At 28.8% G+C, this 144,179-nt stretch overlaps 5 protein-coding genes across 8 annotated transcripts; 4 read left to right on the forward strand and 1 right to left on the reverse strand.

Annotated features, from left to right (window-relative positions):
- The first annotated feature begins 29,447 nt into the window (after nucleotides 1-29,447).
- On the forward strand, nucleotides 29,448-59,303 carry LOC129976697 (tyrosine--tRNA ligase, cytoplasmic-like). 4 transcript variants are annotated; one of them, XM_056090405.1, is made up of 14 exons: nucleotides 29,448-29,515; nucleotides 43,824-43,924; nucleotides 45,065-45,211; nucleotides 46,889-47,064; nucleotides 47,680-47,809; nucleotides 48,233-48,313; nucleotides 49,020-49,071; nucleotides 50,094-50,276; nucleotides 50,678-50,763; nucleotides 51,960-52,092; nucleotides 55,733-55,812; nucleotides 56,177-56,373; nucleotides 57,413-57,551; nucleotides 59,124-59,303. In XM_056090405.1, exons 2-14 carry the CDS (start codon nucleotides 43,853-43,855, stop codon nucleotides 59,232-59,234), a joined length of 1,587 nt encoding a protein of 528 aa, XP_055946380.1. In that variant the 5' UTR covers nucleotides 29,448-29,515; nucleotides 43,824-43,852; the 3' UTR covers nucleotides 59,235-59,303. The 4 variants fall into 4 exon arrangements, with proteins under 4 accessions (XP_055946380.1, XP_055946383.1, XP_055946382.1 ...); XM_056090408.1 differs by having other exon boundaries at nucleotides 29,491-29,515; nucleotides 43,852-43,924; XM_056090407.1 differs by lacking the exon at nucleotides 29,448-29,515 and adding an exon at nucleotides 29,533-29,649.
- Nucleotides 59,304-61,142: 1,839 nt separating this feature from the next.
- LOC129976696 (uncharacterized) lies at nucleotides 61,143-75,462 on the reverse strand. Its single transcript, XM_056090404.1, has 5 exons — nucleotides 75,270-75,462; nucleotides 72,740-72,932; nucleotides 70,332-70,541; nucleotides 68,581-68,684; nucleotides 61,143-65,839 (listed from the first exon to the last, which is right to left on the reverse strand). The coding sequence occupies exons 1-5, from the start codon at nucleotides 75,380-75,382 to the stop codon at nucleotides 64,075-64,077; spliced, it is 2,385 nt and encodes a 794-aa protein (XP_055946379.1). The 5' UTR covers nucleotides 75,383-75,462; the 3' UTR covers nucleotides 61,143-64,074.
- A 233-nt stretch (nucleotides 75,463-75,695) lies between these two features.
- On the forward strand, nucleotides 75,696-97,122 carry LOC129976530 (glutamyl-tRNA(Gln) amidotransferase subunit A, mitochondrial-like). The gene is made up of 12 exons (XM_056090151.1): nucleotides 75,696-75,823; nucleotides 78,245-78,362; nucleotides 83,657-83,731; nucleotides 84,214-84,373; nucleotides 86,104-86,299; nucleotides 87,805-88,035; nucleotides 90,346-90,521; nucleotides 90,626-90,738; nucleotides 92,398-92,590; nucleotides 93,189-93,306; nucleotides 95,837-96,042; nucleotides 96,963-97,122. The coding sequence occupies exons 3-12, from the start codon at nucleotides 83,699-83,701 to the stop codon at nucleotides 97,118-97,120; spliced, it is 1,584 nt and encodes a 527-aa protein (XP_055946126.1). The 5' UTR covers nucleotides 75,696-75,823; nucleotides 78,245-78,362; nucleotides 83,657-83,698; the 3' UTR covers nucleotides 97,121-97,122.
- LOC129976531 (MICOS complex subunit MIC19-like) lies at nucleotides 75,746-76,575 on the forward strand. The gene has a single exon (XM_056090152.1). It carries the CDS (start codon nucleotides 75,906-75,908, stop codon nucleotides 76,449-76,451), a length of 546 nt encoding a protein of 181 aa, XP_055946127.1. The 5' UTR covers nucleotides 75,746-75,905; the 3' UTR covers nucleotides 76,452-76,575.
- A 10,373-nt stretch (nucleotides 97,123-107,495) lies between the features above and the next one.
- Nucleotides 107,496-107,831, forward strand: LOC129975542 (uncharacterized). Its single transcript, XM_056088603.1, has one exon. The coding sequence runs from the start codon at nucleotides 107,496-107,498 to the stop codon at nucleotides 107,829-107,831; it is 336 nt and encodes a 111-aa protein (XP_055944578.1).
- Nucleotides 107,832-144,179: the final 36,348 nt, after the last annotated feature.

The following is a 144,179-nucleotide window of genomic DNA, read 5'->3' on the forward strand; positions in this document are numbered from 1 at the left end:
AAAAATTTTAAAACTGAATTTTGTTCAGATATAAAGATTTTTAAATGATATGTTTATTATTATTATTCGATCATCATTGTTTTGAAATTCCTGAAAAGGACTGTCCTTCTCAATGAATTCATTCCATCTTGACTTATTATCAGTGATACTTCAATTAACTGATTTAATACTGTTTGAATTCCTATGAATATAGTCAAATCATCTAATTTCATGCTTTCCTTTATGACATGAAAATTTCCAGAATTTTTCCATGAAATCTTTATTTATGAAGAAAACTTTTGTTTTCGTATCTCTTTTTATCACATTAGTTGACAATAATCCTATCCCAAAAACATAAATAAATAAAGAGAATGCAATGAAAGTATCTCTTACTAAGTAATTTTTTTAATAAATAAACATAAATTATTTTTATCTTGTTGTATCAGATGTATAAAATAACTAATATTTATATATTTGTTAAAAAGTCTTGTCAAAGTTAGTAGTATTTATTAACTTTTATTTTATTTTACGTTTTCTTATAGATTAATATTGTTTAAAACTAAACTAAACACTAAAATTAGTTTATTTTTTATATAAAGTGTGTTATGAAATTTTTTGAAGTATATACCATGAATGACAACGTGCTTTCCTACTTCCTAAAGCCAGCTCAAGCAAGGAAAGATGTTTTCAATCAGCTGGCATGCAAATAATGTTGTCTACTTATTTCATCTTTTGGTGTAGCTTGCTTTCATTTACATTTTTTTTTTTCCCCATCCACTTCTATTCCACCAACCGTATTTTTTTCCTGAAGAAATCTATTGGGTTTGTTTTTCATAGCACTGGAGTAATATGTGGCCATGATATGCTATTCAAAAACAGTTGAAAGTTATCATAGCCCAAGTGTTTAAAGTATAAGTCATAATAAATATGGCAATGACTTTATAAAATAATTTTTTTTTAAGTTGTATGCTTGATAATTTAATAAATTTGCAAATGAATATTTGATTATCTGCAATTATTATTTTGTTTATTTTTGCCTTCAAATTATTAGAAATAGTTATTTAGGCCCAAGATAAATAAATCTGCCAGCAGCTTCAGATTTATAAAAGCCCTTAACAATCAATGAGCTAAAATGATTTAGCCTGTTAAAAAGATAAATTATATAGCTTCCTTCCATACTATCAACTTTAATTTTCACCTATTATTATATATATGAGATAGTCCAGTGATTTTCTCGTAAGATTTCGGATATCTTGGATTATGAGAATAGTTATATTGCCGCATTGAAAAGAGGCAGTGGACTCTCCATGGCCGAATGGTCATAGCACTGATTTCATAATCAAGAGATCATAAGTTCGAATCTCGCTAGAGACAGTGTCATTCACAGTCTGTATAAATATTTAATTCCTTGATTTTATGTTTTCCTATATTTCGTGTTCCAGAAGATTCTGGTACTTTCTTTAGTTTACCAGATAAGTGTTCTGGACTTTTTTTACTGTTTTCAGAAAAGTATTCTGGAACTTTCCCTGTTAGTATAAAAGCAAAAGATCTGTCAGTCACTGTGTTCTCAGTTCAGAGTTTAGTTAATAAATTGGTTTAGCTCTACTTCTTGTGTGTGTCATTGAGTTCCACACTAGAGTACCTATGTGACAATGTTGCAATTTTGATTTTCTTAAGTAATTAAGAATGCTGGTAGTACTCACCTTGGTCTTGTCAAAAGATGCATAGTTTTAGATAAAAGTGAAAGTATAACATTTTTATATTGACAGTTCTGACAGAGTAAAAGAAAAAATTGTCACCCTCTTTGTAAAGAAATTATCGCTTGAATTAATCTATTTAGTATTTTTTTATTACTTAACAATTATCTTCCATTTCTAGATTATTATTATCTTTTGTTTAAACTATATTTTAAATGACAAATTTTTCAAAAAAGATTTTTTATCAATATTTTTTAAATGTAAAGTAATGCATCTATAAATTAAAAACAACTGTTTCGTTTTCATGTCATATATCTTTATGTTCATAAAACTGTTTCTTGAGTTTTTCATATGACCAACATTTAAAAATATTATTATTTACAAAAAGACTAACAAAAATTTATTTTTAAAATCCATTAAAGAAGCACAAACTTGATCCTAGGCCTAATAGAACTTTTAATTCCTAAAATAAATGCGTCCGGATCGAGTAATTAATTTCATTACATTTGCATTCGAAGCTAAAGGTTGTGAGTTTTCCATAACTTTATACTGTGGCAGATTGAAGAGGATACCACTTCCAGGGTTTGAATTATTTTCTACTTTCAGGGATGGGGATGGAGATGGAATTTTCGTTTGTGTACCTTTTGATCTTGTTTCTGTTGGATCAAAATTTTCTACATCAATGTATTCCCCTTCATGAATGCTTTTAGAATTATTTTGTTTTAAGATATTGCCTTGCAAATGATTTTCAGTTCCTACTGGTATTGTTTTAGTTGGATCAAAATTTACTGTGTTGATCTTTTCAATTTCTTGAACACCTATAGAATTAATTCGTTCTGAGACATCACCTTGCGAATGGCATATAGTTGTTGCTTTCTGATCTGATAAATACCATTGGGCCGGTTGTGATGAGGGTACAGTTGTTGGATCTCTGTCAGTGGTAAACCATCTGCAATGAAATAAAAAAAATATTTCCTTTATTTTACATTAAGTGGAATAATTTTGTTAATATAAATTTAATATTAGATATGGAGATTATGTGCGATATTTTTTTTAATTAGGGTTTATAAAAAATATTTTCATTTTTTGTATAAAAAGTGTTTTTATTTTTTGCAATCAAACTTTACAACAGAATAAATGAATACAAAATATAATCCCCCATATTGATGATTTTATGCCAGGTAGAGGAGGGGGAAAAGGGCTTTTTTTTTTCTGTTTATTCTTTTGTCTTAGGAACGAAAAAGTCTTAGGCACCTTTTCCCTAAATCGTCCATATTCGAAAAGAGCTTACAATGAAGAAAGGTAAGATGAATTTGAGCAGAATGTTGTAGTGGGAAGGAATAAGATCCGGATTATATGGCGATGAGGTAAGAGTTTGATTCTTTCGAGCTCCAAATATTAATTTATTCTGCAGTAGTTGCATTGGAGACGAAGTGACTCTCGATGGGTAAAACAGAATACATCCTATATATGGTAACGTGCATCCCTTAAAGTTGCACACATTCTCATGATAATAAAACAGTTCTTGATATTCCTAAATATACTCCTAATTTACGTATTAAAAGACCCCGTAATATTCTGCTTTAACCCCCCACACACACACACACTTTTTGTTTTTCTATTTTATTTTATTCTACTTTAAGTTTTTCATATCCTTTATAAATTTCCCGACAGTGTCTTCCCAATCCTTGTTGCACCTCCTATCGCATCCTGGCAGCAATAGAAACTTGAGCTTCATCAAGCACCTCCCATCTCATCTCCTGCTAATACTCACTTAAGCGACTTCCTTGGACTTTTTTCGAAAATGATCACGGCAAATATTGAAAGCAAGTTTTTCGAAAAGTCTTTCATTTACCGGAGATTAAGCCCCAACCCTAGGGGCTAGGCGCTCCGTTAAACATATCATTAAAGTTGCACACAGTAATAATAGCGTTTTGGAGCAATAATTCACATAAACAACGTCACATCTTGTGGCTTAAATCTGGGAATCTCCAGATCTGTTCCATTTATATTGCTAAGCTGATAAAGAATATCCACCTATCTTCTTCTAAAAGTAATTCATTTCTCACAAAGAAACAGTTTTACGCGTGTGATTTCTTTTTATTAAAATCTTTCACTGCACAATTCGAGATTAAAAAATGCATTGGCCTTTAATATAACTCCAAAATGAATGAATTGCTCAGAATTCCATCAATCACTACTTGTAATGATTTTTTTTTTTAATCGTCCTTGTTTTGCGCCCGATTGGACTACTTGTCCGAAATCCAGCCATTTCTTCTGATTATATGAATTTCTTAAATGTAGGCTCTTTTTATTACATTTCACTATTCATCGGAAGAACTGAAGATCCTACCTATTTTCTTGAAGAGTTTTTCAGAGACTTTTGAGGAGGTTTCACTTCGAATCAACTACAAGCATTTCTCAATCCAACTCTGATATAAATTTTTCATCGTCAACGTGCACTAACGTATATACCAAGTATTTATTCTACGGCGTGTTGCAGTTAGCTTCAGAAATCTTGAAACAAAGACCTCGGCAGCATCAACATTTGTTAAACCGAGTTACGGGCAGTCAAACCTATAGTTTTTTGGACCCTCTCCAACATCAAATTTATCTTATTGCGAGTTCGAACCCCGCCGGCCGAAGATTCCCCGCGTGCTTGCTGGATCAGGGGTGATCGTTTTCTGATTCAGGTCTAAATTACGATCTGTGGATGAATGAATGAAATGCGTGAATGAAGTCCGTCCAGTAAAAAGGGTTGTGACGTGTGAGTAGCTAAGTCGTACTCTTGGCCCTAGTTAAACCCGATAAAAACAAGAGGCGCTCCCCCTTAGGCTTAAATCGGCTGTCTTCGAATCTGGCTTGTCCGTGGCAAGTGCCGTAAGTAACAACAACAACATCTTATTTAATGTGTATATAAGCAGTTTTAAATACTATATAAACTAAAATGAGAAAACATTTAATCACTGATCTCTGGATCTCTTTCATGAAATTTGATCTCAATATCTCGCATATAAAAAAAGTATATTAAGTTTCGATTTAAAAGTATTTTCAACAATTAAAATAAGCTCAATTCATATAAAATATATATAAATTGAATTCCTTAGAGCATTATTCAGTGGCTTCAATTAGAGAAGAAATTAAAAAAAAAAAAAAAGATGAATCGAAATAAATTCTAAAAACTAATCTGTAGGTAAAAAAAAGAATTACATTCCGAAATTTAAACAATTGTTGACATTCATTCTTGTAAAGCGATATACCATTATTCTTGTAAAGCGAATGAACTTATAAATATAAGGTAGCCAACCAACGGGAATCATCAGGGAATTCCGAGAGATCGGAAAATTTATTCGAAAACTAGGATATTTTTATATTAGCAATTCTTATCGAATTTGATAGAAGTCATCTATGCCTCAGTTCATGCGCCAGGTGGCGGAAGATTTAAATTTCTGAGGAATTGTCGTGCATCTAGTTTATAATGGATTCTTATTTAAATTATGCTGGATATTTTTTGTCAGGTAACCAGTTCATTGCTTGCCTTACTTTTATATTCATTATTTATGATAATGCAATTTTAATCAGATGGTATTACAATTCATAAAATCATCGTTTTTGATCGAGTTGGATTGAGACTAGCAATAACCAGAATGGTTTAGGTAAGTAAAATTGGTCAAATTAACATTTGAAACTATGATGGAAAAGATAAATTAATCATCTTATCTAATATATTGCATAAATAATATTTTCTCCAAAAGTTTTCCTTTGCTCTTTTTTTTTTGTTTGTTTGTTTGTTTTTTTTGTTTTAGGAACATCAAGTTATACACATAATTAGTCAAAATGGTTTTGCTTTTGCTTTCTTTGGCGAAGGGACACCTATCGGAGGCACAACTCCTATTACTACTTGAATATCAAGCCGACCATACTACATATGATGAAAGTTAAAGTATGAAGTTTGAGTATTGATATTAAAGCTGCTTTAAATTGGGTATAAAATTTGACTCATTATTGTAATTTCTACGCAATTTATTGTAACGAAATAATTATTTCACTATAATTATTTTTCCCTCTCTTCGGATGTCTTTTTGTTGAATTATGAAGTATTGGTCGTTATTGTTAATTTTTTCTTAAAACATTTTTTTTGTTGCTTATTTTTAAACATTATAAAAGTGGATCTTTTACTAAATTCTTCGTATGGATGATTTGGAATGGACATTACTGCTAATTATTTTAACATTTTTTTTTTTCAAATTTTTATTAAAATTTCCTATACATCAAGTCACCCAAATTCAACAAAATACCACATAAAAATAATAGTAAATTAATAAAGTAATAAATAACATAAATTAATTTGTTTGACACATTATAAATACGTGTTTCGCCTGAAATTTTCTTTAAAAAAATTTTTAAAATGAAGGGCAACATTTGTTTTTATGTTTGTTTCCCATTGCTACAAAAATTTACAAAGCTATATTTCTTTGAAAAAAAATTTATACTTCTAAAATATTTTTCTTTTTTATGCGATAAAGAAAAAAATAATAGTAAGAAAAAAATTTCCACTTTTTTCTATGTGTCACGGATTAAGCCTTCTTTTCATGTGCAATTTTTTTTTTTTTTTTTTTTTTTTTTAGCCATAGTTGGCGGGTTAAAAGTTAATGTAATTTTGCTGTCATTGAATGGTTTCTGTTATTTAGATTCAGCGTTTTCATTTTGTGTTTATAAATGATTTTTTTCTGATAATAGAGTCATTGTTTAGCTCTAATTTAGATGTTGATAAACAGTATGGACAGAGGAGACCCCTCTGGAAAGAAAGAAAAAAATTTTTTAATTCTTAAACATTCTGTCAATGTGCGTGTGTTTTTGTACTACATCTTTCGTGAGTACATCTGACAAACAGTTCCGAGATATGTCTGATTGGCTAAATATCCAAAAGGGCATTTATCTTCTAGTATTGGTTATTTTATTCACAAAAAAGGAAAGTGTTTACATAATTGAAACTCATCTGAAGTTCAATAAGTGAAAATGATAAGGGTCTTTTTTTCTGAGAGTTTTGTTTTATTTAAAATTGTTTTTAGTTAAAAGTATAGAACATTTTTTCAGTTATAGTTAAGAACATATTGTGGAATAAATAAAAGAAAAGGAAGCAGGATCATTCTGAAGATATTAGATACATCCGAAAAAAGGCAGAGAAATTTATTATAAAATCTGGAAATATCAGGAAAAAATTAAACAGCAGAAATGGCGACCATCCTGAAATGGAATGAAAACTTGAAATAAAAATACCTGTTAGAAGTCCATTCGATAGTCATTAGAAGAATCGCTAAAGTCCAGTGATTGTGGCGCGAGACGAGAAAGTGAGTAGCATCGAGAAATAAAGGCCAGATGCAGTAATTAGCTAACAAAGTACAACAGACCTAGAAAATAAAAGTATCAGGATTATTTCCAAAATCTTAAATCATTGAAAAAAAATCCATTATGTAATTGGATACATGTTAGTCTAGTGAAAGCAAGATTGGTGACGTTGTTAAATTGCTGTCTCTTTCGACACCCATTATGATGGTATTACCCACCTTAAATATAATACTAAAATTAGTAAGTTATCACTTGAAAAAAATCGAGTTTAGCGAAAATAACATGATCAATCTATCGAATCGTGATATGAAAGTTCTTTCAGTGCGTTTGTGTGCAATTTTTATTCTGAAATAAGTGTTTACTTATTCAAAAGATACTCTGTACTAGAACAAAGCTTCATAAGATGATCCTGAGTGGAATCGTATATAAAACTAATGGTTTCTAATACGAATTTAAAGAGCTTCGATCTGTTTCTTTTTTTTATTTCAGATTAATTAAAATTTCAAACCTTCCTGAAATGCATATTCTCTCTCTCCAAAGTATACATGTGCCAAAGTTGTGTGATTGTAAGTCAAACCTGTAGAACGCTAAAACGTACACAGATTCATCCTTATTATTAGCTTAGATTTTTCTGTGTTTATAAGTAGCTAACTGGAGTAGTTTTCCCGTTATTTTTTCACATACTTTATAATAAAGATATTACCCTTCTTTCCGCATAAAATCGAGAATCTCCAGAAAAGCCTTGCACTTCGCAAGTGCTCAAAATTTTATTTTCACTCATGAGAATTGTATGCTTTGTACTATAATAAAGAAAAACCAGTATTTGGAAAATGTATCCATTTGCATTTATTGCTCAATTAAAATCGATTTTTGGCATGAATCTATCTTATGATCTTTGGGGATCTATTTATAAACCTATAAAGTAGAGTAATTTTAGTTGTAAAAAGAGATAAAACGCCTGGGGTTCTGACTTAACTTTTTACTATTATAAAGAAATATAAAAACAGCTATTGTCCTACTTTTCAAGTGAAAAATGAAGGCCCACTCTAAAAGGTTTCCACATCCCATAGTGTCTCATTACACTATTAATCTAATGACTACTGAGAAAAGAGAAAAATATTGGAGAAAGACTTTAAAAAAGACGAAAGATATAGAAGGCTACAAAGGAAGGAAAATAAAGTTAGATTAATTATTTTCATTTATAATTATAGTAAATGCTATGTATTATTGCTTAGATATAAATGAATCTATAAATTCCATTCTTGTGTTATAAATTAATGGTTTTATGAAATAAAAGTGAAGGTTTTATGAATTAAAAAACAGTGAATTATGAAATCACTGTTTTTTAATTGTTCTAATTCTCTAAATCACATTTCTGCCCGTAGGACCAACTCAAGCAAGTGCTGCTTTTGTCGAGGCACAGGGCACTATATGTTTGGGGCTAATTTTGTTTAGCCCAAAAAGGTTTATATTTGGCATTCATTTCTGAAAAGACTATAAGCGTTGGAGAATAGAATAGATTTGACCGATTTCTGAATTTACAAGTTTCGTCTCTTAGGTGTCTAATAAATTTAAGTGATATGAAACAGCAATGCGCCATCAACCATTTTCAATCTCATAAGATTTTTTTTTTAAATTTTCTACGGCATTTTAAATAGACAATGCATCGAAAAAAAATAACTGTGTACTTTGTTCTATTAAAGATGAAACATATGTACCACTAAACAATACTTATAAACTCGGGGGGGGGGAAGAGTGTGTCAATAATTTCACAGAGGGTGGAAAATACTCTGGACTATCCATGGCTTGAAATCCAAATGAAGGTATTTTTAAAAAACGCTATTTTATTTTATATAAATATCAGAAACATACTGGGGGAGCTGTTGGAATTGTGAACGATAGATTGAAAATTAACTGTGCTTTTATGCTGAAAACACACACACACACACACACACAATGAAATAAACGTTATACATGTAAGATTCCTGATATCCCTTTATTATAAAATTTCATTCATGACTTATGATCAGCAAATTATTTTTTCCAAATAATATTCATTTTAAAATTATTTAGGATAGGTTTAGCTCAGTATTTTACTGTCCACTCTTCAGGCATTCTAAAATAAATGTTTTAAGTATATCATATTATTTTTTTTAACATTCAATAAAAAAAAATTTTAAGCAATAATAAGTTAACTTAATTTTTTTAAGAAATGGCTCTAGTAATATTGAGTACTTGCAAATGAATGGAGAAAGTTGCATTTCAATTGTTTTGACAATAGCTTTAAAAATTAAAGTAATGTCTTCTGTTAATGCTTTAAAAAAATACATTTTAGTACAGAAATTATGTAAAGTTTGGCGCCAAACAATATTTGTGGAAAGTCATGCTACATTATTTCAATGGAAAGAAAACTGCAGCAGAAACTCATCGCTATTGGATATTTATGTTGACCATACTTCACCATACATATCTAACACAACTTGCAACGAATGGTTTCGGAATGAACTGCTGCAAATTCGTCATTATGAAATGTAGCAAACCAATCAAATTATCAATGGTGAACATTAAAAGCATAAACTGGTCAATTTGAATGAAGCATTGAAGGAGGAATACTTTGAAGACGGTGAAAGACATGACAATGCACTCTTACATATTGCAAAACCAGTGAAAGAAACGTTGAATTCGCTTCGCTGCGATACCCCACCCATTGTATTTTTCTGATGCCGGCGTCCTGGCATAGGGGTAGCGCGTCTTCCCCTTGATCTGAGCGTCCTGTGTTCAAATCCCGGCTTGGGCATGGTTGTTCTATCTGTGAGATGTGTGAATGTGCCCTCCTGTAAAAAGGGGTTGTGCAAGCGAATGAGTGATGCTTGAGTAGCAAAGTCGTACTCTTGGCCCTAGTTGGCGCTACTAAAAAAACAAAAAAAAAAGAGACGCTCCCCCACCGGCTTAAATTGCTGTCTTCGTAACAGCGGGCTTGTCCATGGCAAGTGCCATAAGAAACAATAACAACAACAACATTTTTCTGATGATACCCTTTCAGACTACTGTCTGTTTCGTTCCATAAAAAGTACCCTTTCTGGAGAGAGATTCAATTCCCATACAGATATCAACCAGCGGGAAGGTTTTTCCCCAAACTTTCTCGCGTATTCTCCATTAAAAATGTTACTTTCAAGTTCCTGCAAAAAAATTGGGAACCTTGGGTAAAGCAAAGAACACCTGACAAGGCATTGGTGCACAATGATTGCGAAATATAAAACTTTGGTGTGAATTTAGCATTTCTATTGAATCTGTCGTGTGATCATTAGCGAGGTTTTTTATCATTAATCCCTGGCATGAGGTTAAAAGTATCCGAAAGACCAGTTTTTATTAACCGATTAAAACACAAAATTGCACTTGCAGATACAAAATTACGTATTAATTTCGATATGTTGAAGTCATTGCATTTTTGAGTTATCGCTATCATATGCTGCTGAAAGTACAAGCCAACAGACATTTAACCCATTGTTGAAATTTGGCTCAAAATTTGGCAGATTTTTCTCTATAGATGTCAGATCTGTGTACCGAATTTTATTCATTTCATTCGTTTCGTTTGTTAATTTTATTCATCATGTTAATTATTTAATTAATTTATGTATCATGTTAATTTTATTCGGACAAATGGACAGAGAGATTTTCTCTGATTTGGATTTCGTTTAAAACTTGATAGAAATCTACATATTTAATGTAAAATTCCACATGCCAAGTTTACCATTATAACTCAAAGGGGTTTTGAGATATCCTGCTTACAGACAGATAAACATAACTCCAATTTTTTTTCAAGGAGGTTTAAAACGAGATAACTCGTTAAAATGTGGAGTTCGAATTTTTTGACGATGGCAATACTTTCTCTATATTTCATATATGAGTAAGTAAAAATTAACTTGATAAATAAATTGCACCTAAACAACGAAATTATTTTTTCCTTTGTGAAATTCGTTCGTTGTCCAAAAGTTGGGAAAATGTTGTAGCTTCTGAGAGAAAATACTTTGAACAAACCAATATTTAATACAGGCTTCACAACGAGCTTTCATACTGTTTATGAGGGTGTCAATAAATGGTTGGCACAACAAAGCCCAATCTTCCAAAAGTGAGGCTTTTAACTTTTGGAGGGTATTAGGAGGGGAGGGGGGGGGGTTACGCTGTGCAATTACTCTTCCAAGACCATCCCAAACATGTTGAATAGGATTAAGATGCGGAGATCTCGACGGCTAGTCCATACGTCGAATATCCTCTTCCTCAAGAAAATCATCAATGATCTGGGCTCTGTGTGGAAGCGCGCTATCGTCCATGAACATGAAGTTTGGACCAAAAGCACCCCGAAACAACCTCACATAGGCTTCAAGGATCCCATCCCTATACTGATGTGCATTGACAGTACCCGCATCGAAGACGTGCAGTGGTGTACAACTGCCCAACATTATGCCACCCCAGACAAGGATTAACAATAAAATTGGCGTAGGTCGGAATGAAAATTGTTTACATATCCTTACTATGGTCATAATTCCTTATTCTTATAGTAGTCTGTATTTTCTTGCTATGGGTATGTAAATTTTCCTTATTACAATATAAACATTGTCTTTTATTTGTAATTCTTACCATGTATAACTCATTAATTATAATATACTTTAATGAACTTAAAAATTTAAATAAAAATAATCCTAAGAACGTAATTTTGTACTAATCAACATGTATGGGACACTTTCAACAACCGTCTGATATTAACCGTGCAAAAAATTTGATGTGCTATCACTTTAAAAAATGAAAGTTTGGCGGAAATTTTCTTTAACCAAAGTTCTAAAGTACAATTAAATTAACAAATGCTTTAAAATGTATTGGGCAGAGTGGACTCTCACTTGGACATTGGGGGGAGGGGGGGCATGTATTAACAGGTAGAATGCGATTTAGTTGAATACTTAGAGACGAAATTTTTCGTACGAGATAAACACGCCGGCGTTGTTTTCTTTTATGTTTTGAAATTTTGGAGAATTTTTAGCTTTACAGAGAGCTAAAGCACTTTTCTCTAAATCAATTCATATTAAATTATAATTTTCTAAGTCAAGCCCTTTGAGTTCTACAAACAATGAGCTTAAGTACTGTATTGAAACAAAGATATGTGCTCACAAGAATATGTAATTGTTTCGTCTATGCCCTTCATTTTCCACATTGCTAAGCCACTGCTCAAGAATTATAAGTGGCGCAAATCAGTGGTGTAGTTAGGATAAGTAGAACGTGCATACCCCTCTTTTCCTTTTCTTCCAGTATGTGCCAGGAGCAACTCTATAGTTTATAGTAGACAATAAATATTCTTATTTACTTACTTATTGTGAGCTTCTTAAATGAGCCAACTTGATGTGAATAAATTAAAAAGCTCAAAAAGTATTCTTCATTCTTTTAATTAATGTTTCAATTACTGCACAGATTGATTCAAATCTTTTCATTTGAAATCTGCTTTAATTGCTTTTTCATATCGCACGGTGGCCAAAAATGCTAAACCACCAAAGATAAAATTCAGCATGACTGATAAAGTTAACAATATTATGCACAGGGTTGCAAGAAGAACTATTTCGCTTTGTTTATTTGAATTAATATGTTAGTGAAAAACTCCAGGGATAAAATAGATTTCAGCCATCTTTTCATTAATCCAATACTTTGCTTTATAAATTTAAAGTTTCTGGCATCAGAAACCAGCACATTGTCAACGAATGATACATTTTCCCCACTTTCATTTGTGAAAACATTGAATAAAAAACTTAAAAAGAAATTACTTACAACTGTTAAAGATTTCCAGAGAGAGTTCCAGCTCGTTGTACCATGCAGTTTCCTATGAAGGAATCGGACTAGCAACATTAAAAACACTATCTGATTTGCAATTTTTAGCAACAATCTAATCCACGATTCTGGCTCAGAGGGCTCGAAAAACATTTCCCACATGATAAAACTTTAATTTTGGTTATTACTATGCAATAATTTTAAAATTCATGAATGCAAATAGAATTTTTGTGGCCAAATAAAGTCGAAATGAATTACATGAATTCTTTTTAATCGTAATTACATCATTTTTATTCAGATATTTCACTAAGATCAAAGATCGAGAGTATTTAGCTTTGATCCTCGAGGTAAATAAAATTGTTTACTCACATCTCGTTCAGTAATTATTTTTTGTTAAAATTCAAACTTTTAACTTGTAAATAATAAATAAATGTATCGTATTAAAATAACAATCTGAAACTTTAATTGAGAATTATTAAATCTTTTTAAAATTAACACCATTACATTTTATTTTTTGTAGCGTAGTAAAATAAAGTGTATATAATCGTCAAAGAAATTTAATCTCTATAACCTTCTGATATACAGCGGATTGGAAACAACAAACTTAGTAAACTCTTTTTAACTCATTAACTGTTTGTTTAACTGTGTATTTTTTAATTTTACTAATGCCGGGTTTCCACGCGAGTTCGCAAATTGTACAGACTAAGTCTATGGCAAAGGATACCGACGTGCATTGATTGGTTTAAGCCTTGGCATCCTTTTGGCAATGTTTTGCCAAAAAAATGCCATACCGAAATATATTTTTACAAAAATAAATCAAATTTGTGGATTTATCCCCCCCCCCCCCAATTTTTTACGATTTACATGTAATATTAATCTGGAACACACATACAGCGGTAAATATCAAATCCTGAAACCTAAATTCAGGAAATATAAAAATTACAATTTATTAAAAATAATTTTTGTATGTGTTTCTTCTTAATATTATTTTGATATAACTAAAAAAAATTAGCTACGAAATCACATATTCCGTTAAAGCTTACATATTTATACGTTTTGGGCATTAAGTAATCATCTCTCCATATGTAGTTGATGGGAAAGTAACAAACGTTCAGCAACAAGTTTCAATAACTGAATAAATTATCTAATAAAGGTACGAAAATCATAGAAAAATAAGTATTATTTAATTGCTGCATCATATGTTTAGTAATGACTTTCATATAGTTTTTATACTTCTGTGCATAAACAACATTAGTTACTTGTATTACTAGTATTATTAATAATATTTATTATTATTATTAATTAGTATTAGTAGTATTACTACTAATATTTAGAGAAAACAATTATATTAATAAAAATTAGACCGTGTTGATATTCACTCGTATCTTCCATAAAACTAATGAAAGGTACAAGGTTTGAACCAAATAAGCGAAAACTAGACTATTATGAGTGCAAAACATTGCCAAAAGGATGCTAGGGCTTAAACCAATCAGAGCACGTCGGTATCCTTTGCCATAGACTTAGTCTGTACAATTTGCGAACTCGCGGTTTCCACTCGGTGAGTTATAAGACGGGCAAATGGCAGCGCATGCGTAGAAAGACTGAAAAATGCTGTTTAGTCCATGGCAAGTAATTGTCCCGACGTGATGACAACATACCACTGGTTTTTTTTTTTTTTTTTTTTTGCTTGTTTTTTCCCTTTACTGTGCATGCGTTTGTAGAATTTGGAGGGTTTTTTTGGCCTGAAAAAATGGATCACTTATCATAGATTAAATCAGACATTTTTTGCTCTGTGTTCTGTCTGATGCAAGGTTATGTTTTTTTTTTTTTTTTTTTTTTTTCATTTTATTTGCCCCTTTTTCTTCTATAACTTTCCAAAATTAGGTACTTATACCTCTTTTTTATTTTACCGTGTTTCTTTGTGTAAATGTCCATCATTCTAATATGATACGCAATGAAAAACAAAAATTTCTGGGACGCCAAAACGGCAATTATAGCCAAGCATGGAATGCCTGAATCTATCTTATGAAATTGTGGCAAACATAAATCGGTCCCTTTCTGCACAAGCTCTGCCTACTGGCCGTCTTATATATGGCCGAGTGTAAACCCGGTATAATTTTATAATGTTAATTGTATTATTATTATTTCTACTTGCACATCAGTTTTGCACATGAACTGTAATTGTAATACAAAACGTTTTTACTTTCTCTAACATTACTTGTATTTTAATACGCTCAATGTTTTTCAGCAATTGATTAAAATAAATATTTTCGTAAAGTCGATGGAAACGCAGTTTTCTTAAACAAATTTATTTCTCATTATGAACTAGATCCGAAGAAAGTAACGTCTACATTTAATATGGAGATCAAAAATACCATACATACGTAGTGAAGTAAAATAAAATACAGTACACTCCTTAGTATCTGGCCAAATGGGGCTGAAGGACTGGCCGGATAACAAAAACGCCTGGTAGGCCGGAGTTCTATGATGTCAAAAATTGGACGTTAATGAATATGAAAATTTAATATTAACAAGCTAACCATATTCAAGTTAATATTGTTACGAATCTGCAATGATGCTTCCTAGCACAGTTAATCCATCGTAAGAAAGATAGTTTTACAGTCAGTTGTTTTGAATGCTGATCAGATTTCAAATCAATGACTCACGGCTTTGCGACGAATTCGGTGGCTGTAATACCGCAGTAACTGCTTCAGTCTGCAGAATAGCTGCATTTGACAATATAGCTGATATGATGACAAGAGAGTAAAATGTCGCATTTTGCCGATTCTTTTTGGTTGGTCAATTAAGAAATCAATGCGATGAATGTCGTTCAAAGTTTCAGACTTCTGATTTAAATATTATTCATTCAGTTTATAATTTGCACTACTTTTGGCAGACATGTGGCAAATGAATAAGATGGCGCATTTTTTTCGATTGTTCTTTGTTTTTCGTCTAAGATATCATCATGATTGATGAAAAATTAAGTTTTTATTTTCATCCACTATTTCAGTCACTTGTTGATAGAATTGTTAGGAAAAGCTGAAGCATTTGTATTATATATGAATAAGGAAATAGGGTTGTTCTCTCTGATTTTGAATACAGTGAATAGTTCAGAGGAGAATACTCTTTTATTCATTCGGTTGTCACTTTATTGGTAATAATTTTATAAATATTTCTAACCTATTATGTTTAATTTATTATGACAAATCTCTGACTAAAATCTGGTTAAGTATATTTTATAAAACTTGGGCAACTATTATCGACACTCTTTCGCAACATGCATGCTAAGAAGAGTTGGTTTGCTGCAGTCAAATTACCTGAATTCACTATTAACATTAGGGTAAGACCTAGACTGACTCTCCCACCCGCCCGAAGGCACACGGATAAACTTGAATGACCGAACCATCGCGACAGCAACAGTAGCGGGAACTGTGGTTGAGTCCTAACGGCCATCACCAGCCATGGTACAACCCTTCCCTAAGGAAGTACGTTACGTCAACGATGGGAGGAACAAAACCACAGCCTTTTCGTGTACCTACCAGGGTGGCGAGAACCAACCACCATGCAATAAGCTTTTTATCCTCAATTACGAGCTGCCCCCAGGGGGATTTAATATTGCGGTATGTAAATTATGTAATTGTAAATTAGATTTATTTAACAGTAAAATATCTGGGTTGTTTTTGTTTTGTTTTTTTCAATTTAGTTTAGTAAGCCGCGATTATTTTACAAATGATATTTCACCGATTATAATTTGACGACAAAAATAAATATATGAGATACAATAATTTTTTAGCTACACTAAGAGAGATTTTTTAAGTATTATTTCAAGTATTCTAAACTTGTTAAATACATTTATTATTATTTTAGTTTTTAATATTTACATTTAGAATTATAAGTATGCAATCGGTAATTGGAGAAGTAATTTTTTTACATCTCCAATTTTTCTTTCAGTTACTCTTTCCGGCAAAGACTATGTAACTGGAAGTGCATCTAAATTTTGAATAGACTTTGGATAAAGGTGTCTTAATAAAACAATGATCAAAAAATTTATTCATAGAATATTCATATATAACTCATTAAGAAAAACAATGCATGCAGTTTAAAAGAAAAAAAAATTTTTTTTTTGGGGGGGGGGGTGAAATAATAGCTTGCAATAGCTCCGAAGGTAAATTACTTAAAGTTAAGAACACGTGCCTAAAAATGAAGATCCACTCTTTAAATTCAAAATCTAATTATTTTTTGAATAAATTCATTGGTTTTTAAGTAAATGCACACATATTAATAAGTACATGGGGAATCTAATTGTAAGTAGTTCCTTTTTCAGATCTTAATATGCATTAAATAAATGAATAAGCTTGTACATATATTTATGAAATATTTCTTCTAACCTTCTTAAGAAACAACATCATCGTATCTTTTCCGCCTTCTATATTGTTCATGACTTAACAGTAGTAAATTTTTGTTCGTCCATACGAGCTTATTCACCTCGGACTCGAAACATACCGGAGTTCCTGCCCATTGTTGCACTCCTTATTTAAAAATTCTTTTCGGTAGTGACTATGCTTTAAAAAAAATCGATTTAAAAAAAAATCAATTTTTTTTCAATTAATTATTCTCTATTTCTAAAAACTTTTCTTTATAAAACTTTTTGACATTAATTTCTACATTCATTTTATAGAACCGTCATTATAAGAACATGCATTCGACCATTTAACATTACATGCCATCCAAACACATTCGATGCAAAGTTGAATGCGTTGTTTGTTAAGAATGCTTTCACACTGACTAAGTTAAATGCACATGAGTTTGAAGCATCCCAACTTAGTACAATAAAATCGAGTAGCTATGGTCTTAAAAGTGAGTGGGAAGAAAAGAAAGAGACCATGGGATATTATTTTATCAGAAGTTCTTCCTGTAAAGACGGTGAAAATTCTTATATTCTTCCGAATGCCTTTATCGAATATAAAGGATTTTCCCCTTTCTTTCTGGATTGGAAGGAGTTTATAAAAGGAAATATACAATTTACTTTTTACATATTTCCTCTTGTGACGACAATCTCTTATGACTTAATTCTTTTTCTATAACTGTATATATATATATATATATATATATATATATATATTGTTTTGTATATATTGTTTATATAATTATATGTTGTTAATTATTCACTTTCAAGAAAATTAACTAATCAAAAATACTTTCTGTTAATTTTAAATTAAGCTATTTCATTTTATTATTTCACAAATGTTGTTGTTATCTAATATTAGACATTTATAAATTAGTGTAGCACTGCCGGCTGTCCTGGCCTAGGGATTGCATATCTTCACCGAGATTTGGGCGTCCCGGGTTCGAATTTGGTTCGGGCACGGTCGTTTTTTACCGTTTTATATCTGAGAGGTGTGTGAAAAAGCCCCCCCCCCATGTAAAGGGGGGTTGTGCAAGCAAGTGCGTGAGTGTCATCTTCATATGAGCTAGAAGTCAGACTTCTGTCCTCGGGTGTTCAGGGGCCTTTACCCTCAGAAGTGTAGTGAATAGCTTATAAGCCAGTTAACAACTACGCTGCACGAGCAATTGCTTTTGTATCATGGTCATGGTACTGAGCTGCGAATCAGAAAGTCCCAGGTTCTATCCTCACTCATAACAATTCGCCACATTGGTGACCTCGGACGATGAACCTTCAACCTTCGTATAGCTGTTGTGGCGCCATCTACCCGCAACCAAAGTCGTCAGACTCACTTGACGCAGCAACAGCTACCACTCTCACACACACGCTCGCTCGCCATAACGCTTGGCGCTACTCAAATGGGTGCAGGCGCATTAGAATCAACAGCTAATACATCAACACTCACCTCCGACTCACTGGAGGGAGAGTCTGTATTGAATAGCTTATAAGCCAGTTAACTGTTACGCTGCATGAGCAATTGCTTTTGTATCCTGGTCATGTTACTGGGCTGAGAACCACTAGGTCCCATGTTATGTCCTCGCACATTCCAATTTGCCACAATGCTATCGTGTATTTTGTAGCTATCATGCTCACTTCTACTTCAAGCAGGAAAACACAAAACCAATGAAAACTTATTCCAAATGTAATTAGAAGTATCATTGTAATGTAAAAACGTATTTTTTAAAAGTTTATTTTATTCAAGAGATAATGCATGGAGTTTTGGCGGAATAATTAATTTACGTGATCTTCTTGAAGAAAATAAAAAAAAGTTCTTAAATTTTAGAATACATTAGAAAAATATAATAGATATGCCATTGCTTGATACATCTGGAGAGACGAAATTAAATATGTATATTTATTATTATAATTATAGGACTGCATGAAATTTTCAAGATGATTCTCCTAAAGATTTGACTATTTATAGGCCAGTATATTTTCATACAGTAGACTCCCGATTATCCGCGGAATTGGGTGGCGCGGCCGCCGCGGATAACAAAAATCGCGGATAATCCGAAAAAAGCTAAAAACGGGAATAGCAAAAGAGAAAACAGTCATTCCAACTTTGAAAAATCGTTTTATGTACAATAAAACGTAAAATAAACAGCAGGAAATGTTTAACTAACGCTTAATATTTTAGTATATCGCTCAAAACTAACCTAAAATGCATTTTGTTAATGAAAACAGAAAAGTGCTTTGTACGTACGAGACGCGTCAAGGATACACATAAAAATGAATACATATGTACTGTTTTAATACTGTAATGTATTATGTAATTACAAAAGCATAACTGTAAAACTACACCTTATTGAAGAAATCAGTCATTCGTGTTTGCTTCTTACTTTGGAAGCATTTTCTCTTTGCTTGGAAGCAAAAAAAAAAAAAAAAAAAAAAAAACTTTGTGCGGCAGGTGCGGATAATCGGGAGTCTACTGTACATGTGAGCGCATTCACTTGAGCAACTACAGATACCTCTTTCAAATTCTTGGCTGGTAATGATAGAACCAAGCTAAAAATATGAAAATTTATGCTTTATAAAATCTTTGCCGACGCAGAATAACTATTTTTATAGAACATGTCCCCTCTACCTTTTGATGGAGAACGAACAAAAAAAAAAAAAAAAAAAAAAAAATGAAGGAAGAACGATAGGGTTGACATTCAGAACGACCTAACGAATCTACGAGTGAATGCAAGGAATAAGGAGAGTATCGTTGCATATCAATAAAAGTCATGTCCTCTAGTGTTTGGTATCTTACAATGATACCTGGATTTACAAGTAGGTAGATTAAGTTAATGAAAGATCAAATGAAAGAACGGACAGACGCAAGAATAAAAGAAAAGTAAATCAATCGAATGAATTAAGGAACGGACCAAAAAATGGTGTACAAGAGGGAGGAAGGACTGTCGAATGAACAAACAGAGGGAAAAAAGGAGGACAAGACGGAAAGAAAAATCTATCTAAGAAAAACTAACGATATAACGGCCGAACGATAAAAAGAATTGATAAATGAACTTACGAAAGTGGTTACGAGGTGGAAAGTTAGCACAAAACAAACCACTTAAGATCGGAAGAACAAATGACCAGATGAGCGAATGAATAAATGGATGAAACAAGAAGGGTTGGGATCCACTGATCGATGAACGAACGCAGAAACAAACAAAGAATCGCTCAGAAGAATAAATGAATGATCGGGCGAAAGAAAGAACGGAATGATCCGAGGGAAAATGAATGGATGCAAAAACGAAGGAACATTTGGACGGATAATCGAAACGATAGAAAAAACAGACGAATGTAACAGAAAAAAACGAAAGGAGAAACAGTCGGAAGAATAAAAAAGTTGGCCGGATGAAAGAATGGAAAACAAAGGATAAAAAGAATGAACGGACCAATAAACTAAAGAATGAACGGAAAAGCAAATGGATGAACTAAAGATCAAAGAGACGAACATAGAATCAAATAAATGGACTGTAGCACGATAAAGCAGACTGGAGAAAAAGTGCAAGGATGCATAAAAAGATGAGAAAACGGACGGATGGACGAACGAACAGATGGAAGAGAAACAAAAGAATTGGTGTGAGATTGAAAGAACCAGAGTAAAAAATTAATAGACGGAAGAACAAAGGAATAAATGGATATAGAAACCAACTGACGGAGGGACAAAGGAAAAAATGGGAAAACGGGTGAATGAATCAACGGATAGACGGACAAACGGAAAAGAGAAACACACGGATGACATAAGGAAAGAACGAAAGGGTTGAAGAAATAACTATGAACGGAAGGTTGGTAGAGCGAACCAATGAGCGGATGAAGAAGCAAAAAAATGAAAGAATATATGGATGGACGGACGGAGGAATGGACATTCATACAGATGAAAGACTGATAGGACAAGAAGAAAAGAAGTAAAAGAATGATAGGTATGAATGAACGAAAGGTCAGAGGAACGGACGAATGAAAGAACGTATGAGCGATCTACCGAATGAATAAACGGAGGTTTGGATGAAAGAAATATCAAATAAATGAACAGACGGATGAACTAGACAGAGAAAAGCGAACAAACGGAAGAATGATGAATGGATAGATAAATGGTAATAAGGACGGATAAACGAACAAACGAACGAAGCAAGGATAAGAAAACTGACGAAAAGATAAAAAAGATAAAAAAAAAAAAAGAACCAACGAAAAAATTAAGACAGTTAAATGATTAATCGAATGAACGAGCGGTAGGTCAAAAGAAAGAACGGGCGGGCGAGAAATGAATGAAGGAACAATCGAGGAATCGAATGGACGGATGAACAGTCAGAAGAAAGAATTACTGCTGAACTAATGAATGGACGAACAAAAGAATGACCGAATGAAAGTACGACCATTGAAAGAAAGAAAGGATGAAAGAGCGAATAACAGAAGGGAGACACAAATGACGGAAAAACGAAAGAAGGATGGAACATACGGACTGTCGCAGGAATGGAAGAGGAGAAGAAAGAAACGATCAACAGTTGAAAGAGTGAACAAACGAACAAATATATGGACGAACGAACCGACGAAAGAGTGAAAAGGGAGAGACGTAAGAATGAATAGCCAAAGGACGAATGAAAGGAAGGACAAATGGTTGAATGGACGGCTGGATAAACGACAAACGAGAAAATGAATGGAAAGACTAAAGAAAGAACGATGGAATAGGAGAACAGTTTCACAAATGAAACGATGAAAGAACTAATTGGACGATGGATAAAAAAATTTACCGAATATGGATGAGTGAATGGGTGGACGAATGATGGAATGAACAAACGGATGGTCGTAAGAACGAGAAGTGAGGAATCGATCAAATGGATAGATGAATGAAGGAACAATCTATCAAATGAAGGAAAGAACGGTCGCAGGAGGGAGAGGACGAAAGATCGAACGAATGAACCTACGAGAGAACGAACCAACGAACAGACGAACGAAGGAACGATCTTTCGAATGAATGAACGGACAGTCGTACGAATTAGAAGGTAAAAGATCTGATATAGAAAAGAATGAACAACTGGACAAACTCGAACGAAGGGTCAAACCATCGAATGAGTGAACGAAAAATCGTACGAACGAGAGGCCGAAAGACGATCAAATATAAGAATGAAACAACGGACAATCGAATGGAGACCCGATCTATCGAATAAACAAAATGATTATCGTAGACACAAAGGACAAATGATCGAACGAAAGGAAAGAAGAAAGGAAGACAGCCGGACGAACGAAAGAGCGATCACTCGAAGGATGATCATATGAAAGAGAGGATAGACGATGGAGCGAATGGACAGATAAAAGAACGAACCAACGAACAGACGAAAGGAGGAACAATCTTTCGAATGAATGAACGGGCAGTCGTGCGTTTGAGAGGACGGACGACCGAGCGGACAAACAGACGGAAGAATGAATCAACGGACATACGAAAGAAGGAACGATCTGTAGAGTGAAAGAATAGAGAATCTTACGAATCAGACTGACTGACTACGAAGACTGACGAACAAGGGTAAGAACCAAAGAGAAGACGGACGAACGAATGGAAGGAGAAATAAACGAACGAACAAACATACGTAAGAATGACGGACGAAAAAGGATGAACGGACGACCAAAAGGAGAGAAGAATGCCGGATGGACGGAAGAAAGAAAGCATGGACAGACGAACGAATAAACGAACATATGGAAACGGACAAACGAACGAATGGACTGATGGATATACGAAAAAAAATGTGTATCGAATGAACGAATAACGAAAAGATAAAGCAAAGAAAATATGTCAGATCTAACGAAAAGACGAGCGAAAGCACAAAACAGAAAGATGAACTATAGTACGAATGAATGAACGGGCAAACATACTGACGAATTAATGAACAAGCAGACAAAGAAAAAATCTGGCACTTTTTTGTTTAGTATAATTGGCTAAAATTAAAATTAAAATCTGCTCACCGGCTCTGAATAATTTTGAGGCGACTTTCTACCAAATAATCTTGTGACTTTTTTTATTGCAACTGTAAAATCCATTTGTTATTATTGGTTTAAACGGTACAAAATGTTAATCTTTTGGCATGTTTTTGGATAGTGAGCAAGATTTTCTCATGTTTTGCAAGAAACCAGGTGCTAATCTTCTGTGTCTTATCAAGAATTTTTAAATATTTTTTCATTACAATATTTGCAGTTCTTTACATATTCATTCCAAATCTTTCGCATTTTCATTAACAAGATTATCTTATTCACATTTTCATTAACAAGCATTATCCGCAGAATTACCCAGCTGATGGATGGCGAGATTAAATATGGTTTGCAGCTGAATATATAAACATGTACTTTTACAGTATATAAGTACATCTTATTGAAATCTAGAAATTTCGAATACTGTATAAAAGATTTTTGTATAATATATAACAATATTTAAGGAGGCTGAATTTTCAAAATTATTATGAATGTAAAAAAACTCCTTGAAATTGGAATGCATTACTGTATCACCACTTTTGCAATACTATCATCTGTTATTTAATTGCGTTATTGTCGATGTCGAAATTAAGGAGGATACGTTTTTATTTTCCAGAATTGAAATGCCTCAACAGCAAAAAAATACGCAAATATTTCAAAATAGCCATGATGAGAAATTGAGGAATATAATTTCTGAAATTATGAAATAGAATAATTAATTCCAGAGTTCATAACCGAGCTATAGGTTTATATATATTCGCTTTTGCCCTAAATTTCTCATAAAGTGGTTCATTTATGTTTAATAATTAATTAGCAGAATTATTACTTTTGCATTCTAAATATTAAAAATTATTTATGGAAATAGTATCAATAAAATATCTGTAATGTTAGTTTTATTTTTGATCATTTTGTTCTTAATCAAATGAAAAGTTTTCGGTTAGACATAAGGGCATGGAATGGTTTCGTCGCAAAGTTGTCTTCAGCCAAGGCATCATGGCAGGCGAAAGATAAAAAATTTGGAAAAAAGAAAATTATCGTATTTTTTAGTCTAACCGGATTTATTGGCCTGTGCCAAAATTTTCTTATATTCAAAGAACTTAAATATAATTTATTCAATAAATAAACTCAATAGGCATTTTAATTTTGGTAAATCGAAATATAGTTTCTTTTCACAGCTATATTTCAATTTTATCAATCATTTATGAAATTAAATTTCGAAGTGCAAGTAATATTATCAATTACCACATTCCCATGTTTGGTAACAAGTTTTTGATAAAATAAACAGTTTAAACTAAAAACTTGCAAAAGCATCGAAATTTGCCAAGAAATTCTTCTAAAGTAAAGCGTAAAAAATATTATCTTTTATGCCATAGAAGGTTACTAATTTTCTCTGCATTTTCTCCCTTTAATTTACAACATGGTGGGATTAGTTTTCGAAATGTCTTGACCAAATTCTTTCAATAAGATTCTGAATATTTTAAAGAATTGTTATAAATACAGTATGGTTGTTCCTAAATTAAAGTAAATTGCATTGAAGAATGGTTAAATAATCTTTAGTAGCCTCTTTGCCGCTGCAATCCAAAGATTGTAGCGTTGCCCAGGGAACACCACGTGGAGGTGGGCTACTTTTGTTCCCCGCCCTCCCACCCTCCCAACATTGAAAGCACCAACGGCTCGGTGAACGCTATTTAATATAGCAATTACTTTCTTGATGTTTGCAGTCTTAAAGAGCAGGTATTGAGGATCTATGTTGTTCTTATCTCTCTTCTTATTTGAAAGAGAACAGTCTTCAATAAATGGAAAGTGTTCTTTTGAGTTTTAAAAGCCACCTTTCAGTTGTGATGGAGAGTTCTCTTCAATAAATGGAAAATGTTCTTTTCAGTTCTAGAAGCAACAATTCAGATGTGAAGTAGAACACTCTTCTATAAATGGAAAAATGTTCTTTTGAGTTCTAAAAGTCACAATTCAAGTATGAAGGAGAGTTCTCTTCAATAAATCTAAAACGTTCTTTTGAGTTCTGCAGGTCACAGTTTAAGTGTGAAGGAGAATTCTCTTCAATAAATGGAAAATATATTTTTGAGCTCCAAAAGCCACAGTTCAATTGTGAAAGTGAATTCTCTTCAATAAATGGAAAACGTTCTTTTGAGTTCTAATGTTCACAATTCAGGTATGAAGAAGAATTTTCTTCAGTAAATGGAAAATGTTCTTTTGAGTTCTAATGTTCACAATTCAGGTATGAAGAAGAATTTTCTTCAGTAAATGGAAAATGTTTTTTTCAATTCTAAATGTCACAGTTCAGGTGGGAAAAGTCACAATTTCAGCATAAAAATAGTCACAGTTCAGGTGTGAAAATCACATTCCAGTTGTAGAAAAATCACAGTTCAGGTATAAAAACATCACAGTCCTTGGTATAAGAAAGCATCAGCCAGAGACAGAGATGAGGGGCAGAGCATAAGAAAAATGTTTTCTAATTATTTGAAATTCTTTTCTGAGAATATCTACTGATACTAGTGATGCATTGTTTTCAGATACTAGTGATGCATTGTTTTCAGATACTAGTGATGCATTGTTTTCAGATACTAGTGATGCATTGTTTTCAGATACTAGTGATGCATTGTTTTCAGATACTAGTGATGCATTGTTTTCAGATACTAGTGATGCATTGTTTTCAGATACTAGTGATGCATTATTTGTTGGTATGCTTATAAGCATTTTGAGCATTAAAGCAATTTGGCACAGTTTGGTTTTTGATCCGAATGTTGAATTTTGCCTGATGAATATACATACAAAAAGCACACGTTCATTGTTTTAAAACCATGCAGAATCAAATGCAAACACAAGTATCGGGGGCTCACCAAAAGCGACCCTTATTTCATTTTCCCGATGGAACCTTTCCAGTTCATAAGAATAGCGAGCACATTCCTGTTCGTAAAGATGTTCCATCTCCCTCTGATCAGAGGTTCGGACAGGTTCCTTAATAGTCGTTTTTCCACATTTGAAGATGGACATACTGCCAAAAAAAATATAAAGAGTTAATTCTATTGAGATAGAAACAGATTAGTGAAATAACATATATGAAAAAATGAACACTTTTTTAAAACTTTGAGATCAGTCGTCAAATGTGTTAAACTTAAGATCACTGTAGATTTATCATTCTAAAATTTTTTCAAGCGATTGCTCAATAAATTTGCTACAAGATTTAACAACATTAAGACAATTGTCGAGAATTTGGTAATAAGACATAACATTTTCTTAAGATTAACCATGATATAAATACAATAACATCAATTATAAAAATTCAAATTGTTTTTTAAATGATTCATTATTTTGTTGAAAACATTTTATTTCGACAAAATATAAAACCCATATTGCTGTAACTTTTCATGCAAAAATTCAGTCAAAAAGTTATTTGAAACAATTCATGCTAATTGGAATATGATACAAATTATTAAACGTATAAAGATATTTATAAGCAGGAAATTAAGTCAAAACGTAAACATACAATCCACGACGGATTCTCTTAAAAGCTTTTGGAGCCATCAGAGATTCTTAGTAGTCTTTTTAGCCAAGAGATATCGCACAATATCAATGCAAAGTTTCAAATAAGCGCAGTGAAAATATTTCGATGCTTTAGCGTCAGAAGTTTTTCACTAAATGGGCAGAAACATTGTTGTTTCTGACCGATAATAATATCGATACATTGTTATGCTAAACAGTGCTAATAATTATTATAACAATATAATGATTTTCATTGTAAGAACTAAACAGTGAAAATCTTTAACTATTCCTCAACATTATTGCTTCTAATCTATAACAAAGCAAACATATTATTATACTAACTAATATATCAACTTATTTAATATTTTCTTCGTTATAAAATTATTTAAAAACATTTATTAAAAATGTGAATGATATTCGATAAAGAAAATTTCAAGTGTAATGTTTTACATGTATTTCCAATGAAATGATTTTATTAATTAAACAATTTAATAAAGAGCCTTCATTTTTTCAATTACCACACATGGCCTGTCATTTCCATAAGATAATATAAGGTCACTGGAAAAATACTTATTTTCTTTATACTGCGAGGTTCAAGCATTATTATTATTAAAAAACAAAACCATCGGAAGCTTCCCTATAAAACCTTCTAGCCTACTTTCCCATACTAATGATTTTTCATTCCTCCACATAAAAGTATGGATCTTAAGCAAAGCTATGATTTTATTTTCAAACTTCCACACATGCTAGTTTTGTTCATCGTAGGATTTTAAAGAAAACTGGAAATTTTTGTTATAATTGCATGGCGAACGAAAAATATTAACTTTGGAGGATTTTTTGGCGTCCCTCGCTAACATGCAGTTAATGCAGCAGCACCAGAAAATTGAAACTCGATTTTGTATGGCGTTTTTCCAACCGACTAAAATCAAAATTTTACATAGAACTACAACTGCAATCACAAGATCACATACGGAGGTATTTCATTCAATTCAGTCATTGCTTTTTCGAGCTATTTCTTTTACATACATGCAAAAGCACAAATCGATTTACGATCAAACTTTTGGCAGATTTGGAAGAAATTTTGATAAGTCTGCACTAAAATTATGCATCAAATTGCAGTTATCTAGCTCTTTACATTTTGTAATTATTGTTTTCAAATGTATTCAGAGAAATATTCTTCCCCTAAAATATTTTCCTTCGAAATTTTACAAAAATCTATGAATTTGGTGTTAATACCATAAACCAAACTTGATTCGTTTATTTCAAAGTGTGTTTGACTTGTTGTATTCAGAGAAAGTGACAGGTATAAATCCAGAAAGATGTGTTTTAAAATAAGGGAGATCTGAAATATTGAGATTCATCGGAATCTTGACTTCGGATATTTCGACGATTACAATATTTTTATCTTTATATAATCGTATATGAGAACATAAAAAAGAAAAAAAAATCTAAAATATTTTTAAGTATTTCAAAAAAATCCTAGAACTGAATATAAAATGAATGAAATTGTAGTGAAAGCTTAGAAGCCAGTTAACAACTACGCTACACGGTCAATTCCTTTTGTATCGTCGTCATGTTACTGGGCTGCGAACCACAAGGTCTCAAGTTCTAACTTCGCTCATTTCAATCCACCACAGACGCTTCTGCACAAACTGGACTTGTCTATGCAAGTGCCATAAGTAACAACAACAACAACAACTGTAATACTGTTCGATTAATTGTTTTGTTGTAAATGAAATATTTTATCAGTTCTTAAAAAAGATATAGAAAATTAAGAATTTTGTTAAATTCGAAACCAAATTCGTAAAAATAAATAATTCCCTGATCATGCTGCAACAAATTTAAGCTATTTAATGCCACAACTTGTGTTTCGATTTATATATTAAATTTGAAAATGGAATATAACCATATTTTTTTTGGAATTATCTAAAATCACATCAATTTCATTTCTTCTAATTTTTTAAAATTTTTGTTCTAGAATAATTATTATATTTAGTAGTCCTATGTGCAATTAAATCTCAGGAAATTCATTAAAAATAGATTTAAATAGTAATCTTTTGAAGAAAACCGAATTTTCCTAGTAAATTTTTAAAGATGAGAAAAATTACGATCGGTATTTGAATTTTAAAAAATTAAGTGGGTGAAGAATTTTAATGAGTTACTTATTAATTAATTTGTTTTAATTAAATATAAAACTAATCATTACGAGTTATTTTGAAATCAAAGATAGAGAGATTGTGCCCCTCCCCCAGTCCAATTTGTCTAGCCTCCTTGTCGATAAACTTCTGCCACCGCTTCTGTGTTCTGACTACAGGATATGATTTGAAATGCAAAGCTTCCTAATGTATTGTCTATTTTGAAATAGAAAAAAGAAGCTATAAAGTATAAGAAACTGATAAATTATCTGTGGAACTACATTTTATCTTATAAAGGGACTTAATTCTTTTGCTAGCTTTTAATGTTGTCAGCTTGAATCGATATTTTTTCAGTTTCAGACTTCTATTATTGCTGTAGTCATGTAGTAATGTTAGAACCAAAATAACCCAGTGAGTTTATTAAAAAAAATTTTTTTTAAATGGATTCCAATTTAGAGCAAGAAAGATGCTTTTCTAGAGCCTATCTTTTATCCTTCCGATCTCTGTCCTTATCTGAGCTTCCAGGGTAAAATGATTCCTCTGGGTAGACAAAATGGGACTATATTTTAATTTTAATTATTGCAGTTAAAGAGTGGCAACGACAAGTAGTTTCGGTCTTTTTAGAGGAAGTTGAATTCCACTGTAGTGTCACGTTGGTAAGTGTTGTAAATATTTGTATTTGTTTCTGAAGCATATTGACTTTTCATTAATCTTATACACTTTTTTTTGCAACACGTTGCAGTGTATAATTACTTATACAACTGTATGTTTAGAAAAGTGCGAAATTTATGTAAGTATTATTCAATTGTATTTAGTGATTGCCCGCGTGTAATTGTTACCTTGAACCTGTTGTGAAACTTTAATTAAACTTGAATAAATTATCTGCGCATTATTGTTTATAGCCTGACATTATTGATTTTTTTTAATATTACGTTTCAGAAAAATTAGAATATTAGATTATATCTTCTTAATATGTATGAATCTGACAGTTTTGCTGAGTCTGTGTTTTATAAATAGAAACGCTCAGATTCCGGTTTAAATTCTTAATTATTGCTGTAAAGTTATGATTAAATTATTCATTTTTTAGCTGCTAAAAAATGAGATAAGTAGCATGAATTTATATACTCAATGTAGCTCAATCTATTGTTATGGAGAAAAAAAGCCGTCGTTTATTTTTCATAATTTGAAGCGAACATACTTCCAATGCACGCGGCGAATTAAAAAAAAAAAAAAAAAGCGATATTATTTTTCTTTAAAATAATTTGTTAATCTCTCCATATTTTTAGGAACTAAATTTGATTATTCTTTAAATTGGAGGAGTTTCGCAATCCTTTTATTTTTTATTATGTTTTGTTTATTGTAGCTTCAGAAAATTTTCATACATTAATGAGATTGATACATTTAGTTTTTTTTTTTTAAATCAATACTAAGAATAATTGAGGAGGAATGTATCTTTAAAAGCTATTTTTGTGATTCACAATATATTTTTGAACTGTTATAAAAATTATATCAAATAGAATTTATATACATCATTTTAGAAGAAAGAAATATTGAAATTCTTTTATTTTGACCATTAATATAATCAGAAAATTCAAATACATTATTTATTTTTTTAAAATTACGCTTTGATTTTATACTGATTATGATAATTGCATTAATGTACAAGCTCATGATTCATGATAATATAAGTTTATTTGCAGTATTGATATTAATTTACAAATACAGGAAAAAAGAATTGCATCCTATTTTTATGTTAAAATTCTTTATGTGACTATAATGCTAGTATCAATTTTTGTATGTATTTATATTAAAAAGTATTTTTTTAAACTGCAGTGCAAAAATTATCTACAGTGTTAATTCTTTTACAACTTTATATAGTTTTTAGATTTAAGCTTTTCAGAATAATTCTTATTGTTTATGATAAAAATAAGCAATCATTAGATGAAGCAGTATATACTTTAGATATAGCAGTATATACAAATAAAGTATGTACTTTATTTGTTTTTTCCTTAGATATGCAATATTTTTTTTCCTCCTAATATCATTTTCAGTCAAATTTTATGTAAAAAAAGTTTATCGTAAAGCATTTAGTAACAACTTCTCATTTTTTAATCATCAAAACATTTCGTATCCCTAATTATATTTGTTTGAATCAGGAAATGTTAGGGCAGATTTTTTTAATTATAAATAAAGTTTAACCTATTTCATACTTTTTTTGGTAATTAGGAAATCTAGTTCTCTGTATAATATTGAAAGAAAGAACTATGAAAAGCATGTGAAGTTGGTGTTTATTCTTTTTTTATTCATTTATCAAATCTTGATTTAAGATTTGATACTGCAGGGTAATAGATAAAACAAAGATTTTGTTGTTGATAGCAATTTGGATTTCGTAATTCACATGACGATTGATTTCTGATGTCAGATTTGCTTATTTACTGAAATAATTTATTCTTTTTTGTTCCATTTCAGTTGAATGAAATTTTGTAAATAATATTTAGAATTAAATATAATATTTGTGTAAATCATTGAATATATGTATGATTTATAGTACTAAATCCCTTTAATTCATTCTTATTTATATATTTAATCATTGAAAATAAATTATGAGTATTTGATAAAAATACTCATAAAAATTTACTGTAATTTTTCTTATATATTTTATTCATAGTTTAAGAATTACGAGTAAAATTTTATATGCATTTTAAATATATTTTAAAGTTATAAATATATTATAATTTAAAGAATAAAAAGAATGTAAGCAAACAATTACTTTGTGAAGTTTTAGCTATTTGATGGAAGTTTTGTTTTGTAAGATTAAATTCAATGGCTCAAAATAAATTAATAAGAGTAACAATGCCTTAATTTATTTGTAATTATCTAAATTACAAAACTTAACTTAAACTTAAATTATAAAATGAAGATTTTATTTTATAATCAAAACAATAAAATGAAAATTTTAAAAGATGGCAATTTCAATTTATAACTGTTTGAACCTGAGGCAGATAACAAGTGTGATTAATTCACATATATTTTATTTAAGTTATTATACTTAACATAATATATTTGTTCAATGTATATGCAGTCTAATGGTATTTATTACTAATGAAAATATAATCATTTTTATCTAATATATATATATATATATATATATATATATATATATATATATATATATATATATATATATATATATATATTTGAATCAAGAATTAAAAGTTGTCATTAAATGATTAATTATTCTGCTAAAATTGATAATTATGCACTTTTGTTTATTCCTGAAGTGGAAATTTTTTTTAAAAAAAATATATATATATAAATTTGTATTTTGAGTGAAAATATTTTGAAAAAAATAAAGGTTTCAAGTTGATATTGATATATTGAATAATACTTTTTATTATGTGTATGTTTCATCTTAATCAGGGAAAAAAACTAGCTTTAAGAATCAAAAAAATATGCTCAAATTTATTGACTTTATAAAATACTTTGTTATAAATAATTTAATTATAATTTTAATTTTAAAAATATCTTTATTTCGAATTTTATTTTTAAAAAAGGATAATTATATTTGACCTTTTGTTTTCAAGTTCCAAAATAAAGATATAAAGACTTTGACAGTGATTAATCGAGAATATCAAGTTATCATGTCAGAATTGTAATCAATGAATAAAACTCTAATTTATCCTTATACCCCCCCCTCCCCCCCCAAAAAAAAAGTATTTTGAAGAGGGTGGTATTTTGCATGCAAATGTATCAGGTGCTCATTTCTACTTTCTGATAACAATGGACAGGGAAATGATTGCATAAAGAATTTTCAAGAGGAATAAGTTGACTTTTATATTAGAAAAGAAATTTTTCATTCAACTGCATGTAAACAATCATAAAAATTTTAATTCACTTACACTGACAGTTTTCTAAATACTGTGAGCCAAAAGTACAATTGAACTTGAATTTATAATACTATATACTGATTGTTTTCTATAATTTGTATGAACATATTAAATTGATAGATTTATGAAATTTGAAGAAAATTCTAAATGCACATGCATGCACACAGATTTGAAATATATTTGTCATACCAGATATCGTAAACCAGAATTGCGGGATTAATTTTTAGACAAGAGAAATTTGAATTTATTCTCCTTTTGAATTATTTCTAGTTTACTTTTAATTTATTTCTATCTTTTTAGTTTTGATCTACTATATATAAATAAATATTTTCTTATCTGCCTTTTTTTAAGTATCTTGTTTTTAATTAATTAGTGGCAATTCATTTTGTAACAAATAGAATTGCTAGAAAATTATACTTAACAGACTTTATCAAGAAATCATGCATATTAGAGATCCAATAAATAAAGTATTTATCTTTGTGTTAAAGTTGTAGCTGATGGCACAGAACACAGTAACAATATTTTAAAATATATTTGATATAAATATATTTTCTTAAGATAGTATCTGAAATTAATTTTTCTAAAGAATTACTTAAAATTGTCTAAATATGTAAGATTTCTTTTGTGAAAAAATTACATATTTTATAATTTTTAATTATATGCATTTGGAATAATTGAAAAAGATGGCATTTGTATGGCATTCACTGTGTTATAATCAATGGGTTATAATATTCATATTTTCAAACTCTGTGATTTTATTCTTAAGTCATCTGTCATTTTACTTAGATTTAAAAATTTTTCAAACATTTGATTAAGAAATTAAAGAACTAGATATTTGCTTAAACTTTCAATGTCTTTTAATTCTACCAAATAAAAAAAAAAGTTTGTTTTTTGGTATTTTAACAGAATTGATACAGTATTTTGTTTGTGTTGCTATGATTAATTTTGCTATTAAGGGGATCAAGGATCTGCATTCGATATTCTTGCTTGGAAATTTTTATTCCAAGGGGATATTATTCCATGGTTAATAATTATTCCCAATTTTATTCATGATTGTTGGGAAAATTAAAATTTTCTAATGTACTTAAAATTTTTTCTGTTGTACTGGTCGCTATCCCCCTGATAGTAAGATCTCACTTCAGAATCAAATTCGACGCTTGATTCCATCAATGATTATCCATGTATTTGGGCTTCTTGTATTTTAATTTTGATTTTGAATATCTAGCATCCGCCGCTAGTATTTATCAACAAGAAATGTATAACTCACAGATGTACATGGTTTGGTTGTACTTAGCTCGAAATTTTCGGATCGTATACACTTTTTAGGATGGAATTAAACCATAAGTTTGGCGCAGTATGGCCAAGATTGGCTCTTGCGCCAATAAACCCAACAACAACAACAACATCGGATCGTATACATTAAACTAACCTGTCAAGGTTACTCCATGCCACATTGTTGGAGTTGTGGCATGCCAACCCATTCTATTTCTAGTCCATCCATTTAGATCGGTTATTCATGAACATTTTCTCAGTTTTTTCGACCTTCTCGGTAAATGCCTTCTAGAATCCCAACACAGGCCTCTCTTTCCAGTGGAGGGATAGAAATGAACATAGGTTGGATGTCCAACCTTCCATTCCACACTACGCCAATTCGACGAGTTTTCGCATTGGAACTTATCGATTTTTGATTGCCACTACTCCGTTGGCTTGTCATGGAGTGATTGTGAATGCATAGGTTTGTGAAATATAATTGATGCATCTTGAATGCTCGCATGAGCGGCGGACAACTTGGAGACATTTTCTTCAACATTATCCATTCGACGCTGTACTCACGATAGCACTGGCTATCGGTTCGAGCAACGTGTAGAACATTAAATGTTTCCTCTTGTCGAAATATCATATTTTAATGTCGTTGTTAAAAAGGGAGGTGATTCATGTTAGGTTCACATTTCAAAGTGCACTGGCTGCTGGGTTTATTTTTATTCGAAAATTCGGACACGATTTCGTTCATACATTTTCGGTAATCCCATGAATTCAAATATGAGGTGATCCTGGGCGATGCACAGTTATAAATTTGCGGCAAATATTCGTGCTGCTTGCGGATTGCGAACGTTATTTCTCGCGTGACATTTCCGGCCAGTTGTGTTTATAACTGCGATCTGTTTGTGTGTATTTTTTCCAAATATTTGTTCTTATAGCAAAACTGTTAGTATAGAATTTTATCTCTATTATTTAAAACCATGCAGATCAATTTTAATAATTTTGATAAAACATTAGTCATCGGGGCTGATCTCCACGAAACTATATAATATAACAATCTGTTTCTGTAACTGTCGGAGCGTTTTCATTTCAGATTCACAGATATTCAAAACTCTTAATAAAAGCCAATGTATCTTTATTTGTACCACATCTCCTAAACATAACTCATTGCAAGATTGGAAATTAGAGACCTGTGTGACTTCTAACGTTAAAAAGTACTGTGGGTATCAGATCCCCATATCGCAACCGAGAAGTCCTATTGTTTTATGATAATATTAAACAACTATAACAATAATTTGTGGTATTCAACAAATTGCGATATTGAACTCTCATTACGTAATTTTATGTATTCGATATGTAGCAAAAATTTAGGACGATAATTTTTTAGGAGCCACTTTATTTCTCTTATATCTAGTTAATATTTTTTTTGAATATTTAATATAAAAGAATTTTTTGTAAGTATAAAAGAAATTAATTCAAGATATTTTAATCAAACCTGTCATATTTTTTTTCTATTCAGCAATTTAAAATAACTACCCCAAAACTAATTGTTCGCAATTTTATTGTTTTAATCAAAATTGTTCGTAATTTTATTTTAATGAATTGTTCGCAATAATGATTATTTTATTTTAATAACGCGATTTCTGACACTTTCCCTTGAAAAGCTACAAAATAATCATCCGAGAATTGGCCGACTCTTCCCATTTACACGTGTCGTCGGTATAAATCGCAACGACTGACATTGGTAATCCTTTCTTTGAAATCGTTCTTGACATTGCTCCAGTGCCTTGAAAGCTTCCATCACGTAATTCCCCGTTACTTTCGAAGGACGAAGAACCGACCGGTATCTAATTAATTATTATTCAGAACGAGTGTTTGATGTTACAGAATTCGAATGAACTTCTTTTCTTATTGTTCTCGACGATTCTGTCCCTTTTTCGTTGGCGTAATCTATTAATATTCAGACACGTGTTGGAAAAAAAAAAAAAAAAAAAAATTCGTCATGCTGTCTGGAGAAGAATACCCAAGGTTTTCCATTACAACCATCAAAGGCTGGTACTTAACAATTTTAAATATAAAATTCTGTTCTGTGCCAACCTCTCAAGAAAATACTAAATACATATAATGTAAATGTTATTACTATTCACCATATGTTTAAATTCTTTTTCATCGTATGATTTATCAGATGGCATGACGCATTTCAAGTTAAAGTGGTTGGTTTGGGGTTTAGAGGATAACAAAGTAAATCAAAACTGGTTCTTTCTGTCTGTAGAAAAATAGGTCAGTTATGCATTTTTTATCTGCGTGGAAGGGGCCACGTACATCATCGCATAAGCTCAGCTTCTGAAAGTAAGTTTCTATGCATTCTTGGTTATAAATTTGTTTAGTTTTAGTTTTAAATAATGAGCGATTTTATGGCCATACAGCTGTTGTATGTAACCTTGTATTTTATGTTGAGCAGTTTCTACAAACGTTTATTTCAGTTTATAATCTGATTAAAAGAAGCGTGCTTTCAGTATTTGTTGCATATGGTTTCATAATTAGAAATTGAGATAAAGTAGCTTGATTGTATAATTTTTAACTACTGTAATTCTCATAATTTTTATCTAGACAAAAGTTGATTTTTTTTTTTAATTTTCAAAAGCAGAAAATTAAAAAGGAATTAATTTATTGGAGGAGAATCGGAAGAAATTAGAAATTAAGAAAAATATTTCTTTCCTATTGTTCCGAAAAGTCGAATCATGCTATTTATTTTTTAAAAAAATGACTGTTATCATTAGTATATAAATGAATGGATGCCATTGTGTGTGTGGGGGGGGGGAATAGTTATCTGTAATATATTGTTGAATGGAGCATCTCCGTACAAATTATAACTTTAGAAAATTAAAGCGTACATTTCGGCTTGCTGGTACGATTTGTTTTAGTAGAAAATCCTTCCCTATTTTTCTCTTTTTATTTCTGTTGAAATTTAAAAATTTCTCTGAAACAATTTCTATTTATTGCCTGTTTTATGTAAGTTTGCAAATATGCCAAAACTTTCGTGTTTGGGTCTTTTTCTAGTTCGGAATTAGTAACCATTTTTTTAAAATAAAAAATAAGTACATAAAATTTTTTCTGCTAGTCTTAATAGCTTTAAAATATTGTTTATTAGCATTTCTTGTTGGCAGTGATGTCCCAGGTAGTTATGGCGGCACTCCACCTTAAATATGATCCAATTCAAAGAATTTCATTAATTTAAACAGTTTATGGTTTCAAACACTAGTTATAGGCATTTTACTTAATGAAATTGTATATATATATAATATAAATGAAAGGTTTTTTTTTCTTTTTCTTTTGGTTCTTTGGACATTTTTCATAACTTAAAAAGTATAGAAATACTTATTACATTGATTTATTACATTACTATTTCATGAGTTAATAAGAGCATTTATTAAACACAACTCGCATTTTACAAGTTTTTACTAGATTAATTTTTAAAGTTTGTTTTTATAAAACATTAAATTGGCTTATAAAATGGTGAAGTATCAGAATGGCTATTACTATTTACAAGTTGACTTGTAAGCTTATATTAAGCTTAGCTTGTAAGAGCTTGTGACTAAGTTTTATACTTCCTGAGTATAAAGCTCAGCACGAATATTGAATAATACATTAAGTTCCTTTTAAATCTTTTGTGCATAACTTGATGTTCAGAATTCCCTCCTCGAAGTATTTTCAAGTATCAAATTGTTGTAGACATGTTTTGTTTATTGTGTATAAAATCATCTTAATGGAATCGAACTCATGTTTTTGTAGTGCCATAAATAAAATAATTATCTGGGTAATCTATCTGCTAATTGCATGTTGTCTTTCGTGATATTGTAACATTATAATTCCTTATATAAACTAACCAGATGATAAAAAGAATGTTAATTTTTATTTAGTTTAGTTTCCAAAAAGAAAAAAAATAATAAAATCGTCCAACGAAACGATGAAAATGGCTTCATTGCAATATTGAGATCTGTATTATACCGAAAAAATATTTCAAATATTTTTAAAAATTGGCGTAAAAATCATTTTATTGAATATTTTGGAATTTATCGAGGGATAATCGTCAAAATATATATGTTAATTAAAATTAAAAAAAAACTTCGCAACGCTTACTTTTATTCTCTAAATTGTATTTGTATTAAATTTTGAAGTTCTTAAGTCAAATGATATGGTTGTAGAGTGCTAATGCATACACTTATGCACAGATACGCAACTTTTTATTTTCCTATATACGAGGTATGCAAATAGAAAGTAGCGTGTCGAGAAATTCGACCTCGATATTTTGAAGAATCTCCAATTTCATGTTTCTCTGAGTCCTAAAAAACGTATTTTTGTTATTGTCTGTCCGTCTGTGAACGCGATAATTCAGAAACGTTTTGAGCTAGATGCATGAATTTTAATATCCAGGCATAAGACCAAATATATAGATTTCTGTCAAAATTTGTATGAAATACATTCAGGGGAAATGTGTCTGTCCGGCTATCCGAATATGTTAATATGGAAATTACTAAACAAAGGGAACTGGATGGATAAAATTTGGTACATAGATTTAACATGTAAAGTGTAGTTTCCTATTAAATATGGAACCAATTGTCAAGCAGTTAATCATATGTAGGTTTATTCTTTTGCATGCATGTAAACTTGGATAAATGAAGTTTGGTCTTTGACTTCAATTGTAGTCGTATGTCTAATTTTGATTGCAAATCAATCGGTAAAAGGGCTCCCAAAATACACATTCGAGTTTTTGGTACTTGCATATTAATCATACATCCCTGCGATTCATTACTAGAGATTGCTAATTGGTGCTTAACTAACTATTGAGTGCCACTGGGATGCTTTTAATAATACACGAGTAAATTTATTAGAGAGTATGCGAGGAAATTTTAGGGAAACCACCCCTCTGATATTATTATTAGATATCATACAAAATTAGAAATCATATCATATAAATAGTTTGGTTCTGATCAATAGAAACTTAAAAATGTTTCAAATTATAGGGGAAATTGAAGATTTTCCTCTTCCAAATTTGAACTTAACAATTTTTAAAAAAATCCGTTCTATCTTCCTCTGGAATTTTGACACTTATTAATTTTGAAGGTTGTTGAGTGGGTAAAACGTGTTGAATTTATTTTGTGTTAATACAAATTAATCATCAAAAGTCTGGAAACTAATTAGCAAAAATTTAAATAGTAATATATAATAATGTTATATTTTTATTATTTAACTTAGATGAAGGCTAGAGAAGTAGTTGAAGATTGATTGGTCATATCAATAACTTTTTAAAAGGAATTTGGCATAGTTCGTCAACGGATTCTGAGACGACCACATTTTGAAGACTCCATCTCATTAAGGGGTGAGACGCATTCCAGTATTCCCTTTGACCTTGGATTTTCCCTATTACATACTACTAAATGTAAACATCTCCTTTCATTTTTCCTTTCACCCCTATTTTAAAGAATTAAATTCGTGCGCAACGCATGCGCAAAACCGCGGAGGGTTTTACAATCCGTTGCTGAACTATACTCACGATTGCTTTGGGAATGCAGTAGTGCTAAAATTGATGTTGCAAGCGTAATGAGATTACGTACTAGAAATTACCTATGAAGCATTGGTCATTGGTAAAGAAATATAATTTTTTTAAAGAAACATTCCGATTTTTTTTTTTTTTTTTTAGTTTTATTTGAATTACTTCTAATTGAAATAAACATTCAAAATTCATGCGTGCAACCTCACTTGATAATCGTTGTATCAGGAATCTCTGATATAATCAGTTTTTTGAATATTGCTGATGTTGTTTCTGAAAAAAAAATTATTCTGAGATATGAAAGTAATATTTGAAGCTCTAATAAGCAAATGAGATGAAAGAATGTGTGTACGCGGAGAAGCCACAGCTTTTGAATCTGGTTTCATTATCTTTTCGGCTATTGGATCAGTAATTTTCAGTTTGATATCATTTGAATGATAATGTTGTTTGAGAAAATGTGAACGTGTGTTATTTATTACCCTGACGCTCATATTGCATCAGCCAATAGTGTAGAATGTTGTTGACAGTCTCTCACGTAAGCATTCTTTGTTCAGCTTTCTAAGAATTATTTTAGCCTTATGAAAAATAACTATAGATTTCTTTCTGCGAAACGTCTGTTGCAATGCTCAAGCATTTATTTATTTTCTTCAGAATTGCATCATTTTTGAGGAGCAAAAATTACTATTGCAAATTCTGAAAAAAAATCAATCTTTTTGTTCAGTAGCCATATCATTTTGCTTCGATTTTGTTTTGGCTTTTATGTTCAAGATTTCAGAGTTTAAACTTATGATGAAATGCAGTAATATTTTGTAACTTCTCGCTATCTGTCTTACTAATTAATGGGTAAAAATGTGTGATTGTTCGCGGATGATTGAATACCTGCTGTAAGGGAGTGTGAAAAAGTGTTCTTGGCAAGCAAACTTCATAATGATTTCCAGTAACGAAGCGCTCGGGCTTCAGTCTTAGAGGAAGCCATTAAGGGGAAAAATAAATAAAATGTTAGCACATTTATGCCATTTCTTAAAGTCAAATATGATGAAAGAACGAAAAACCAATAATTTTTCCAGGCATCATTTATACATGCTGGCCAACTAATGACAGCAAAGGGTGGAAAAATCAAGTTAGGCCCCGGACATCACTTGCATTCACTATTTCACTGGTGATATCTTTAGTTTAAAATTTATTTGGAATTAAATCTGTGTAAGCTTGAGACATTTAATCAGCTGATGATACTCATTTTCATTTGAATGAACACTGGTTATGGGAGCACATGCGACTTTTGTAACTTGTTAAAATATCCATATTCAGAAATCTGTAGTAAAAAAATAATACAAAAAAAAAAAAAAACACTAGTCATGGTTGGCACATCATAAAGGACTTCCAAAAAATCCAACGAGGTTTCTTTATTTTAAACCTAATTCAGTCACCGTCACGTAATTTTAATCACAATCGTATTGTATATAAATTATGAATTGCAGATGGGGTAAGAATACTCTAGATGTTAAGATCTGCTATCAGTCTTACGTGAATTTAACTATACCTAAAGGTAAAGAATTCGAGTTTACAGAACAGTCGTACCTCGTAATTGAGGATGAGAAGCTTCCGATATGGTGATTGGTTCTCGGCACTTTTGTGGGTACACGAAAAAGTGGGGTCCTGATTCCTCCCATTGATGACGGAACGTACTTCCTTAGGGAAAGGTTGTACCGTGGCCGGTGATGACCCTTAGGACTCAACCACAGTTTCCGCCAATGTTGTTGTTGCGACGGTCCGGTCATTCAAGTCTTTCCGTCGGGTCGGAGTAATCAGTTTGTGATTACAAAATAGTCGTTTACAATATTTGATTTCTTTTATGCTTCATTCATTTCGCCCTGGCCTGGAATCCATGCTATCGAGATTGACTTTATATTGTGATCACTATCTTTTCCTTCTTTTATACATGTGCGTTGAATTGGAAAACCTTGATTCTAATCATTTGGTTTATTACCCTTTGGCAATCGAGTCATATTGTAGTGAGCAAAATTTTCTTACTGAAAGAAAGCACAGTACAATTCAGCGTTATTTTTACATTTGCGATAGTTCATATATCTTTTGGTGATAGATATAAAAATAACCGTTCTGTATTTCGTCAGCATATGGACAAATGCATATGAATATTCTCAACTTGTATTAAATTTCCTTTGAGAAAAATCCGAGACTGTTTTTTAAAGAGAAAGTCTTTAAAAAACAGTTTATTTTTTTCTTTTCCTTCATTTCACAACCGAAAGAGAGCTTCCTAAACAATTTTCACATGATCATTTTTCGTTAGAAATGACTGTAGATCCTTTCCGATAAGTGAAATGCAAGATCTTTTTGTTTTCGCCTGCATAACAGTTTAACCTTCTGTATTTCCCCGTCAAATATCTGCTCCCGAATAGAAGCTATCTTCAAGAACTGGGGCAAGACACACCTCCACCACGTCAAACCGCGCCTGTCGCTCTAAGGTCTGTTACTGGTTGATTACTTTTGAGTGTAAATCCAGTTAGGTATTTTGTGCCAATTTCTTAATCTGCTTCCATTCATCTGTTTATTCCCGTTCGGACACGAGTCCTTGAATGGTATGTGGTTATTTATGTCTCAGTTTCTTTTTCCCATCTTTTTTCCCAATTAATAGTTCCGCTTTACACACGTTGTAAATGATGACATATTAGGCATCGGTTGCATGTCTGAGAATGAAATTTTGCACGTGTTTCCTTAGTTACTGAATTGTTTCATTTTCTTGAATTTTGTTACAAGCAAACTTATTGTTTATGACGATATGCTATTAGCCATATAGGGTATCTCTTTCTTTTATTAACTGTGAATTTAAATTATCTGACTATAGAGAAAAAATCAAACTTTTTATGGAATCTAGTTATTGCTTTCTCTTTCTTAGAATTATTAAAACATATTTTGAATCCTTAATGGTAGTTGGTATAATAATAGGTTGTTGGTATATTTTTAGTGAAAATAAACTGGGTTTTTCAAAAAAAAAAAAAAAAAAAGAATGTTTGTTCCAAAAGTATTCGAATTCATAATTCGACTTTCGTAAAGTCGTTTTGTTTAAAAGAATAACTGCATCTTATTGAGTGTTGCATTTATTTTAATAGGTAACTCGTGGGATAGAATTTTTGTTCGATTGGAACTATTTTAAATATTTTCGCTCGTCCGGAACGATTTTAAATATTTTTAAAAAAATTCTAAATGAGGAAAAAATTGATTTTTAAAAAAATAATTGTTTTAAAACTCTGGTGGTTTTTTTCTTTAAGATTACTTAATTAGTTTCTGGTAATTCATGATTAAAGGCGATTCATTATTTTTTATTTGCTGATTACGTTCTTAAATGATGTACAATAAATTACAGCTATTTGGCTTGATACATATCGCTGCATAAATAAATGTACCAATCAAGATTGATTGTGTCGCTGCCTTGAGTTATTTTTTACTAGGAAAACTTTTGTTTGCTATTCCCCTCCCCCTTCTTAAAGCGAAATAATTTAAGTTATGCTGCCCCTGCAAAAAAAAAAAAAAAAAAAAAAATGTTATGTTAGTATTATTTCTTCATTCGTATTTTGATTCCAATAAGTTGGAACTAAACTTAACAGACGCAAATTGTGTAAAAAAAAAAGAAAAAAAAATGCTGCTTTCAGATTTATGACAGCTGCAGTTTTGGCATCTGTTCAAAACTTGGTATATGACGCAATCATTGATCGTGTGTTTGTTTTGGTTGTCTTGCAAATCTTTTCTGCTACGTTTCTGTTACCAGCAAAATTATTATGCAGCATAACTAGCGATTTGTTTTTTGAGGAATTGTTTATCCGCGGATGAAAAAGACATTAGAGGTTTATTATTATTATTTTTTATTTTTTTAAATCTTTTAAAAAATATAACTCGATAGTCATGAGGATTTTTAAAAACATTTTTAAAGCATGTGAGTTAATGGTAAAAGTGATATTGAAAATTATTCTTCTGTTTCTGAATTATTCGTCATTGAATTTTTCTCCTAATTTTTTTGTTATGAAGGAATGAATAAAAAATAACCTATTAACAATAATTTTGATAATTATGAAGATTAAAGCTTGTCAAATCTGAAATGTGTAGATTAAGATGTCAATAAAAAAAGCAATTGAAGGGAATATTAAATATAGCTTTTTAAAGAGAATTTTTTGTTTCCTTTAATTTCTAAAATTGAATGCAGTATTTAATATATTATTTCATTTTGTTTATGATTGATTGTCTTATTTTTAGAGTGACAGTTTTATGTTTCCCTTGCTAGCATGGAAGTAATCATGAATGGTGATCACAAATCTCCTAATCATAAGCTTGATTTAATTACAAGGAATTTGCAGGTATGTATTGCAGTTTTTTTTAATGGATTATGTTAAAGAATTTCTATAATAAAAATACAATGACTTTAACTTTATTTTGGTATAGTGAATAGTTGTTATTTTAAGCTTTTTAATATGTATGCGTATTGTTTGGTTGATTATTATTATTATTTGTTTTCTTCTATTCTTAAGAATTTTATTTTTCATTCAATTAGAATACATGTATTCAAAATCATGATTCTTCTCATAGCTGGATATTATATATAAAATGTGCTGAGTGTTTTAATACTTCTCTTATTAAAATATTATGTAAGTAGCTAAAATTAAAAAAAAATATTCAAAGGAATTTTTATTATATAAATCCTAAAAGAACAGTTAAAGCATATACTTGTGTAAGAAATAAAAGTGTATATCAGTGGCTTAAATATTGCTTGATTGAATCTATAAATGGATATTATTAATATATTAACGAAATAAAAATTCATTGTTTTTTAATTGATATTATACAAAAAATTGTAAGTTGAACTTTTCTATTCGGCAGTATAATACTGCTATACATTTAGTATTAATTTTTTATGGATGAATATTAGTACTGCATGAAGAAACAGGTGAATCTAACTCACTTTTCACTGAACTAAACTAAATATCATACTTTATAAATACAGGGAACATTTGATAAGTTTTTCTTTCCAATATAGGATAGTTAAATCTCTTTTAATTCACCTTGATATTTCAATAAATATTTTAAAACCACCATTTCAAGATAAGATTATGAACTCAATTTAGCCAAAATTATATGTGCTTCAATACTGGATTCTCAGGGCAAAATTTTTATTAATATTGATAATTCTTAATTTTTCACTTAATTCTTTGAGAAATATTGTAACATTTTATATGTTTTCTTCATTTTTTAATTTAAGACATTAACATATGATTTTTACTTCATTCTTTGATAAATCTTGTAACATTGCATACGATTTCTCCATTTTTTAATTTAAGACATTAATATGTACATGTTGAATTCATTTACAACTGATGTTTTACAAAAAATTATAAGATAAATTTTGAACTGTAAAAGTGTTTAACTCACAAAACAATTCTTTGCTCATTCTTATTTCTTATAATCGAATTTTTGTTAATTTTTTATTTTATTTATTATAGGAAGTCCTTGGAGAAGAAAAGCTAGTTGAAATTTTAAAGGAACGAGATGTAAAAATATACTGGGGTACAGCCACGACTGGGAAGCCACATGTTGCGTATTTTGTTCCCATGTCTAAAATTGCTGATTTCCTAGAAGCTGGTTGTGAGGTATATAAATAGAAACAAAATAACAATTGTACAAAGTAAAATTACTTTGCCTTGTTATTCAATTTCTTTTTATAATATTATTTTGTAAAATGTTAAGCTTATATGTAAATTTTTGTTATATAGTATAAAGATAATTTTGCTGTAGAGAGCATCTAGAAGTCAGAAAACTTGTATAAGACTTCTAATCCAAGATATCTATAACATCCATTATTCCATTCACCCATTAAAATTTAAATATTTTTGTTGATTTATGTTTTAATACTCCTCACCTCAATTCAACTATTATAACATTTTTAAATATGATTGATCCTCAATTATCTTTGTCTGCAAATGACATGAATATTCAATTTTATCTATTTTAGATATTTTTTAGTCAATTTTGCTGAATCCTTTGTCCTTGCTTTATATGATTTGTGATTCTTACTGACTATAAAATTGACTGAAAAAATCATATTAATTTAGGAATTAAAAATGAAACCCATCATGTACTCAATCTAAATTTTAGGCCTACTTCACCTCTACAAGTTACTGTATATCTTCTTTTTGCACAAGCATTAAACACTGCCATTTTACCTGATAATTCTATTGCCTTTGCTTTTTTGAAACTCAATGAACTCCAATTGACTGTATCTTCACCAGTGATATTGACATTGAAACTAAGTCATCTGAAAATGAAGAAACAATATATTGTGGTCCACATGAAGTATAGAAGTGTCTGCTGTTGTCAAAAAACAACTACAACTGGCTACTATCTCCACCTTTCTTTAATAAACAACTCTGAAAAAAAAAAAAAAAACTAAAAGAGCCTTTTTTGATGGATTGACTACAAAAATTTACACTATCTCTTAATATTGAAAATTTTTGTAATAAGACATGCTTGTAAGAAATTAACAATGATTTTATTTTCCAAAATAAAATGATGTGACTACTTTTCTTATATGCCTTTTAAAAGTATTTTATCATATTTGTGCCCTTTTAGGATTTCCCAAAATTTTTGAATCATATATATTTGGTTTAACATTTTAAATATTCTTGACTTCCTTTTGAGCATATATATTTTAATTTTTAATAACTTTTAGCATACATTTTTATTTTTTTCCATTCATGTATATATATTTTAAGTTTGTTTACTGATTGCGTTAAAAACAGTATCACCAAATGCTTGGCACAGCTTAGTCGAGAATGGTTCTTGTGTCAATAAAACTAAATAACCGATTTTATTCTATATCCCCTTATAATACAGCATTATTTATAAGAAAAAGAAATAATAAATCGTGGTTGCCTGTATTTAAAGTTAATGCCAATTTATTGTATTAACAGATTCCAATGTGGAAATTATATGTTTCGCATGTAATCATTTGGAATTTTTGGATTCTGAAGATGTTGAACCCATTCATTTTTAACGCCATTGATATCCTAATTTTTTGCCTTTATTAAAATTTAAAACTTTTCAAACAATTTCTTTTTAATAATTTGCTGGAAACTTCTTATATTGTGCTTGGGACATAAAAAGCCAAAGGGCAACTGTACATACACAGGGCTATTTTAATGGATGCTTCAATACCATAATATCTTTTATTTTATATGAACAATTTAAGATGCTTTTGATGATTAGTATTTGTTTAATTAAATATTTTATGTTTGATTTTAAAAAAATATTTTTACATTTCTGTCAAGGTGACAATTTTGTTTGCCGATCTTCATGCTTATTTAGATAATATGAAAGCTCCTTGGGAACTCCTGGATCTCAGAGAAAAGTATTATGAAGCTGTTATAAAAGCTATGTTAGAATCAATTGGAGTGCCTTTAGAAAAACTGAAATTTGTTAAGGGTTCTGATTATCAGCTTAGTAGGTTAGTTAATTCTTTTATTAATTTTGGTACTAGCATATTGTTTTGCAGATATTAAAGTGACATTTTTTTCTATGTGTTTATTATTTAAAACAATTTACTTTTTTGTGAAGAATTTTCATATCTCGAGTGTAAAGAGAGAAAAGTGTTTTAGATTTGAATGATTCAGTATTTTAATATAATCTTTTTAATTTATAATGTTTTATGTTTATTACATTTTGTAATTATTGTAGTGTTAGTAGTGTTCTGAATTAATGAATAATTAATATTTTTAATGTATTAAAATATGTGAATGATTAGTTGATATTTTTTACTTTTATTGCAATGTTAGATAGTATTTTAAAACTCTTTTTTCAGTATTTGATTGCAGAAATTGATTTTAAGGCTAATTTATAATTATATAAATAGCTCAATAAAGTATGCAGTATCTGATAATTTTATTTAAATTATGTTGCTACAGTTTTTATGATTTTTGTCTTTGGTATTAATTTCTTTTAAGAAATTAATCAGAATTCTATCTCTGATTTTTTTTTAAAAGAAGTGGATATGTTTGTGCATGTTTTGGTAAATAAACCATGGTGCTATATTTTTCTTAAAACATTCCACTTTTATTGACAGGGAATATACATTAGATGCATACAGATTGGCATCACTTGTAACAGAACATGATGCTAAAAAAGCTGGTGCTGAAGTTGTAAAACAAGTGGAACATCCATTTCTTAGCAGTCTTATATATCCTGGACTTCAAGTAATTTTTATTTTTTGAAATTTGTTATAATAAAATATTTTTTTTGTATTCCAAAATATTTTTTTGTTTTACATAAATAATAATTTTTGTTTACCATTGTAATTGATTATAGTAGAAACACTCAATTAATGTGATAGAATCTCAATTTTAAAATTTGTTGATATAACAACTAAACTGAATTTATCTGCATTTTATGATAGAAATTTCAAAATTCATTTATGATGGAAAAATGAATATGAACCTCTTTAAAATCTAAAAAATATGGTTAATGTGTATGCATATTAAGAATACATTTGAATGTTTAAAAAATAAGCTACACTATTGTTAGAAAAATTTGTTTTTATCTACTTAAGTTTTTTTTAAAAAAAATTGACATACTCTCTCTTTACTTTCAGTTTTAATCGTTTTGTATTATTTTGACAGGCTTTAGATGAAGAATATTTGAAAGTAGATGCTCAATTTGGAGGAGTGGACCAAAGAAAAATCTTTACATTTTCTGAAAAGGTAAATTTATTTATATTTTCAATTTCTAGTGTTATAATATTTTCACACTTTTAAAAATGTTGACTTTTTTTTTTTTTTTATGGAACGTTCTTCCTATTGAAAATAAGATTTAAACTGTCCAATAATGGTAATTTCATTTCATTTTAAATAAGAGAATTGAGAATGAATTGAGATCTTTCTTGGTCAGATAAGTGGCTAGAATATAGTTGAAAAATATATAGATAATTTTAGTTATAGAACTAGGAGAATAATTTTTAGCTACAGAAAGAGGTAATTGAGCAATTTTCATCTGAAATTTGTTATATATAATCTTTTGTATATGAATAAAAGAGATGCCAGTTAATCTGCAGGCATTTTTTAAATAAAACATACTAATAATTCTTTTAAATTCTTATCTCCCTTTTATATCAAAATTCAGGTATGTTCCTGGTAATTATTTTCAGTTTATGCCTATACAAATGACTATGAATTTTCTTTGAGATTATTATTCATAATATAACATAAATGTTTGGCAATTATTCTTCTTACATTCAGAATATTCATAAAATAAAGAATAAACTTATGCACTTTTCTAAGACACTGTTCATTTTCTTAAAATAATATGTTAATGCACATTTTTTAAAGCAATTTGTAGTAATTCCTATGTAGATTGATTGTATATGGCAATTATTTCTAAATGTTAATTTTATGAAAAATTCTTTTGTAGTATCTTCCTCAACTTGGGTACTCAAAGCGCATTCATTTAATGAATCCCATGGGTAAGAAAAGTTCTAAAAATTCATAATAATTTTCTTTTAATATTTTTGAATATATATTTAAGAGAGTTTCACAAAAATTAAAAGGTTTTTTTTTTATTGCAAACTGTTTATTATAAATTAAGAATATAAAAGATTATTATCTGTATTTTTTAACTTTTAAATTATTAGTAGAAAAATCTGCTTGGAGACCTCATTAGGTAGAAATTTTAATTGAGGATCAGGAAAGAACTTTTTCCCTTTTTGAATAAATAAAAGATAAATTTTGTATTTTATATCTATACAATTTAACTTTTCAACTAGCAGGTAATGCTGTCATCTCTTTTGAGGTGATATGTTAGGAAATGACAGTAACAATTTTATAATGAATGATTAAAGTATCCCATAAATCAGATCTATGTAGAAAAAAATCTTAATCAGTTAAATACTTTTAAGGCAGTGATTTTTTTCCTGTCTGGTGTAGAAAATGGTTACCTTTTTTTTATTGTAGGTAGATTGATTCCCTTAAAATGTCATGTAAATTGAAGCAAACAATAGGAAAACACCTTTTGATTTGAAAATAAATATTGAAAATATAACAAATCCATATGAATTGAAATTTAGTATACTTTAAAATATATTTATAAGTATTCAAAGCAAGTATTCTAAATGTACATAAAAATAACAACTGAACTATTGATAAATGCCATTATTCTGTTTCATTTTTGCTTATTAATAAGATGGGAGAGTCTTTATTTTTGAAACTGCTATATTTATGTCAGCAGTTACGTATATATATTTATACATAACTGTTATTATCATTTAAAATTTTTCATCATTGATTTTTTTTCTAATTTATTTGTTTAAATTATTAAATTCTCTTAAATTGTTCGTGTTTGCATTTGTCTGCACCATATAAACAGAAGTTCTTGTTTATTTGTTCAAACATATTATACTGAAATTTAGCAATTTGATTTTGTGTAAATTAAAAATTAAGTTTCTATTTAAAATGTGTTCTTTTCATTGTTTCATTTACTTGATTTTAGTTCCTGGTTTAACTGGTGGCAAAATGAGTTCATCACAAGAAGATTCTAAAATTGATCTTCTGGATAGTCCTGCCACAGTTAAAAAAAAGTTGAAGAAAGCATTTTGTGAACCTGGTAATTTGGAAGATAATGGTGTACTAGCTTTTGTTAAGCATGTATTACTACCTCTATTTAGAAATGAAGGTAAGTTGTATTAAATATTTTTGTTTGAACCATAATCAGGTTATATTGAGATGCTAACTGTTAAAATGTTTTAATAAACAATCTGTATTATTCAAATAGTTTTCAACAAACTTCTCACAGAGCAGAGTGTATGTAACGAATTAAAATAAAAATATCATAAGGAAAGGGAATAATCTGTTTGTAATAATAATACCTTGAAATAATTGATCTTGAAAGCAGCATGCTGATTTTTCTATTTTTCAATAAATTATTATTAGCAATTATGTAGTTTAACTTTATAGTGTAGTGTATGGTGATAAGTGTTTCAGTGAATATTCAAATGTGCTTTGAATTATTTGAGTTTGTTTTATTTGTGTTTCACTTTTGCATATTATCATTTTTTTTTTAAATTTATTTTACAGATTTTATTGTTAAAAGAAATGCAGAAAATGGGGGTGATATAATATACAAAGAATATTCTCAAATAGAAGAAGATTTCCGAAATTTAGTATGTATTCTTTTAGCACAACTTTACACTGCAATTAAATCTATGAAAATTGAAATTTTTAAAAAGAAATTCCATTATATTTATAGATCTGGATTTATTTTTACTATTAATGTAAAGCTGAAACTGGAATATTTCTTTTGTTTAAACTACTTTTCAAAAATGGAGACAAGAGATCTGTACTGTTCCTGTGTGTGTTTTATTATTAAGTTTTCAAATGTGCATCATTAGTTTCGGTAATTGTGTAATGTTTGATATTCCATCATTAGGTTATGTTTAATTGCTGCATGTATGGAATGTTTACAAATAGATCTAAACACTTTAATTGTGAAGCAAATTACTACCTACTAGTATAATGTTATTCATGCAAATCAATCTATAATAATTTAGCTCACAATATATTTTTACAATGTAAAAAATAAATGCAGTAATTGAAGTGAAAAATTGTTGTGTTCTTTTATTCAAGAATTTTAAAGATCTAGAGATTTGAGTTTATATCAGATTCAAGAATTAGTTTTAATAGATGAGGTATAGTAATTTTTTTATATAAATCAGTGCATCTGTCCTGAACCATAATTATGTTGACTTGAGAAATCTTTTGGAATTTATAGAACTTGGTAATCTTACTTTGATTGGATAGAATGTGTTAAAATTCTAAAAGAATGTATTATAGTCTGTGTATTTTCTGTAGGCGGTTCAAGGTCACATTTTCTACTTAGTTATTGGTTGCCTGGTACCAGTAATGTGGTAGAACATGTGACATTGAATACACATACAGAAAATACACAGACTATAAAACATATGTATACAGTATGAATCCCCTCCACCTCCCCCTTACAATATTCTTTGTTTTTGCAAGTAACAGTTTTATCTGATCTACTGAAACTTTTTCCACGCCCAAGACCATTTCTACTAGAAAATTATATGATGATTTTGAGGTTATTAAATAAATAAGATAATGAAATATTAATTATATCTAACTGGATTTTAGCATAGTAAGTCAATTTTAAATAAAGCCTTTTTTACAAGTTTCCATTAATTCTATTATCTAACAGAAATGAATTTTTCTGGCACATATTAAATAATTTTAAAATGGCTGCAAGAGTTTTCCAAGTGTGAGTATAAACCACAGTTTAAAAAAAATCTTGATTTAAACTTCCAATGAATGTGTGTAAAGAATCTTTTCTTTTATCTTTTAGAAATTACATCCTGGCGATCTTAAAGCATCTGTAGAATCATATTTAAATAGGTTACTTGAACCTATTCGAAAAAAATTTGAGAGTCCAGAATTGCAGAAACTTTCTGCCAAAGCCTACCCACCGCTAAGTAAAAGTAAGTAAACATTTTTGTGCTTTAATCCTGTATAGCATGTTTTGAGTTATTTAATGAAATTTAATATCTAAATAATTTTTATTTTTGGATGTACAGTGGAATCTCAGGAATTTGAACTAATTTGGGTTGACCTATTTGGATTCCATAAAATTCAGATTTTCCTAGAAATTTGATGAAATATTCTTGATATATCAAATGCGATAGAATAGTCATTGCATGCTCTAAAAGAAAGTAACAGAATAGGTTTGATATGCATGGTATAATGGAGCTGTTGAAGTACAGTAAAAACATGTTTACCATGTGCTGAAATTATTTATGGTTATTATGACAATGCATGGTGAAAATGGCAGTATCTGGTTTATTTATTGCTTAATCCACTCAAATCAGGTCACTGTTCATATATTGATATTACATGTGTTACCATTTTGAGTATCATCTGTCATTATTACATTATATCAAAGTGATGGTCATGTTGCTGTGTCTTTCGTATAAGTGAATGAATTCTTGTTGAAGTATAGTATCATAGTTTGAATGACATTGTTTTCATGGTCAAGAATTAAGATAATTTCAAGGAAAGCGAAAAAGATTTCTTGATAATTCTTACATTACTTATAGATGCTGCTAGTGCTCTTGAATGTGCTACATTATGTAGAACAGCACATTGCTATTATACTAACTGATGTGATACTTTTGTGAAGTTGCTGCAACATTGCATTGTCAAGCAGTTTTAATTCCATACATCAAAATATAACCAACTTTGTTTCCTTTAGGTTACTGATAAGTGTAGGGGAATGTATAGCTCATAGGTATATATTCCTAGTATAGGTATATATATTGGCATTATAACTGTCAGTTTTAAATACAAATTCAGATGTTTCTTGTAAGTGAATAATTATTATTAGTTTTATTTCTGATTTATAATTTTTATTTTTCCTCCATTTTTAAAATTTTTTTGAATAATTTTAAAAATATTGTTCAGATCATATGGAATTTTGTATTCCTGGAGTTTGGTTTACTGAAGTTATATTGTAATTACCATAGCAATCAGATATTTCATTATATGTCATTATTAAACTCAAATGGGAGAGAACTAATCTAGGAATTGGAATTCAGTGTCAGTATATCTAAATCTTTTGTATAAATTTTGGTATTGTAAAATTTGACAACAGCTATTTATGTTGAATAGAACAGATTAATAGACTTTCAAATTTGTTTATGAAAATCAATGAATTATGCCTCTTGTTATTGGAGTAGTGGCTTACATTGAGAGAACCATATGTAATGAGGTATATATTTTAATTATATCAAGAAAAACAGTTCTGTTTTCAATTTAAGGAAGTTGAATCTAAGTATTCTCTGTAACTCTGACGATATGCAAATGGTAATCAAATTCTTTCTGCATTGTGGCATTTGAAATGAATTCCTAATATATATATATATATATTATCAGTGTGACTATTTATTAGTTATGCAAAAATTATAATAAACTTCAAGTAAAAATTCAAATAGCAAATCTGAAATGCTAGGCAGTTTATCTTTTTCTAATCAAGTGCAAATAACAATTTAGATGTTACAAAGTTGTTAGAGATATATTATCATTTGGATATCTACTGAGCCACTAATAGTGCTCCCATTTAATTTTATTAATTTTTTGAGAAAATTGCAAAGTCTGGTTTCTGTATTGTGGTTGGAAACATTATTAATGTTGTGACTCTGTCTATATAAGTTATTTCTGACCTAGATACCTTTTGTTTCTTTCAAAATTCATTCTATTCATTGTTCTATTTTTTGCATCATTATGATTTTAATGACAAAAATTTTAATTTATTATCTCTCCTTATAAAAGGAAGTATTTGTGTATTGATAATGTCCAGGCAAATCAATCACACTTACAGCCATGAAATTTGGCACTTAGATGGTCATAAAAATGGCTGAATGCATCTTGCAACTTGAATTTTTACTTATATATATATATATATATATTAATTTAATGTTTTGTATTTTGGATGATTTCACTCGTGTATTTCCATTGACGAAAAATCCAAACAATTTTCATTCTAATTTTTTTTTAAATTAGTCATCTCCTAATAAAAATATTTAAAAAGAAGAACTGAAATTTCTGTATCTGACATTTTTTTCTGTTGACTTTTCCTATTTTTAAGGTAATTATTTAAACACTATATCTGATTTAAAGCAAGAACAACCCAAATACTTTTATTGATGGATTTTGAATTATTTTTTGGATGGGTATAAATACTCTTCTTGCTTATTTTGTATGTGAAGGACCAAAACATTTTCCTTGTTAAGTTTTATTTCTTGTTGTTGTTGTTACTAAATTAAGAAATCAAGAAACATACGATTTTATATACAAAAATCTCTCGTGTGGATGCAAAATCTAACTGAATTTGTTTTAATACCGTCAGACAACATTTCCCAAATTTGAATTGTTTGTATGTTTAGCAGTTTAACATTACAGGTAATCTGAAACAAAAATATATATGTTAGATTTAGAAAATGATGAATGATGAAACAGTTTAAATGAAACAGTTTCAATTATAAATTGAATTTAAAGCAAGGATGCATTAATATGTTATACATGAAATTTAGTTCCTAAGCATCTGTTTGAAGGAACTCGCTTAATTGTAACCAAATAATAATATAATATTATAAAAAGACATTGACTCTGCAAATTGGAAGTTATATACTACACGTATCTCATCAATGGCTGTTGGAAAATCATTGTTTATTCATCTAGAAAATATAAAGTGAAGTTTGTTCAATTTCTTGTGAAAATGGAAAATGAATGATAAGAGACAAGTGACTACTAATGAAACATCTAAAATTCATGAGCTTTTATATGAAATTAAAACTTTTGAAATCAACCCAGTGGTTTGGGCTGGTGAACTCTGTCGTAAGTTTTCACAAGTAAACATATAAATCCCCCCCCCCCCCAATTTGTATTAATAGCTTTATTTTAATTTTTTCTGATTTTGATTTTGCTAACATTCATCGTATCAATACTTTGCAGGTACTGCTAGTTGATAAATATGAGAACTGCATATTGAAATGACTTTTGTTATTCTCTTTATGCAAAGTTTTTACTGCATGTAGCGTTTGTTCTCCCAGCTTGTAGTAAAAAATAATAAACATAGTTTAGAAGTTGTTTCGGTACTTGTTGATTAGATAATTTTGATTGTATACTGTTCTAGATTAAACAAGTGAATTAAAAAATATGTAAAAATCATATTGAGCTATTTTATTATTTAAATTTAATGTGCATAAATTAGATGAATTTAAACTGCATTTACTATTTAGAATTCTCATGGAATTAAATTATTTCTAGTTGACATTTTATATAAGTAGATATTAAATATTTGTCTTTATGTCACTTTCTACATTTTATAATATATATTTCTAATTTTATTCTTGTAACTTAATTATTAAATATGCATTATTTATTATATCTTATTATGTTTGCAGCTTCATATGTAACTGATTTAATGAAATTACATTTGTTATTTGGAAGAATGTTTTTATTGAGGTAATTGGAAGGATATTTCTGATCCAGTTATGTGTTAATCTTTTATTATATTTTATATTCAAATTTGTGATTGTGATTTTTTTGTTCTTTTTTTTATAGAAGGAAAAATTGTCACTGAAGCTCCCATATCACCTGCAAGGTTGGACATTCGAGTTGGGAAAATTATAGAAATAAATAAGGTATTTTTAAATTCTACATTATTGTTAAATTTTCAATTGATTGGAACTAAAATTTATAGTGGCTTAGCTGAATCTTTGAAATATACATTGTAAATTACGTTTTTAATTTTATAAATTTTTTTAGTATACATTTTTAAATTCTTTATGGAGTATATCAAATTTTTATAGGAGTCTGCATTGAGACTTTAACTGCTCAATGCTGGCTTAACTTGCAATTTTTCATTCTAATTTAGTTCAACATTTTATCTTTTAAAATTATATAACTAATTAAAAAAATTATATGCATTATTTAGAAAATGAATCTAAGCTAGAAGTATAAAATATTGTAGATTTTATTTTGATTTCTTACATATTTTTAATACAGCATCCTGATGCAGACAGCTTGTATGTATCCAAAGTTGACCTCGGGGATGCTTCAGGTCCTAGAACTGTTGTGAGTGGATTAGCAAAAATTATACCTCAGGAAGAATTGGAGAATAGGCTAGTTGTCGCTTTATGTAACTTGAAACCTGCGAAAATGCGGGGAGTTGAATCCCAAGCTATGTTACTTTGCGCTTCTAGGTATGCTATATCATTTTCACTTTAATCATTACTTTAATAGTACTTAATTGATATAAAAGTTAATTAAGAACTTGACTATCAAATTTATTTTATTAAAAAAATTGATATTTTGTAGTTCGTATTTCTTTTAAAAACTTAAAGTAAAGTATAAGAGATTTTTAAGTCAGTACAGAAATATAGATATGGATTTTAGAAAAGGGGCAAGAGATGAAAACTACAAAATTTAAAAAGAAAAATAAATTTTTAACATTAGAAAAGTTTTGAGCTTTGCGGAATTGTAATTTACATTTTTATTGCAGTCTAAATGGTGAATCATTTAGATATTCAACTATTAAGATTATTAGCTTTAAATCAGTCAACATGCAGAATAATAACTCAGAAATGTTTACATATCAGTCAATTTGGTATGTAAAGCATGATTTTAATGTGTTTGTAAATTTCTCATTTTCATCTAAAAAAAATCTAGAATTTAAATGTTATGAATTTCTTTTATGAGGTGTTTTTATGTATTAAAAATAAATAATGAACTAATTCCAGATTTATATCCACATAACATGCAGGATACTTTTTTATACTGAAATCTGCAATTACATTTATTTATGTTAATAACTCAAAATACTCTTGAAATTTTTTAAAAACTGGAATGAAGAAAATATAAGTATAATAATATTTTTCGCTATTAAACTGATTTTTCATTAGCATAAGCTAAATCTAAACTGGAAGAAATGCTTTAGATGTATATTCAGTTGTAAGATAGTTTTGGCTAAGTGATTTGAGGATTAGATTCTGCATTGAAATATTTTACAATAATTGAAATTAAATTCATCAATCAGTGATTTTTTTGTGTTGTTTTATTGGGAATCTTTTCTTCTATCATCTTCAAAAATTATGTATTTATTAATAGCCTTTTCTACTGATTTTATTGGCTATTTGAAAAATTTATATGCAAGTGATAAATATTATGAAATAAAATTTTTTACTTTACTTTATTTTTTGTTGTTGTTGTTGATAAATTGATAACATTATATGCTTTATACAGAGATGAACCAAAAGAAGTTGAACCTTTAAACCCACCTAAAGATTGCAAACCAGGAGATAGAGTATTTGTTGAAGGTTATGAAAACTCTGAACCAGATGAACAGTTAAATCCTAAAAAGAAAGTCTGGGAAACTTTACAAGTAAGCCTAAGTTTTTATTAAGAAAATAGAATTGCTGTTTTTTTATTATATTCATAGTAATGCAATATAATTTGTTTTATTATGTTCACAAATAAAAACAAATTAAAAATATTAATCAAATGTATTCATATTGCACCCCCCCCTTCTATTTACAGGAGGAAACAAGTTTAAGTGATAATAAAATTAATATTATAAAGTTGTACTAATAATATTGATGTTAAAAATTAGTATTATAATTTCAAATCAATATATTTTTGTAGCATTTTAAAACTTTTGATGAAACTGGAATTTAAGATCAGATTTCATTTTGAGCAGCTATTAAAAATGCACTAAAATTTAGTTTTGTTCATTGACAGCAGTTGGGAAAAGGAGAATGCAAATTACTTTGTAAATGTAACTTTTTTATTACTTTTTGCTTCTAATAATAAGTTATACTTTTCTTAATAATTCAAAATCGTGTTTTACAAAATTATTGAACTGATTAGATTTCCCCCCCCCCCATAAATTGTTATATAATTAGTGATAGTACTGGTTGTAAAGTCTTGCCCTTGAGATAAAAAAAAAAAAAAATCATGGGCTGAAGATTCTATTCCATCCTATATATGGGCCTGATGCATTTTAAATCCATTGTTATGGATAAAACATTTTCGTATTGTTGTAGTTTGGAAGCCTGGTCAAAGCAAATCAAGGCTCGTATTGTTGTGATCTGAGGTTTAACTGACTCGGGTCATCTGACAATGGTTCAGAATTATAAAAATTCTCCTAAAACAGTCTTCGTGTAACTTTAAAGTAGAATGTTAATATTACATGAAATTAAATTATAATGTATGATGGATTTCCATAATTTGTAGGTGTTGGACAATTTTCATAATATTTCCCAGCAATATTAGAAGGTTTCCATATTTTGAAATGGATACATACTTACAAACTGATTATTAACATATATAAGTTTGGGTTGAACAAAAGCAAGGCATGGAAATGAATTTCATACAACAAAAGTTTATATTGAATTTCTCTTTTTATTACACTGTTTAAATTAGTGTAATAAAGATTTAAGGAATACATGGAAATTATAAAGTTAATATTTCAATTTTAAAAATAATAATTAATAAATGAAAAAATCTTGAAAAATAAAAATGAAATAACTTAAACAATATGCAAATTTTATAATATTATAATAATAATTAAATTTATTTTTATTTATTCTTAAATAATGGTGATTTGAAATTTTTTCTTATAGTGAATTTAAAGCACCCAACTTGCCTTAAATTGATGAATGTAAAATGTTCAAAAACCACACTATAATATTCAAATGTTTGTATAACTGAATTAAAAATCACACATTTAATATTAAAAAACAAAATAAAAAAAAGGCATTTTCCTTTTTGCAAAATCTGTCCGAAGTCCAGAGTCTTTAGAAATGTGGTGCTTTGTGTGCTCGTATCATTCAGAGACACTTTGGTTGATCCTGAGCATACATATAAAATAAGTAAATTAAATAGATCAGGGGAAAGCCTGATGATTCTAATTTGTTTGACTTCTTAATTTTGTTATACTTATTTTTATTTTTAGCCTGACTTGAAAACATCGAGCAGTTGTGTTGCAGAATGGCAAGGAAATCCTCTACTAGCACCTTCTGGAGTCATTACTTGCAATTCTATGAAAGGAGCTCCAATTAAATAGTCTTTACAAGCTTTAGGGACTCAATAAGCTTGCTTATGTGATAATTTTCAATAAACAATGGAATTGGCACCTTTTTATCTTCAAACTCAGTATTTTAGGGATATTTTTGGTTCAAATTTACACCACTTAAGCAATAGCACTAGTATAGAGATAATCTCTATCTGTATTTTTTTTAAACCATTCATTGGCTTTCAAATCCTGCCTTATATTTTTATTGTGTGTTAACTTAATTTTCTGTAAATAATTTGATTATTAAATAAAATGACTCTTTAACTATTTATTTAAAATCCTTGTCATTTTATGCAACTATAAAATAGGCAATAAAAAGTGTCTATTGTGGATAGTGTGATTTCTTTCTTCAAGACTGAAACAAAAACTTGAATTAATTAAATATGTCATCTTACTAAAACTTTTTATTAAAATTTGTTATAAATGATTAAGATCCTTGTTAATACATTAAAAGCTTCTTAATTTGATCTCAGTTTCTTTTTTAACCTGCATATTCAAATGTGCATAAAAATATTAATTTAACATGATCACTACATGATTTAATATTATCAATTTTGAAATAACGAATGGATCTGATTCTCCATTTCATACAGTGTTAATGACTGGCGTTCGAGAAATTTCTCACTGAGTTTATAAAGAAACATCTGAGAGTCATTTCCCTCATAGTTGTGATTTCCTCATAGTATGAGGTTCATATTATTTTATCTGGACTAGATTGTTCTGGAAAGATTTAAAAATACAGTTACATTCACAGATTTGGGTTGAAATTTGAACAGCCATAAATCATTGTTGCCTGTGATTGAATTTTGAAAGCAAAATTTATTTTTAAAAAATGTTTTGAGTGTTATAGACAGAAATTAAAATTTGTAACATATAAAAATTTACTTAAAATTAATAAATACAATGTTGTGATGCAGTTAAAAATTTCACATTCACTTTGCAAAATTGTGAAAAATCATTAATTTTTAGCGAGTAGCAATAAATACTGATGATTCCAATGGTGTTAAATGAGTTGAAGAAAATATTCCAATGAATCAAACTTTTTTTTATTTTGGAATGCAACATGTAGCATCATTTAACAAATTTTTTTTTAAAAAAAACTATAGAAGTATGAATAAATTATAAATGAACTGTTAAAGAATAATTTTCAACAAACAACTATTAATAATTTTTTTTTGTTTTTGAAATAAATTATAAATAGCTATATGAAAAATGTTATACTCTTTTTCATTGTTGTGATAAAGATATAGCTGCTTTAACTTGATTATTGCTGCCAATCAATTCATATTATAAAAATTCTTAAGTTTTAAAGTGACCACATTAAGCAGCAGTTTTTTTTTGAAAATATTCTCATAAATATAATAATTTTAATTTAGTAGTTAATTATTAAAGTTTTTAAATTTTTATTACTTTTAATAATTTTAAAATATAATATTAATTTGAAAGATATTTCTGGAGGAATTTCTACTGAATTATGATTGAGATTTAAGTCTGCTAATGATTTTGCTTTGGGGCTCTTAAAATGTTAGTTGAATTTTGTTAAAGAGAAAATGTATTTTAATGCGACTTTTAAAAAATCTGTCATTAACTGACATATGCGGAGTATGGGTAGCAGCCCCCCGTATTTGTAAAGTGTCTAAAAAATTTGGATTTTTTTACTTTGAGGAATCTAGTAATTCTTGATTCATCCCCCATTACCATGATTTACTAATTTTCTAAGACTTTGTTGGGTTAGATTTACAAATAATGGTTTCAGTCCTTCAAAAATGGAAATTAAATATTTCGGAAATAAAACTTCCCTATTATCCAAAATAGCAATTGTTTGGCCCTCATTGATGCAGTATATATATAATAAATATTCCTGCATTGCAGAAATATATGTATGTATTGCATTACATTACATGCATATTTGTAGTTTTATTTTAAGAACAGTATATGACAAACCTCAGTAAATTTTTTTATTAAAATTTTCTAATACAACATGTCAAAGTCTTTAAGAATTGAGAAGTTGTGACATAAGTGATAGCTCTAATTTAATTGCTTAAATATCGAAAGAAATTATTTAAAATTTAATTTCTGGGTGAAAATATACTTTTTTACAAGATAACATACATATAACCTTTTAATAACATACATATCAAAGCCAGGGATACAAACATATTCATTCAACATACTCCATATACATAGCCAAAAATATAGTTCCTAGAAAACATGGCACATGTATTCGTTGAAGTTAACTCTTACTTGCTACAAAATGTATGTTCTAGCTACTTCCAAGAAAAAGATTTCATACACATATAAAAAGAAGAAAATAATAGTAAGATATAATAATATTTTATTAAAAGGAAATTTCAATTGAAATGCAACAGTTTTACAAACAGTAATTTACTTTTTCGATTATCACATTTCTCCTCAGTAACGTATGATTTGTCTGTTATACTTAACTGTAATCTATCATATAAACATGAATAAGTTGATTGTACATGTTTGTGGGCTAGCTACATTACATGTTTGCATTATGTTGTCTTAAAAAGAGGGAATGAGCTTATTAAAAGATTCCACATTTAATTTTAAACTTAGTAAATTATTTAAACCCTTAAAAGGATATAAATTTAGGATCTTCCATTAAAGTATTGTAATAAGGCAGAAATGAAACTGGCAGCCCCATTTCAGTCAGAGCTGCCACTTATTTCTTTTATGAAAGAAAAGAGATGCTTCTTTGTAGTTAGGCATAGTTAAGAAAATATTCAATAAAAGAAAGTTACATAATATATTTTTCAATACTTAGATTTACACAGAATGTTTTTTGGATATGAATTGTTAATTTTTTTAAAAATGTACTTTATTAATGCTTAAAATGAATGTTTTGATGCTTTGTTTAAATAGTCTATGTGAATATCATAATACATATTGAATCATTTGAACTGAGGGATTTAAATTATTGAGTATGTGTTTCAGTTTAGCAACATGAAGAGAATTTTAGGTGAGAAGTGAGGTGTTTTGTCAAACATTCAAAATATTTTAAATATTGTATTTATTGCATTTTTTTTCTTTTAATTGTAACTTGCTGGTATGTTTTTAGCTTAAATTATTGGTGAATATTGATTAAAGTCCTTAAAAATTGTGGTATGTGTGCATGGTTTTTGAAAAAAATAACATATCTTTTCAAATTACAAGGTTAATTTCTTTTCTTTAAATTATTATATAGAAAACAAACTACTTGTGAAAAACTTTTATAAAATTAATTTAGTGACTGCCATATTATATACAGGAAGTAGCAACAGTTTCTCTTACATAAACTAATGAATTCATGCCATTAGCTTTAGAAATTCAATTTATGTGCAATGAAGTAACAAATAATAATGTTTCAAAAATTGAAATTCTTTGTTACTTGAATACGCATTTTTTTATGGGCAATCTTTAAAAAGATTAGGTATTTGCATTAACAAAATAATATTGAGATGCTTACAGATAAGCGGCATTAAAAATAATACTAACTAGTATATACAAAATGAACTGAGTAGAAATAATGGGGCATAAATTCAAACAAAAATATAAACAAGGACACTTGTGTTTCTTAATTTGAATTATTTAATAGGCACTAATACTCAGTTAAAGCACTGTCAAAGAAAGAAAACTTGCACAAGAAAAAAAAAAAAAATTGTTTTAGTAGCAAGATATGATTTTGATGAGTATTTTTATAAAAAATATAGGTGGAGTAATAAAAAAATTAAATTATTATACCATAATTATAACATATATATAGCAGCAATATTCCATTATTATGTAATGGTGCAATTAAAATTGAAAAATCTTGGAAGTAGCATAACTTTTTTTCTGAAACTGTACTTCTTTTGGTTCATTAATGATGGAAATTAAGTGCCTAGGATATACAAAAATACACAACATGATACTTTATCATGGCTAATATCATTATTAATGGTGTATTCATGTGACATCTGGTTAACATTTATTTAAAAATATTTCACACATATGAAGTGCAAATGTACCAATCTGGTCATTACTAGGAGAAGCTATAAGACACAATTCCAAATGAATCATTGATTACTATTGATAAATTGAAATTTTATTAATGATATTATCTTTGCTATATTGATATTTATCTTATATGAATTTTTAACACACATAATTTTAGTTTTTCCATCATACCAAAGAAGTATAGCTTCGAATGCTTATTTATAAATACATGCACATACTTTTGAATTTAAATGAAAGATACATAACTTTAATTACAAAAAAGTAATTGTGTTCAGCTGTCTTAGTTTTCTTTCCTTTCCAAATAACTTTTTGGTTAGAAATAGAAAAGTGTTGAACACATTCCTCATAAAAATTGAAAGGCATTAATGAGTTAAGAAGTCAAGTTAAGAAAGCATTACAAACTAGTACATGAATAAAATTTTATTTATTCTAACATGTGGGTAATATTATTACATTACATTATCACAATGACAGAATTAATAGAACCCTATTTACAATTAAAACTATTATATTTGCATAGTTTTAATAAAGGCATTCAACGTGAGTATTCTATTTAAAAAATGGGAAAAAGAAACTTTGTTTCTGGTCAGAAATAGGAATAAGTTTATTTGAACATATTTGTTCTCATGAATAAAGTTTTGTATATTCTAATATGTGGGTAATATTATTGCTTTATAAGTCTTTATCACAATGATAGAATTAATAGAAGCCTATTTACAATTAAAACTATCATACTTGCATAGTCTTAGTAAAGGCATTCAACATGAGTATTCTATTAAAAAAATGGGAAAAAGAAAAGAAACTTTGTTTCCTGTCAGAAATACCAATCAGTTTATTTGAACATATTTGTTTTTCCAAAATTTTTCAAAGCCGCCAATATTTCTCGATCATTGTTTAAGTTTTGATAATTGACAGCAGCAGTAACAATAGCTTTATGGAATTCAGCTGGATTAGAATCATATTTCTGCATTATATTCTTTACCACTCTTTCCAAAATTTTTCTAGATTCTTCTTTCTGGCTTTTGACTGGCTCCTCCGCAGCTTTAGAAGGAGCAGCAGTTACAATTTCTGATTCACTTTCGTCATCAACTTCCATCTGTATATCAAAGGTTCCCGTTTTCATTGTTCCAGTAGCAATCCAGAATAATTCTTTTTTGATTATATCATCATTAGGCACAGAACTACTGAAGTCAACTTTTTTTGTAACACATACGGCATACAAATGTTTGCATCGTGCACCATTCAAACCCAGGGTACAAGAACAAACACATATGTTCATATCAACATAGTAAGATTTGCCACTTTTCACATTCTTAATTTCAAATTCTCCAGTAGGCAATAGTTGAGCAGTGAGGTCTGAAGTCTCTCTCATTTCAGGTTGAAATGACGATAACAGAAAAGTTTCTAAAGTGTTATTAATGCAATGAATGATTTTCTGTCTATAATATGTTTCCATGGTATCAGTGTAATATTTTAAGAGTTGCAATATGTTATAACATTTGGTTAGAAAAACCTTATCTTTCAAGACATGACTTGCCATTTCTATACCACTGATTTCCTTGTCTTTGTCCAAGATCTCATTTTTGAAGCAAACAGCCCAACGATCAGACAGGCTTTTTATTTCTTCAAAATGTTGTTTAAAGTTTTCATACTTCTGAACAACTTCATTAGTATTAAGGGCCTCACTAAGCTCTGTAAACTCTTCAACAGTTTTAGTTTGCATAATCTTGTATGCAAGAGAGAAAAGCATACATCTGTCTGATTCATCAATTCCATTTTCAGGATTCCACAGCCACCGCCATAGTTCATGAGACATATTATAAGCACACAGCAAAACTGCACTTTCAGGATAAACATTTTTCAGACTGTTTTGTAAAGCATCATTGTTGGCAGTCAGAAATACTTCTGGACCCTGTCGACCAAATGATCCAAAAGCTTTATCTGGCAGTGTTTCTGCAAGTAATTTAAAACCAGCAGTGAGAATTTCCTCACTATCTGAAGTAGTAATAAGAAGTCCCAAAGGCAAACCTTCTGTGCAACTGTATGCCATAACTACATAAACATAGCATCGGCATCGGTCCAAATAGCCTGAATTATCAACAAATACAACTTCACCAGAGGATTTCATGGAATGAGCTCTCTGCATCAAAGGAGTTGACAAAACAACAATTATATCATCTCCAATCGTACTCATTGTGGCACTGCCTTTGGAAGCATTGATATCTTCTATTTCTTCTTTCAAGATGCTAACTACTTTGGTTTCATTCCAGTCAAACTCTTCTAAGAAGTTTTCATAAAATTTTGTCAGCCATTCTATATTTGGACAAACATAAGCATCAGTTAATACCTCATCATATTCATCAGTATACTCTTCAAACAGATCTTTTTGATGTGTGGTTAGAGCCATATCAACTGTGTAACCACCTTTGAACATCTCTATAAACTTTTGCTTTACTACAGTTGATACTTCTTCAGAAGGAACAATGTTAGTTTCAATTATATTAGAACCAATGCTATGATTGTGAAGATGGTATAGAACAACGTTGCATGGATATCCCACAAGTGATATATTATCTTGGGATGTAGGCACACTGTATCTGAAAAAAAAAAAAAAAAAAAGAATAATTTTCTATCAAGAAAGAAAATTTAAATTCAATAAATAAAAAATGAAAAGGCCAGCAATTGAAATACCATAAATACCAAGTGAGCAATTGAACCAAAAATAACCATTTTTAAAGAAAGTTTTATTTAGAAATGTGTATGTCTATAAATAAAATGCTTATGTGAATGCAAAGTTAGGCAAGATTTGTAAATCATTATTTGGCAGCAGTTTGCATGTTCAGACTGTTTATATGTAAGCCTTAATGGAAACATTCTCTTTTTAATTGAATAATATGAAAAAAATGAGTTTTAAGTCAAGCAGTTTTGGTTATATATTGAAAATGAGACGTTAGGGCAATGAAAGTGTAAAATAATCATTCATAAATAGATACAGCTGGGATGAATTAAATAGAGGTGTAAAGAGTATTTGTGTATGCAGAAAAGTTTTTGAACTATGGGATCACCAGTATTTGTTGCCAATTAATTTTGCAACTTTAAAGTATAAGTAACTACTCAGAATTCTCTATTATTATTGCTCACCTATAACTTAAAATGAAACATCTTTGATATAGGTTCCCATTGGCTACATTTGCATAATGATGTCTTTAAATTTCTGTGTTACAAGATGAACTAAATGATAAAAATTGCCAACGGGGTACTAATACTGCTAATGGATAATTATTTTAATGTTATATATAATATGCTATCCAATTTTGATTTTTAAACATCATAAATATATATCTAACATTTAGATATATATTTCTATGCTGCAAAAAAAAATATTTTAATTTTAGAAATTTATGAAAAATTAATATTAGCAATTCATGAAATTTGAAATAAAATAAAATTTATTTTTAGTAACAAATGTATTTATAAATTTTTAATTAATAGTAGAAACAGTGGTGAAAAAATATAAATAAATAAAAAGAAAAATAAAATAAATATATTAGCTCAGTCAGTCAGGTAGAGTCCATGCTCAAGAACAAAAGGTTAAAAAAACAGTTCAATTTGCATCCCCCCTACACTCACAAGATGCTGTTCACTTTTAACAATACTTGACTTTTATTATCTAAACTTTGAAAGGCAATGGTAAGTCCTGTTTAAAGTTTGCTCTTGTTAAAATAGCTTTAAAACTTAAGCATACTAAAAGGGATGCAAATATGGTATACAATGCAATAACAAAAAGTTCTTTTGTCCATAAATAACACATGGCTCTAAAGAAGGCAGAATCCAAAATAAAATTTTGCAAGGTATGTAATCTCCCTAGTATAAAATAATTGAATGTATGATTTCTCAATGTAATTCCATATTGCATGACAGATTGGAATGAAATTTGGCACACATATTTCTTAGCTCCTACATTACTTATGCTATTAAAAAGTTTATATGCTCACTTATGCTTATACTCAAATAAGTGTAACATTTTGCCATATATTTCCCCCCCTCTTTCCAATAGAGTATATACATGCTTTTTTGCATACAAAAACAATATAGCAGTAATGCTTTAAAGAAGATCAAATTCAGATTAACTTAACAGAAGAAAAATTTTTAAAAATCTGTTCTTTGTTTTAGATTTAATAAAATTTTAATTAAAAATATTGCAAAAGCTTGTTCCACCAATTTCAACACATTTCTTGATGGTACTGTAGGAATTAACAGAATTATAACTATATACAGAAAATTATAAGACAAGAAATGGAGATATAAGAAGTTGAATTTTTAAACCACACACACACATTATATATATATATATATATATATATATATATAAAAGATATTCTGGTGAACAAAATATTATTAAGTTTTTAAATTCAGTCCAATTATTAGCATATCCTAACTTACCAGAAATGAACACATATTTTTAGTTTGAAATAACAAACAACAAATTTTTTACGCATGTTGAATTTTATATAAATATTTAACATTATTTGAAAGCCATTGGTGAACAGGAGCATAAAATTGATGAACATTTCCATGAATTTAATAATATGTCATATTCAAAATAAACTCTCTACCAGAGTACTCTTTAGATGGACGTTATTTTAAAATACAGATGACCATTCCAAATTTGGTTGGTCTTAAGGTGCATAAATTAAGTTAAGAATGGAAACACATAAACACAATTTTACATAAAACCAAAATAATAATAATAATATTTTTTTTTTTTTTGTTTTGTTATTAGTCTAAAAAAATTATTCTGTTTAAACTTCAGCAGGCTATGTTAAATATCATGATAAACAGATACCTGCGATAAATTAAGTTAAATGCATTTATTGATTCTGATCTGTTTACTTTTTTTTTTTTGCAATTATTATTTCTAACATATTTAAAATCAATTTTTTAAACCTTATATGTCAAATTTATTTAATTCACTAAACTATAGATATGACTAGTCCCTTTTATGCATAAATATTCCATATATTTTTTATAAATAATTTTTACCTTAATCTGTGCATTTTGTTACTTTTTTGCAGTAATGTTCATAGGGCAAAGTTACCTTATTATTAAATTATTCTAATAATTTAATTTAGTACATATATAACTTCAAGATTTGTAAATACATATTACAACCTTTTATTAAATGTTCAGCTTGATTTGATATTTCTTATGATGGTATATCATTTAGACATTACACAAAAAGTATAACAAAACTTATGTTGTTGTAATATTGAAATATATGAAATTCCTGCATATTTTATATGCAGGAATTAAAATCAATGGTAATATGATAGCATACCTGAATTTTGGATCAGCTCTGATTCTAACCAACAATCTTGCTGGACAAGGCTTATCAGTTTTCAAGCGATCATTTGCAGAACCATACATACAAACATACTCAGCCTGATGATAAAATAATAATAATAAATACTTTATAAAAATGAGGAAGGTCAAATACATATTGATCTAGAAATTCATTTGATAATACCAATAATAAATGCAACCAGGTGAAAAAAAAAAAATGCTATTGTAAAAGATTCTTCTAATACTAAATTTCAATGGCTAAATTAAGTAAGAAAAGATTTTTGAAACAAGTACTTTTAAATAACAATTATTTAATTAATTTTACTGTCAATTACTCTTTTATATTTAACAGATATTTTTTTCTAAAATAAATACAGAACTGCATTCATTAAAACAATTATCTATGTATAAAATGCATATAATAATGTATGTATAAAATGCATATGTGGCACAGAAATCACTCTTATTAATTATTATTGATTGGCAATAATCAAATGTAAACAAATGATCGTGTGAATTTTAGACTTCTTAATCGAACATTTTTACAGTTACAATGAATTTAATACTTCATCTATCTAACGGATGGAGCTGAAAAATATCATTTCAAATGTTCTGAAGAGAGTTTGCTGTTTCCTCGAAAAGTTCATTTAATCAAAAGAAAGAAGATGTAAAAGAAATCAAGAAATAGGCTTAACTGTCTCAAATTTTAATGGCACCATGACTTGCATATAGAAATATATGTTCACATCTTCCAAAACAATTATTTTACAAAAATGGTTTTTGCATTATCTTAAGACTTTAAGGCAGAAAACATTCTAGCCAAGCCTCTTAAATCTCGCCAAACTAGCTAATATAAAAAGATTTTTTTTCTCTTTTTTTTTTTTAAAAATGAACATATAACACATTAATTTATCATCATAAAAAAATTACTTCTTGACATAATTTGTTGCTACATATCCGATTTTCCTGTATGCTCAATATTTTTAAATTCATTTTGATGCACAATCTTTTAGAAATATTAAGATGGCAATCCAACTTTTCTCTTAAAATATTCAATTCTGTGCTTTTGCCAATCATTAAATTTGTAGTAATATTTTCACTTTTGCATTTCACACATAAACTTTTTTAATTTGCAGTAAGCTGTTCTGATTGAATTCATGTTTATCACTCATAACAAATACCAAGATGAAATTTTTAACAAAAACATATTCTATATTAATCAATTAACAGTCTAACAAGTTGATAAACAAGTTGGTCACTAAAGGTGATTAGCATAGAACTAATCTTTTAAGGAATTTAATTTTCCCAAACTGCCAATTTCTTTGATCCAATAACATTAAGATCAAAATGTTTTGTTTGTTGATTAAAAACAAAGTTTGAAATTTAAAAGGATAACACAGATATAATTAACAATTTATCTCCTTGGAAATAAATATGAAATTCAGAATAGATCTGAATACTTAGCATTTAAAAAGTAAAAATTTTATCATATAAATTATTTTATATGAAATTATGAATCTACTGCATTAACTATGTTAATTCATACGATGTAACATTTATTGTAATACTTACTATTATTGTGCATAGTTATTTCAAATATAGTTGAAAAGTTATATAATGTTGACTTTATTGTTTGTTTAGTAAAATTATATACAAAAGGGACTTAAAATAACATACAGTGTTCTAAAATATTTTATATTATAAAAATTTGTATCAATAGAAATAAAGAACACAGTAAAAACTTACCTTATATGCCAAGTTTTTACTGGTGGTTGGATAATTACGTAATAAAACATAGGAGACTTTAGCTAATTTTTCATGAGCACTCAACCATTCTGTAAACTGTTCCTTATTAACAAGAGGAATGCGAGCTTCTACTACATAACCTTTACGATTGTCACATTCAATATCCCTTATGGTTAAGAGACGAGCTGACCATTCACTTGGAAACAGTTTCTGGAAAAATAATGATACAAATTTGAGGAAAATATGCTTAAAGACAGAAATAAAGGTAATTAATAATATACCCACTTTTTAATTTTTCTTTAGCAACTAACTTGAACAAAAATCAGTAAATAAGACATAATAAGAATATTCTATGAAAATGAACATATAATTAGATGCTGTACAATTTAGAACCAACTTCAAATTATAGATTTTGGCAGTTTTTAATTAAATATTAGCATAATTTTTTCATCATTTTAAAAATAAAAATATTGCAACTAAAATAATTTCCAATTATGAAATAAGTATAGAACTTCTTAATCAGCAATATTTTTACTTTGAAAAGGATTACAAAGTAAAAGTACATATTGTTTTCATTACAACTTTCATTTAATATTACACTAAGCATTAAGAATGCTTCACTATCTTACTTAACTCTCAAAATGGTAGGAACTCCAGAAAACATAATACTTATTTAAAAAACCTACAGACATAACACAGGTTTGGAACAAAAAAAAAAAAGTTGAACCCGATAAAATAATGAATTGTTTGAAACAGAAGTACTGAGAAGTAAAATAAGTATGATTTATTGAAGAATAAAATGGATAAATTTATATAAAAAGTGTTCGAGATATTAAAAAAGCATTGTAAAATTATTACATAAAAATTAATCAATTTCAGAAATGATCAAATTTGATTCCAAAAACACTGAAATCTGTGGAAAAGTATCATAATTGTTTTGATTAAAATAATCTTAACTTTTTATTACACATTCTTATATCTGTTTCAATTCAACACAGCCCATCTTTTATACTTTTCAAAGGACTGAATGACTAATGGCATACACTGCAAAAATCCCCTTACAAAAAGTAATTAGAATTTACTTACAATTAGTAAACGATAACAACTTAAAGATTCACAAATAAGTATTATTAACATTATATAATATTCCATTCTTATTTCTAGTAATTAAATATCCAATATGAATTAGTAGCTGAAATTATAATATTTTCGTAAATTTGCTTATTCACCAGGCAGCGAGTATAGTAGTTAATATAATACATTCTTTTAATTTGTTATTATTTATTGATAGGGTAATGTTTCATCAGATGCCTGATCACAAGGGAAAGTAGAAGTTTTATGCTGAAATGCAGACTTTGGTTATTTGAGTCAGTCCTCATGCTATGATTACTTGAAGTACTTCTGGTTGGTAACAAGAACATTTTACTTTTAAATTTTCCCCACTAAAACTGCTGAGCATGATATAAATGGTGTAGCATAAAAATTTCATAAATTTAGAGATTTTACTACATTGCAAGTATAAGAAACTTGAGAAAATTAACAACAACAACAACAAAAAAAAAATTGTAAACAAAGGGAAAAACTTTAAAGACTAAAACATAAAAGTTGGATAATAGCATATAATGGAAATGGAGAATAAAATTTATTGTTAGAAACAATATACTAGTTATTATAAATATTGCTGGCTAAGTTAGACTTAGAAAGGAAACAAACCAAAAAATTAAGATTAAAAGATTTCTACTAATAATTCAGATAAATGAGTATATATGCCAGCACTCTAAGGTCAGACCATTTCACCTACAGCTCCCAAATTTGACACATATATACTTGAGAGATATTCTTTAAATTATAATTAATTAAAAATAAAACTGAACTTTGTCATTTTTCCCAGATGACTTTGCACAAAAATGAATTTTACATTAAAAAAAATTTAAATATTGTCTTTTTAATCATACTAACTGTGTAAACTTTTCTTGAATTTTGGCAATTTTTTTAGAAAAAAGTATTTTTTGGTAAATTTTCAAAAACAGATTAAACTGTTGCCCTGAAATTCAAACCATTTTTATTATTTTATCAAATATTTAATCAGATGATTTTCTTTTCACTGTTGAAAGCTAAAGGATTCTGTTGATTATTTCTGTATCCAAGATAAATAAGAATGTGGGGTTTCAATACTGCATGTCATGCTGGGATGATGTCGTGGACTGGTTTTCATCAGAAAGGCTTATATAAAAAGAGCCAAACATGTATAAGATAATTAAAATAACAGAGCTTTAGTAACTGATAATTTGACATAATAATAGGCATGAAGTTATATCAAAATGTCAACTGAAATTATGTATAACCAATATCTGTGGTAAACCAGTTGGTTGCCTAAGGCATTTAATAATAATTTTAATAAAACTTACTTTAGGAGGAGCTAAAACTTCAAATTTTGATGGAACTGCATTGGGTGCTAAAAATCTATGACCACAATTCTCAACAAACTGATCATCAGTAAAATGAGAGCTGCATAAAACATCACTTTTAGTTGGAACCCATTTATCCTTTTTCATTGCAGCAAGCCATTTAGTAAGTAGATCAGGTTTTGACAAAGGGAATCTGGAAAAAAAAATTAGTTAACTATCTCAAAAACATTATAAAATAATTAAGTATATTTACTAAAACGAATGTAAATACAAAAGTACAATGCCGTTCAGAAACTAACTATGCTAAGAGAAATCATACATCCATTTGCTGGCACACATCAAGAAAACCAATTCTGTACATACACAGAACTGCTTCTAGAATTTTGATGCAATTTCTTTGATTTTCTCCAAAATAGCATTTTGCAACGTGTAATGAGTATGTTATTATCACAACCTATGCTTGTTTCAAAATATTAAATACCATTTATAAGAAAAACACATGATGCATATACGGCATAAATAAATAAAAGATAAACTCTTTAGAAATTCAATATTTCTATCAATTTTAAAAAGTTTCTTTTGTCAAATCAACAGTTTTACTTGCATTTAAAAGAAAAGTTAACCCTGCATAAAGTCAATCAGTTGTTTTCAATCAAAGAAAAGCCAAGAGCAATTTTATTATGATAATTATTTAATAATACAAAAAATATATTTGTAAGTTTAAAGAATGAGAAAATTTATAGCCTCACTAATTTTTGTTTATCTTTGATATAGAGAATTACAAAGGCTCGTTTATGAACCAGTTATAACAGCTATTACCTTTACCTGAAAAAGTATCACAAACACATATTTCTAAACAGAGTAGAATGCCACAAATGAAAGTACAGTTGCTTGTCATTACTTAATCTACTCATGAACTAGCCCCCCCCTTCCTATATTTCCTGATTAGATAACATATTTTACATCTGAAATTTACTTTTATTTCAATCTGTATAAGAAAAAAGGAGTATAAACCTGTGAAGGCTGAGTATGACCTGATTGATTTTACTTGTTGAATTGATAATTTAACTGCACCATACTAGAATTTCAATAAGTGGATGTACTAATTAAATTATTTATTCTACAGAATTCGCTCAAATAATGTAGAATTCTACCAAATTCCTTATGCCAAATTCGCGTTTGGTTCACAATTGGGAATATTTGCCCCCAGCTAATGGAAAAGTACCAATTTAATTTAAAATTGCTTAACTAAAAAAGTATAATAGATACACTTGATGGCAGCAAGAAAGTGTAAGAGTAGACATGCTACATGATGAAATCATTAACTAAAATTCTATTAAATCATCAGCATAAAAAAGTTATATTAAAATTCCAATTTAAAGTTATGTAATGGCATTTTAGGAAGAATAATTTCATAGTTTCACCAACTGTCACATATTACTTATACAGACTTTTGCATCTGAGTTTCGTAAATTCAAGATGCATCAAGCTCATATATAATGAAGGTTTCATATTTATAATTTTATGGTTCTGCAATTAATATTCTATCAACAAGAATATTGCAATCAAAGCTGATAAGGAGAATAAGGAAAGAGCAAGTTACTTTAATCTATAAATCTCTAGTCCAGGAGATTAAAACAACAACTAATCAATCACCAACAATCCAAACAATAATCTATCACCAAAATTAATACAATTGACAGATAAAAAAATAACCTGATTTTTATTTTATTCATAATTTTCTAATGTGATTATTGCATGAAATCTTCTGAAAATCAGTCTCATTAATTATAAGAAAACTGTTGAAAGATTAGGTCCTACAGAGAATTTCCCCACTTTCTTTTTCCTTTCTAATGTCCAAAGACATATTCTGGAAATATGATGCCAAAATTTAATTTTCATAGTACTGCAATTTAAACAATATATAATGAGATTTAAATCAATTAAAAAACATGGGATATGAATATGCAGAAACAAAGTTAAAGCCAATATTTTTAGATATATTTTTACCATAGCCAATGTTATTTATTACTAATATATTTTAATAGCCAATTAATATAATATTTTAATTTTTCTTCCTCAGAACAATGTAAACATAAAAAAAAATTAGTTTTGAAAACCGACGTCCCATTTTCGGGAAAAATTGGCAAGACTCACACAACTCTTTCTTTATAAAATATTCTTTTGAGATGCTTCTCAAGCTAACGAAGTGGCGATTCTCATAGTTTTATTTCAAGAAGAAAATTACACTAAGAATGAAGAAGAAAGAGATGCAGAAATATAATTTACAAGAATCGTATTTGCTGATTATGAAGTTAAAATATCTCCAAACGCATACAAGACGCGGGAAAATAGGTTACCAAAATTTTTTTTACAAGAAATTAAAATTCCACAATATTAGAATATTTCTATACTAAAATTGGAGAGAATTATATTTAATTCGGTGATATTTAAAATAATTCAAAAGAATTCTAAAGAAAAAACCCAACATATAAGTAAAAAAAAATTATGAGGATGTAAGAAAAAATACCGGTGAAAGGAAACTCCTTCATTGGTATCGCTTATTTTATGACTGCAATTATACGCTGAACACGTAGCATCAAGCAGGATAGAATTGCTTGCATTTGCGTTCTCAACCTGCATATTTAACTAAAAACAATTTTAATTTAATTGAAAAAACAAATAACATCCAACATTCGATAAAGAGCCAAAAAACAATAACAAACTAAATGTTGCCACTCATAATATTTTGAATTTCATACTTCACTCCGTGATCGTTCTTCATTACATTTTCAGTAATATTCGAAATTTTTGTACTCACTATATATAATTACTGAAAATTGAAAACCTTCAATCCATGCGAAATTTTATATCATCTGTTTTTTTATCGTAATACCCTTAATTCATAATTTCATATTTAAAATTTTCCTTTAACAAACAAGGAGTGGCAGTACTTTTACACATACTTTCTTATTTCTTGTTTTTATTTTATTAGATAGATCAAATCAAGGTAATTTTGTGCTTAATACGAAAATTTCACAGAAATTTTAAAACTAAAGTGAGCTTGTTCATCATTTTAAAAGGGTAGGTTTCATCTTTGATTTATATTCCAGTATTTTGACCGAAAAGATTAATTGCTAAAAGTATATATAATATTGTTTTAAAGATGGGAAATGCACCGAGTAACCGGAGAGTTACGGTAGTGAATGATGATGTTGTTGGAGTTGTTCAAGTATCTGAAAGTGTTGTTAGGAGATTACGAGGTTTACCTGACAAATCTGCTACAGATTCCGAACGAGGTACGGCCCAAGAATCGCAAGTTCCTCAGCCGGTTCCTGAGGTAGCCCATCGCCCGTCTCCAAGTTACATCCCATTTGCTCCACCAGAACCTTATTCTTCAACTTTAGAACAGAGGCAGAAGTATCATGAAGAATTTAAAAAGGCTGAAAAATCGTGGAACAACCGTATCCATGAACTTGAAACCCAAAATCGTCTGTTGTTTGAAACCGCCAATAATAAGTTTACAGCCACTGTGAAAGAAATTGAAGAAAATCATATAAAAAATTCTTATGCTCCTGTATGCCCTGATAAGCAACAACAAGTTTCGATGTGTTATAAAGCAAATTCGAAATACCCGTTACATTGTTCTCGTGAAGTAAATGATTTTATGGAATGTGTAGATAAAGTTAGGATGACTGCTCTTTCTAAGTGAATGTATAATTCATAATAGATGTATTGAAATTAATTTGAATGCCACAATAGATTTATATCATTACTGTCTTTTATCAGAATTTATTTGAAGGAAAGTATAGTTAATAAACATAAAATATATTTCATGCTTTGTTTTGTTTTTATTATTGACATTGTGCCAAAAAATTAGTCAGTGCTTCACAACATAATATATTATTTAGATGGTTGTATATGTTTCAGCATAGTGCTAAATTAAATACTTATAAACATCAATAAATTAAACTTATCCTCAGTCAAAAATATAACAATTCGTAAGGAGTCAGTAATAAATTATATTAAGGATTATTAAACTTCCTCCAGTTATAAAATGTTAACACAATCATTTATTAAAATTTTGACTCATCTTCAGTGCTCTCTGCTCTTTATATTACATGTTTTCTATATTAGATTGGACACAAAATTAAAATGCATTGATATAAAATATCAGACAAGGTAGATTTTTTTAAAATATATTGCATAGTTATGCTTAAAAAGGTTATAAACATATTACCTGTTACTAGTTTGAAATTGTTTCCTTTCAACTGTTAACATCTATTGTATTGAACTTTGAATGAAAGATAATCAATTTAGTATTTTTAGCTTAAAATTAATTACTCAAAATATTTTCAGAAAAGTTATTAAAATGATTAATGGTAGCAATGTACTTTGATTATTTAATTCAAAGGTTTACAAACTGTTATTTTGAAATACTTTTAAAGAGTGTTCTTTTTTCAAGTTTAAAATATAATACATTTTTCTGTACTATTTACAGTTTTTTTAAATGAATGAATTCAAATTATAAATTTAAAGAATTGTTTCTACTTCTGTAAATAAATTTGGTTATTATTTGATTGTTGATAAGTCTAAATTTAAAGTCTTAATTAATTTGAAAACAAAAACTATCTAACTTATATATGTTTACTATATAATTCAATTTCTGGATATGTATTACTATTTAATTTTTGGAGGTAAAAATTTACACTGATTTAATGATTGCATTTAGCTCTTTATAAACAGAAAGTTAATGACATATCTTAAGAGAAAATGATTAACAATTGTTACTACAAAAATATAAGCATGAAACTTTCCTCTATAATAATATAATAAAACATTGTCTCAATTGTGTGCATGTTTTTATGATATCCATTAGAAACGTCAAGACTATATGCAAGGCTGTTATTCTAACATAAAATCGCACAAAACTAACCATGCAGTGATCTGAATACAAAATATCACATATATGGTTTGAAATCTTTCTGAATTAAGAGTACTTGGCATGTTGTTTCATAAACTTTTTAAAAATGATTCCTTAAATTTTAGGTAAAATTGAAATTTAATTTTCACATTTCTTTAGTTCAGCAACATATTAGCATATCATGTAATATAACATGCAATTTTTCACTTTCTTTCAACTGCAAGGATGTTGCGCTTGACTCAGTAGCATTTTGCATTAGTATTTATTAATATTTATCATTAACTTTATAGAGTTAGATTAACTAAATCATACAATTTTTAGAAGATATAAATTCAATTCTAAGATTTATTATTAATTTAAAACACTAAAATCATAACATGCTGCTTTTATATAAATGTTTTTTTCAAAATGCTAAAATAATGGTGCATACTTGAAAAAAATTCCATGCTTATTAATGAATCATCTTATATGTTATCTTTCTATGTCTATTTAAGAGTTTTAAGATTGAATTTCAAGAAATAACAAATATTTTGAATTTAAAATAATACAGCCTTAGCTTAATTTGAACATTTTCTTCATAGGTAAGAAGAATTCTAATCTGTAAAGTCAGAGTTTAAAGAATTGATTACTTGGAAGATAAAAATATAAAAGAATATATACTGCATTTCCTCTTCTCATATAACAAATTATGTTGTAAAGGTGAGATGTAAATTATTTAATTAATATTATTTTAACATTTTTTTTTTTTTTTTTTGCCAAATTAATAGACTTATGTATTTTAGTGAAAAGCAAAACTAGAGCACAAGCATTTTATTTTGAAATTCTTGGTAAAATTCTGATTTTAAAACAAGGAAATCTTGGAAAAATTGCTATTTCCTATTTTACGATGAACAATGGAAGAAACTTGTCTATAATATTTTTTAAAATCTAAAATGAAAAATAAATATATTATAGGTTGGCTAAAATTCTTATTTGATGCATTGCTTCAACAGTTTTATATCTTTTATCTTCTAGAAAAAAATATTTACAATTCAAATATTTCCTAGACATCCAGATAAAATTACAACTTTACTAACAATCAGACAACTGAACCAATAAACTGTATATCATTAAAAGGTATACAGCTTGAATTTGATTTAATCTACTATAAGAACTTTCAAAATGAAAAGAAATTAATTAATGCGGATGATCAAAATACAAGTTTATATAAATAAGACTTGATACATTTCTGCAGATTTTATCATTTTTTAGAATCGAATTTTATCATTGAGATTAATACGAGATTTTATATAATAATTTTGCAATATTTTTAATATTTCATGCACATTTTGTATAAATTTATTCACTTCATACTTATATCTATTATTACTTTCACTTCACTTATCCATATACTTATTTTACTTCTTGGTGTTTGGCATAATTCATTATTTTAGTCCAGCTTTTTTTATTCCCATCCTGCATGGTGTCTGATAAAGGGTTTGGTTTGTAAAAATATAGAATATGTAAATTTTTCTTAGTATGTCTTGCCAGACATATTATTAATATGTTCTATGTAAAACTTTTGAAACTGCTGAAAGCCAAAGCACAAGAAATTTGTCTATAATATTTTTTTAAATTCAAAATAACTTAAACTTATATTATAGATTTTGTTCATTGTATAACCAATACATTCCAATACAAACCAAATAGTTCAAAAGTTGTAAAATATGCATGCCACTTAAACAAAATAATATATATATATTTTTAAAGAACAATAAAAGGATTAATTAATTATTTTCTGTTTTTAAATATGCTGAAATAATTCAGGTATTAGTTATTAAAATTTAAAAAAAGCTTTTTATTTGCTAGAATTTTGAAAAATTAAAGGAATAACTTTTTATGCTTTTAAAACCTTTGAAAGTTATAACACTTAAATTCATTGTAAAGTGACGGAATTTGAAATTTTATCAGGAAATGCTTTATTCACATTTCTTACCATCTAAATAACTCTGGGATATTATTAATTTTTTTAAAAAAATTTTCTTTAAAAAAAACTATAAACATAATGTATGATTTATTTATACACTTCTATGATGTCACCAGTATTATAAATCGATTAGGATTATAATATTATTAATTGCAGGTATAATTAAAATGTGCTTTTATAGAATTTCAGGTAAATTAAAATTTGATATATTGTTAAAAAGTTAAAATATGTATTAAATGCATAAAAGTTTATTTTGAAGGCATGATTTTAAATGAACAATCCTAACATATAATATTAGAAATTAATTTTAGTTTTTATCGCATGACAATTGAAAACATTTACTGAACACAGTCTGGACTAAAGAAAATGAAATCTCCACAATCCAGTAGCATGGCATACAATCTTTAAACCTCCAAGTAGCATTATTATTATTATTATTGTAAAATACCTGTAAATCTTGGAAACTACTTTTTAAATTAGTTTAAACCAATTTTTTTGTTACACTGTTCAAAATCTAAAACTCCAGATATAATTTTGTAATGGTATTTTAAGAAAATTTACAAATAAATAAGAGTAACATGCTTTTGATTTGAACATAAATGATGGAATGTGCCATTTGACTGCTTGGTATGTTTACAAATGCATGATGCTTGTAGTTTATATTTCCAACTATACTTATGCCGAAATATTATTTATGGTATAGAATAAAGCATTATTATCTAAAGTTAATTATTTTTACTTTCATAGAATTAAAATTTATTTAAATGCAACCCTTTCAAATCCATTCCAGAATTCCATTCAAGGTTATCAAATGGTTGAAAATTTTTTTATGCATAAGAAGCAAATTCAAACATAAATTGCCATTCTTTGACCTGAAAATTATATTTATTTTTTCTGTTTTTGGCATCACGTAAAAAAAAAAAGAAAGAATATTAAGAACATTACAATTAATATATGAGGAATGCTAGAGATTGTATATCCTAAAGCAACATGAACTATCTTTTTGTATAATATTTTATCTAACATTTCTACTAATAAAAAGATGTATGTGTTTGTGTGTATGTTGGCTCTCAAAAGACCAGGCTTATGCTCTAAAGCTATCAAACAATATATATATATATACTTTGGAGGGTGAGCATCTGGATCTCTGATTAATAAAAAAAATTAATTAGAATTAATGGAAAAGTAAGCAAAATCTACACATTTTTCCATCATAACTTCTGAAAATAATGCAACACAAAATGATTTTTTCTTTATTTTAAAACAAACACAAAAAAAAAAAACTTTTAATAATTTAAATTTAATTTTTGTGCACATTTTTTTCTGAATTCGGGCAATTTAAAAAATATATATATTTTTGCATTTAATTTTCAACAAGAATTTACTTTGTTGCCTCAATATTCAAACTGTTTTTATTGTTTCATCAAATATTTGATTGCTTTATTTTCTGCCATTCTTGAAAGAATTCTGTTTAACACCTGTGTAGTTCACAAAATGAATAAAATATCATGAAAGTTTAAGGATAGATAAACAGAATATATATTTTTAATGTCTATGTGAAGTCATGGGATTGGTTTCAATTGAAAAGGCTCATGTATATAATGAGCAAAAAATATATAAGACAATTAAAATAACATGACTTTAATATCTGATGATTGAACAGAATCATGGACATGAAGCTATATCTAGATAATTTAACTGAAATTGAATATAACCAGTATCTCTGGTGAACTAGCTGATTACCAAAGGTGACTCATTGATCAATAAATCCATGTAATGATCATATTTTAAAATTTAGTTATCTTTTTACTTAACTATTTTGGTAATTCTAAAAATTTTCCATTTACTCTACAGTTGTAGAATTTGGCACATTATAAAGGAATAATTTGTTTTTATTTCCTCTATCAATTTGATGCACTTATATTTATTACTTATTAAGTAATTTTGCTCTAGAATTTTTCACTTTCTCAGATCTTCAATTTTCAGAGATCCTCTATCCATTCCAGTTTTATAGTAAGCAAAAATACCATTAAGATATTGAAAACATTTAAAGTTTTTAGATTATATCTAGTTTAAAGGAGTTGCCAGATCTTCTTGTCAGGGTGAATTAGTGAAAGTTTTTTAAAAATATCTGATTAATTATTATACATGCAATAATTTTAATTCCTGTCACTTATAATTTTGATCATCATATAACATTGATAATTTTAACGTATTTGCAATTAGAATCATGTTGGGTTTCCACATGATTCTAGTTTTAAGGAATTTTGAAATGATCTACAATCATCTAAGTATAAAATTTCTCATTTTTTTTTTAATAATTTTGGAAAAAAAATATTTTTAGCAATGTAGAAAAATTAAGATAAAATTGGGAAATATTATCAATATAATTTTTTATTGATTAATTTCCATTTTTATAATTCAATATTAAATGAATTGCATGTATTTGTTAATAAATATCACTTTAGTAATTAATTAACCATTAAAATTTATGTTAGTATATATAATGAATTTTAATGCTCTGCTCTGCCCATATGTTTGTGCATACTTTTTTTTTAATACTTTATACCTTTAGTATTAATAAAACAATGCTGTTTATTTAAAAATAAGTCAAGAAGTATACATTCTAATAATTAAAATATTGAATTTTTTCAATATTCTAAAAAAGAAGTATTTATTAATGCTGGCAAAGGACAATTTTATTGAAAAAGTATCTATTATGATTCTGTGAAATGTTTTTTTTTTAAATTTCTTATTATCATTTTTGTACTGTTTTAGGATTCAATTCTTTTGCCTTGAAGTTATATTGCACTGCTTATTATATCTAAATTATACCCATTTTCATAAAAAATAAGATGTTGGAACAATTCAAACAAATTTAAAGTATTGCCATTTTTTTTAAATTTTTTTTTTAGAAAAATAGTTAAAATCCATAATATTCTTTCAAATAATACATTCCATTTTATTTCATAAATGAAATAAATAATTGGTATTTTATTACTAATGATATAAATTAATTCATCAACATTGTAATCGATTACTTCTAGAAAAGTCCTATTAATTCTGAAAAAGACATGAAAGTCTAGATGGTCTAAATAACTATTATAAAAATGTTCATGTTTTTAAAGATGTATTGTGTATATTGAAAAAATTTGAATTTCAGGGATGATGTGTTTTTAGGATGGAGATGGCTGGATCCTTGCTCTCGCAAAAAATATTTTTAATGCATGAAAAAAAAAAAAATGTTCTTCTGTTTTTTTTTTTTTTTTTTTTTTTTTTAAGGTTTGTTTACTAAAACTTAACACCCATATCAAGCAGGATTAAAATGAATGATTTACATATTCTGGACTTTCTTTAAATTGACTCCTTAATTTCTTAATTAAGAATTTCACGATTAGAACTATAATTGTAGTTGACTTCTCTAACTTACTTATGCAGTGCTAGAGATCAGCAGACTTGTAACATAAAAATTCTGTGAATATAGACAATGGCATTTAAGAAGTAAATAATAATATTGAAGAAATATATTACATTAAAAAAAATATAAAGCATAAGAAATTTTAAAACAAGTAAAAAAAAATTTTTTAGATGCTATTTAAGAAATATATTATTCAACCAAGAACATAGGAATTGATAAATTTGCAATTGTTCATGAATACTAGAGACTATATATGTTTTTAAACTCTACAAATGCTATTTCAAGTTTGAAATTTGTTAGATTTTATATAATGAATTATCTATGCTAATATTTATATAAGAAAAAAAAGTTTTTAAATATGGAATTGAAACTTCAGTGTAAATATTTTTAATTTTAAATCTAAGTGAAAATCATCTGCAAGATATATGCTTTCCTCTTTACATTTGCATAATGTTACAAATTTCTTCAAAATACTGTTTTCTAAAGTCTGTGAATATTTGTTCATCTATATGATTTTTTTTTCTGTGAAAATTATATGATTACATTTTGCAGTAGTAAATAATTCTGTTCATTGACAGCAGCAATATCTATTATTTTTTTTTATTTCAGTATTTTCTTTTGTTTTACAAAGCTTGTGAAAGTCTTATAAACATGCCATCTCTTCTTAATCAATCTATAATTAAGGTATGTTTGTCTTTTATATATCATTCATTAGCTTATATTTGTGTGTTTAAAATTTTCTTATTCAGAAATTTTTTTGTATCACTTGCTTTAGAATTATATCTTAAATAAATTGTATATGCATTTTATTTCTTAGAAAAGATATGTCCCTTATTTATTTATAGGGTGAATTTAGATTATGATTTCATTTTTCTAATGTTCATCTGAAACTGTAAAATATTCAAGTGATTTTTTTTGCTATGATTTGATAAAATTTTTTTTGCAGTTATTGTAGGTAAAAAAAAAAAAAAAAAAAAAAAAAAAAAAAAAAAAAAAACTTATTTCTAAGGGTCACTTTCTTTTTGAATTAAAAATCTTTACCTGTTTTTATTACTTATTATTTATTTTGCTTTTTTATTTTAAAATTATCTTTTCTGTAATTTAACTTTTATTAAATAATAAGTGCTATTTTTAATAAAAGTAAAATGAGCTATTTTTTTCCGTAGGTATCTCAACTAATTAAAAACAAAACACTTAGTGTATCAGAATTATGCTCAATGTGTCTTGAAAGAATTAACAAAACTAAAGACTTGAATGCATTTATTACCATCACAGGAAGTATTGCTGTTGAGCAATCAGCATGGGTACAGAAACGAATTGAAGAAGGTAAAATTCGCTATTTAATATTTGAGTTATAAGTTTAAAATCTTAATCTGTGAGTCCTTAGATATTCTCATACTCTTGAATATATAGTATTATACTAATAAAAGTAACTATTCATTGAAATGTACAAATCGATCAAATAACTTTTAATATAATTCGATTTTAAGTGAATCAAATATTACAAAAGAAGTAAATGCAAATATATTATATTGAATATTTTTTAAAATAAAAGTAAAATATTTGGAAGTAAATTCTAAATATGCTTCCAATTTATCTTTTTCATTATAACACAGATAGCATTAAAATCTAACTCATTAATAAAACTCACTTTAATATCAAAATATAATTAATTTTTATAATTATTTTAATAAAGATGAAAACCTGTGGTAATTTTTTTATGAAATTTGAGGAAATTAGTGCAAAATCCAAATGTAATTCTAATTTACTATGTACAAGTTGCCATAGTGCATATTTAATCTGCCATCATGGATCAAATATCTTTATGGTAATGTGGCACAGAAGTTTCAAGAGTGAGATGTTGGTTCAAGTGTCATCCTTGTTTTTGGATCATGGTTTAAAGTCCATCCCAGGTAGTCTTAAAATAGAATGTTAACCTGGCTACATTTAATGGAATATTCCTATTTCAAGATATATTTTTGAATTGATTTTTTCCCCCTTATTGTGAGTGAAAAATCTACTAAACGAGATGAGCTATGAGAAAGTAAGTAGTAAAACGAGCAACTTCTTATGCATTAATATAACTGCATAGTATTGCAATTAAAGTGTAGTTCAAGCTCCCATCTGTTATTTTTAAATATTATTTATTTAAAATGCCAAGGAAATCTGTTAGAAGGTCTGGCAGTATAAAAACATGCATTGATGTATTTATTCTCTAATGCATGCATTGTTTCACATAATCATTATAAAATAACATTTGAATTGGAATAGTTATTCATACTTACGTTTTTCAAGATTTTGTAATTTTTAATTTTTTTTTTGTTTGTTTGTTAGAAGGAATATTTTGTTAACTATATATTCAATTAAGAGTTGATATTTTTATATTTATTTGTGTGTTTTTGTTTCTTCATCTTAATTTGGAGAGCTAAAACGTAAGTTTATATGGAACAATTATGGAACCAATTTTATTCCATAATAGTCCAGCTTTATTTTCTTTGTAATTTCCATTTTTTATCATTTAAAACATCATTTTTAAAATTTAATTTTGCATTCCATTATTACATTTATGAGTCATTATGAATGTTTGGCAACTCATGTTAACAGAGTCAAAAAATTAGATTTATTACACCTCTCTTACACCTAAACTAAGTCTTGGAAGCAAAATTATCAATACATTAGCAATTTAAATTAAACAAGATTATCAATACATTAGCCTTGAAAGAAATGCTAATGTAGTGATAATCTTGTAGTTGATATGCTTGATACTCATGAATCTAAGATTTGTAATTAATATGTTTTAACAGAATTCAATTTGAAACTACAGTGTTGTATAATTTACACAATAAACTGTATATTTTATTTATAAAACTTATTGAATTTCTTGTATTTCTTAATCTATTCCCTAGCAAGGCATGATGTTATAAACCAGTTAATTACTCACTCATATCTTTCTAGATATTGTGAAATTTCCACTGACTAATATAATATCTTAACCTATCTGTTTTGCCACCGACTAAAATAATATTTTAACCAATCTGTTTTTTCCCCTATTAAAGGTGTTAATATAAGTATTTTGGATGGCATTCCAATCGCTTTTAAAGACAACTTCAGCACAAAAGGTGTACGGACCACATGTGCTTCCAAGATGCTCAGCAATTATGTTGCTCCATATGATGCTACTGTTGTTGAAAAATTATGCCATAAAGGTGCAGTTATGATAGGCAAGACTAACCTTGATGAATTTGCCATGGGGTAGGTTTCTGTTTGTTTTAATTATCCTATATACATAATACTGTAGATTTTTCCAAATTTTAATCACTTGTATATCTTTAGTTTATAATTATATTGCAAGACAACTATGATCCTCTACCAAAAATTCCGAAGATTACTGTGTGGAATAAAAATATGCAACATTATTTATGTATAGAAGTGAACATTTTTATTTATATATTATCTATTTTTTCTTTGATCATTTCAAATAATTCGGAATATTATTGTAGCTGTTAAGCACCCACTTATTTTCAAACAATATTGTTAACAAAGGAAGAAGTACGATTAAAATTTATTTTAAAAATTAATTATATTTTACCACATTATTTAAAAATGTTATTGATCTTTTTGGTTTAACATTTAAAAAATAATTATCATGCAGAGCTTTTTTTTTTTTTTTTAAAGAAGTGGAGAGTACTATTTCTTGGAATCAATACATTTATATTCTTCTTTCCTAGAAAGTGAAAATTCATTATGATTAGCAACATATTTTATTTTATTGCTTTAATTACTGTTCTTTTATAGATTGGGCTAAAATTTGGTTTGTAGTGTGAAATTGTTCTACTCATTTTAAAGGATTTCATGCCATTAGCTAACATTTATTTTTCCAAAAGTGGTGAATCTTGAAATTTCTGATTCGTATTTCTGAAATTAGTTCTGCTTGTATTAAATTATAATTACCCTCAGTCAAAACAATTTAAACATTTAAAGAATTTCTAGAATTGAATTTCTTAAACTTAAATATTATAAAATAATTTTAAAGATATTTTAAATAAGTTCATCTATTATATTAAATATTGAATCACAAATTTTCTATCAGCTATCTGGATATTTAAAAATCCCTATGCTTTGTGCATTGAGTTATGATTAAGCTGTATATTAAATTAGGCATTTATGAATTTATAGCTGCAGATATATTATCTTCTCCATTATTATATTATTTTTCTTAAATCAACCATTAGTACAAAAATGGATTATTTACTGAAAGAAATAAAAAAAATTAATAATTATATTTTTATAATTATTTATTATATGGTTAAAATCTATGTTTTAAATAGTACAATATATTTTGCGATATTTGCTTTTCTTATTATTTTCATTATATTTTAATAAAAGCAATTGCATAAAATTGTATCTATTTTATAATGTGATAGAACATAATTGTGGTGTGTTTTTTAAAAATCATCTTTATATATTTTTTCTTTTAGATTTTTTTTTGTGTGTAGCTGAAAGAACTATTAATTATACATATTGTGAAATTAACACAATTTTAGCCTTATTTGTTTTGTTGCAATGAAGAATTTTAAACGTTCTTCTTTAGAATATTTTGGAAAAATGAAAATATCAACCACTGGAAATGTATAAAAAATATTCATAATAATTCTTTTGATAATTTAAATGCATTATGAATAATCTTTTTACTGATTTATATGAATAGCTTTTAAAATATGTTGAATTTTATATTTTAAAAAAGCTTTTTTTCCCAGATCAGCTACGGTGAATTCGTATTTTGACCCAACCCGCAACCCATGGCGTTCTGGCTTGAAATATAAACTTAAGAAACGATCCAAACTATTATTTAGTGATGGAGATTCCTCTTTAAATGATTTTGAGAATCCTAAAATTAGTCAAGAACCATTGGATAGTGGTGATTTTTTTGTAGCTGGTGGTAGCTCTGGAGGTGGTGCTGTTGCTGTGGCTTCAGGTGCTTGTTTTGGGTTAGTTGTTTTCCCTCATTTGGAGCTATAATATTTCTAAACATGTTTCTATAAAAAGTTGAAATCTATTTTAATATGCCATTTTACATTAGCCGACAAAGCCAAGTTACCAAAATTAAAAATCAAGATGACTAACAAGGTAAACAATACTAAGATAAGATTTCTATAAGAACTATTCTATTTGTTTGGATTACTGTATTGGCAACAAACTAAAATGATATATTAAATAGATTTTAAAGCTACACAATTTGTAAAATGATATTTTTTGGTTAACTGTGAAAGGTTAAAGTATATGTCACTTTAAACAGTAGAAATGCAAATGTGTTACAGTTCCTGGATCAGATCTCAAGTGTTCTAATGCATTGCATTATAGGAATGTCTTAAGGAGCAACAATTATTAAATAATTTTGATAATACATTTGTAAAGCATTATTGATACATTAACATTTGGGATTGGATACATACTCACAACCAGAAAAATGTGATTTGTACAATGATTGTATGTATGTATATATGTGATAACTATGTGCATATGATCATAAAACTCCTGTTATAACACATTCCATTTTTTTTTGGTACACTGCCATATGAAATTTACAAGCCTATACTTTATAATGCAGTGCTGTCATTTGTTGTTGCTCTATATAACTAGACCAGGAACTCTGCTATACACTTAAATGCAATAACACACACAATCCTACTAACAAAGTAAAGCTATATATTAATATCTAGAATTGTTTGACTCATCATCAAATTTGACAAGCTAGCAATTTATGCAGTCACTGATTACCAAACATACAGGATATCATAAAATATCAAATATTGATATAAATATTCATTTAGATTACTGCTCTATCAAAATTATATAATACTGTGCAGTCATTTACTAATATTTTGCTGAGCTTGTCCAGGAATTTTATGCACAATCCTGACCTTAATCTTTCCAGTTCAAACTTTCATACATCTTTATGATGATTTGATTCTCTTTGCTTCAAATCCATGGACGTTGTTACAAATTGTAGCACTGAATATTTGTTAGGACTTTTACAAATCAACTTTCAATGTGAATAAGAAAATTCGACTTTGCTAGATGAATTCGTGAATTTTTCTGATCCATTATTAAGTAATATTTTTAAGATTCATGGGAGAATGATGTATCAAACAATATGCCGTAATGCTTATAATGTATATATTAAATATTGTAAATTAATATTTATTTTTCAATTAAATTGATTTTAAGCTTTTTTGATAAATTATGTTTTTATATATTTTATTATTATATATATTTTTATTCTACATCAACAATAACCATTAAAATGCTACTAATATTTCCAAACTTGAAATAAATATATAATGTTGTTATGAAATTAAATGGCATGAATAATATTTTTTACTTTCCTTTTCTCATTTATCAAGACTTTTGATTTAAAAACATAAAATAAATTAAATACATTATCTTCGTAGAATCCATTTTAAAATTGGTATCTCTGTCATCTACGCTCTCACGTTACAGTCTGTCATAATGCTACTCACCTATAGATAATAATTGCTTATAACTGTGATGACATATAGTTATCATTAACATAATATTTAAGCATTCATATAAATTTAAATCAGAAAATCTACTAGATAAGTATATACAATAGTATATACTAATAAGTATTTCTATAGTATATACTATAGAAAGAGATAATATTGCATCAAAAGTGTGTGTGTGTGTGGGGGGGGGGGGGTACTGATAAGATTTTCTGCTTGTATGTAGAATCTGATATCCAACAATGAGAGCCAACAGTTCATATTCATGTTGCTATTTAGTGGTAACCTGAAAAACTTTAGACTTTCATTAATATACAAGTATGTAGGAAAAAAATCTGTTTGGCACATTCTCATTCTATTTCATGCTATATTTTTATGCCATTTATAACCATTAGAATAAAATGGCAGTATCACCACATATTACCTCAAATTTTATATTGTCTTTTTCTCTATTTAGGAAAAAAATATGAAAAAACAATTATATTTTATAATTGTTTTTACATAGTTGCAAGAAAATTTCTGTATGATGTACATTGTTTTGTCAAAGATATACAAATTACCATAAATGGCATGTTTTTGTGCAAATATCTAAATTGTTCATGCATTTCAATGTTTTTGGCATCGCTATTTCTTCATTCACTCTCTTCAATTCATTGTTTTTAAGATTTCTTCAAATTACCAAAATTTTACATATTATATCATTTAGTTATTTTTTTTAATTATTTGATGCTGAAATATATTAAATTGATATTTATTTGTTAATTATTTTTTCAGTGCAGTTAGTTCTGATACTGGTGGGTCCACCAGAAATCCAGCTGCATTTTGTGGCATAGTTGGATTGAAACCAACTTATGGTCTAGTATCTAGAAATGGTTTAATTCCTTTATGCAATTCTATGGATGTACCTGGAATATTAACTCGAACAGTAGACGATGCAGTTATTTTGCTTAGTATGTTTACATTTTATTTTGATTCATATTCTTTAGGATTTTAAAAATTTGTGAATAAAAAATAAGTTCTGCAATAAATTAATTATTTTTCTTTTCTATTTTAGATTATTTAGCAGGCCATGATCCTAAAGATTCTACTACAGTTTCTCAACAATTTTCCCCTTTCAGCTTGCCTGATAATATAGATGTTCATGATCTTTGTATAGGAATTCCAAAAGTAAAATATTTATATTTTGAAATTTATTTTATCATAAATATTGAGGTTTCACTTTATACATATTTCTATTTAGTTATAAGTAAATAGATGAATTCAAACATTTTTAGGTTAAATTCACTTGTAATTTGAATTTTACTCTGATTTCCTGACTTTCTCATATAATGTTGAAATATCGTCTATATAAGGTTTTTTGTATATAAAAGTAAAAACTGTAAAATATTGTTTTTGTTTCAAAATCGTTTTCATTAATTAATGTCTTGTCTTGTATGATCAATACTTGTTTATTAATTTCTGTGACTCTTTTTATATATAATATAAATATATTTTTATATATAATATATTTAATTATATAAATAATATATTTTTATATATAAGAAATTAATATATAATATTAATTTCTGTGACTCTTCATTTGTTTGAGAATTTAACTGTAGTTCACTGTTCAATCTAAAAGCAATGTTTTGTTTAAATATTATTATTACTTTATTTAATTAATAATAAATATTATTATTACTTTATTTAATTACTTTATTATTTATCGAAATTACTTTGTTTATCATGTACTAGTTGCCTCAAGCAATCAGCTAGTTTTAGATAAATTTAGTTTTAGATAAATTCTTTAGATATCATATAATGTCTACCAAATTAACAAACATTAAAGTCAGTTTTTTTTTTTAAAAAATGTCTTATTTAAATTCTGTTTATTATATAAACCTTTCTAATGGAGACCTGTTCTACAACATCATAACACTATTAAAAACAAAATGTCTGCATCGTCTATCTTCTAATTTTCATGATAATATAACTTCACTTTTTTATTCATCTTATAAACTACCTGGATATTAAGTAGAATCCTTTTTCTTTAGTTTTCAACAATGGAAGAAAATTACATGATTAAATATTTGACAAAACAATGAAAATGATTTGAATTTCAGAACAACAATATACTCTGTTGTTGGATATTAGAAGGGGGGGGGGGCGGATATTTTTTAAAAGTTGCCAACATTCAGAAAAAAATTTGCAGAACTGTTAAATGGGTATCATTAAACTTATACTTTTTTAAAGTTTGAAATGGTATAAAATTTATTTAAATTATTATTTTAGGAAGTTAAGATTATACAGTTAGATCTCTCTCAGACAGATACACACACTAAAGATGATCTAATCAATTATTAATATTTACTGCCAATTTTAACTTAAAAACTTTTTTTTTTTTGCTTTGAATATTTTAGATTCCATTTTGAATATTTCTTTACAATTCAAATTTTTATTCTTTATCTCCTCTATCTTTCAATTAGCCATGTTTCATTGCATTGCAGATGATAGGAGAAGCTGTAGTTTAAAATAATTTTGGAATCATCATTTATATATACCATGTTCCAAAATTTTGCAATTTTTTAAAATTATAATTTGTATGCATTATCTTTATTGATGTACTTTAACTGTTAAATCTGTTTTTAATGTGAAGTTTTCTTGATAATATTTAATATTTTTGCAGTTAGTTGTATGGACTTCAAATTCTATGAGAGTTTTAAATATTTAAAATATATCTTTTTAAAAAATACATTTTTATATATTGAATATTCTTAATTATTATCTAAAACTTTTAAACAACCTTTTGGAAATTAATAAATAGGTGATAACTTAAAAATGTTTTAGGAATATGAATGTCCTGGTATGTCCTCTGAAATTATTGAAATGTGGAAGAAGGTAGCTGATGCATTTGAAAAAGCAGGAGCTAAAGTAAAACCTGTCTCCTTACCTCATACCAAATATTCAATAAGATGTTATTCTGTTATAAACTGCTGTGATGTTGCTTCGAATTTCGCTCGGTATGATGGAATAAGATATGGTAAATTGAATGAAATTATTTTATATCTGAAACTTTTCTTTGGAATTTTTGAAATTTAGGAATGTTGTGAAATGTCTGATGAATAGGTAGAAGAATATTGAAAATTGTTAAGTACTAATTGGCATGAATAGATTTTGAACTGAATTATTAAGTAAAGTGTTAATAAATGCATATTCTTCACTATTAATCAGTATTTTTGCGAAAATTTCTTAAATTTGGATTTTGAAAATTATAAACAAAGTGATTTTTTAACTGCTCTTTTCAATCAGAAAAGTAATTAGATGCATAATTTTCATTAAATATAAAGGCTTGCTTTATCACTTTGAGAAGCAAAATAATTAATTAAATAAATTTGTTTATCTGTAAAAGAAAACTGAAATTTCTTTGAACATTGTAGTTTTAAAAATCTTTTTAAAGCAACTATTATTAAAATGATGCATCATTTAAAATGTTGTCCAAGATGAGACATTAAAATGCAAAAGGTTAAATGTAATTAATATGATGCAAAATTGATAAAATATATAAATTTTTATACAAAACTGGATATTAATAATATCTTTGTGTGTTTGCTGTTGTTTGAAAACATGTTTCATTTTAGGTCACAGAGCAGTTACTGAAACTTTGACAGAGCATCATTATGCTATTACAAGGCGAGAAGGATTTGGAGAAGTTGTGCGAGAAAGGATTCTGGCTGGAAATTACTTTTTGCTGAGAAAGTAACTTATTTAATATTGCATTACTTTTATTACCTATTAGCAAGTTATTTTTCCCCTGCATTTATTGCATTTGTTTTCAGGCCACATTTGTTGGAGTCAAATGGTAAAATCCAAATAATCCTTTTGTAGCTGCAAAAATCTTATGCTAAGTTAGTTATGTTTGCAAGACATACTTAAAATGCAACTAGCCACTTTTTAAGTCCATTTCACTTCTTATATGAGGGGAGAGAATGTGATAATTCAACCTTGAATAAAATAACATGTGATTGTGTCCACTCACATATTGTCAACTAAGCAGATGTCTAGAATTGTTAGGTTGAGAGGGGGACCAAGCAGGTCAAATAAAGAACTTTATTTTCCTTATTACCAAAAAAAAAAAAAAATGTAAAAAAGGCAAATTTTATAAATGATAAAATATAAGAATAATATAAGCATTTTATCAAGTATAATTTGCCTGGCTCCTTATATTTCATTACCTCTCTTGTTTTAGAATATTTATAAAATCAAACATCTTCAATAATTTTGTATACAGTCTAGAATCAAAGCAGATAAATAAAAGCAAATATAAAAGTTATGAAATAAAGAATATTAACTTAAATCAAATTATTAACATATTAAATATGTACTGAAATATGAATCTAAATCACAATCTTACCAAGAGGCAATGTATAAAATATTAACCTAATAAAATCCTGTAAAAAAAATATTACTTAAAACAAATCATTTACATGCAAAAATGTGTTGAAATATGAAATTTAGTTGGCAATTTTTTTTAAATGGGTGTCGTAATGCATATTGTCTAGGTTCGCAGAATATCTAAATCTAACACTAGTCTTGTCATGTGTACGAGAATTTGCATGAATTGTTCCCATTTTACACTTAAAATTAAATAATTTTATTCCATTTTTTAGAATTTCTGTTGCATTCTTTAAATACTTCTTTTGATCATTATGCTTTTTGATCTGTTATACATAACTCATATTATTTATTCAATATTTTATATTGTATTGCTTCATAAACTACTGAATACTCAGTAATAGGACATCCAATTAAGTATTCATTTTCAATGGAGAGTATTTTAAAATTTATGATTTTGAATTTAATAATAATTAATAAATTTAAATACAATCATTTAGAAATTCAAAATTTTATATTTTAGTAAAGCATCCATTTTTTTTTTTTTTTTTTTTTTTTTTTTACTTTTATCATTTCTCCCCATGTTTCAGTCAGTTACCGGATATTGTTTCCATTTTTTTTTTTAATTTAAATTTTGAAGACATTGAGAAAAAAACTCACATTGTACAATTTATGTTCAGAAATGTTTGAACTAAGTGAGGGACAACAAATACAGAGCTGAGTGAGAACTACTAGGTTATACAAATTTTTCACTCCCTCATCAGAATCATTTTATTTATTTGAAATTACATAATTAAAAGTTAGACAAAAAAATTAGTATTACTGAAAAATGGCATAACTTAAAAAACAGTTTAGATAAGTAATGAATTTAAAAAGACTGTAAAATATAGGCATCTGTAATGAATATGAAAAGAATCCATGCAAAAAAGCCAAAAATTATAATTAGTGTCTTTTCTCTTAATCAAGCTTTTGTAATTATCAAGGATTTTTTTTAATAATTAAGATGATCTGAGAAAGATGGTTGTCTTTCTCACTCTGTGCCTTTTAATCTTACTTTAAGTGAAAATATGTAAAAAATATTATTTGCTGTTATTATTATATAAAATTTCTATTATTCTATTTCAAACTACAAAATATTATTGATATTTTGAGTTTTGAATTGTTTAACAATATCATTTAAGTGACTTGTCAAAATTAAAGATTTGTTACTTAGAATATTGTGAAACAAGTAGATTTGATTTTGTTTATGAATCGGATTGAGTTTATGATGCAACTTGTTTATCAGTTTTGCAAGCTTGATTCTCAAAGTAAGAATTAAAAGAAAATGATCATTTGATTTTTTTTTCTGAATTAATTATTCACTTTAAAAATAAATAAACTATAATTTAGATATAATATAGAGATATCATTTTGATACTCTATAGTATATCTATTTACTGATGTATAATAGATAAGTTGTTGAGAAAATATACAGAGAAATTATTTTTAATGTGAATTACTTAAAATAGAAAATTATTTTGAAATCACATGTTTTTATTTAATATTTTCACTGTCCTTTATTTCATATATATAGGGGCGTGATGTAAAAATGATATTAACTTTTATTTATATTTGACTATAAGTTTATAAAACTAATTTGCTTAATTTGATGCACAAAAATTATTCATTTTCCTTAATTTAAAGGAAAACTATTGTACACAACATTATAATCTACAAATTGTATAAGTATTTGAATAAAAATTTTTTTAAAAAAATCCAAAGCTTATCATTAATTTTTTTAAAAAGTTAAATAAATTTTTTAGCTGAGGTGTGTTTAATTTAAACAAACAAAAATAAAAAGACACTTTGTATTATACATATGCAGTGGGTCAATTCATTTAACTTTTATTTTCAGAAATTATGAGAAATATTTCCTTCAAGCTGCAAAAGTTCGTCGGCTTATATGTGATGACTTTCAGTCTGTATTTAACAGTGGTGTTGATTTGTTACTAACACCAGTGACCTTAAGTGAACCAGTTCCATATTCAAAATGGATTCTTACAGATGACAGAGAACACAATGCTGTTGATGATTACTGTACTCAACCTGTAAATATGGCAGGTAAAACATTCATTATATAAATACACAAAATCTCACAACATATATGTATTTTGAATAACAATACAAAGTTTTGACAAAAGATATTAAAGTTTCTTAATTTAATAATTACTCTGAGTAATTTGAAAAATGCTAGGGTTGCAATTTTTGTCATTTGGTATTTCTGTGTATTTTCATTTTGCACATGTGATTTCAGCTTCTTTATTGTCTGCAACTATATATTTGACTACACATAGATTATTAATTTACTCTATAGATGTTAAATCTGTATACCGAATTTTATCCATCTAGCTCTCTTCGTTTTGTAGCTATCATGTTAGTTTATATTCGAACATTGGAAAACAGACTTGAGATTTTGCTATAAATTTGACAGAAACCTACAAATTAATGTCTTAATGTTAGTATTAAGACTTTATTGGTCTAACTCTGAGCTTTCTAAGTGATCATTTTCAGAAACAGAGAGAGACATAATTCAAAAATGTGTTTTTTTGGCTCAGGAATTATCAGAAACATGAAGATTCATTAACATTTCAAAGTTGACAATTTTTTGACAGTTTCATTCCTTTTCTTCTTGTATGAGAAAATAAAAAACAATTATTTTTGTACCAACTCAATTTAATCCATGAAAAATCTTAACATTGTATTTAGGGAGGGTAATAAAATATTAACTGATCTCACTTACAATTGACCTTCATATTATTCTGTATAATTTCAATTATATTTATGAAAGTAATTTGAATGGTTTTTTTCGCTACTCCTATGGTTAATACAGATCTGTTTTTATATACCATATTGTATATATATATATATAAACTTCCTTTGGTTCTGTTTTTATATTTTATATCAGATCTATGTCTATTTCTTAGTCTATTTAACAATGAACTCATGATATAACTGATTGATTTCTGCAATTTCTTTGATAGGATTACCTGCTGTTAGTATTCCATGTTCTTTTTCGAAAACAGGATTACCTCTCAGCTTGCAGCTGATTGGCAAACCATTTCAAGAGAAGCAAATGTTGTGTGCTGCCAAGTGGATGGAACTGCAGATGGACTTTCCAATATTAGATTTGGATTGTTAATGTAATATCGTTTGTAAATTTGTATAAATATATTAGTTTTAAAAAATTATTTTTATCTTGTTTCTGTCATTATTTTTTTGTCTTTTAACATTTTCTTGTCCTTTTACAGGGGCGGGGGGTCATTACCAAGCCCAGAGTATCAGAAAGAGATAATAGACAATTGATCATCAGCATCATAACTTTTTTTTGGAAGGGCTTTGATAAATTTTAAATGCATTGTTTAAACACAATCTGACTTTGTGATTTTATTTCATTTATAAAAATAATACAGTAACTTACACGGCACAGAAATCAGTCTTATTGCTTTTTGTTAAATGGCAACTTCAAATGTAAAGAAATGATCGTACAATGTTTCAGACCATTTCACTGAATGCTTTTGTAACTGCGCTGAATTCAATGCTTTGATCAGCTAATTATTAGAGCTGCTAAATGGTATTATAAATGACCGGAAAAGGGGTCATTGTTTCATCGAAATCGTCATTCAGATCATGGCCTTAAACAGTTTAATGTAGGGTTTAACTTTCGCCGGACAGGCACTCTTATTACTTGCATTGTTAAAGCAGAAGATCCTTTTATTTCATACAATATGATAAGCTATTTAATAAAACAATTAGAGGAGCTATAAGATAACTAATAAATCATGATCAGTTACCTCATGAAATAACTCTGAGAAACAACAGAATTATACACTTTAATGGCAACATATATAAAATTTATTTGAGCGAATAATATTTTATTGTAGACTGATTTCCCTTAATTCACATTTTTAAATTTGCATAAATAAAATAACAAGGTGAAATTTTAATAATGTATTCTGAATTAATAGTATAACTGCCAGAAAACTTAGTATTCTGGATGACACAAGTTAGTCACCAAAGTCAACTGCTAGTTTATATAAATCATTCATTCGAACTTATTTAAAATGAAATCAAGTATCTTAAATTATTTTTTAGCATTTTATTCGAAATTATTTAAAAATTTAAATTCTTTTGATACATGACACACAGAAAACAACTTTATTGAAGGTAACTTTCAACTAAAAGTTTTGTTCTTTCAAACTATTATAACATTTGATACTTACACATTGTTTTTATGAAAACTAAATTAAAATGAATAAAAAAATATACGGTTTTAAAACTTGAGGAGGAGGGTTTAAAACTTTGCACTACCTAAGCTATGAATGAGAAGTCGCCGGATAAAGAAACATGTTCTAGTCACTATCTAGAAGATATTGTTTTTATATTGACCACACCCTGATTCATATCTCTTATGTGGATTGGCGTAGAATCAATGACAGTAATTAGTAATTGACCTTATCAGCTATGTTACTATCCTAAGTGGCCCATTATTTAAATATAGTATAGAGTTTAAGGAATGGTGATTGGATTTTGTTTGAATTAATAATTTCAATTGTTTAATGACATAAGTGTGATAAATTATTTTTTAAAGCTTATATAATTAGCCGGATTTATAAGATGAGCTCGTAAAAGGTTCTATACCTCGTTTGATACTCGTTAATACAGCCTCTTAATGTGATAGCAGTTAATGTTATCACTTGCTTTATATTATCCAAATCCTTTGGCACAGGCACCCAAAACATACCTTACTTTGATCACTATATCGTTTAATATTATTAATTATGAAGTTGAAAATTGACCGATCTTTCATTTTCAACCAACGTTAACGATGGATTTTTTGAAATTTCTTATTCCACTTGTAAGGAAGCATTTACAGGTCATTTTCCCATGGGATGGAGTTCACATTCTTTTGACAAGATCAGAGCAGTTTGGATCGGTTTAAAGAGAAGGCAACGCTGCCTGATCTGCCTCAAATTTGTTGAAGCGTTGTCTGGAGATAAATTACGAGAGCAAAATGTATAAAATAGAAATAATGTGAGAGTTAAAGACGAAATTGAAATTCTTAACCAATATGAAAGTTCACTCGAAATAAGTCAGTGCACCACTGGTAAATTTCATTATCTCTCAATAAAATTTTGAAAAATAGCGAACTTTTGTTGCTCAAAACTATGCAACAAATGTTGATATTCCGACAGGAATAAATGTGTTCAACGAATCTTCTAACAAAATCGAAACGAGTCAAATGTTTGATTTGTTGCAACAAGGAATCATGGTTCAGCAAATTTTACAATTATATGGGGAGTTTATAAATAAAACGTTATAAAATAAAGATCAAAAAGCAATAATTAATGATTTTTGTAATTATTATTTTCGAAATAAATTATAGGTATCATTGAGGTTTCCCCCCCCCCTTTTTTTTCTTCCCTATGGTGTGATCAACATATTGCTGCTTTTATATGATTTGGATATTATTTTTAAAAATTCTTAGATTCCAAAATGATCTCATTAAGTGGATGTTTCTACAGTACGTTTAATATGTATGATACTTGCTCCGTCAGATAATTTTTGGGGGAGGAGGTGCAGCTAAGCTATAGCTTGCGTAAGCTATATTCAAAACCGTTACCGAGTGCAAAAATAAAATTGTTAATTTAACATCTTTCGTTGTTAATGCAATGTAATACTGATCGGAACCTCTAAAAGGAAAAAATGTGTTATATTATTGGTGAATTTAATTTTACGTGCAAAATTAGTATATATATGATCACATTTATACATAGGAAAAATGTTGGAGGTTCCTCCATTTCAGCAATATTTATATACCAACCTCTTCTGAATGAAATGTTTCGAACAAAAGATGGTGGTACTTTGAGTGCACTCTCCTAGCAAGTAAAAAGCATTTCATATTCATCCTATGAGTTCATTTCCGTGAGTTCATCTGCTGTAGGTCCAGCGTTATTAGCGAAGAAACTACTGCTGTGAGTATATCCAAGATTACTTCAAGACAGAACACGTCATTGGAAATTTTTTTTATGACTGAAAATTGGATACCGCGTAAAACGAAATAATATGCCAATATTTGGTGTATAAAAGCAAATAAGCTCAATTCTCTCTCTTTCTTTCTCTCTGTGTGTGTGTGTGTGTGTTTAAAAGGAAATCTTTTTTGGAAAATATAGTTTATATAAAAAAATAAATAATATATATATTTTTTTATTTTAATTTTTTTTTTTTTTGTACTTTAAAAAAAAGCACCAAAAATATTAAGTATACATTATGTTTGCAAAATATGAGAAAAAAAAATATTTTTTTAACATCTAAATTTATGAAAAATACCAATCATCTGCAACACTATCAGGAAAAATGATATGTTATTTTCCACTTTTTTGACATTTGCATCAATTTATATTTTTTTTATCCCACTTCGAATTTTTTTAAACTCTAATAAAAAAGACAAGGAGGGAGGATTTGGAATTGCATATAAAACGGTGTATTACTAACAACAAATATGTTGTATTATGGTTTCCAGTTCAATAAACTAGGAAGAATAGAAAAAAAAATTACGGTATAACATTACGGTATATTATACGTTGTATAACAATCAATAAATTCTTAAAAGTATACAAAGGGAACAAAACAATTTTACTGAAAAGATATAAAAACTTAACAGTTTTACGGAATCAGCTATAAAAAAATTGTAGTTTCTTCTATCGTGATGTTTTTTTTTTGTTTTTTTTCATATTGTTGATGCACAAAGGATCAATTTTTTTTATAACCACGTGGTATCATAGATGCATCATAAACATAACTGCGCTAGCAATAAAAAATGCAACACGTTGTTGTCTTAATTTAAGATGATAAGAAGACGCCTCCTTTTTTCCAACTGTAATGGATTTTAAAATTAACTTAATTTGTGTCTTAAAAGTCTGTGATTTTTTTTCTCCTCATTTTTCATTTCATTTCTGTCTTTTAAATATATTTAATATTAAAACTAGTGGCTTTTATATTAAATTTAACCAGATAACATTTTCAGCATTTAATGTACAGAGATCACTTTTACTTTCTAGTACACATATAGTACAGAGAAACTATAGTAATCGTCAAAAAATACAAACTCGAGATTTTGACGAATCTCCACGTTTTAGACTTCCCTGAGTGTTTGGAAAATGTCTGTCTGTCTTTAAGTTATATGTGACAAATATAACTTAAAAACGCTTTGGGTGAAATTTAGTATATGGTCTTTACACCAAATTTGTAGATTTCTATCGGATTTTGAGATGAATCTAGCTGTCTGTCCGGCTGTTACACTATAAGTTAATATCATAACTACAAAACGAAGAGAGCTAAAGTGATAACATTCAGCACACACATTTAATATCGATTGCGTAGACACCTATAAAATTTTGAGCCAAATCCAATGAAGAGTTGACCGTCGTTCAGCCTGTACTTTCAGAAACATATAAACACGAAAACTCAAAGTGCTAAATATATTAAATTTGATATGTGATTTAGTGACTATAAGTGGAGCTTTTAAACCAATTTTAGTTTTTTCAATTGATTGGGAAAAACATATCTAAAATGCAGATTCGATTTTCGGATGTTATTAAACGCTTTCTAGGGATTAACCGCCAGATAACTCGCCAAGAATGGCACGATAGATTCAGTAAAAATACCAAATTCACGCCAAAGGTTAATATTTCATAACCATTGTACGTCAATGCCAGGCAAGGCATTCTCTGGTATAACAATTTTACTGGAGAGTATGCGAGAAAGTTTTGGGGAGACAACTTCCACTATGTTATGTTTAGTTAATTATTAGGATAGTTGGACGGCTTAAAAGAATTGTAACTTTCAGGATGTACTAACTCTCAAAGAATTTTTTCCTATAAACACCATCTTTTAAAGCAAAGAATTAAAATAAAATATAAATAATCTAATGAATATCAGCTGTTTATCGTTGTGTAACTCTTTGATTGCCGCGGGATTCCCTTGGTTCACACCTATTACTTCATTGTTTCGAAGCATCTAATTAAATAGATAATTCAAATATCAGACGTGAGTTGTGGCAAGAAAAGTCTAATCCATTCAAATTGTAAGCAATCCATTCAGTTCTTATCTTTTTATACAAAATGTATGTGACACATTTTTTCGTGTTTCTAAAATTAATCTATTTTAATTCCCTAAACTGAAACATAAAAATACTTTTAACTTCTTTTGTTTTGGAATATAATTTTTAGATATTAGTTAGTTATACTCTAAGATATGTTACATATGTAATATTACAAAGAAAAAAAACAATAAAAATTTTTTCTCAGAAACAATCCTAATAAATAAATAAATAATAAAAATTGTAAATAAATTCTAAAATTTACATCAAAATATGCTTTTTCTTCAAAAGCCTACATATAATATATTTTAACAATTTTCCTTTTATTTTTCTTTATTTTATCCCTATATTAATAAAAAAAAAAACACATCATATAAACATTAATTTTTTTTTAAAAAAAAATCCCTTCCAAACATAAGCGGATATCTTAACATATCAACGTTTATAAATTGGCATGTTTTCTTTATGTTGCCACATTCATTATGAAAAAAAGTAGCTCAAGACTCTCTACAGGGCCAGACCTTGGACCTTAGAACTGTCAAATTTGTCAAATAAAGATACTCGTTCGGTAGTAGTTACGGTTTAGGTATATAAAGCTCCAATAAGATAAGGTTTATTTAAAAGAATTTTAATTAGGTTTTTAATTAAAAATTAATCAAGATTTTAAAATTTTTAAAGTTTTCTCTCTATTATTTCGAAGCACATAACTAAAGAAAAGCTATTTTTCCATTAATAAAACCATTTTACAATTAAAAAAATAAGTAGTTTTATTTGCGCCATTTTTATTTTTATTGTTATTTTTCTAGTTTTAATAAATTCTTTAAAACCTTTTTATTTTACAGCAATCCTTTTCATTATTTTAGTCATTGAAATTCCTTTCTTACTATTATTTTTCATTAGGATGGTATTTAATATATCTTTTTGTGCTCATTATCGTTGCTATATAATGAAGAACAAATTTTTAAAATAATGTAATGACAGCAAATCAAGCAAAATACATTATCAAGTTACCATATTTCGAAATAGTTGTATGAACCACTTAATTTTTTTTTTTCTAAAAGAAAGTGATTTGTATTCTACACATTGCTCTTTTATCAAAAAATGGATAATTAATAGGAGTTGAATTTAAAAAGTATTATTTTTCAGAATTCGAAATATTTTCTCGTCTGCAGCAATTTTCTATGTTACGTAACAAAATCGTCTGTCTATAATTTATCTACTAGAAGTAAAAAAAAAAAAAAAAGAATTCTGATTTTTATGTTAACTCATTTTCAAAATCTTAAATTATATGACACGTTTGTAAGACTTTACTGGGAAAAAAAACCCAAATAAAATAACGAAAAGTTTCACGACTGATCTTCATTTTTATCTTATCAATTCTGGAATGCTGACATGAATATAAATTATTCCATGACGCAGATGTTTAAATGTAGCCCATAGTTTTCAGACGAGTCACAGATTTCAACATGTACGCATAAGTGCATGTTCTGCAGCAAATGCCTAGTGCGTAAACACCTTATGCACACTAATGCAAGCTAATTTTGCTTAAACACTGGAAATGGGGCGAACAAAAAATTCGAAAAAGGGCGTGTTCTTTGATACATTGTAAACTAAATGATCCTATAAAAGTAACGGTTGTATAAAGGGTTACATTGAATCCTACGGGAGTTTTGCAGAATGAAAATTTATGTGTATTATGGATAGAGAATAAATTTAGCACAGAGATACATTAATTTTTTTTTTCCTTCGACACTCCATTTATGGCCAAAAGCAAATTGTCTTTTACTTTCACGTTTAGACGGATTTACAACTAGGCAGACGCTTAGGGCTAATGAGCTGAAAGAAGTCACAAGCAGGTCAATTAAAAAATATTAAATATTAAAACATAAAATTATTAAGAGAATAGCCTGGCTGCCGAATAAATAAATTTGCAGAAAGTATAAATTCTAAGAATGATGATGTGTTAGAATAATATTAACACTTTCTCAAATATAATTTATCATGTTCTTATCTGTCTAATTATGCTTATTTATTTATTTATAAGGGCCTAGTGCTACTTAAATAATATTATATATATGTAATGATATTATAAAATCTAATTTAAACTTAATTAATTTCCTAATTTTTAGCTCAATTCAGCACTTAACTTCATTCTAACTATTCTCTAAAACTTCATTCTCTCTCTTTTAACTTCATTATAAAATATTCTCTTATTTCCTGATCCCATTCCACTTTTCCTACTTAATTAATGCAACAGAAGGCTCTGTAAAATTGCTTGAAGTTGCACTTTCACGCGTTCCGAGTGAAGGGATAAAAAATGGCAAACCTAGCACATTCTTTTAAAAGATCCCTATAATTCCCTTGCCTGTGGTCGACACGTGTAGGAAATCCTTATTAAAATCGCACAGTATATATTCACAAGGATAAAATTTTCATTAGCCTTTCCACAAATCGCTCTGTGTCGTTCTGTGTTGTGCCCGTCGCTTCTGCTTGTACAAAAAAACAATGCCTCCCGGGATGGAAATTCAAAGTGTTTTCTCTGACTTCGGCCACGGCCTGCTTTAAAAATTATTTTTTCATATATATAATGTAATGATATTTCTTAATCTAATTTAAATCTTAATTAATTTTTATCCTAATTTAATCAAAATTAACTTCATTCTAAAATTTTATCTTATTTCCTGATCCAATTCCACCTTTCATTTAATTATTTTTAACACGAGCTCTAGAAAACTGTTAATTAAGTAGGTTCTCAGGTTCTGAATTGAAGGGAAAAAAATCATTAATGTTTGCAACATTCTTTTAAAGATACCTAAATTTCCCTATCCTAAATCTACGTATGTCAAAGAAATCCCTATCAATATCTCATTGTAAAAACCACTGAAGGGAAAATTTCGGTCCCTTTTGCTCTTTTGTGTCGCGATGTAGATTGACGAATTACTTGCCTCTTATTCTTTGTACTTGAATTATGCCTCCCATGTTGAAATAAATGGAAATTTTAAAATCATTCAAAAGCTTCTTCTTCTTGGCCACACACACACACACTATATATATATATATATATATATATAATTGAATGGTGCGTAATCATTCATCATAATAAATAAATAAAAATATAAGCATTTTATCAAAATAATTAAACAAAAATAAATTCGTAACATGTTGATAAAGTTAAAAATGAGTGGGCATGTAAAAATAAATGTACAAGTTTAGTACCTACTGTCTAGGGTCGCAAAATGTTTAAATTTGCCACTATTCGTATACGAGGTATTCAGAGAGAAAATATTGTAAATGGCCGAAAAAAAATCAGCTCAAGATTTTGTATTATTTAGCTCCCGGCGTTTCTATAATTATCATATTCCCTTGCTTTCAGACCCATAAATTTCTTGTATACAGATTTCGTTTACATTTTAATAGTAATAATAATCAAATTTGGTGAAAAAATCGTACATCAAATTTCATCCATCTTGCACAAAGTGTTTTTGAGTCATGTGCTATCAGACTGACGTAAATCTAAAATGTGTCTTTCGCACTTGGGATGATTGGAAATGTGGGGATATGCCAAAATTTTTTGGACAGTTTAAATACTTTCTCTCTATATAACTTCGTATGTAAGAATTAGTTTAGTTATATTAACGCCCCATTTTAAATCACCACTAGGGCTATTTTTGGACGGACCTCGTCATTTTGAACCGCGGTCAGATGACGAGGACGACACTTGAGCCGCCCCCCCCCTTCTCCATACTTCCACACCACACCAGAGGGAAGACGTTTGGCCCCGATGAATTTAACGTGCACTAGACCCGATTCCACTACGGTTTATGGTGGAATCGGGTCTCGAACCTGAAGCTCACCGGTTCCGACGCCGACACCTTACCATTAAGCCACCGCGGGCCCTTCGTATGCGAGAAAGTAAAAAGTGCCAAAAGATTTTGGTAAGGTTATATATTCACTGAAATTATTTTTTTTTAACTCAATGATACATATGCGGAACTTTATCATTCGAACCCATAATCCTTCCACCAGATTACTTGGCCATGACTCCTATTGTTTCACCACAGAGTTCTGTGTTAGTTTTTTTTCTATTTCTTTCTCTCATTAATATAAAGATGAAGCTAATTTTCGGATTTGAATGGTGCAATTTACAACTTCGAGAATATATTTCGAGGGTCTGTCTCGTAAGCTGACGTCACAATGGGAGATGGTTTGATGAAGTGGCTCATTGAATGCTGCGATTATACGGTCACAAGTGCATAGTGATGAAAGCATGAATGATATATGACCGTGGATGGTTAAGAGAGCGCCATATCATGCGTCCGCTGGCGGTTATGGTAATAGAGTAGTTTAAAGATGTAACACTATACATATTGTTGTGACGTGATGTTGGCCGTAATATCGAAGTTAAAAACTAGATTGTACAGAAAGAAAGAAAGCATAAAATGCTTCTCCAGTAATAGAAAAATATAGTGGAAGTGATCTCTCCTGAACTTCCTCGCATACTTCCCATTTTTAATTACTACACACCTTTTACCATATATTTAACAATTTCCATTTTTTACTTGTCGATTTAAAGCAAAGATGATATATTTCGTTTTCATTTGTATTCTGGCTGTTTTTTTATTAGTTTATACATAAATATATCAGATTTTATACGAAGTTTTAAATATTAAAAATGCTCCACTTTACCATAAGGATGGCGAAGTATGGCCCAAAAATGGCCCTTGTACCAAAAAACTCAAATAAATCAATTAACCAACTCATATAAAGAATATATCATCTTTCATTTATCTTAAAAATTTCTATGTCTTGGGCAAGGCTATGAATACAGGAGTGTTCAGATTTTTTATTTTCATCGTATCAGTGGTTTGTGCTTCTTAGCATAGAGAAGAAAACCGAACCTGTGTTTTGGACTCCTTTTTAATTTCTCATATACTCAGTATAGAGGAAATATAGTAATTCAAACTCGAGATTTTGACGAATCTACACATTTTAGAACTGCCTAAATTCGAAAAACACATGTTTTGAAAATGTCCGTCTGTCTCTCTGTGAGAAAGATAACTCAAAAAAAGTTTTAAGGCTAGATGGATGAAATTTGGCATACGGCCTAAACACCAAATTTGCAGATATTTGTCAAATTTTGAGCGAAATCCACTGAGAGGAAGTCTATCTGACCAGCTGTTCGAATATAATTTAACACAATAGTTACAAAATGAAGAGAGCTAGATAGATAAAATTCGGCACATATATTTACATCTACAGTGTCAAAACCAGCTATTAAATCTGATTGTCTGTGAGTCTATACTTTCAGAAACATGTAAATGCGAATAATTAAAACACGCAATGTCTTAAATACATCAAATTTGGTGTATGTACGCCTATTTGATGTGATGTATGTATTTGAAGTATGAAACGCGGGATGATTGTAGGCACTCGAAGCGTCGGAACCAGTATCAGCAAAATGGCTGCTCTTGCGAAGTGTTCGAGAGCAGCAATTATTAATATGCATAGAGAGTGGACTACCAAGCAGAAAACCGGGTCTCAACGTCCGGCTTGTGGCCGTCACAGGCTACTGAATGCTCCAGATGAAATGAGACTTGCCAGAGTTGTCCACTCCAACATAAGAGCAACAGAACGTCAAATAGCGGGGAATTTTAATGAAGGGGCAACTTCGAACGTCTCTGAACGAACTGTGCGGCGCACATTACATCATATAGGCTATGGGAGTCGACACTTGTTCGAAAGCTTCTACTGACAGTCTTAGACAAGATTTAGTTTGGTTTGGTTTGGTTATATTAACGTCCCGTTTGAAGAAACACTAAGGCTATTTTGGGACGGACCTCGTCATTTTGAACCGCGGTCAGATGACGAGGACGACACCTGAGTTGACACCCCCCTCTCCACACCACACCACACCAGCGGGAGGACGTTTGGTCATGACGGATTAAACGTGCAACAGACCCCCTTACACGACGGTTCTTCGGTGGAATCGGGTCACGAACCTGAAACCCTCCGGTTCCGAAGCCGAGACCTTACCACCAGACCACCGCAGCCCCCTTGGACAAGAGCAAACGACCCCAGTTTACAATGGCCCATAAGAATTGGAAAGTAAATGACTGGAAAAGGATCATGCGGTCTGATGAATCGCGTTTTCAACTATACCATGCAGATGGAAGGGCTCGGATATGGCGAAAACAGCACGAAAGTACGGTACCCAATTGCACTGCCACAACATTTCAAGCTAGTGGGGGCAATATTATGATTAGGGGTTTCTTGGAATTGCATGGGCCCTTTGATTATTGTGGAACAACGTCTGCGAGAACACTTAAACCCAAAGGTATTTAAGTGTTCTCGCAGATAAAGTACATCCGGTTATGCTAATGGTGTACCCTGTCGGGGATAAATACTTTCAGCAAGACAATGATCCTTGTTATACTTGTTATTGGTACTGTCGTCAGATGGTTCGAAGAACATAACGCTGACTTTACCTGCCTTCGTTGGCCCGCACAATCACCAGATCTCAATCCAGTTGAAAATTTGTGTTATGAGATCGAACGGGCATCAGACAACTGGATAAAGTGCCATCCAATATGAAGTAACTGGAAAGTGCTGTTCATCGGACATGAGGTCAAATTCCTCCTAGCACCTATTAACATCTCACAGAATCGATGCCAAGAAGAATGCGAGCAGTATTACGGGCTAAAAGTGGTCTAACGCTGTATTGAGTGATTGGCCATAATAATTTGGCCACTCAATGTATATAAAGAGATTTAACTGAAATTAACTATAACCAACATCTCCAGCGAATAAGCTGGTTGCTAAAGGATATTAGTTACTAATAAATATGAGTGTTTGTCTGTCTGTTTACTTTGGCATTGCATAAATCAGATCATTTGAACTAAAACTACCAAACTTGTCACAAATATACTTTGAAGTGTAGAAATACACCTCTCTTAATTAAAAATTAAAACGTCGCTTTTCTCGCGATAACTTCCGAAACTATTACAGCACCAAAATGATTTTTGCATCATCTTAAAATTTAAAAAACACTTTTTAATGATATTAATTTTTTGTCGCATAATTTTGAAGAAATAATTTAAGCATATATTTAAACATACCAATAACTTATATATTATTGTTTAAATGAAACTCAAATCGTTTTCATTTTTGCTACTAATATTTCATCTTGGCCTTTTTCTCTATTCTTGAGGATCAAGATATAAGGATTCAGCTTTATTTTTCATCCTGAGTATGTTTTCTGCATAAAATATTCTATAATAAAGTTTTTGAAATCTTGTTTACTTACAATTAAAATTTAGCTACAGGACTGAGCAATTAGTATAAGTCTTTAAAGTGCTTGTATTTTTAATTGCTCTTCTTTCCTGTGTTATAATTGGATTTATATAAACATAAAACTAGGGAAATCGTTTTGTAAAACTTACAAAACGATGAGATATATGCCTATCAGAATTTGAAATTTAAAATTATTTTGTCGAAGAAGCTCTTAAGACCAAGTTCCATAAAATATGCAATTGAAATTCTTAATAAACCTAAATATAGATGATCAAACTTGTCGCCAAAGATAGCTTGTATGTAAATATATATGACAACTGTTCTACATTTATGATAAAATGATTATATGATAACTATTATTATTATAATTATTTTACATAATTATAATTATTATACATAATTATAATTATAATTATTTTACATAATTAGATAAATGACTAAAAAGTAATAAAAAATGAATAAATAGTTTGCTTTTATTAATTTACTAAAACTTTAAAAAAAGAACTTGATGTCAAAATAAATATCGCCTGAGTGAGGAATTAAATTATAATGATTGTTTAAAATTTCGATTTACTAAGAATATAAAAGAATCTTACACATTTATCTCTGACTTCCGGTTTTTTAACAAAAAAAAAATTACTTTTTATTTCTAAAAAAACACTAATAAAAAGCCTCTTTTAAAAAAAACTTTTTTATTTTTACATCAACATGAATTATTATTAGATGGTATTTTATTTCCCACGTTTTTGAGGTACAGCGTGACTATAGTAACATAAAAACGATACTAACGATTAAGATTTACAAAAATCTTTTCAAAAGATTCTTTTTTAAAACAAAATCGTTTGTTTCAGTCGTGTGATCTTAGTACAGCTCTCATCAATACGATTCATCATTTTCATTTTATTCATAAGTTAAGTTTCAAATGGGGCCTCGAGGTTACTTCCATTACATTTATTCATTCTTTTGCGTGTGTGCTTGCTTTGATAAATCCACTAAAGATAGATTTTGCGATTCAGTTACTGGTGCAGTAAATTTATGATCTTCAGAACAATGCCATAGCCTTCCGAAATAAAACCAGCAGAGCACATGTACAACAATACAAGAAAGAAGTTTCATGAATACAACCTTGCAATTCAAATCCAGTTTCTGTAAGTGTGCTTCGTCGTAAATGCCACTCAACAGAAATTATAAGCAAGCAATTAGGAATAATGGGCTACCCTTAGAAAGTTAGTACGGGAGACTTCTCTCAGTATCGTCATGTGTGCGAATTCTGTAGCAGACGATAAATAAAATTGATTTCATTGCTGGAAAATAACGATAATTAAATGTCATTCATTTAGTTATCTATATACTTATAATAAAGCTCAATGTGTGTGTGTGTGTGTGTGTTGGCGCTCTACAGGCAAGGTCATTTGACATACAGCTATCATATTTGGTACATGTATACCTTAGAGGTCGGGAATGTGCACCTGGGGTCCCTTTTTTTTGAAATTTTAATTATAATTTTAATTATTAGTTAAAAACTAACTTTCCCGCCAAAAAAAATCTTCCATTTTCCCCACCGCCAAATGAGTAAGGCTTCAGTATTTTTTTTCTCCCAACAGTAATGAGGCTAGGGTTAACATTTTTCGGCGGATTATTTCAAACGATTCTGTTTATTTTCTTAATGTTTGATGCATTTAAAATTAAACATTGTTAATAAATCCATGTTTCAGATTCATTCTGAAGTACTTTTGAATTAAAATAACACAGAATAAAGGAAATTAAAAATGTATAATCTGCATAGCGTTACCCCAACTGGCGTAGAAAAATTCACGCATTTGCGTTACCGTAATTGGCGAAGAAAATTCACGCGTGCTCATTGTGTTCCGATTGTTGCCATGACAACCATTATCAACGGACGATTTAAATTATTTTTAGGTTAGTTGCATGCTTTTGTAAGTAAATTGTATTTATGTTAGTTATATATTTTTTGAATATGCTTATAGTTTTAAGTACATCGTTTTTTAAGTTGTTTTTTTTAACCTGTTTTCAATGATTTAAATTATTTTTAGGTTAGTTGCATGCTTTTGTAATTAAATTGTATTTATGTTAGTTATATATTGTTAAATTATTTTTAGGTTAGTTGCATGCTTTTGTAATTAAATTGTATTTATGTTAGTTATATATTGTTAAATTATTTTTAGGTTAGTTGCATGCTTTTGTAATTAAATTGTATTTATGTTAGTTATATATATTTTTTGTATATGCTTATAGTTTTAAGTACATCGTTTTTTAAGTAGTTTTTTTTAAACCTGTTTTCGACCGATTATTTTAAACGATTCATTTTATTTTCTTAGTGTTTGATGCATTTAAAATGAAACATTGTTAATGAATCGATCTGTTCATGATGAATCTGAGAAAATTTTGTTGACAAATTCTTGAGACATTACATAAATTAAGAAAGATATTCTTTAGTGCCCATAAAGTTTAAACGCTCAGTGACTCTATTATCAGTAATCATATTATTAAAAAAATGCTTCGTTTCAGTAAAAAATATTATTATATTAATTGCAGATTTATCATTTACACTTTAATTTAAAGCATAAATTCTACGAGGGGTAACAGAAAATTAGAGAGATACATATCACGTTATGACTGAAGGCCTTTATAATATTATGAGTGAATTATATGACTATCAAAATTTGAAGTTTTAAAATATTTTGCTGAAGAATCTATTAAAGTTGGAATTGCATAAAATATTTAATTATTAAAATTTTAACGAACATTAAAATTGGCGAACAGGCTGGTCGCCAAAGGCGGCTAGTATTAGAATAAAAGTTATTTAAGAAGGCAATTTTTGCAAACGATTAAAAATATTCTGTTCCTCAACTTTGATTTTAGTTATATGCATCCAGTTTTGACTTTTAACCCTAATTTGTTTCATAATTTAATCCCACAATGTTTACATCGGTAGTATTTAAATTTTGACAATCTGTACATAGCTGATTATGTCCAGAACTCGGAAATTATTTGTAAAAACCTTACAAAAGGATTGGAGTGTCATGCTACTTGTAATAAATACTATTTTTTATTTGCTATACAACTTAGTCCCACAATTTTTAAATCAGTAATATTTAAATTTTCACATTCTGAACAGCTGATTCTGTCTAGGACTCAGAAATTATTTGCAAAACCTTTCAAAAGGATTGGATAATCATGTTACTTGTAATATATAATATTTTTATTTCTTTTATAATTTATTTGCTTTTATTTATTTACAGTATAATTTAATCCCACAATTTTTAAATCAGCAGCTTTGAAATTTTCATCATCTGTACAGCTATCCTGTCTAGGATACAGAAATTATTTGCAAAATCTTACAAAAGAATTGAAATGTCATGTTACTTGTAATATATATGCTATTAACAATTTTTTACACCTGAAAAGTTTAATCTATATCTATACTTATAATAAAGCTCAATGTGTGTGTGTTGGCGCTCTACAGGCCAGACCGTTTGACATACAGCTACCAAATTTGGTACATGTATACCTTGGAGGTTGGGAATGTGCACCTGGGGTTTCTTTTTTCGAATTTTTAATTAGAATTTTAATTATTAATTAAAAACTAACTTTCCCGCCAAAAAAATCTTCCATTTTCCCCACCGCCAACTTTTCCGCCAAAAAAATCTTCCATTATCCCCAGCGCCAAACGAGAAAGGCTTCAGTTTTTTTTCTCCCAACAGTAATGAGGCTAGGGTTAAAATTTTTCGGCGGATTATTTCAATCGGTTCTGTTTATTTTCTTAATGTTTGATGCATTTAAAATTAAACATTGTTAATGAATCAATCTTTCAGATTCATTCTGAAGTACTTTTGAATTAAAATAAAACAGAATAAAGGAAATTAAAAATTTCTAATCCGCATAGCGTTACCCCAACTGGCGTAGAAAAATCACGTATTTGCGTTTCGTAACCGGCGAAGAAAATTCACGCATGCGCATTCTGTTCTGATTGTTGCCATGACAACGTTATCAATGGATGATTTAAATTATTTTTGGGTTAGTTGCATGCTTTTGTAAGTAAATTGTATTTATGTTAGTTATATATTTTTTGTATATGCTTATAGTTTTTAAGTACATCGTTTTTTAAGTAGTTTTTTTAAAACCTGTTTTCAACCGTTTATTTTAAGCGATTCGTTTTATTTTCTTAGTGTTTGATGCATTTAAATTTAAACATTGTTAATTAATCGATCTGCTCATAATGAATCTAAGAAAATTTTGTTGACCAACTCTTGAGATATTACATAAATTAAAAAAGATATTCTTTAGTGCCCATAAAGTTTAAACGCTGAGTGACTCTATTTTCAGTAATCAGATTATAAAAAAATGCTTTGTTTCAGTAAAAAATATTATTATATTAATTGAAGATAAATTCTTTCCACTTTAATTTAAAGCATAAATTCTACGGGTGCTAACAGAAAATGAGAGAGATACATATTACGTTATGACTGAAGGCCTTTATAATATTATGAATGAATTATATGATAATCAAAATTTGAAGTTTTAAAATATTTTGATGAAGAAGCTATTAAAGTAGAAATTGCATAAAATATTTAATTATTAAAATTTTAACGAACATTAAGATTGGCGAACCGGCTGGTCGCCAAAGGCGGCTAGTACTGAAATACAATGAAGCCTAGCCATTCCGAATCTGAAAAATTGGATTTCTCTGGCAATTTGAGCTAAAAACTATTTCTGAAAATCGGTAGAGCAAGATTAAACGATAGTTTTAAACTAAAAAGAGCAGTAATTTAAATTTGTAATGTTTAAGAGTTTTAAAAACAAAATATGACCATAAAATAAGCAATAAATAATAAGAAATAAAGTAATAAAAATTATATTTAAAATTTTGATAAATAATATAATTCTAATAGATAAATATTTTTAATCAACGAAAAAAATTTTAACTTTGAATATATCCTTTATGCAATAAAAATTCAAAATGAACATATAGTAACTAAATTTGTTTCATTTTTTTGAGTGACAGTAAAGAATTCTTTATCCCGAATACATAGTAGAGTACTTGAGAGAATTATGGGCTATAAAAATTAATTACCTATGATCATTGAGAGCACAAATTATTTTAAAATATAGTTAATATAAACGATTAAAAAGTAAACACATTTTTTTAAGAATATTTATATCAACTTCGAATGAATTAAAATAAACTCGAATTAGAAACGATATTTTGGCATTATATTAATAGAAAAATTAATAATAAAACTTTTGATTCAGCTGACTTCCATTAGACTTTTATGCTTAAGAAAACGTTTATTATGTTCCATTCTTTTTTTGTATTAAAACGGCTATTTGAATTATTTTTCAGAAGAAAATAAAACGAAAATTCTCAATTTCAGCAAGTTGCTGTTAAAATATTATTACTAGTTGTGAATCTTTGCACATAGTAGGTGAAATATCACATAAAATTGATAATAATTTACTTTATTAACAGAATTAAAAACATAAGTAAAAAAATATACTCAAAAAACAAAAACTTCTAGAGGAAGTCTGAATTTCTCTGTTATAGCCTCGTGCAAACAATAATTAGCATTTTTTTTTTCAAATTTAAATTTTTTGTGTTTAGAGAGATTGAAAAAAGAAATATAAATAAACTATACACAACAAGTGATTTTTTTTTTCATTTTAAAATCTTTTATGTTTAAGATTGGTAAGAAAAAAAGCATATTTTATTCATGTCATAAAAAACAAAAAATTGTATTCTAGAAAAGAATTTATTGAAATATTTTTGCGAGGCAGAAAACATTATTTTGTGTCAAATGCGGCATAGAAAATATTCGATTCGTGGTGAAAAGTTCTAAATATTCGAATTAAAAACGATGTAGATCAACTGTAAAATATTATTGTCTATTGAACAAATATTTGCTGCATACAATTCACAAATGGTAAAACAAAATGAGGGAAACAAGAGATTACAAGGCTAAGTGATTTTTTTTAAAAAACATGATTCATAGTCTTGTTATTTGCTGAATTTCAAGCATGAAGTTCTAATGCAGTTATTATTCTTTATCAAATAAATGAAAGAAGATAATGCTCTATGAAATAAAAGAGCCGAGTTAAACCGTGATGTATATTGAATAATTCTTTTAAATCCATCCATCCATCCATTCTTTTAAATCCATTTTCATTAAAAAATTTACATAATTCATATAATAAAAACTATTTTTACATTCTGGTATAAGAAGAGAAATAATTGTATTCAGCAAAAAAATTTGAATAATTAAGTTTTTATTTGAGGAAGTATAAACCTCTCTTTCTTTTGTTTTTATGTGTTCCGTATAATTCACCGGAAAACATTGAAGTAATTTAGTCAAATAAAAAAAATGAAGTTACAAATAGTTAAATTAAAAGTAATTTGGATAATGGTATTAAAAAAAGAAAGAGATTTGAACATCTAGTTCAAAACATCATAGGATTACATTGATTTAGATTTGATTAATAGAAAGAATGCCAACATAAAATCATTAAAATGTTAAAAAGACATCCAATGCTTAAAAAAAATCTTTTGTCTACATTTATTCAGTAGAATAATTGTTATTAAAATATTTCATGAAATATTTTTTTTTTCAACAGAAAGTTCTGTCAGAAAATGTTTATTCATACCATTTAACATGTTAAAATATTTCCAACTTGATTCTTTTTATTAAATATCTAAAAAGAGATACAGGACAGAAACAAAATATTTCAATTTACATGATTTCGCACTGAAATGGTAAATGTTGTTGTCCAGTGCTTGTGGTATGACGTCACATTTCTTTCCCTCTGTTTACATTCACTTGATGCATATCATACGATAGTAATTGACAGCATCTGACTTTTTAATTAATTGAGTTTAATGGGTTATATAAGTTTAAAGCAAAATATTTCATGTCAAGCTTTTAAATATTGATTCTATACACCACACGATCTGATTAAATAATAATAGAAAAATTCCGTGAACTTTAAATTAAATTAAATTTTATACGATACTGATCTAAGAAAAAAGTTTTTTTCTTCCAAAACTGCTAAAAAATAGAAGTAACCTTGAATGGTCCATTTCCAACCTTATGAGGTAGTTTTTAGAAACTAAAATAAAATAATATGTATTGTGGTGCTCTAATGTAATTTTAAAACATAAATATTAAATAATATTTCTTACGGAAAGGAAAAATTAGGTGTGAATCTTTTTTAAAAAAACCTTTTTTTTTTTCGTGATGACGATGGAAAAAGTTTAATTTTGAGTTATTATCAAGTATTTTTATTCGCACCATGATCAGGCAACGTTGCGAACCGAATAGGAAGGTAAAAAACAGGGGGGAAACATAACATCGGAAAGCATTCTAAAATCACATAATTTTATATGGGAATGGAACCTAACAGCATTTAGGTTTCTACGTGTGTTAGAATCAGCATGAGAGCCCGAGCAATTCGGAATTTAAAATGAAATCTGGGTTCGAGTAATTAGAAAATAATTTATTTTTCGAATGCGAATAAATTGAAAGTACTGATATAAATCTGTAATGCTGCTTCCCGACATAGGTAGCTCTATGTTAAAGATGAGAATTTTACAAAAAGCTCTGATGAATGCTGAACGGAGGCAAACAAAACGGATAAAAATGAGCGATGCAACGATTTTTTCAATGAATGAGGCAACAATGCACTTGGCAATTTTGGTAATAAAAATGAAAGTTTCGGAAATTGTTGGAATTTCGGTGATATCCGATTAGAAATGAAGATACGTCATTTTTCTAGAACATTCGGGAATCTGCTTCAGAAGCTCTAAAACGCTCCGAGACAGAGCTGCAGTAAGTCGGAATTGACTCAGGAGTAAATGTTTAGTTGGGTTTAACTCTAAAGAGTGGTCAGTTGAGAGTAGCAAACAATTCGAGAGACGCGAGTAGTTGAAGTGAAGTCTCTCACCTGCAAGCTCTTTCTAAGCGCATTATTATCTTACAGTTATTTACGATAGCTTGTGTACAGCTGTTCAATGCCTAGTACTTCCTTGTGTTCGCATTTTTTGTTTTTGTGTTCGTATTTTCTTACAGAATAAAGAGTCGTTATTTATTATTGAGCCTTTTGGGCTCCATTTACTGTCTATCTACTACACCAAACTTCGATTTTTGGAGAATTTCCATGAAAATAGTACATGCATAAAATAAACTTTCAAAGTAATTTATATTTTCTTTTCCAAGTAAATCTTAAAGTATAGACTGGTATACACAGCTTAATTATGTTTATTTCATGGATAAGTTATAAGTATACTTAAAGTTAAGTTCTTGAAATTTAGACACTCGTTAGATTTCCACACATCCGAATCAATCCATTCAACCGTTTAGATAAGTGAACTAGAGTTTTATTGTGAAAGCTATTGGTGATGGCAAGCTTCAGTAAATAAAATGTTAGTTCTGAAAAGAATTTTTAAGATATTTCAATTTATATTTTAGAATATTGTGCATATTAAGAACATTGTATAGGTAAAAGTTAAATTAAATCAGTGAAAGAAAATTGATTCTCTCCCTTTTTTGTTCCATCTTCAATGTTCGATTGGAAGATTAATCCGATTGTTCGTTAGATCTTTAAGTTTATTAGGTAAGTTGAAAGGTGAAGGAAGTACCAGTATATAAAATCGTCTAACACCATTTGGTCGTAGTATTCTGAGCTTTTTTATCTGCGTCATTATAGGAAGTGAAATCCCAACTTTCATCTTGGTACTTAGCAACAAGACAGGTTTTTTCAAATATTTTTAAATTACTTGATTTTTCGACATGCGAATAAACTTGGGTATGAATAAATGGCACAGGCCAACAAGCCGAGGTTTGGAAATTTTATTATTTTATATTTCTGGTGATTCATCAGAAGTTAATTTTTTCTTTCAACAGTTTTAAAATCTTGTATTGGGTATTGCGTTATTTTCTGTCAGTGGATCGCTATTTCTTTCAAACGTATTTTAGTAAGTCGTTTTTGATTTGAATATCACAGCAAGGAAGCAATTTTTAATATTACTATATATTTATATCTACAGCTGCTGAAAACAATATTTTTTAAATTTTTATTCTTTAAGCACTCAGCTAATGTGTAGGCGATTTTTTACTATATCTTTCATGCTCCATCTGTGTCGATCAAATCTGAGTTATTATTGACAAGATAATAGCTCATCTAGTAAGGTGCGTCTTCTAGCGAAGAAAAACGTTTCATCTTCTCCACCATTCCCTCCTTTAATTGAAGTTTTGAAGAGGAATGAAATTGCATTTGAAATATGAGATTTTTACAACTTGTTGATGAGATTTTTACAATAAAGTGTCACAAGCTTAGAATAAAATGCAATCTAGCTTTAAAATGACATTTTTTCGTGTCTTAATTTCTAAGCAAATATAGCTGTTGAAAAAATTTTAATACAAAAGTTTTTAGTTATGACTAGGTGATAATTTTGCTTACTTGGACTTTTATCCCGCCCTTCAATCATAAGAGAGTTGTAGAGATATTTGACCAATTTACAAACTCGATCGAAACTTTCACCATCTCTACAACATATCACTCCACATTTCAAAATCCGATCAAAATTACTCTTACTGTCAACATCTGTGTGGAACACTCAATTGCTTTTTAACAAGGGTTAAATTTAGTTTAGTTATATTAATGTTTTTTTAAAGCAATACTAAGGCTATTTTGGTATTGACCTTGTAATTTTGAATCGTGGTCAGATGGCGAAGATGACATCCGAGTTGGCATCCCCCTCTCCAAACTTCCACACCACACCAGTGGGAGGACATTTGGCCCTGAGGAAATTAACGTGCAAAAGACACGATGGTTCTTCGATGGAATCGGGTCTCAAATCTGAAACCTTCCGATCCGAAGCCGAGACCTTACCACCAGGTCTATTTGGGGTCGTTGTCCTGTTGGAAAATGGAATTTCCATCTAAACCTAAATTTTTAACACTTTCCTTTAGATTGCTGCCACCGTATGGTTCATCCAACTTGTTGCAGAAATTTTTCAAATCATAGGCAGAAGTGCAAGTGCTGAAACTGTGAGAAATGCCATTAGACAAGTTGGATATAAAAGTCGCATTGTTAGAGAGAAACCGTTCATCAGCTTGCAAATTCAAAAAACGCATTTGAAGTTTGCAAAAACTCAGCAGTTGAAGACCAATAATCTTTGGCAGAAAGCTATATTTAGTAATGAAAGAAAACTCAACATTTTTGGCAGTGACAGCCATCGTACTGTATGGAGAAAGCCTAATACTGCTTTAGATCCAAGAAATTTACGTCCTACAGTTAAACATGTTGGTGACTCCGTCATGATTTGAGGTTGCGTGGCTTCATCCGGGGTAAGAAATTTAATTTTTATAGATGACATTATAAATGATATGGTTTACTTGGATATAATTCGCAGCAATCTAAAGGAAAGTGCTAAAAATTTGGGTATAGATGGAAATTTCATTTTCCAGTAGGACAACGACCCCAAACAGAATGCACGTAACATCAAAATATGGTGTATTTTTCATTGTAAATAACAGTTACCCACACCACCATAGCACCCCGACATCAATACTATTGAATATCTATGGTCCATACTCGAAGCAGTGGTCCAAAAACACAAAATTAGAAATAAAGCCCATTTGAAACAAGTGGTGCAAGAAGAATAGGGTAAAATATATTCAGATACCACCAAAAATTGATCGAATCGGTACCACGACGTTTAAAGGTCATTATAAAAGCCAAAAGACATGCAACTAAATACTGAAACGTTCTTTCTATGCGAAATATTGCAAGAATTTCATTGGTGTATTCTCAATTTTTTGAGGCAAAATTCTACGTATGTTTATTTAAAATGCTTCTGAAACTTTTCAATTTAGAAGTTTTTCGTTGATTTTTCTTTATTTTTACTCTAAATTAAACCATTTGTTATGTGTAAAAATAAAAACATGTTTGCATTTCCCGGTAATGTGTAATTTATATTGAAAGTCGGATTTATCAAGTAAAAATAAGGTGTACTCTCAATTTTTTGAGCCACTGTATTTATCAAGTTACAGAATTTTGGATGCTGAAAATTATAATCAAGTCAAAGTATCAGTAAGTTTAAGAGAATAGAACAAATAGTACATATTTAAATAATTTTGGGTTTCATTTAAGTTATATGTATTAAAATAGCAATTTATATTCTAAAATAGAATGCATCATTTAATTATAAATCAAATAATACGTCAAATCGAATGAGAAACTCGTAATTTGAGCTACTTAATATCTAAATAGATTAAATTTTCATTTACTTAATCGTTTTATCGTCTCGTTTTTTAGAATTTGAAGCGAATTACAAGCTGACACACTTATTGCAAAACGATTTCCTGAACAATAACAACAAAAACTTCAGTGGAATGTGTTTCATTTTTTTCACGATTTTATTTAGCCTGAAAAATTATATTCATTTCAAAAGTGAAATTGGATTTGATGCGCAGAGTAAATTATATATTTTAGTCATTATAATTCTAACGAGAATCATTTTCGAACGCTTATAATTGATAATCCATCACAACGCGGTTGTTTCAATTTTGATCGTTTTCTGTAATTTTATTCTAATGAAAGTATTTTCAAACGACTTGATCTGAAATATAATTTCCCCAATAAAATTGAGAATGAAAGGAAATGCATTATTTATGAATTCTTTTTTTTTTTTTTTCTTTTTTACAATTTCCATTATGTGAAAACTTAAAAAACAGGCTTCTGGAAGTAAAATAGTCTGATCTCTCACAAGAAGATACCTATAGAACAAATAAAAATTTACAATGAATACGCTACGAACAATACTATGGTAAATTTTCGTTCTGAACAATGTATGATTCTTTCAGTAGAAGGTTCCTTTTTTAATACTGTTGATAACAAATGCGATGTTGCAAAAAACCCTATACCGATTACACGAAAGATAAACAGGATTCGAAAATATGAAAACAGGTATTTTGAAATATAAATTAAAATTTGAAATCATATAATTTTGGATTTGAATAACTATTAAAATGAAAAATCTTGCAATGAAAAGTTAAAAATTAATATACCTGTTTATTATCTTACCATTATCTTCATCTGAAAAAAAAATATGAAATTGAATTTTTTTCTTTCTCGTGTATGAAGTATACAAACAGAAACTAGATAATTATCAAAATTTGAATAGAAATCTTTAAATCTGGAATAGAGTCCATTTACCGAATTTCATCCGCCTGACTGAAAATATTCTTGGGGTATCGTATTCACACGCAGGCAGATGTAATTCCAAGAACATATTTCTTGGACTCGGAGAGATCTGACGTATGGATATTTGTCAAAATCTAGAGTTCGAATGTTTTGAAGATTTCAATACATCTCTTCGTATACGAGATATGTATTGATATCTCTTTGTATACGAGATATGTAATGATATCTCTTTGTATACGAGATATGTATTGATATCTCTTTGTATACGAGATATGTAATGATATCTCTTTGTATACGAGATATGTATTGATATCTCTTTGTATACGAGATATGTAATGATATCTCTTTGTATACGAGATATGTAATGATATCTCTTTGTATACGAGATATGTATTGATATCTCTTTGTATACGAGATATGTAATGATATCTCTTTGTATACGAGATATGTAATGATGTCTCTTTGTATACGAGATATGTAATGATGTCTCTTTGTATACGAGATATGTATTGATATCCCTTTGTATACGAGATATGTATTGATATCTCTTTGTATACGAGATATGTATTGATATCTCTTTGTATACGAGATATGTATTGATATCCCTTTGTATACGAGATATGTATTGATATCTCTTTGTATACGAGATATGTAATGATATCCCTTTGTATACGAGATATGTATTGATATCTCTTTGTATACGAGATATGTATTGATATCTCTTTGTATACGAGATATGTATTGATATCTCTTTGTATACGAGATATGTAATGATATCTCTTTGTATACGAGATATGTAATGATGTCTCTTTGTATACGAGATATGTAATGATGTCTCTTTGTATACGGGATATGTATTGATATCTCTTTGTATACGAGATATGTATTGATATCCCTTTGTATACGAGATATGTATTGATATCCCTTTGTATACGAGATATGTATTGATATCCCTTTGTATACGAGATATGTATTGATATATGTATTGATATCCCTTTGTATACGAGATATGTATTGATATCCCTTTGTATACGAGATATGTATTGATATCTCTTTCTATACGAGATATGTAATGATATCTCTTTGTATACGAGATATGTATTGATATCTCTTTGTATACGAGATATGTAATGATATCTCTTTGTATACGAGATATGTAATGATGTCTCTTTGTATACGAGATATGTAATGATGTCTCTTTGTATACGAGATATGTATTGATATCCCTTTGTATACGAGATATGTATTGATATCTCTTTGTATACGAGATATGTATTGATATCCCTTTGTATACGAGATATGTATTGATATCTCTTTGTATACGAGATATGTAATGATATCTCTTTGTATACGAGATATGTATTGATATCTCTTTGTATACGAGATATGTATTGATATCTCTTTGTATACGAGATATGTATTGATGTCTCTTTGTATACGAGATATGTAATGATGTCTCTTTGTATACGAGATATGTAATGATGTCTCTTTGTATACGAGATATGTAATGATATCTCTTTGTATACGAGATATGTATAGATGTCTCTTTGTATACGAGATATGTATTGATATCCCTTTGTATACGAGATATGTATTGATATCCCTTTGTATACGAGATATGTATTGATATCTCTTTGTATACGAGATATGTAATGATGTCTCTTTGTATACGAGATATGTATTGATATCCCTTTGTATACGAGATATGTATTGATATCTCTTTGTATACGAGATATGTATTGATATCCCTTTGTATACGAGATATTTAATGATATCCCTTTGTATACGAGATATGTATTGATATCCCTTTGTATACGAGATATGTATTGATATCTCTTTGTATACGAGATATGTATTGATATCCCTTTGTATACGAGATATGCAATGATATCTCTTTGTATACGAGATATGTATTGATATCTCTTTGTATACGAGATATGTATTGATATCCCTTTGTATACGAGATATGTAATGATATCCCTTTGTATACGAGATATGTAATGATATCCCTTTGTATACGAGATATGTAATGATATCTTTTTGTATACGGGATATATATTGATATCTCCTCGTATATGAGAATGTAAACAATTATTTTCAAAAATATATTTCAGATGCAATGTCGTTCCAAAAATTTTCAACACAGTACTTGACTGGTAATCTAAGGTCTCTCACTTATTTTGCTCTTATTTCTTTTCGTGATTCTAATGGATGAAATAATATTTTCATTATCCGAGTACAAAAATCTTCTGCGAGAAGGTGCATCATGCATGTTGTTCCTTTATCCGTTCCTTTATTCGTTAACTCATCTCCCATTGTTGTTGTTGTTAATGAAAGAGTTTATGAAAAGATTAAAAGGATTGAAGAAATTATCAAAGGAAAAAAAATCCTATATCAGGAATTTAAATAAAGAATTATTTATATGTTTTATATTATATACTGTTACAAAATTTTTCTTCTACAAATATCGCAAATTAATCGTAATAATGCAGCGAATTGAATCGCTATAGTTCAGCAGCTTGCTTGCTGTCTAATTCCTCTAAAATCTTTACTTGTCGGCGACTCCGACTCCTCTCACACACATCTTCTGACGATACACACACTTCACTGCAGCTTCAGAGTGCCCGTCTTTTAGTTCCGGGAGGCGGGACTAGAATCTTCAGACCAATCAGGGCGTATCTGTGTGTATCTCGGTTCCTACTGGATGGATCGTGAAACTTCTCGAACTTTCCAGTATGATCCATTTAGTCGCCAAACTCGCCAAATTCGTTGCCAAGTTGTCAAATGGCCGCCAAGCTCTCAGGTCATTGACGCACAGGACAGATCTTACAAAGGTTTTAACGGTTTTTCCCAGGATGACACTATTCATGCCGGGTAGCAAAGTTACAGATTTGTAACAATACGAAATATAAAAAGTATACAAAAAGAAAGCATTGTAATTGTCAAAAAAAAAATCAAATTCTCAAACAAATCCGACAAGAGTTGTTCGACTGTCGGTCTGTATTTCTGCATTCATGTAAGCATGATAGCACGATGACTCAAACATATAAAGGAAATTTACTATGCGATAAGGTGACTACAGTTGTAGTTCAGTATCCATTTTTGATTTCTTCCAGACATAAAAAAAAGTATCAAAAATGCATTCTTGATTTTCTTCAAACACAATACGAGGTACAAAACGCTTATATACGGGACTCTGAAAATAAAAATTGGAGCACTCATTAAGGTTCACGTATTTACTGAATATTCCAGATTATACAGTAGAGGAAGGGGCGATAACACTTTTTTGGAGAGTATGTAAGGAAATTTCAAGAATACCACCCGCCTTAATTCTAGAATTTTTGTTATTACAAGAAGTAGCAGTAAATGATACCTTTTTATTGCGTTCATTAACGCTGCGGATTGCTTAATCAGTATCTCTCAATCAAAGAAAACCTCTTGGCTAGTTTATCCGTCACATATAGTGTGATTCAAAAGGGCAGGGCAAGCAATTCTAATGATATGCTTGCGAGTCAGAAATTCTTCAGATTAGTCGCCAAAGACATAACATAAAGCCAATCCTGCGCCCCCGGTGCTTGTAACACTGAGTTATCTAACCAGTTGGATGAGCACAAGATGGAAAGAAAAGAAGAGGAAAAGAAAGAAAGAAAGGACAAACCATCCAGGGATCTTCAGAGAAAATTCCCATCGCTGTCAAATCTTACAAGGCTATTTTCAATGTTTTGGCGAAGTTATCTATACTTATATAAAGCTCAATGTGTGTGTGCGTGTGTGTGCGTGTGTGTGTGTATGTGTGTGTGTGTGTGTGTGTGTGTGTGTGTTGACGCTCTACAGGCCAGACCGTTTGACCTACAGCTACCAAATTTGGTACATGTATACCTTAGAGGTCGGGAATGTGTACCTGGGGTCCCCTTTTTTGAATTTTTAATTAGAATTTTAATTATTAATTAAAAACTAACTTTCCTGCCAAAAAAATCTTCATTTTCCCCACCGCCAAATGAGTAAGGCTTCAGTTTTTTTTAACACTCTAAAGAGGATAGACTTAAGAAATTTTCGGCAGATTATTTCAAACGATTTTATTTATTTTCTTAATGTTTGATGCATTTAAAATTAAAAATTGTTAATGAATCGATCTTTCAGATTCATTCTGAAGTACTTTTGAATTAAAATAAAACAGAATAAAGGAAATAAAAAAATTTCTAATCTGCATAGCGTTACCCCAACTGGCGTAGAAAAATTCACGCATTTGCGTTACCATAACTGGCGTTGAAAATTCACGCATGTGCATTGTGTTCTGATTGTTGACAACGGATACGAACGTTTTGAAGGCTTAACCTGTTTTCGACCGATTATTTTAAACGATTCTGTTAATTTTCTTAGAGTTTCATGCATTTAAAACTAAACATTGTTAATTAATTGATCTGTTCATGCTGAATCTGAGAAAATTTTGTACAAAACTTCTCGAAATATTACATAAATTAAGAAAGATATTCTTTAGTGCACATAAGGTTTAGTTTAAATACTCAGCGACTCTGTTTTCAGTACTCATATTTAAAAAAAAAAATGCTTCGTTTCAGTAAAAAATTTCCTTATATTAATTGCAATTTAACCATTTCCACTTTAATTTAAAGCATAAATTCTATGGGAGCTAACAGAAAATTAAAGAGATACATATTACGTTATGGTTGAAGGCCTTTATAATATTATGAATGAATTATATGACTATCAAAATTTGTAACTTTAAAATATTTTGATGAAGAAGCTATTAAAATAGGAATTACATAAAATATTTAATTATTAAAATTTTAACGAGTATTAAGATTGGTGAACCGGCTGGTCGGCAAAGGCGGCTAGTAACTAAATAAAGGAAACAAAAATACCTAAAAATAAATGGTGACAATGGGCTGAACTTACAGAGAAATGAGATTACCAATCAAAAAGGAAAACAAATTGATAAATAACATTGTAAACATCTATTTGACATCTATAAACATGTAATCAAACATTGTAGAATCAGGAATCTGTAGCGTCCGTCTGGGCCCTGTAGTTTTGATTTCCATTGTGAGAACGTGGTTCGTTGGTTCTGTAGGGTATTACAGCTACGAGGGAATGATTTCGGCTGATTTTGACGAATGACTTTTTGGTGGCACTTATATTTTGACTTAGCTATAGTGGTCATGAAGAGGTCTTTGTATTTATGATTATTGTTTATCATAGCGTGAATCTTGCAGTGTGAAAGGGTACTCGATGCTACTCTCCTGTACCATTCTTCTTCGAGACATGTTTCTGGCTTTTTCATGTGCCCTGAGAGAGTCAGCAAGCAGTCAGTGGCATGGTGAATTAGGGATCCTATCTCCCTACAACTACAGTAAGGAGAGTTTGCCAGATGGAATCTGTGTAGGTATGTCGGGAATGGGCCGTGTACAGTGAAGAACAGGACATCCGCTCTGTTCCAGTTGGCCGAGTGGGGAGAAATTTTTGGTATTATGTTGAATGTGGACAGGCCTGTTTCGCCTTCTACCTATGGTGAAGCTTTATAAGCCAGATAAGAGCTACAAGACATGAGTAATTACTTTTGTCTTGTGGTCATGTTACTCGGCTACGAACTCAAACATTGCGAGTTCGGTCCTCGCTATCACCAATCGCTACATTCCCATTCCTTTTGCCATTTTGTAGTGAAATTTTAATAATTTAATAATACAATAGTTGCATTAGTTCTTTTGAAAAGGAAAGAAATCAGTTGACTCAACTTCAAAATAGGTGTGAGGAAAAAAAATTTAAAATTTTTGAAATGCAATAATTTTTTTTTCTGTACAAACATATCCAAGATTCAAAAATAATAATAAAAAAACCCATTTTGAGTGATTTAGTATATATTTAGATAATATCTACCAAAATAAACGGGTGCGAGTGTTTGTTTGCTCTCAATAGGCTAGAATATTTGACTTAGAAAATTACCAAAATTTGTCCCAGATATGGTTTGGAGGATTGAAATGCTCACTTCCAAGCTATTTGTTTTGATTAAATACTAAGAGAGATTTCACGATTTATACTGCCATAATTTCTAAAAATATCATTGCACAAAAAAATCATGTCATTTTAAATTACAAATATCGTATTTTTTAATCATATAATTTTAAATGTTGCATAATTTTTTTCTGAACTTCGACAACTTTTAGAAATATTTAGTTTTGAATAGTTGCACTGATATTCAAATTGTTTTCATCTTTTTTATTAAATATTTAGTTGCTAAATTTTTTTTTGTCATATGAAAACTGAGAAAAAATTATTTTATTATTAATTATTTAAAAAAAATATTTTAAAAATTTATGAAAATATTATTTCCACAAATAATAAAGCAGAATGCGTGTTTTCAACAATATTTGTCAGGATTGCAAAGCAATTTGGAACGTTTTTATTGTTTCTACACATGTTTATGGCGTCCTTCTATTCTATTGTTAAAAGTTAAGATTGAATTTCGTTACTATCCAGGCAGTGTATATGAGGAATAACTAGTGGAAATGGTTCTCTCAAAATATTTTCGCATGTTTTCTAATAAAGTTGCTATTTTCCTTTCCCTCTCATAAAATTGTGGAACATGGGTAAGGCAGCGAATGTCTTGCATAGTATTGGTGAACATGAAATAAATATTTATGTTTGGCATTAAAATTTAGCATTTTTATTGAATCTATCGTGCCAACTTTGGAGATTAATTCCATGCATTTTGCAATAGGTAACAGAAAATCAAATAAAACTGAAAATAAAAATGTGAAATTATACAGTACCATGAAAAATAGGATTCAATAAGCAATAAATTACCGAGATAGTTACGTTTCTAGGAAATAACTTAGGATAGTAACTTCATTAAGAAACTTAATTCATACTATAAATAGAACATGTGTCACATAATTTTTATCACAGTAACAGTGTGGCGAAAGCTTATAAGCCAGTTAACAAGTACGCTACCCGAGCAATTGCTTTTGTATCATAGTCATGTTACTGGGCTGCGAACCATAAGGTCCCAGGTTCTATCCTCGCGCATCACAAACCCAGCACATTGATGACCTCGGACGATGAACTTTCAACCTTCGTACAGCTGTTGTGGCACCATCTACCCACAGCAAATCAAAGTCATTCAGACTTACTTGACGCTGTAACACACACAAAAAAAGCAGCAGCAACCCAAAGTCGTCAGACTCACTTGACGCAGCACCAGCATCAGCAACCACTCACCCACACACGCTCTCCATAACGCTTGGCGCTACTCAGCTGGGTACAGGCGCATTAGAATCAACAGTTAATACATCACCACTCAACAGCCATATCGTTCGTCTCACCTCCGACTCACTGGAGGGAGAGTCTGTGGTGAAATCTTATAAGCCAGTTAGCAACTACGCTACCCGGGCAATTGCTTTTGTATCATGGTCATGTTACTGGGCTGCGAACCACAAGCTTCCAGGTTCTATCCTCACTCAATCCAATCCGCCACAACAGTAACACAGTTATCAGTAACGACTTTAATGTTTTTCACAATATAGTACTTAAATTATTTTGCTGCAGGAATTACGAACATCAGGTTATTCAAAACAGATTTAATTGAGATTGTATGAGATTGCTATTCATGGTGAATAAGCTAAAGAAGATTATTATAGAATAACCCTGCTTCCACGTGGAAAAATAAAACGTCCTTGCTGAGTCAGATTAAAAATTTCTTAATTTTTTAAAATAGTTTTTTTAAATTGTAAAGTTGCGGATTTTTTTTTATTTGGAAATAATAGAAGGCTTTCTTCTTCTTCTAATTCATTATTATTATTTGAGGCTAAAACCAAGCTATAATTTCTGAAATATTAATTTACGTATTTAATAAAATAAATAAGGGCATTTATTAAATATTTGCCATGATTACACAGAAACTGAGAGGAAAAAGTGACTTGAAAGGATATTGTATATTTTAATATATGCTTCACGCTATAAAATGAATAATATAGCATCCTTGAAAAAAAAACTTACTCGCTGTCAGAAGTTCCAATTGATTCATTGAATCAGAGATTGCACCGTACTTTGCCACTGTTTTATGGCTGGAGGAGGATGCATTTTTTTTATGCCAATGCATATGATAACTACATCTAAAAATGCAGGAGGATGGATGACAAAAGAAGTATATGATTTCTAGTTGCTATAAAAGAAAAATAGTTGAATATAAACAGCTATATTTAAAGTTATGAGTTGAGACCTTGTGATTTCTTTCTATGAAAATACGCAAAAGACAAGAACTAGGTTCCCTTCCTTTTCATTTGATTTGTTAAGGATTTTAAAAAAAATACACGAAGCAGCTATATCAATGTTTTAACGTTTACAGTCATTTTGGACAGTATAATTGCAGGGAGATGAAACTGTTTCCTAAATTTAATGGTTTATTGTTATCATCCTTCAATTTAAGAAATTTAATTGAAAAGTTTGTTTGTTTTTTGTTTTCTTGCATTTTTACATTAGAAATGCGTAGTGTGTCTATTTTTAAGGGGTTTAGGGATATGTGATGTGCTAGGATAGAACCTGGCACCTTGTGGTTCGCAGTCCAGTAACATGACAATGATACCAAAACAATTGCTCGGGTAGCGTAGCTGTTAACTGGCTTATATGCTATCCACCACAGACTCTCCCTCCAGTGAGTCGGAGGTCAGACGAACGATATGGCTGTCGAGTGGTGATATATTATTTATTAGTTGTTGATTCTAATGCGCCTGTACCCAGCTGAGTAGCGCCAAGCGTTATTTCGAGCGTGTGTGAGTGAGTGGTTCCTGCGTCAAGTGAGGCTGATGACTTTGGTTTGCTGCGTCAAGTGAATCTGACGACTTTGGTTGCGGGTAGATGGCACCTCAACAGCTGTACGAAGGTTGAAGGTTCATCGTCCGAGGTCACCAATTTAGGGATATGATATCGCGCGAGGATAGAAACTCGGACCTTGTAGTTCGCAGTCCAGTAACATGACCATGATACCAAAACAATTGCTCGGGTAGCAGAACTGTTAACTGGCTTATATGCTATTCACCACAGGAGCATCTTTGTCTTTTGTTAGATGTTCTGAAGAGAAAAAATTAGAAAAGAATATGCTCGATGATGTAATTTATAATGAAAATAAATTAATACAGATTTTTTTAAAATATTAGTGGATTTGCGATTAAGGAGACTAGGACAGCAGTCTAAAGCCGCTTTGCTGAAGAGGTTCGAAGGCAGATTTGTTAAAGCAAAAATAATTTCCTATTTGCCAAATAAATAAAGTAGCAATTATGAATTATAAAATGTTATATACTTTGAATTAAATTAACACTATTCTATATAATTGATTAGGGTTTTTTTTTATCTGTTCACGATATTCATTTACTATTACAATATTTATAAGCACCAAATATCTTTTTGGATATAACTGCGTACAAGCGTGACATGACACGTGTGATAAATTAATACATATATAAAAATATTACATTTTCATTCAATTACTAAAATAAAAAAAACAGGTTGTAATAAATTCTTAATGTGTTAATTAAATTAAAAATAAGTTGAAATCAGTAACTAAATTAATCAGTCTATTTTTTAAAAAAATGGGCCCATAATGTACATTGCCTACAACCATAAATGCATAAATCCATCATTGGCTGGTTAAAATCGTAGTATCCATTTTATTTCGTTATGTTTTGATGTTATATTTGCCGTAGAGCATACATTTTGGATCTATTCCAGTTGCGTTTGGAGTGATTGAATTCAAAGAATCTATTAAGAACCACTGTTTTTATGTCGCGATTACATGTTAATTTTCTTGCGTTTTCTAGTTCATATGCGCAGGCACACGAACAATTTATCCTTTGACAGATTTAACTAAAAATGAAAATTATATCCATAGTATCAAGGTTACATCAATCAAATTAGCTGCGTTTTCGAGTTATTGCGTTCATATTGTTACGGGAAATTCAAAAACAGTCCGTCGTCTGGCGAGTAAAAGAGTTTAACATGCTTAATAACGGATAAAGGTATTTTATTTTACATAACATGAGCTCACAGCATCAAAACATAGTCGATGTGTATAAAAGATCAGTGCGTGCTGTGAACAACAACATACAAACAGTACAACAGTAATAAACAACCATAACAGCAGAAAGCGCTCTGACAGAAAGAAGCAGAGAGACTTCATTCAACTAGTCATGGCTCTCGAAACGTCTGCTTTTCTCAAATTATTTAATACTAAATGATTCTACGCTTTGTATATCTGTTTTATACTTTCCTTGATAGGGAAAGCGAACAATATATCGCCAAAATTCCAGCAGTTTCAGGAACATTCGCTTTTGGCAGCAAAGTTATTAAATTCGTCGATAAATCGCAAAGTTTGTCGCCAAGGCCTGGGTCATTGACCAGGCATCTATTCAGCATCTATTGGAGCTATTTATAAAAGTATCTTCTTTTTCCAGGAAACTTACTGCACTGGGAAGCAACATTACAAATTCGTGAAAATATATGCGAGATGGAGACTATTGTTAGATTCTAATTTTAACTAACCACTAGTTGAAACTCACTTTCCCCTCGTTAGATGATAATCTTCATTGATGAGGATCCACAAGGATTTTTGGATAGCCTGCAATCAGTAGCCAAATATAATTGCAAATAAAACATAAATCATGCAATTATTCAATTTTTAAAATTTAAATGTAAACTTTTTATTTGTATTAAACCTTTGGAATTAAGAATACAGATTAAAAATTCCGAGATAGAAGTCTAAATTGGCAATAAAATAAAGAAGTTGCGGAAATTTTAAAAATTTACTGGCATTGATTTAGAAAACAAGTGATGACATTATAAGGTTAAGAAGAATTAAATGGCGCAATAGTAGCTTCTCTTTTAGAACAGGTGCTGCAAATCTATACGAAATCAAAGCAATGCAATATAACAATATAAAAATGGATTATTCCAAATATTACCGCTATAAAAGAATAAATGAAGCAATGAAATGAAGAATTGAATACGTACAAAGAGAGAATGAGTTGCATAAGAGCTATTAAAACATCCATATTTAATACACAAATTCTTGTTATTTTCATGTGCAAGACAATTTTATTTCCTTGAATGCACGAGTAAGAGGTCGGATGCAAGAAGAAGAGCTAATATGCAGAATCAGTTTCAGTGTTTCCTTTTCTCATAGATTATTCCTGTTATTCCTATATAATAAACTATTGTGTCAAAATGGTATTCTTTTTACAAAGAAAAAGGTTTATTATTGGATATAGCTCTGAAGGTAGGAAAAAATTATCAATTTATGCAATTCGGATTAATTTTGTTGAAGACAGCATCACGGCATCAAAAATGAAATAATTCCTTTCAATTACACAACATTCTATTTATAATGAAATAATTAATTTCAGATAACTGTTGCATCGAATTATTTAGTGGGGGAAATTTTTACTCTAAATGCTTTAATGGGGAGGGGTGCATTGTTTCATTTATTATTATATAATTATGCAGAATTATAGACTTACTAAACATGCAACGATTAATAGAATTAATGATTTAAATTATTAAAATATATATTAATATATTTAATAAATATTTATTAATATACTTAATAAATATATATTCAAACACTTATTTTTTTATAAATATAATTGATTCAAATTTTTATTTTTTTGTAAATATATGATATATTTCGTTAAAAAAGATTTCTGAATCTCTGCAAAATCATTATTTTTCGATCAAAATGTTTTTTTTTTTGTGTTTTTTTTTATTGCTTCAGTTAACAACAACAACAAAAAAAAAACACCACTTTATGCAAATTTACGTAAGATAGGCATATACAAATTTGCATGCAATTCTGGAAGCGTTTTTATAAGTGAAACTGAAATTTAGATTTAGGAATAGATCTACAGGTGTGTGAAGGTCATTCCATCATTTGTCATTTCCAATCTGTAATTAAATACATTATCGCAATCACCATTTCATTAGACGAACAACTAAACAAGAAACCATTTATAAGTATTACAGCTTTATTTATGAGTTGAAAGCAGAAACATATCATCATTGTTGCTTTAAGAACATTTCTTATTATTAAAGAGGGACTTTTTTTCTTCCCTCATTTCGTGGACGAGGTTAACAACTTCAGAAACCTGCGACGCTGCTAGACAACCATACTTCACCAGACATGACATCCGACAGCTTTTCAAATGTACATCCTTTCTGCCTTATTTTATCGATTATTTATGGACCTTTCAAATTTCTAATGTTTTCGGATGACAACGAACATAGTTGTCAAAATGTCTTACAACAAATTTCGCACGCATTTTTCTGGATTTCGAACTGGAATATTTTTTTCCCTTTCTATGTACAAAACATTATAATAAGAAAAATAATCTCGAAAGAAGAACGATTCTTTTCACATCCCGTCCCATCCTGCCATGAGATCCGAGTTTGTTTGTTGCTTATTCGTATTTTTTTTTTACAGACGATTTTGTGAGTGCTTTCGACGTTGCCATCATAATATTCGGAATATTCGAACGTCAAAAGTCCGGGTAATTAATGTCACCCTTATACCCGTTTTTTATCGCACGTTGCATTGTATGAAAAAGCATAAAATTTACTTTTCGAATATTTCTCCATAATTTTCTTTTTTCTTCCTTTTCTTCTTTTTTCTATTTTGCTGTTGTTGTTCGTTCTTTTCTTTTGTCACACTTTCGCGCCTGTGACGCGTCAAAATTGCAGACGATTCCGGACATCCAATCAACGACATCGACGCGCGCAGTTTTATTCAAAAAAATTCCAACCGGCAAGCACTTCAGGTATTCGACGGCAGTTTTCAGTCTGGTTCTTTCGAGCGTTGAGTTAAGAGAGAGTGGTCGGCCGTGTTTCATCAACCAGTATTAGTCGTTTGGACGAAAAGAAATTTAAATTCACCATGCATTCTTCAACTCTTATATTCTTGCTTACTGTATTTTTTGTAGCCTTATCATTTTCGGTGAACGTGGCCAACGCTGGAGAAGAGGTAAAATACTTTTTTAAATTTATCTTATGTATAGATTAAATATATATAAAACAATGTTAAATTTATAACAAAAACCTTACTTTTATATGTATATAGCTATTTGTAAGCTATACAAATGTACAGCTATATATTGCATTGAAACTAAATGAGTTTGATATCTGTTGTCTTAAAAACAAGGCAGAAAATAGAATATTCTACTAAATTCAGATAAAGTCAGCAAAAAAAGTATCTATGTTTAGTTTACTAATATATTTATTCATTTAATATAGCCTACATATTTATGATTTGATTTGCTATTTTGCAACTTTGAAAATAGACTCCTTTGCATACAGATTTTATTTTATATTATTAAATATGAAAACAAAATAATTTCATTTTGTCTAAAAAATTAACGGGCTAAATTGTAGGTGATAAAAATATACAAAAGATTATTTTAAATGTAAAGAAAATAAATATGATGAACTAATGTTGAATAAGATAAACTCATATATTAAAAGATTTGTTTCAACCTAAAGATGAGAATTAAAGAATAATTAGATAAAACATTTTTGTTATATTTTAGCTGAATTATTTTACAACATATTCTATTCATTTAAAAATTAACAAAATCATATTATATGGCTATTAAAAAATGCAAAAATTATGAAAGATATTCGAAAAACGCCAAACTATGAAATTGCCACTTAATTTACTTTTAACTTACAAAATAAATTTTCCCTCTGAACTAAAACAATTGTTAATGGATAGATAGCTCCCATTCAATATAATTTTTTTAGATAATCTAATGCAAAAAAAATAAATAATTAATTGAACTTATGTATCTTTATTTCATACATTTGTAAATAAATTTTGTACACATTGTCGTTATATATATATATATATTTTTTTGCTAAAATTTTATTTTATTTACTGAAAAGTCTCAAGTAATATCTTCGGTTTGAAGCAAAAGCAGATCTAATTGGATAAATTTATGTTTTCATATTGAAAAAGGTATTTTCAAGTATGGAAATATATCTTTTTTGCGATACTAATTTTTGAAGTAATTTTTATAAAGCTCAAAAAGTCTTATTTTCTTAGCAATAAAAAGAATAATTAATCTTTAACTACTTAGCAATAGTGAAATTCTTTTTTACTTAATTAAATTATTTTTACTTAGTTAAATATCACCATCTATTTGGAAAATTTGTTGTTCTAATATTAAGTGCCTGAGATATTACGAATTCTACGAAAGTTGTTATGGAATTATAGAATAATTTCTTTGAAAACACGTTACTTTGATATGTGAACAGTACAGAAAAAAATTTGATACGTGATTCCACCACTTTGTTTTATGCTTCGTTTTTTTTATCGGTAAATGATTTTATTTCAATAACGATCTGAATATCAAAGTTAAAATTATATTTGTACTTTACACACACTGTATCGAAATAAGGAAAAAAGCATGTTAATTAAGAAAGAAAAAGAATGTTTGATATATTGAAAAATTAGTCATTGTAAGTCCTGTTAGAAATGTCTTGATATGGAAGCATTACATATAAATTTAAAAACATTAATAATTTTTAACAGTTAATGTGTTCGCTATTTGTAATTAAGGCCGTAAGTCAGCGTTTCTCAACCCGTGATACGCAAAATCTCACAGGTCTTGGGAGAAGGAGAGGCTACGTGGAAAAAAGGTGCGATGATGAGCAGTGACAGATAGATTGAACGTAAGATAAAAAGCTGCTGTAAGAGAAAAGATAAAACGCATACTATATTAAGATTGAATTTGAAAGGAAACCATTCATTTCATACTGGACTGAATTTTTTAAAAAAATTCTCTTGAATTATTTAGTAAAGTAGCACTATTGTGCAGCTTTTTTTACAACATCGTATCAGTAGAGGTTTTCTCGCTCTATTATTGTTAAAAAAATAATTACAGGAATAGAATTTCCACTGCAAGATCTGGCTGTAGACTGTCATCATCTTATCCGGATCTTAATTAATTGTCATCTCCGGATCTATATTTAAATTAATTATATGGATGTAATTACCAATACACACTGCTTTTGGGTATTATAATGTTATTACTATACGCGATGTAGATGTTAGTAATTATACATAATGGGATGAGGTACGTGGAGCAGTTGTGATAGAGGATATGCAAATAATAATAATAATGAAAATTTATGAAATGCAACGTTGATTTAACATTAACAAACAGAATATTTTTTAAATATTACATTGAATCACTTCAAAACAAAAGCCTATTTTTCGTTTTCTGTTGCTATCCATGCCGTTCTCTTCCCTTCAAACACCTACTTGAATATTGTTTTCAGAATATACCCAACATATAAAATACCCAACATTTATTTATATACATTTATTATTTTATATGTGGTTGTGACTTCATCACAATTTAAATACATTGATTACTATAAAAAAATATAGGGTAAATGAGAGTGAATTTTCAGTTGCGCCGCCTTAGCACGGCAATAGTTCACGAGATGGCAAGAAAATTCTGGAATTGCAATTAATATGTTTTACTGTGAGACATTAGCGAGTGGAAGGGGTACCAATACCAAAGAGAAATTATTTGTTATTATTTTCGCACTTTTATTCTATTTAACTAATTATTTTTCTTCACTTTCCCGTCTCGGGCACACGAGTACACCTCCTGTTTGTCGAAGTTCAAAAACGGATAAAAGGATTTAAGGGTTTAAACTCCTTTTTATTATCTTAAATAGTATACTGTCTATAATAATATCTATTGTGTTTTTTAAAAAAACTTTTCTTATCTACATTTTCTAGAAGAGTGATTATAATACAACAACAAGTAAGACAAAAATTTACGGGGAAAATACGTTCTCCAACTCCATTTTCTGTTTGATTCAATACATCGAATATGTCGCAAAATACTCTTTCTGGGTCGAATAACAAAGAATGCTACATACAAGAAATTTCCTCAATAACAATTATTGAGGAGCATCACTCCCTTTACATTTAAATAGATACTCATTTCTAATATGGTTGAAATTGTTAACAATAAAGTCACAGACCCTAAAGCTTCAATTAAAGCTTCCACGTATCACACTGCTATGAAAAAAAGGAGAATAATGTTGTTGAATTGGCAAATTACATTTTTTTTTAAAATATTGAAACTAAGTGAAATGCCATGATTCCTAATCTTGGCCTTTTCTTAACATCAAACCATTTAAAGTTAGTTTTCGAGTTTCAAAACGCTTAAGAAGAAATGCAATTTTAGAAAATATTTTGTAAAGGTAGTATCATAGGAAGTATCTTATCTACGATAAGATGCATTTATAGATAGAATCCATCAATATATATAACACAAGGACTCTCACATTGTGGGCCACGACAAGATCTTGTATGCATATGCATCTTTCTAATTGCATCTTTTTCTAAATCTTCATCAAGCCACATGAAAGGCACAAGATGAAAAAAAAGCGCAATACGCAAATAAGCAACTAGTGTCAGCTCAGATCACTTAATTAGAAAACCTTTTTCGCTATAAACATTCAATTCAGCTTGGATACGAAATGATTTAGAAGTAGTTCATTATCCTTTGTGTAAAAATTCGTTATATTTAATATTTTTTTTTCTTAACAAAAACTCTTTATGGGTTTTATAATTTTTTTTCGGAAAGAACGATAATTCTTCATATCGGGAGTAGAAGAAACTAGAAATTCTGATGGTATTTTATTCTGGGAAGCATTATACCAACAGCGAAGATATTATTCAAGCAGCTTTGAAGTACGACCGATTTCTTTTAAAAGTAGCGATTTTTTAGTTGAAATCGACGGCCAAAATATGCTGATTAAAATTGAAATATGTGGTTATTTATGTTATTACTGAATTATATGTTATTACTGAATCCTTGCAGAGCAAAATGGGTCCAACTCTCTGATTGTGACAGTTCTTAAAATATTTATGCCAATTTCCTGATGACAAGAACAGCCGAGAGAAATTTTAACATAATATTTACATACAATATTTAAATTTCACTATGAGTTTAAACATACAAGAAAAATATGTCAAAACATATTACAAGGCAATAAAAGGAGTAAATTAATTTTAAAGTACCGAAATAATTTTTATCGTATATGAAAAACAACTTTTACTGATTATTCTTCGCGAATTCTTAGGTCCTTCCTTACTAATAACTAAGTAAAATATGATAAATTTGATATTAATAATTAAATATTTTTTTAACATTAAAAATGCAAAAAACTTTTTTCTTCAGTAATGATTTGTTAACAGAATCTTAGATCCGCCCTTGTTCGCATCTCGTTATCGGTCAGGGGTGGTCCAGCTCAAGCTGACAGAATGTGAAAAATTACAAATTGCATAGTTGTTTTTCCCCATGCCCTATTTTTAAAAAGAATTCCAATGACCAAAGCGATTTTCGGAAGGTATTTTCATGAGTACCATGAAAATACCGTACCATGAAATATACCATGAAAATACCATGAGCTGTACCATTTAAACTGAAGTGCAACTATCTTTTCAGTTTTTATTATCTACTTCAATAACTTCTGAATACAAAATATACATATTTATTTTTTCCACTGAACAAAAGGCAAAAAACGTGCGTATGATGCCCTATCTAAAAGCTATGAAGTATTTTTCTTGGATGTGAATCATAAAAGAAAGAAAATGAATGAAAAATCAGTCTTTTTAAAATTCTTATTTTATTAGTATATTCAAAATTAAAAATCAATATTTTAACTAAAAATATGGACATCAATATAAAATCAAAGAAGCAAAAAGCTCTCTCTGAAATATTTGAACCAAATTAATTTACTAATTTTAATATATTTTAATTTTTCATTACCGTCTCAGAAAGTTTCTTTATTGTGATTATTACTTAATAAAAAATTTTTGATGAATATATTTATACGAATATTTTTTAATATATTTATTTTCAAAATTCATACAAAAGTATGTTTTTAAGAAATGTTCACAAAAGAGAATGGGATTTCAGAGAAGTATAATGAATTTTAATTTAGCGATAAAATTATATTAGAATGTATTCTGCGCGTGAAAGTTTCATATACAATGTCAACTTTCATATTCATTGTCATCCATTGCAGCAATATATCATACGTTAATAACATCGTGTCAATGTCATTAACCCTAAGAAAATTTGTTTTGAAGTTTGGCAAATTAATATTCTTATCTGGCACGGAGCTAGACAGATTGCCACATCGTCCATCAATACCGGAGTTCTCGCATAATAATATTATGTTCACGGCGTCAATGACTAGAATATTAATTTATTGACCTGCGAAATTGAAAATATCAATTCTTCTTCTATTGGATGCAAACGATTAAAAGTTTTAAAAATAATTAGTTTTTTTCATATGTCCATAGAGCATGAATAGAAATATGACAGACACTCATGACAAAATAGATAACGAGACCTAGGATTAATAAAGAAAAGATTTTTCTCAAAAATTAGTCAGAAGATTTTATCTTTGCATAATATTTATGTAGTATGACATTTCAAGTACATTTCTTTCATAGACATATATGGATCATATGGAATGATTAAACTTATAAAACTTAAACTATTAAATATAAAATCTAATATCATACATTTCTTAAGAAAAGCATTGTTAAGGTTTCAAATGTCTTGCCTTCACTCAATAACAAAAGAACTCAGCAAATTTCCATGCTTCTGAACATTTGGTTTGGTTTGGTTATATTAAAGTCCCGTTTGAAGCAACACTAGGGCTATTTTGGGACGGACCTCGTCATTTTGAACCGCGGTCAGACGACGAGGACGACACCTGAGCTGGCACCCCCTCTCCACACCACTCCACACCAGCGTTAGGACGTTTGGTCATGACGGATTTAGCGTGCAACAGACCCCCTTACACGACGGTTCTTTGGTGGAATCGGGTCACGAATCTGAAACCCTCCGGTTCCGAAACCGAAACCTTACCACCAGGCCACCGCGGCCCCTCTTCTGAACATATTAGTATAATCAAGTCACTCATATATTATAAAATTCTATGCAAAACTTACATGCAATCCATAAATATGTTGTATATTTTAAGGATTTCGTTTTTTAATCCACTCGCAACACATTATCAAAACAGTGAATATAATTAGAAGGGCTAGTTATATAATATGGAAAAAGACAAAAGTAAAAAAATTCTAAAAGAAATGGTCGACCCAAAACATTTTCGCATATATGTTAACCCTTTCTAGGGCCGTGGGAAGTATGCTTCCCACCAAATTTATCAATCTTTGTATGAAATTATGTAGGTTGGCATAAGTTCTGACAAATTTTTTTAGTAAGTCAGAAACTTAGATGCTTCAGTTCTTTATCTCAGACAAAAGGATGTGTCTTGATTTGTTACTTAATTATTAATTAACCAAATTAATTAATTAATCAAATTAAATTCATCTAATAAGCTAAATGAATCCCTTTTCTTATTCTAATTTCAAGCCTAAAAATATTTTAACATAATATGACTTGAAAAAAATGGCCCTTTAAAGGGTTAATAAAAGTGCTTTATTATCTTTCCCTCTCACATAAAAATTAGGGTCTCTGGGTATATAAGATTGGGGTTCTTAGTACCTTAAAACTGAATATACATTTTGTACGCCTTTCTTTCGATCTAGTTAACTAAGACTTAACACAGAATTACGATTTCAGTAATTGAATCATATAATAAATTTTATTTATAGAAGTAATTTTATTTCTTTGTTCTCCCGTTTACATACACGAAAAAGTACACACGATGGTGAACTCGTGAACAATTTCTGTTCAGAATTTGATACAAATACACACTTTAAATGCTAAAATTATAATCCATATTTTATCGAATATCACACGAAAAGGCAATGAGTTCAATATGTTATAGAAATCTACAAATTTGATGTAAAGTTAATATAGCAAACTTTATCCGTTTAGCTCAAAGTAGGTTTGAGCTATCGTATTAACATGTTGACAGGCATAAAATCCTAAAGATAAGTTTTTTTAGGCTCATCAGGGAGGTCTGAATTGAGGGGATTCGTAAAATCTCGAGATCGAAATTTTTTGGGGGGCGCTTTTATAGTATTTGTTCTTTGTATATTTCGTCTACGAGATAGTTAAAATAAATAATTCTTGAATTGATTTTCTGATATAAGATTTTTTTGTCAGATAATATCATTAATTTATTACCAATTTAACATATAAAGTCTCATTTACGGAAGTAGTTGCATCTTTGAGTTATTTCGTTTACACATATGTGAATAAACAAGGCAACGCATAGTCAACTTCTTGACAGATTTAACTCGAAATTTGATACGCATTTAAACTTTAAATGCTAGAACTGCGAACCAAATTTTATCGATCTAGCTGTTGTGTTTTGTAGTTCACTAGCATTCTGCCATTCAGAATGACACATTTCCTGCAAATGGATTTCATTAAAAATTTAATAGAAAATGCAAATTGGATGTAAAGACCACATACCAAATTTAATATGTCTGATTCCTAATGTTGTTGAGTTGTTGTTTTCAAGGACAGACAGGCAGACATAATTCCAAAAATGTGCGTTTTGAATTCTTTGAAATTCAAGTTTGGTTTAGTTATTTTAACATCCCGTTTTAAAGCAACATTATGTATATTTTGGGACTGAGCTCGTAATTTTGAACCGCGGTCAGATAACAAGAACGACACCTGAGCTGGTACACCCCGCTTCAAACTTTCGCACTACACCAATGGGATGCCGTTTGACTCCGATGGACTTAACGTGCACGACGGTTCTTTGGTAGTATCGGGTCTCGAACCTGAAAACCTCCGGTTCTGAAGCCGAGATCTTACTACAAGGCCACCGAGGGCCCTCTTAGAAATTCAAAGAGGTTTCATTTTGGACTCATGATATTTCTTCAAAATAAAGAGGTCAAATTATTTGACGATAGTAGTATTTTTTTTCTTCGTTGTCTTCGTATATGGGAAATTAAAAATCAATTAAAATGTTAAAAAAAGATTTACTATGGCCCTTTTTGTACAACACGAGATTTACTATTTACTTTATAAGGAAATCAACTTATATAAAACATGCATTATCGAACGAATTTGTACACACTCAAAATGTTTCTAATTTGCAATTTACATATTATTTGAATATGTTGCTTGCGAATAGTGTTTATGTATATTACCATTTAAGCAGACACTTTATTTTTAGTATATATACAATTAAGTATTATATTCTTTAAACAAAAAAAAAAATCTAAAATATGTATGAAATAATATACATTTATTTTGCGCCTAATAAAGGATTTATCTTCTCTTTATATAAGAATTACTCAAATGCGGGAGAATGTTATAAAAAAGTTTATTGTTCCATTTCTTATTATAACACTGTTTAATTAATAAACAAATTAAAAATTTCACTCACAGAATTGGTATTTCATTTAACACTTCTAAGATATTCTATTATCTGAAAAATGCAAAGAGAATTCAGTTAACTGATAAAAATGTTGCTTCATAAAGATTTAAAAAAATTCAAACTGATAAGAAAAAAATTCAGAATATCGTATGTTAATATGAATTTTATTGGATATATAATTTGGGCTTGAAAATTGCATTGAACTTTTTTTTTTTACATAAATATGTTAAAGGATACTTTATTAGTCTCTCTGTTATTTAGCAAGGCAGCAAATTATTTTTTTAAACTTATATTCCTAGATTTAGCATTGAGTATTCTGAAGTTGTTTTTAATGTACTGCTTCTTACAGTAGCGCTATTTAAATTCACGTTTCAATTAAGCATAATATTTAAGTTAAATTCGTTTTAAAACTAGTTATTAAAAAAGGCGCAAAACTTTTATTTAATATTTTTTCTCTCTCGGTCGATAGAACTAGGAAAATCAGTTCAATGGTGATATGATTCAGCAGGTATTTATAATCACATATACACGATTTTTTTCATCTTTATTTCCACCACTTTTCAGTATGGATATTTGCTTCAGCTTTTATCCGATTCTGTAGCTTTATAAAATGCATTCCAAACATTAACAAATTTTGATAGTCATAACAAACTTTTCAGTGTTAGTAAAAAAAAAAGGGGATAAGATAAAACTTATTCTAATTTTAAAAACTTCCTCGCCCTTTCCATACGCTCCAAAAAATTGAACCTGGTATACGTTTTAAAGAGGTTTAAAAGCCCGAAAGATGATTCAGTTCGTAAAATGATGCAATGAAACAAATAATTTTTTAACATATTTCACTTTTTACTTCTCTAATAATGGGCAATAGCATGACAATTTAAGTCGTGAAATGTTATGATTGAACAATTATATTTTTTAATAAACTAAAAAAAATTACTCTTCGCTTTTTTTAATGCTATACATGGAAGTGTCTGAGAAAGATAATTAAAATCATGAAATTATATAATTAAATGAATCATTTTTCGTCAAATGAAAATTATATTTACTTTGTGTTTTGCCAGTAAAATTGTCTGAAAAAATTGTTCGGCCTTCGAATATCCATGAATTATTTATAATAACAGATTTTTTTTATGACAATAGTTTCTAGGGTACATTGCCTTAATCATTTTCATGTAAATAATTCCTTAAA

This window comes from Argiope bruennichi, chromosome 7, assembly GCF_947563725.1.
Source record: "Argiope bruennichi chromosome 7, qqArgBrue1.1, whole genome shotgun sequence".
NCBI classification, from domain to species: domain Eukaryota; kingdom Metazoa; phylum Arthropoda; class Arachnida; order Araneae; family Araneidae; genus Argiope; species Argiope bruennichi.

Bases quoted from the DNA above. Each gene is read 5' to 3' on its own strand.
- LOC129976697 (XM_056090405.1), top strand. From the start codon at position 43,853: ATGGAAGTAATCATGAATGGTGATCACAAATCTCCTAATCATAAGCTT. The intron at 45,212-46,888 runs GTATATAAATAG...ATTTCTGTCAAG, and splicing joins TCCTAGAAGCTGGTTGTGAG to GTGACAATTTTGTTTGCCGA. The intron at 52,093-55,732 runs GTAAGTAAACAT...TTTTTTTTATAG, and splicing joins CTACCCACCGCTAAGTAAAA to AAGGAAAAATTGTCACTGAA.
- LOC129976696 (XM_056090404.1), bottom strand. From the start codon at position 75,382: ATGCAGGTTGAGAACGCAAATGCAAGCAATTCTATCCTGCTTGATGCT. The intron at 70,542-72,739 runs GTAAGTTTTATT...TTATTTTTCCAG, and splicing joins AAGTTTTAGCTCCTCCTAAA to AAACTGTTTCCAAGTGAATG. The intron at 68,685-70,331 runs GTAAGTTTTTAC...TTTTATCATCAG, and splicing joins GTAAAAACTTGGCATATAAG to GCTGAGTATGTTTGTATGTA.
- LOC129976531 (XM_056090152.1), top strand. From the start codon at position 75,906: ATGGGAAATGCACCGAGTAACCGGAGAGTTACGGTAGTGAATGATGAT.
- LOC129976530 (XM_056090151.1), top strand. From the start codon at position 83,699: ATGCCATCTCTTCTTAATCAATCTATAATTAAG. The intron at 90,522-90,625 runs GTATGTTTACAT...TTTCTATTTTAG, and splicing joins CGATGCAGTTATTTTGCTTA to ATTATTTAGCAGGCCATGAT. The intron at 90,739-92,397 runs GTAAAATATTTA...AAAATGTTTTAG, and splicing joins TTTGTATAGGAATTCCAAAA to GAATATGAATGTCCTGGTAT.
- LOC129975542 (XM_056088603.1), top strand. From the start codon at position 107,496: ATGATTGTAGGCACTCGAAGCGTCGGAACCAGTATCAGCAAAATGGCT.